The sequence below is a fragment of the Amblyomma maculatum genome, chromosome 1 (assembly GCF_055883805.1).
Source record: "Amblyomma maculatum isolate TAMU_Amacu chromosome 1, ASM5588380v1, whole genome shotgun sequence".
NCBI lineage: Eukaryota > Metazoa > Arthropoda > Arachnida > Ixodida > Ixodidae > Amblyomma > Amblyomma maculatum.
This window is the reverse complement of record NC_139344.1, coordinates 54,043,273-54,165,168: the sequence shown is the minus strand read 5'-3', so window position 1 is coordinate 54,165,168 and position 121,896 is coordinate 54,043,273. Positions and strand designations below refer to the sequence as shown.

At 47.7% G+C, this 121,896-nt stretch overlaps 1 protein-coding gene, 1 long non-coding RNA gene and 1 other non-coding gene across 3 annotated transcripts; 2 read left to right on the top strand and 1 right to left on the bottom strand.

The window, feature by feature from the left end:
- The first annotated feature begins 215 nt into the window (after positions 1–215).
- On the top strand, positions 216–288 carry TRNAS-CGA (transfer RNA serine (anticodon CGA)). The gene has a single exon. It is a non-coding gene; the product is annotated as a tRNA-Ser (tRNA).
- Positions 289–25,984: 25,696 nt separating this feature from the next.
- Positions 25,985–102,409, bottom strand: LOC146202396 (O-acyltransferase like protein-like). Its single transcript, XM_084584585.1, has 15 exons — positions 102,118–102,409; positions 60,425–60,651; positions 56,391–56,502; positions 55,530–55,620; positions 47,927–48,021; positions 44,301–44,471; positions 43,176–43,272; positions 39,153–39,230; positions 37,482–37,647; positions 36,281–36,360; positions 35,695–35,814; positions 33,017–33,137; positions 29,271–29,454; positions 27,572–27,714; positions 25,985–26,764 (listed from the first exon to the last, which is right to left on the bottom strand). The coding sequence occupies exons 1-15, from the start codon at positions 102,407–102,409 to the stop codon at positions 26,312–26,314; spliced, it is 2,430 nt and encodes an 809-aa protein (XP_084440711.1). The 3' UTR covers positions 25,985–26,311.
- Positions 94,948–97,921, top strand: LOC146202397 (uncharacterized). The gene is made up of 3 exons (XR_014702122.1): positions 94,948–95,262; positions 97,132–97,233; positions 97,813–97,921. It is a non-coding gene; the product is annotated as an uncharacterized LOC146202397 (long non-coding RNA).
- Positions 102,410–121,896: the final 19,487 nt, after the last annotated feature.

Below are 121,896 nucleotides of genomic sequence, written 5' to 3'. Positions count from 1 at the left end.
GAAAAACAAAACGCTTGTGTATTGCGCATTATATATATATATATATATATATATATATATATATATATATATATATATATATATATATAAAAGTGAAAAATTGCTTCATACTGTTTCCAAGTTTATTTGTAGTCGACGTTTCGGCAGGAGCCAACACTCTCAAGGTTCGTATACAGACAACATAAATACCCAAGAAAGTAGCAGGGGGGACAGCGGCCGATGTAGCTCAGTTGGTAGAGCACCGGACGCGATATTCGGAGGTCGTGGGTTCGGTTCCCACCATCGGCACGTTGTTTTTTCTTCTACTTTGTGTTTAATTATCTTTCCCCTAAACAAGATTACATTACTAATTTCTGTGATTATCCAAGCAAATATTAAAAAAAAAGTCAAGGTAACATCCCCTACGCTTTCCTTGGCCTCGCCGACTGTTGGCTTCTTTCCTTCATGTATTATAACGAGCACCCTCATTTCCCCTTGATTGATCTGCATATATATATATATATATATATATATATATATATATATATATATATATATATATATATATACAGGGTGTTACAGGGAAGACTTTAATTTTAAAGAATGGGCTTTCAGAGGTAAAATTGTTTTTGTTGCACGAAGTTATCACGGTTCTGGGCGGGTTCTATAAAACTTGTTAGATGTGCTCTTCAGTGGAATAATTAACTAAAATTTGTTAATTAACTTTTTAAGTATTGCAATTGGGCGCATGATTGTAATTCGGAAATTGTACAGAATCATGAGTCAACCCGATATCCATCGTTAGATTTACGAAAACTTTATTGTGCGGAGAACTGCAGCTCTCAGAAACTCGGCTTTCCAGACGCGCGCAACGGGCTCCGCGCGGCAGCTGAGCGCCGCAAAGTCACGGCCCCGCGTTGACGTCAATCACAGTTGTACAAATCACAGGCTAGCCACGCATTATCTTGGACCGAGCAGCGGCGAGCCACTTTTCTTTCGAACCACAGATAAAGCGCGGCACGCGTGGGATTTGTACAACTGTAAGTGACGTCAACACGGGGCGTGACTTTGCGGCGCTCAGCTGCCGCGCGGAGCCCGCTGTGCGCGTCCGGAGAGCTGAGCTTTTGAGCGCTGCAGTTCTCTGCACAATAAAGTTTTCATAAAACTGACGATGGATATCGGGTTGACTCATGATTCTCTACAATTTCCGAATTACAATCAGGCACCCAATTGCAATATTTAAAAAGGTAATTAACTAATTTTAGTTAATTATTCTACTGAAGAGCACATCTAACCCGTAACACCCTGTATATATACAATGTGTATATATATATATATATATATATATATATATATATATATATATATATATATATATATATATATGTTTGAACACTCGAAGATTCCTAAAGCAGTACGCTCTTATCATGATGGCGTTTCTTGTAGCGTAGAGAATTTTTTCTTCTGGGGGGAGGGGGGGGGGGTAGAGTTAAGAAGAAGGCAGACAATCAGATTGTCTGAACAGATGGGTGCCTGCCGAACAGTCAGTTAAAGGTATTTTTCCAGCGGCTCTTATGAGGCTTGAAATGTCCAGTCGCTATTGGTAACACAAAACCGAAAATGCAAGAGTGCTAGATCCGACGAAGAGTGCCCACTGATAGCTGAAACATTCCATGTTAGCGGTGTTTTTGAAGCGAAATATTCACTACGCCGTGTAAAGTCAAGGTCGCCATGCATGGCACAAGCCGCTACTGCGCATGCGCCGTAACCATGGCAACCAGCTGCCCCGTTCCACAGGCGTTAAGGCCGCTGTACGGTTGCTTTTTTGACCCGCTCCGCACGTATGCGGCCGCACCGAGGCGACCAGTTCGGCGGGGCATACAATAGCGCACACCCGCATCCGTCGTCCGCAGAAAAGTTGACTCAATCTCAACTTTTTGCCCGCACGTGCTGAGCAGCAAGGCGACCGGATTGCTGCTATTGGTTGCGCTGTAGGCGACGTCTCTGGCTCCTCCTCCCCGATCTTGCCAGGCAATATGGCCGCCAGCGGTGATAGCGAAGCGACGAGCGAAGCGTAGATGGTAGTTGTTGCTCTGCCGCAAAAACCAATATACTTTGCGCGCATTGCTTACTAGTGTTCCTATCGACTGTGATTTCCCCTCAAGTCGGATCATATGCGCCACTGTTATCTGCGCTGAGCTGAAGACAGTGATCTTCCAACCGGCGAAGTGTACTAGGTCGCACCGGTGTCACGATGTGTTTGTGATTATCGCTAGCCGCGAGGATCTTCACGGCCGACAGCCAGCAACAGTTTCACGGTGATTTTCATGCGCACGAATCGGCTCCTCAGCGCATCGAAAAGTGCCCGTGCATGTGTTGCGAAAGTGTTTACGACTTGAGCGACTGCCACCTAGAAGAGGACTGTCCATGTTTGCAAAGTTCGTCACACACTGTGTTTTCCTAATGCTGAAATTAACTTGTGACAGCTAGTCTGGCACCCGTTCCGCTGGTCGCAGTGTGCGCTCCGGCGCCGAAAGCAGGAGAAGGGTAGTTTCCGCACTGCGCATGTGCGCGTCGCCACAGAGAGCTGGTCGAGTGGAGCAGGATAGCGCCTGCTGGCGTCGCTTGCGCAGTAGTAGTAACTGGTTCTTTATTATAATAGAATAAAATAAAAATAATAAAGGAAGGAAAAGATTTTTGCTGCCCCGGTATCTGCTATCGAAATAAGCTGAAGCACCTGAACTGGGGCGGTGGAAATAAAGGGATAGCAAGGAGACAGGTAGAAGAAATCAAAGAGGTGAACTTTGACGCGTTCAATAGAACGCTGGTTGCGTTCGATGCAACGCTCGGTTGTCCCCCGCTGAAGCTTTCTTTATAAATCAGATTACAATTTACAAAACAGTATCAAAACGTGACCTTGACCTAATAGGATGTAGGTGTCCAACATTCCTTGGTGTCTGCCCAAAATATAGGACGCCTTCCTATCTTCAAAACTATAACTTAAAGAGAAATTACAAAAAAAAGCGCGGATTGAAAAGGCGGTGTTGTAAGGGTTATCAATGTAACACTCACAGCTCTCGCTCTATTACTGTTGTTACGACCATGCATCCGCATTTGCGCGCTCTATTGTTCGCCTGTGGGCATGGATAAGTGCTGTGGAGATGTGGTGATGGTCCCATGGCTCTAAGTGAGCCTGTTTCCATAAATCCTTTTTGTAAGCCTGTTTTGCTTTGTGGACACCCTGCAAATGCCAAATTGACCCTGTCAAGAGAACGTCTGGAAAAACACAAAGAAACGTCCCCCTGCGGGAAATAGCAGGAAGTGATTTCTTTCTTTTGTTCACCCTTCCAGTCGAGAAGTGCTATCCTCCAGTGATGAATGCCTCCTATCCAAAGGAGACAACAGAGTGACATGTCCGCTGACGTGCAGGACAAGAAAGGAGCATGACGCATACGGCCATTAAATGATTTCCCGGGAATGCAGGAAAGATTTGCAATTGTCGAAAACGGACAATGCTGGGAGCGTATGCGGCGCCCACGTGCACTTGGGTTTCTGAGAAGTAAATCCACTTGCCGGAACCAGCTGCCTATCGTTTCTTGGCTGAAGAATAGAAATGTACCTCCTCGCCGTTCCCAAGCTTTTCCCGCCAACAAGTGACCAGGCTCATCGAAACAATGCCGGGCCAGTCAGTGCTTCAGACCATCAGTGCAGTGATGTGTTCGATTGGATGCCGATATCTGAGGGGCGTGCCCTGGATTTGGTTGGTCAGCATCTTCAGAGAGGGGCTGGACATAGGGGGTTTTAAGGACGCTGCAGAGCACGAAATGTCGCTCTGAGCCCTGGGTAAACGGCTCAGCCAGTCACTTCTCGCTATGAAATCTTAACGCTTGTCATTTTGCTGATGTACCCTTCTTTTTCTTGTAAATAATCTTGTAAATAAGTTTTCTCAAAGTGCCATTAAACCTGCTTGTACATATTTTACCAACTTCGAAGATTCAGTCCTTCTTCAACCCCGAGTCTCTGCACGCTACCAAGTGAAGGCCGGGTCGACTTAGTCCCAGCGTCACGACAACTGGTGTCCAGCGTTGGGATCTGAATCTACAAGCCACAACATCTGATGACTGGAGGTGGGATCTGGATCTACAAGCTACAACATCTGGTGATTCGAGGTGGATCAGAATCTACAAGCCACAACATCTGGTGATCGGAGGTGGCATCTCAAGTAACAAGCAGGCGCAACAATCGGCCAACAAGAGAGCAGCTCGGAACATCGATCGCATGTGTGGGTGAGTGCTTGGCTTTTCTTCTGATGTGGACCAGGTTCTAGAACAGGGTTAGATTTTAGAACTGGTAAAAAGGGTTGAAACGCCTTTAGGTTTGGTAGTTTGCACTGTTGTTTTGGAAGTAGCCGACACTCGGAGCGATCATGGACCTACAAAAGCTGCAGAAACCGGAACTGTTGCAATTGTGTGAGGAATTGGGAATTGATACAAGTGGTTTGGCACGAAAACCTTTGATTATAAAGGCAATCACAGATTTGGGAGCCGATGATGAGCAGCTCAGTGAAGCATGGAACCTCATCGCCCAAAAAAAGGAGGAGCAGCTCAGACAGCAGAAAGAGCGGGAAAAAGAGGAAAAGAGGCGTGAGCGTGAACTTGAGAGGGAAAAAGAGGAAAGGGAGCGCGAACGTCAGAGGGAAAAAGAGGAAAGGGAGCGCGAACGTCAGAGGGAAAAAGAGGAAAGGGAGCGTGAACTTGAGAGGGAAAAAGAGGAAAGGGAGCACGAACGTGAGAAGCTTGAAAGAGAAGCAAAAAAGCTGGACCAAGAAATTGAGCTCCGGAAATTAGAACTAGAGTTGAGCAAGAGGTCGGGCGATTGTCCCCAGCTAGCGGTACCTCGTCTCAACAAGGAGGCAGATTTCAAGATGTCAAAGTACATGCAGCCATATGTGATATCAGGGGATATCGGTCTGTATCTGGCTAACTTTGAGCGAACCTGCGAAAAACTGTCCTTCCAGCGAGACACTTGGTCTCAGAGATTATTGACGGTTCTGCCCAGCGAGGCAGCGGAGGTTGTCGCGCGGCTAAGCAAAGAGGACGCGGACAACTACGAGAAGGTCAAAGCTTGCCTTCTGAGAAAGTATAGGCTTAGCGCCGAGGCGTTCAGACAACGTTTTCGGAACGCTACTAAGTCCAGGGACGAGAGTTACCCTGAATTCCTGTACAATTTAAGAGTAAATTTGGGCGAGTGGCTAAAGAGCACAGATTCCTACAGTGATAGGGACGCTGTAGTCGAGCGAATTCTTTTGGAGCAGTTTTATAACTGCCTCCCAGAAAAAGAAAGAAATTGGTTACAGGACCGAGGCGAAATTAAGTCGGCAACTGAAGCTGCCGAACTTATTGAGGAGTATGCTTCGCGCCGACAATTCAGCAACCCAGCAGTGGATAGGCCCCGCAATCCCAAGTTCAGTGTGAAAAGCCGTCAGGAAAGGCACTTTGCTAGAGTTGGAAACGAAGAAATGAAGGTTTCTTCAGGCAAATTCCCTAGAAAGGACGGCAGTGAGAAAAGTGGGGAAGTGACCAACGTGCAGAACACAAAGAATAAGCTTGAGGCTAGGAAGCCGCTCACATGCTTTAGGTGTAATGAGCAGGGTCACATTGCCGTCAACTGCCGGAAAGAAAAGATTGCTTTCTCGTATGTTAGGGACTGCGATGAAAATATGCAGCTTTTAGAACCCTACCTGCATGACCTAGTAGTCAACGGGAAGCCTTGCAAGGTACTGCGCGATTCGGCCGCAACGATGGATGTTGTCCATCCGGCGTATGTATCGCCTTCCGACTATACAGGACAGTGTGCATGGATCCGACAGGTAGTTGAGGAACAGAGTGTGTGCTTGCCGATCGCGAACGTGGTCATCGAGGGCCCTTTCGGCGAATTAACAACCGAGGCTGCCGTTTCAGGAAAGCTTCCTAAGTGCTATCCGTATTTGTTCTCCAACAAATCGGATATGCTGCTGCGAAAGAGGGGCATCCTTTTCGGAGACAGAGTTGTGCAAGCCTTAACACGTTCAAAGGCGCGAGAACTAGCTACACTGCTCATTCCAGAAAAATCCACAGCGGAGGAAACGGCAGTTAAAACAGTGGTAAATGCGGAAGATAGCAGGTCAGAAAACTTTGAGAGCGAGGCATCTCAGATATGTCAACTTGAAAGGGAGCTTGATGAGACGCGGAATGAGGACGTTCTTGAGAGTAACCTCTTGCCGCCAGTGTCTGGTAATCTCACGAGACTTTTAAGTGGAACCCGAGAGGACTTAGCTATAAAGCAAGCCAATGATCCCAAGATACAGGAGATAAGGGAGCGCCACCGCGCCACTAAGACAGCAAACAATATTTCTTTCGAGATGAGAAAGGGAGTGCTGTATCGCTTATTCAAGGATAAGCGCGGAGTAGAGCGGGACCAATTAGTCGTTCCCCAAAAGTACCGCGGAGACTTACTGCGACTTTCCCATGGCAGCTCGTGGTCATGTCACCTTGGAATAAAGAAAACAAAGCAGAGGCTGTTGCAAGAATACTATTGGCCTGGATGTTTTAAGGACACGGAAAATTTTGTACGGTCATGCGACACGTGCCAGCGGGTTGGAAAGGCGCAAGATAAGTGGAAAGCTCCGATGGTGTTAGTACCAATCATTACCGAGCCGTTTCACCGGTTAGTAATAGATGTAGTTGGGCCACTTCCTGTGACAGAGTCAGGGTACCGTTATATCCTCACTATGTTATGCCCAGCCACAAAGTTTCCAGAGGCTGTTCCGCTGCGCGAGGTGACGTCCGAGAGTGTAGTGGATTCGCTGCTGTCAGTGTTTGCACGAGTTGGATTCCCTTCCGAGGTCCAAAGTGATCAGGGTAGCGTTTTCACGAGTGTCCTCACCACCTCATTTCTCGAGCGATGCGGCATTAAGGTAGTGCATAGCTCGATCCATCATCCGCAGAGCAACAGCGTAGAAAGATGGCACTCTGTTCTCAAACGAGTCCTGAGGGGACTGTGCTATGAGAACAAGCGCGAATGGGATACCTGCCTGCCTGCAGCGCTTTTCGCTTTGCGGTCAGTGCCGCACGAATCCACTGGATTTAGCCCAGTCGAGTTGGTGTACGGAAGGTCACTGCGCTCACCTTTGCGAATGGTGCGCGAAGCCTGGGAGGGGCGCGGAGAAGACCCAACAGTAGTAGAATTCATTCTGAACCTCTTGAATCGCTTACATAACACTAAGGAACTCGTTGAGGCCAGCATGAAGTCAGCCCAGGCTCGTTCCAAGGTGTACTATGATAAGACAGCCCGTCAAAGGACGTTTTGTATCGGGGACCAGGTGATGTTGCTGAGAAGTTCAAGGCAGAATAAGCTCGAAGTACAGTGGGAAGGACCGGCTGAAGTCGTTGCAAAGCTTTCTAACACTAACTACGCAGTGAAAATTCCCGGTAGGCGTAAAGAAGTGCGCATTTATCATTGCAATCTTATGAAGCCTTATGTGCAGAGGGAAGCCGTGGTAAATCTAACGTTAAACCTTCCCGAGGAGATGGGGGACAACTTGATTTGCCTCAGCGGAAAAGGAAGCAACGCTCAGGAGCTTCTCAAAAAGACGGAGCAGAGAGGAGAACTAAAGAAATCCCAGCTGTCCGATCTGGGCGAGATAATAACAGAGTTTGAGGCCTGCTTCGTGGACAGGCCAGGCAGAACTGATTTGACTGAGCACGATATTGAGCTGACTTCAGACGTGCCAGTGCGATCAAGGTGCTACCGATTTTCTCCAAGGCAAAGAGAAATTCTGGATAGGGAAGTAACTCGCATGCTGGAATTGGGAGTAATAAAACCCTCGGAAAGCGATTATGCTTCGCCTATGATCTTAGTAGAAGCTCCAGGTAAAGACCCTAGGCCTGTGGTAGACTACCGAAAGCTAAATTCTCTCACCAGGGATCAAGTGTATCCTATTCCGAATATTGAGGAGAGAGTAGAACAGGTCAGTAGAGCGGCATATGTGACTACGCTGGACCTTACTCGAGGATACTGGCAAGTACCGCTCACTGAACGCGCCAGCAGATACGCGGCTTTCGTCACTCCGACGGGCAGCTACCAGCCAACAATGATGAGTTTCGGGCTCAAAAATGCTCCATTTTGTTTTTCCCGACTCATGGATAGGGTTTTAAAGGGGTGTGAAACATTCGCGGTGCCTTATTTGGACGACATTGCGTTTTTTTCCGACTCATGGGCGGACCATATGGTACATCTAAGAGCTGTACTGAGCCTTTTGCGTCAAGCTGGACTAACCGTAAAGGCCGAGAAATGTTGCCTGGCAAGGGCGACCGTGGACTACTTGGGTCACAATGTAGGTCAAGGTTTCAGGAAACCCAGCGAGATTAAGATTTCTGCGGTAGCAGACTACCCGCGGCCGAGCACGAAGACGGAAATTCGAGCATTCCTGGGTCTGACTGGGTACTACAATCACTACATCCCTAACTATTCAGCTTTGGCTAGCCCTCTGACCGACGCTCTCCGCAATACAGAACCGACAAATGTAGTCTGGGACGAACAAAAGGAAGCCTCCTTCGTAAACCTGAAGGCTGTGCTGATTAGCCGTCCGGTATTGCGAGCTCCAGACTATGACCGAGAATTCACGGTCCAGTGTGATGCCAGTGATCGAGGGCTAGGTGCTGTTCTCTGCCAGAGAGATGACGACGGTAATGAGCACCCCGTGCTCTACTTGAGCAGAAAACTGAGTTCTAGAGAGAGGGCTTATTGCGCGTCAGAGAAAGAGTGCGCTTGCATTGTATGGGCCATTCAAAAATTGAAGTGCTATCTTGGAGGGGCCAAATTCACCGTAGAGACGGACCATTGTCCCCTGGCTTGGCTGCAAACTGCGACATCGAAGAACAGTCGCCTTCTTAGGTGGAGCTTGATTTTACAGCAGTACAATTTTGAAATAAGATACAAAAAGGGGAAGTTAAATGGGAATGCGGACGCGCTTAGCCGCTGTTTCTAAGCAGTCCGAGGTGTTCCTCACCATGTATCCAAATTGATAATCAGGTTTTTATTTTTTTTTCTCGTGCGCTTGTATATGTGTGACTATGTAAAGCAGCACGTTTGGTTTTCTAGGAATACGTGGGTCCTGAACGTCTTGAGAGTGGGCTTTTCTCGAACAACAATGGCAGTTTTCTTTTGACCTGGTCTCTTCAGACGGGAGCCGAGTGCTTGCTTCGACATGTGGTTGAGTTTCAGACAGCTCGAGCAATTTGGCCTACGACAATCAAGACAACGCGACAAGCAACAGCGAGCTTCAAGCGTTCACGTGCAGGCCATTAAGTCGTCTCTTCATGCAGCAGCTGCGACTGCTGCCCTCCGAGACTCTTCTGGCGGGGGAGGAGGCTGTTACGACCATGCATCCGCATTTGCGCGCTCTATTGTTCGCCTGTGGGCATGGATAAGTGCTGTGGAGATGTGGTGATGGTCCCATGGCTCTAAGTGAGCCTGTTTCCATAAATCCTTTTTGTAAGCCTGTTTTGCTTTGTGGACACCCTGCAAATGCCAAATTGACCCTGTCAAGAGAACGTCTGGAAAAACACAAAGAAACGTCCCCCTGCGGGAAATAGCAGGAAGTGATTTCTTTCTTTTGTTCACCCTTCCAGTCGAGAAGTGCTATCCTCCAGTGATGAATGCCTCCTATCCAAAGGAGACAACAGAGTGACATGTCCGCTGACGTGCAGGACAAGAAAGGAGCATGACGCATACGGCCATTAAATGATTTCCCGGGAATGCAGGAAAGATTTGCAATTGTCGAAAACGGACAATGCTGGGAGCGTATGCGGCGCCCACGTGCACTTGGGTTTCTGAGAAGTAAATCCACTTGCCGGAACCAGCTGCCTATCGTTTCTTGGCTGAAGAATAGAAATGTACCTCCTCGCCGTTCCCAAGCTTTTCCCGCCAACAAGTGACCAGGCTCATCGAAACAATGCCGGGCCAGTCAGTGCTTCAGACCATCAGTGCAGTGATGTGTTCGATTGGATGCCGATATCTGAGGGGCGTGCCCTGGATTTGGTTGGTCAGCATCTTCAGAGAGGGGCTGGACATAGGGGGTTTTAAGGAAGCTGCAGAGCACGAAATGTCGCTCTGAGCCCTGGGTAAACGGCTCAGCCAGTCACTTCTCGCTATGAAATCTTAACGCTTGTCATTTTGCTGATGTACCCTTCTTTTTCTTGTAAATAATCTTGTAAATAAGTTTTCTCAAAGTGCCATTAAACCTGCTTGTACATATTTTACCAACTTCGAAGATTCAGTCCTTCTTCAACCCCGAGTCTCTGCACGCTACCAAGTGAAGGCCGGGTCGACTTAGTCCCAGCGTCACGACACTGTATGTTCAAGTCATGCTTAACACCCGCAATTTTTACTTCAACTTTAATAGGCGCGTGCTCGTGTACAAACGAGCGTATCGTGCGTTGCTGCGCTCCATAAGACCTGCATTGCAGTCGAACGCGCTGCTAGGTTTTGTGATTTAGCCTTTCACTGGCGTCGTTGAACGCCGCCAGGCATGCGCGTCCAAAGCTAATTGGACAAATCAGAGTGGCACTGATTAAATTCGCTCTACAGGTAAGCTACAGACCAGATCGAATTGGCCGAGATATCAAAGCTAATCAATAAGCGCAAGGTGGCCGATATAAGGAAGTATAACATGGATAAAATTGAGCATGCTGTAAAGAACGGGGGAAGCCTTAAAGCGGTAAAGAAGAAATTGGGCATAGGCAAAAACCAGATGTATGCGATAAGGGACAAGGCGGGCAACGTCATCACGAATATGGATAAGATAGTCAAAGTAGCCGAGGAGTTCTATACTTATCTCTACAGTAGCCAAAGTAGTCAGGATCGTAATGAGATTGGCGGTAGGGAAAAACATTCAGACGTTCCACCAGTGACGAAGGACGAGGTCAACAAAGCATTAGAAACTATGAAAAGGGGGAAATCAGCTGGAGAGGATCAGATAACTACGAATTTGCTGAAGGACGGGGGGGATATTGTGTTAGAAAAACTGGCCACCTTGTATACGCAGTGCCTGGTGTCATCGATGGTACCGGAACCATGGAAGAATGCAACATTATCCTCATTCATAAGAAATGGGACTCTAAGGACCTTAAAAATTACAGACCAATCAGCTTACTGTCTATTACGTATAAAGTATTTACTAAGGTAATCGCTAATAGAATCAGGGCAACCTTAGACTTCAATCAAGCAAAGGATCAAGCAGGGTTTCGGAAACGGTAATCTACTATCGATCATATCCATACCATCAATCAGGTGATAGAAAAATGCTCGGAATATAACCAGCCCTTATACATAGCATTCATTGATTACGTAAAAGCATTTGACTCAGTTGAAACCTCGGCGGTGATGCAGGCATTGCGAAATCAGGGGGTAGACGAGCCGTACGTGAAAGTGCTGGAAGATATATACAGTGGCTGCACAGCAACCATAGTTCTGCATAAAGAAAGTAACGAAATTCCCATAAAGAAAGGTGTTAGGCAAGGAGACACAATCTCCCCAGTACTATTCACAGCTTGTTTAGAGGAAGTATTCAGAGACTTGGAATGGGAGCAGTTAGGGATAAGGGTAGATGGAGAATACCTCAGTAATCTGCGATTTGCTGATGACATTGCCTTGCTAAGCAACTCGGGGGATGAACTGCAAATAATAATTGATGACCTAGACAGGAAAAGTAGAAAGGTAGGCTTGAAAATCAATATGCAGAAGACTAAGGTAATGTTCAACAGCCTCGGGAAGGAACAGCAGTTTACATTAGGTAGCGAAATACTGGAAGTAGTAGGCGAATATGCCTACTTAGGACAGGTAGTAACCGCAGATCCGGACCACGAAAAGGAAATAACAAGAAGAATAAGATTGGGATGGAGCGCATTTGGCAAGCACTCGCAGATTATGACTAACAGCTTACCGGTATCGCTCAAGAGGAAAGTATACAACAGTTGCATCTTGCCTGTACTCACCTATGGGGCTGAAACATGGAGGCTAACCAAGAGAGTTCTACTTAAGTTGAGGACAACCCAGAGGGCTATGGAACGAAAAATGGTAGGGGTAACATTAAGAGATAGAAAGCGTGCAGAGTGGGTCAGAGAAATAACTCAAGTTACCGACATTCTAGTAGAAATTAAGAAGAAGAAATGGACATGGGCAGGACATGTAGGGCGAAGAGAGGAAAACCGATGGTCGCTGAGGGTAACAAACTGGATTCTAAGGGAAGGAAAGCGTAGCAGGGGGCGGCAGAAAGTTAGGTGGGCGGATGAGATTAAGAAGTTCGCAGGGGTCAAGTGGATGCAGCTAGCACAGAACCGGGTTAAGTGGAGAAATATGGGAGAGGCCTTCGCCCTGCAGTGGGTATAATCAGGCTGATGATGATGATGATGATGACAGATAAGCTTTCTCTCATTTGGCTTCAACAAAAAAATGTGGTTTATTCATAAACCACTGAAACGATAAGGGCTCGAAAAAATTGTATCGAAGCTTTCTGATACTAACTATGAAGTGAAATTGGGAAGACGGCCTCAAAAAATTTATCACAGCAACCTGATGAAACCATACATTCAACGTCAGGCAATTGTAAACTTGACTTTGAACGCGACCGATGAGGAAGGGGAGGAAATCCTGACAACGGCTGACATTAAAGAGTGTGGTTTAGAGGTAATGTTGGATCGGTTGATGTTGGATGCACGTCTAGGCGCCATCCAAAAGGAAGATTTAAAGGGAATAGTTTCAGAATTTCAAAAGGTTTTTTCGAATCGTCCCGGAAAAACAACGGTCGTAGAGCACGACATAGAGCTGGCATCGCAGGAACCGATTCGTAGTAAACCGTATCGATGTTCACCTGTGCAAAAGAAAATCATGGCTGAAGAGATCCAGCGCATTCGTGACTTGGGGGTTATAGTACCAAGTGAGAGCGACTGCACATAGCCCCTAATACTAGTCCAGGTTCCAGGAAAGGATCCGAGGCCATGCGTCGATTATCGGCGTCTGAACGCGATAACCCTAGATCAGACATATCCAATACCACAGATTTCTTTCCTCCTCAACAAACTGGCTTCCGAAAAGGTGTGTCTACTGAGGGCCTCTTTTTTCTCCTCATGCACGAATTTGATCTCCGCCCTCTTCCCAGATCCAAGCCATAGTGGCCCTTGATGTGCGTAAGGCCTTTGATAACCTTGCCCATGATCCTCTTTTAAACATCCTGACCTCTACTGACTGTGGTCCGAAGATGTACGGCTACTTCACTGCATTTCTCCGCGACCGCACGGACAGAATAGCACTCCTCAAGGTGCTATTCTGTCCCCCACCCTTTTTAACATTGGAATGGCTCCCTTATCTCATATTCTAGCATCTATCCCAAACCTAAAACATACATTCTATGCAGACGACCTTACTCTTTGGTGCACTTCTGGGTCTCCTGGAGCAGTAGAGGAGACCTTACAGCAAGGTATCAATGCAGTCGCCAAATATCTTGGCAAAGTAGCGCTGCTTCCCGCATCTGAAAAATCCGAATTGCTGCTGATTGCAAAAACTCGCTATCAACGACAGCTAGCAATCTAATCAATTTCACAATGGCAGGTCACCCCATCCCTCACGTATCGTCCTGCCGGATCCTTGGACTACATATCCATGAGTCAACTAATCAGGCCAATGTTTCTACAACCGTTAAAGTTTGCAATCAGCTTACGCATCTAGTTCGCCGCATTGTCAATAAGCACGCTGGTCTACGCGAGGCAGCTTGTCCACGCATTAGCACTGAGCAAAATTTTATATACAGTTCCATACCTTACTCTAACCTGTCGCCAAAGACATCAAATTGGCGTTGCACTTCATACATTGTATAAGGCTGCCGTTAACGTCCCTGTACATACGTCTACGGAGCTCCTGTACTCAACAGGGCTGTTCTTGCCCTGTTGAGTACAACGAGACTGGCAAATGGTACGTCTTTCAAGCACCAAACAAGGACATTGGATACCTACTTCAACAAGTTGCACTCAAATCTATCGACCTCCCTATCATTACCTTCTTCTCTGCTCCCAGATAACTTAAGAGTAACCCCCATTCCAAAAACCGTTGCACCCGATACTATAACCCAGGCAGACGTTCCGCTCGCGTTTCCAATCATGTTCATCCCACTGATTCCACGATCGTCTACACAAATGCACCACGAACTGACGTCGGAGCAGCTGCTTACTCAATTGAGAGCTTCAGCAAGGTAGTGACGCATACTCTCGGTCCTTACATAGATCCTCCTCCTACAGCGACTCTCGAGACCCTACCAATAGTCGCCAGTATTCAAGACCTCGCACAAGCACCCCCTAACCCTTCAGGATATACAATATACGCTGATTCAATACACAGGCTATACGCGCCATTCACACGGGTCGCATTCCTGAAGAACTACACGATGATCTACACAGAGCTCTCAACAAACTACGTCCCAACACTGTCCCACTGAGGTGGATTCCTGGTAACGCTGGCATTCAAGGCAATGAGGTATAGTCCATCGCCTCGCCCACGAACTTCAGCACCGGGCGCCTGGGATTCACTGGCCTTATCCACCCACGTGGGACGCTACTCTTCACTACAAAAAAGAAATCAACACTCACTATGACAACATTAGGGAAACTATTTGTAGACTTCCTCTTCCTGATAAATCCCTCACTACCACGCAAATACGCATACTTAGACGCATACAACTAAATACAATCCTTACTCCTGCGTGATCATTTCTATACCGAATCAGACATTCCCTCACGCCCATATTGTTCTGAACATTATGCAAACTTAGAACACTGCATGTTTTCCTGCCCTGTTGCAATACAGTCACCTCACTTTCCACTTCCTCCTCCCCCAACCTGGAGGCTTGGTTAGCCTCTGACCAGCTGAAGGACCAGTTGGCCTTGGTGACTCCGGCCCAAGACATTCTCGACGCTTAATAGTGCGTTGAATAAAGTTGTTTCCTCCTCCTCCTCCTCCAATACCGAGCTGGAACAAAGGGTGAAGACAGTGCCGAAGGCAAATTCCACCTCTGCGCTAGACCTAGTGAGAGGCTATTGACAAGTACCCCTTACAGAACAAGCTAGCCGTTAAGCCGCATTTGTTTCTCCATTCGGAACGTTCCGCCCAGTTAAGTTGAGTTCTGGACTCAAAAACGCGCCTTATTGTTTCTCTAGTGTGATGGATCGAGTGCTTCATGGCTTGGGCGAATTTCGCGTTACCATACCTCGACGATGTGGCCATCTTTTCAGATACTTGGGAGGAACATATGGAGCACTTGCGAATCGTGTTGAGCAGGTTGAAAGAGGCAGGTCTTACTGCGAAACCGGCTAAATGTCACCTAGCTTGTGCGGAAGTGACTTATCTGGGCCATGTGGTGGGGCGCGGCCTGCGTAGACCTTCAGACATCAAGGTAGCAGCTATTGTGAACTATCCCCGGCCAACCACTAAGAGATAAGGGCCTTTTTTGGGTTTAGCTGGTTATTACCAACACTATGTGAGAGACTACTCTGACCTTGCCAACCCGCTAACAGACGCACTCCGGAAATCTGAGCCCGTCAAAGTGACGTGGGACTCAAAGAAAGAGAACGCGTTTCAGAGGCTGAAACAAGCCTTGAGCAACAAGCCGGTTCTAACGGCGCCAGACTTTTCCAAGGGCTTCATTATTCAGTGTGACGCGAGTGATCGCGGCATGAGAGCGGTGCTATGCCAAGAAGATGCTAATTGTCATGAACGACCAGTTTTATTCTTGAGCCGCAAACTCGGTTGTAGAGACCGAGGCGTACAGCACCTCTGAAAAAGAGTGCGCCTGCCTTGTGTGGGCCGTTCAGAGGCTCGCCTGCTATGTCTCCGGTTCTAAGTTTATTGTGGAAACGGATCACTGCCCGCTAACATGGTTAAGTAACGTGTCGTCTAAAAGCGGCCGTTTACTGAGGTGGAGCATGACACTCCAGCAGCACAATCTCGTTGCCCGCTATAAAACTGGGAGATTGAACGCGAACGCAGACGCTCGAAGTCGGGCCTTCTAGGCCGCGCTTCCTGCAGTGACTCCGCGCTGCTTACCTCCTCTTGCTTCGCGACGGACTGCCATGTTCGCAGGCAGACCGAAAAAAATTAAATGACCTCCTTGCTTCCTCAGTTGTGGTTTACGGTCCAAGTGATTTCAAGGAGACTCTTTTCCATTATTGATTAATAATTTTCCCTGCTATTCAATGTATCGTTAATGTGCAAAATTGTTGTTTGAACCTTGTGTACAGCACCCTATACACTTGTCTCTTGTTATAGTGGGAGCAATAGGGGGACAACAATTTAGCTAACTGAGTTTGAAAATTTGCCTCTGTCTGGTAGTTGACGGATGAACGAAGGTATTTCCTTGTTTTGGGTGTTGTCGGTCGGTTTTGCAAGCCGCAGAATATTCTAACACTACCAGTGGCGAGAGGCAAGGGCATCGGAGCGACCCGAGTGAAGGTGGTCGACGTGCCACGGCAGCAAGGCTGTCGGCAGAGATCTGAGGCATGTGAGGCTACCTGGCGGCCGCACACTGGACGTAAGCTTGGAGGAACCTGGCGAACGGGCGCGCCCGGCATCCGAGCCCCATGCGAGCAGCTCGTCTTCCCGGCGCATTGTCTGATGGCCGGGGTGCTGGTGTGCCCGGCCAAAGCCACCCAGAAATTCAGCCGGACGCCAAACTTCTCCGGCGAACGCCTCCTTCACAAAATCTAGATACTTCTCTGCAATGCACCGGTGCACTGGAGGCGAGCCGTGCCAAGGGGAGAGAAGCGACGTGTTTGAACATGAGCTGAGCATCCAGAAAGCTCGGCGCCGTGGCCCTGGCGGTGGACCCCTTCTCGCCCCGCAGCATATTTGAAGCAAGAGCGCAGCAAGCTCCCCCATTGGCCCTGCGAAAGTTCTGCCGTCGAATTGGACCATTTGAGCGTCAACGGTTTCTCGGTTTACGGAGCCTCAAGTGCGTCCGCTCGAGACTCCGAGGGTAAGTTCGTCACTCGCGTCTATCGGGAGCAGTTCGCCCCCTGAGGGAGCGGACGCGGCGGAATCTCCCCGGCCGTCGCTGCGCGAGAACAGTCGCGTATGACTATGTTAGCTTTCGGCCCTAGAGCCGAACTCGTTGTGTGAATGCCTGTAAATAGTGTATAAAGCTTTTTCTTCATCTCACCAGCGCCGACTCGGATTCATCGCTACCGCCCAGGAAACTGACAGCCCTCGTTCACGAAACGGGTTACGAGCGCTACGCAACCAACCCCTTGGTGCTCAACCCTGTTGACGTTGGGATACCGGCACAACAACGGCTAGCGCGCGCTGTCCGGAGCAGACGGCGTTGGCGCGTCGTGTCTCACCAGAGCATTTCAGCTTGAATTTTGTCGCAGTGTGTTCACGTTAACATATTACTCGCTGCTGAAACATCAATACAGAATGTTGACCGGGATTTCCCGCCAAAATAGTTCCATATATCAGTGTCTTACACCACACGTACGCGATTTCGGCGTTGGCTCAACTTGCCTTCACCTCCGTGCGTCCGTAGTCCGTCACCCGTTAGCCAAACTGAGCGGCATGCTTTTAAAAATTGTAACTAAGCGGCAGACGGGAGCGATTTAGCAACAGTCTGTGTATGGTTTCTTCGCAGATTTGATTGCATGGTTTGCGAGCGGCTGGTAAACTTGAGAAGCGTGGCAGCAGTTGTCTTTCATGTGTTTTCAACTTTAGCTGCAGATCTATCAGCGCTTGCATTCGTGGCGTGCGAAAACGAGAACTAGCACACCGAACGAAAGCAAAGCACGGAATATGTGGCTTTATCAGGTCGCTTAAGAGCTGTCACTGCTTCGTTAAGTGCGGCGACACATTCAAAACATGCAGTTAGCTTACATTCACGACAGACAACACCTCAGAAAGTATGGCTGAGTAGATAAAAATGAAGGATCTTATTCTATACTTATATGTATAACGCGAAAAGTGTAAAAAAAATATATATATGACACGCGGGCATGTGGCACTTGGCAAGGCGAAAAAAAAAAAGAGCAAATCTGTACAGAGTGTGTGGCGGCATATTAGTTTAGAGATCAGCAATTGCTCACTTAACTGATAAAGCTGCGACCGTAGCGTTGAGTTAGAGTCCGCCCGGCCGATTGCGTGCCGCGAGACCTTCCTCATGCGCCGCATCTCGATTCGCGGACGGCATTATAAACAATCGTTTTTCATCATGTCCAAGTGTGCGGCAGCAGAAAGCGCAACAACACGACATTTCGAAAGACGCAACTTAGAAAGAAAAAAAAAAAAAAACAGAGTGAAGGAAGCGCGAGCCGTAGCAAAACACACGACGATATGCGCTGCGCGTGCGTCGTTTTGCACCGGTGGAAAAGAGGCAGCCAACACAAGCAAGAAAAATGCGCGCAAAAACACGTGACGGCGCTCGGCCATGGGAGCGTCAAAGGCTGAAGGAGAGCGCCGGAGAGGAGGCGGGCGGCAATCTTCACATGTTGGCGCTACTTTTAGTTTATTGAAGGGTTTTAGTGGCAACAACACACATGTATTTATTGTACTTCGTGACTCCAACCATCGTGCCGGCCAGCGGGCGACTGCCTGCGCTTGTCCCCGCCACTCGGGGTGGGTTTCCCCCAGTCCGCTGATGATGATGATAATGTGACCGTCCCTCTGAAGCGGCTGGCAGTCAAAAAATGAAAAGAACCCTGGCCGATAAAAAAAAAAAAGGTCGCAAACCTAAACACACACACACGCAAATGTGTGCGCGCGCACACACACACACACACACAGAATCACACACCATACAGGGCGTGGGGGAAGAAGTAGCTGAGACGAAAAAAGAAGGAAAAACGTCAGCGTCACACTAGCGGCCACCATTCACTCGGTCAAACGGCGCTTCGTGCTGTCACCGCTTGCATATTTATTGCCCCGTCCTCGTTGGGAGCGCCTGTAGAAACGTGGCTCCCGCCCGCAGCGGCGTCAGCCACTTTTTGCAGCACTGAACAATATGCTTGGTAGTCTCCTCCTCTGTCCCACACGCTCTACACAGGGTGCATTCGACTGCGAAAGCGCCTGCAGGCTGCATAGCACCCGCGCGCGCCTCAACAGGCGGCTGCCGACGCTGTTGTCATAGAAGCTTTCGACGCGGATGTCCTGCACGCTTGCATGAAGCATATAATTCCAGCGTCGGCTTCGCCTCCATGGCAACTCTCCACGTCTTCTGCACCTGCGCCCGTACCTGGGAGTCGACCGCTTTTATCCAGTTCTTTGCGGTATCTGTCTGTACCATACTGCTTTCGAAAAAGCCGAACTTTCGACGCAGGTATTGGAGCCTTTTTGTCCACTTCGTACGCATGTAGCTCTGGCTTACGTAGTCGAACAGTTTGCGCGCCCATCTATGCCATACACGTCATGAGCCGCAACCTGCCGTCATACACGATATTGCTTCGTGCCTCGCGGGCCTCGAAAGTGGACCAACCGAGGTAGCCCTGCACGGCCTCATTTGCCACACGATCGTGGCACCCCGGAGCAAGACGCCCTGCAGCACGCTGGCCGCGTTCGCTCCACTCCCACGTGGGCGATGCCATAAGAATGACAGCATTCCCGAATGTCAATGCAGGCACGTGTACTGCTTTCCACAGCTCACGGACCATATGAAATCGATTGTATCCCCATAGGCACCGTCGTCGAAGTATGTTGTCTGCCCGCTGTGAAGCTTTTCGCAAGCAAGTGCTGCTTGTGGTTGGCTGAGTATTCGGGCTGAATGCAGAACCTGTTGCCGAGGTACCGATACTCGTTCTCTCAATGGCTTCCCCGTTCAATATGTGGACAGGTTGTTGAGCATCCGAAGGCATTGAGAAACAGAGCACCGCTACCTTCTGAGCATTGAACTTCAGGCCAAGTGATTCCATGGCATCTGTATATATGTCAATGAGCGTTTGAAGCTCTCCATTCGAGTCTACTATTAATACCATATCGTTAGCAAATACAAGGCCTGGCGAGATCTAGCGGTCTTTCACACCGTCGCGGATGTAGTTCAATGAGAAACCTAACTTGGAATCCAAAAGCCGGCGCTCCAGCCGTGCAACATAGAGCATGTATAAAAAGAGGTGATAACGGGCACCCTGTCCCAGCCCTTTTATATCACTGTCTGCGAGCTTATTCCGCACATTGTGGCTATCACTATGCAGTTCACATACATGCGATAGAGCATGCTGATCCAAGTGGGAGGCAGCCCCAAAGACTCCAGTCGCCGCATTAGTGGCTCATGTGGTACACTGTCGTATCTTCGTAGCAAGGGCCTTCTGAAATTGCTTTGCTTGATTAAGCGTCTTCTTTGCTCTCTTATGGCAAGTTTATTCTTTGATTTGCATTCATTGGGTACAAATGTTAAAGTGCCGGATTTCTATTTTCGAAAGCTTGTTTAAATTGCTTAGGCTATAATGCTTCCTTATTTCTTGTGTACCTGTGTACCCTGCTTCTGCTGCATCATATCTAGCACGACATCATATGTGATACTGTAAATGAGTATTAAATATATACATATGAAAAATAAAGCTATGGTTCCTGCATCGCATATTAAAGCATTTTATGCCGTAAGAAAGACACCTAAGTGCATGCGGGTACAACGAACACAGAAATGGATTTTTAAGCACTACATTATTCCTAGACTGCACTTCACACGCTGGATTCGGCACTCGGCCGCAGCGGCTATGTATTCAGCAAATTCGAAATGCAAAAAAACCCATTTGCTATGCGTTATTAGTGCACGTTGAATTAGTAGGCATCACATTTTTTTTTTTTTTTGTAATGACGCGAAGGACATTATACAGAATACCAGTATTCACGTGGATCGCGCGATAAACTAGAATATAATTGATTACTATTAATTTTCTTCCGTTTAATTTCGGCTTCGGTTCCAATTACTTAAAACCTTATTTCATGCTCGTAAGGCTACAACAACGGCTATGAGGGAACACAGAGTGATTAGCGTCATTACTTGATTTCAACACGCCGCAAATCTAACGAGCGGCCGTTATTACGCGTTTCTGGTTTGTGTTGAAGCGTAACGGGAATAATGAAAGTTCGATGAGTCGAATTTCATGATAAAAAAAAAAAAATGAGCCCAAGAATCAGACAAATACGTAGTTAGAAGTATGACATATATGAAATGAGATTTTTCCTTTGACTTTTTATAAACGCATTCGAAAGGCAATTGCTTGCCGATTATATTTTAGCTGCCGTATCAAGTCCTCCATGCCGTCTTTGGCCGTGACCGCGTTCGGGTCACATGGGGGGTCCAAAGAGGTTATAACAAAAAAAAAATAATAAAGCTGCTGAAGTGGAAGTTCCCTGTACCGGCCAATGGACTGGGGTGAAGCCTGCGGCGGTTATCTTGAGGGGGTATGAAGTGTCCTGCCAAGCGCTAGGGAACGCTGTTCGCGGGCGTTGCCACAGTGTTTCAAGTGTGGGCTATCAGGTGAGCCATACTGGACTGATTTGAACCACCGGAATTTTTAAAGGTATCGATGATACTCGGCTACTGGGCCGTTTTTCGCTCTACCCAGTCAGTGCAAAAGTCCCAGCTCAACGTCAATGTCAAACCTTTGAGTGAAGCTGTAGCAACGCTAGTATTACATAGTTGCGTAGCTTATGTCGAGTATAATAGCACTGCATTAATTGCAAGGCTTAATTAAACATGGGGAATTCACTAACTACTAATGAACTTTGGAATTTGGAAACGAATCTACCATTTCTCGTTCACTTTTGTAAAACAGCCTAGCGAGCTTTATGACGAGCTTCAAAAGGTTTCGGCGCAACAAATTTTAAGATGAAGCTTCTCCTACTTGTGCTGTCTTAGCCGGACTGTGGTGTATGCAAAAGCGCGGGTCGGATGCTGTTACTTAATAATGCTGCAAATTAATCAGAATATCAAACATACCCCAAAAAGTTCGAAAAATGATCAGGAGTTTTTGGACGTAATTTATGCGACATCGAGTAATATGTTAGATAGCATATGTCGAGCATAACTGCAGTGGGCAAATTTCAGGTCCTAATTAATTACTTCTAATTAGATAATTGTGAATAAATATTAAAATACATGGTTTGACTACAAGTAATAATTAATTACCGCTAATTATTCACTTGTGATTAAATTTGAAATGTATGCTATTCTTTCAAGTCATATGACGTGGCGTAGCTTATATCGAGTACAGTTGTATTAAACTAATATCTTTGCAATGCACTAAGGGCTTAACTGCAGATGATTAGTAATCATGATTAAAATTGAACTTTATGCTTCAAAGTAGTCACATATTGCTGAAATGATCTCGACGAATAGAATAAAAAATCAAACGCTGAACAAAGCAAAAGCCACGCAAAACGTAGGTAATACCGCATATTAGCGGTAATTAATTAAGACGTGCAGTTAATCCAGTGAAATTGTACTCTGCATAAGCTATCCAACGATATATGACTTGTAGCCAAAGCATGTATATTATTATTTATTCACAATTATCTAATGAGCACTAAAATATTAGGACCTGAAAATAGCCCAATGCAATTATACTTGACATATGATAATCTAACGACATATGACTCGATGATGTCGCATAAAATCCAAATTTCATTAGCAGTTAATACATCATTCATGTTTAATTAAGACTTGCAATTAATGCAGTGCTTTTATACTCGATATAAGCTACGCATCTAGGCAATACTAGCGTTGCTACGGCATCACTCAAAGGTTTGACATTGATGCTGAGCTGCGACTTGTGCACGCATAGAGCGAAAAACGCCCCACTAATCGGATATAATCGATATCTTTAAGAATCCCGGTGGTTCAAATCGATTCGGAGACGTCCAGTATGGCAGGCCACTTCTTACCCCCCTCAAGATAACCGCCGCAGGCTTCATCCCAACCCATTGACTTTCACTCCAGCAGGTGTTGCAGCCACTGAATTCGTTATATGACTCCTTTTATGTCAATAAGAGTCACAAAGTGGCAGAAAGGAGTCAAATTGTTGTGATTCCCCCCGTCCGACTCCCCCTTTTTTTTGAAGAGCTCAATGGTACATACTGAGTTTGGGACGAACGCCATGACAGAGGAAACACGCTTCGCCGTCTTACATGTCCACCGTCCCAACCTTCTTGATTTCACTCCATGTCTTTCAAGTAGGGCGCTTTGGTTTTTCAAGGTGTTCATTTCAGCCACTATAGCACTTACTTGCCCTAGTTCGTAAAGTGAAGGAACTCGAACAAGCACCGCATGGGTCGCTTGAAGAGTACGCAATGTGGATGCAAACATCTCATCATTTGTAAGGCCCTGCCGGGGTGGCGCAGTGATTATGGCACTCGATATACTGTTCCCAAGGAAGGACACGGGATCGAATCCCGGCCTCGGCGGCTGCGTTTCGGTGGAGGCGAAACGGAGTGGCGTTCATGTGCTGTGCGATGTCAGTGCACGTTAAAGAACCCCAGGTGGTCGAAATTTCCGTAGTCCTCCACTACGGCGTCTTTGGGACGTTAGACCCCACAAAAAAATTCCATCAGCACTTGTAAGTCTGTATGAATGCAAGCTCTTCAAGTGACTCTCGCCTGCATTCCACATTTTGACATTCGTTCTGGAAGACCGGAAACTAGCACTATTTTTTTCCTTAGCTAGGCTGAATTCATGCGATTAAGAATGGTTTGTTGGTGGTATCAGCTTGACCCGTTTCAAGCAGCGCTGTCTTCTATGCGTCCTATGAGCACTAAATTTTACAATTCCTATTCTTTTGCCTCTGATACTTGTGGTCAAGGCGTTCACTTCTGTATTTTGGAAATAAGGAGACGCGCGGAACAAAAAACTTCAGACGAGCACTTTATTTACACAACACTTCAGGAATGATGGATATATGCCTGCATAGAGAGCTATGTACACTATCATACACTCTAACGCCAAAAGTCAGCGATGGTTTTCGACATGGTCGCTACAATTTCCGTAAAGTAGATAGTTTAGATGACAGTGGCGAAAAAACGTGCGTAAAAGGCAGATAGAAATACGCAAACAATTACTACATTCCCTAATAACACTTGCATCAAGAGCTTGAGATAAGACAAGGGACACAGGTGTCTTAAATTTGTGATCGCAATGCACCACGAGAGCTATTGCAAAAAGCGGGAAAGTAAAATTAAAATAAGGACGAATTCAAAATGTTACGCAGCGAAAAAAGTGCCAAGGAAAGTTTGTAAACGAAAAAATATAGCGATGTTCCCTGGTTTTTCTTTCCCTGATAAGAACCATTATTCAGCAGGACCTGCAGCTCATGGCACATTAGCAATCTTTAATTTCCAGAATAATTCGACTCGCAATGTTACTAGACTTAACATTCCTTTTAGTAACAGCGTTTCATGCTGAGCCTCGACTGATGGATACATTAAGGCAGATGCTAGAAGCGGAAGTGACTGCGCCAGTCGAAGAGCTGCGTTCGAAACGCTTGCAGTTGACTTGTTCTCAGAGTTTCCTGTACCATTCGCGAAGGTAGATTCTACTATGAGGTTGAAGCTGCGCCGAGTTGCATGGGAATTTATCTCTAAATGAGCTGCTTAAATATAATCCGTCGCACAAGAATCGGAGCGTTGTCTTTTTATATTTTCGGCCAAGAAAGAGGTACTATGCGAATGATACTGGGGGAGGTTTTCGCGTCAAGTATGCAGGGTTGAGGCGAAAAAATACAGCGATCAAGAAAATAAAGTTGTACAGTGAGTTGAGAGGGAGGGGGGGGGGGGGGGGGCGTAGTCGTGTGTTAGAACTTGTACCAGTATTACATGCCATCGATATTCAAATGAAATGAGCTCCCTTTGTTGCGCAGAAGTGAAAGGTAAGTTGTGTAAGTTATGTTGTGCGAGATGTGCACTGCGAACAAACGGTCTGCAGAAGCTGCATTTAAGACGGTGAGGCGATGGCATACCCTAGAAAATGGCATAATTTTTGAACCATGATGTATCACAAGTTTCTGTCAGTGATCATTAAAAAAATAATAACAACCCGAGTACAGCTAAGCGTATTTTAAATATCTGCTGTGTAATCAGCCCAAACGCCCTCTAACACAATCAAAACTGTATTTCATCTACTTTATCGCGTGGCAACCAGGCAATGGAGTAACCGCCATGTACTAGCGATGTTGGATAATGCAGACATTGTGTTCAGGGCCGACAGTGAGGTTACAAGTGAAACTCGTTGCCTCCCTATAAACCAACTGTTCTACAAATATCTTGCCTGTGAATTCACAAGCCGGTATGCACTAGCCCATGGGCGCTACGTAAAACGCGAAAAATGTGCCAGGTCGTACCTAGAAAGCATCTGGTGTAGAATGAAGTGAAGATATAAAGAGAGGCTACCAACCAAGTAAGATACCTAAAAGTATGCCCCTACCACCTAATACCTTGCGTTTATTTCAGCGCTTGATGTAGTGTAGTCAGAATCACCTGCATGTCAGATATTCATGGTCACTGTTAACGCGAAAATAGAATGTTGTCTCGCTCTACCAACGACAAAGGAAGCAAAAAAAGAAAAAAACGTTATGCATCGTTCTGTCGCTCTTTGTGTTGGTATTTTTTTTTTTTTTTTAGTTTGCTCAAAGTAGGCTGACGCACGCATTCCGCTCATCTCGGTTGTCGCAAGCGATGAACGTGGTCGGTCCGATAACGACGTGCGGCAGTGCTTATGGTGCTCAGTAGGTCATTTTAATAACCATCACTAAAAAAAAAAAAAAGACTGCTGAAAAGCGCATTATTTGTAAGGGTCCGTAGAGCAAGGCGTAGTTTTCTGGCGGTGGCGCACTCTGGCGCTCAGGCACACAGTTGTCGCAAAAGGGGTCTTTTTTTTTTTTTTTTTTTCTTTAGTTACCTCAGGTCTTGTTGTTTGATAAGGCATTTTTTTTAATTACCGCAGTGTAGCCCACATCCGAGTTTCCTAGGCTGGACGGAAGCCGTGTGGAGTCGGTTAAACCTTGAAAAACTTTTGCACGACGCCCAGCGACATGCAAGATTTCGAGTAGAGACCCTGCTCTGAAAGTGCGGTTTCTGATCGTGAGCGTTCTGTTCAACCTTTACCCAATGAAGCGGCATTTTTAAACCCCTAACCTCAGCACCAATCGGGTTCAGCGCCACGCATGCGCGTTGACCGTCAAAACGGATCGAGAGAGAAAGGCAGAAAATGGAAATAAAATAAACTGGCAAACGATCGCTCCACCTCCTCGGTATAGGCAACGTGAGAGCGCCCGCCTCACACAGACGCCTCTGGGTTAGCAACTGAATCCCTGTGCCCATCTCTGACGCCGTGCGACATGTCCCTTCCGTTCTCCTTGATTACGGCCACTTCGGTGCCATTCTCCAGCTGACGGCCACCTCCGTCAACATCGATGGTGATCTCAGCGTGATGATTGTCCTGTTGCTGCGGTTGCTGCTGGGCCTGTGACTTCTTTACGTCGGACATGTCCTTCCGGGAAGCGGCAGCCTGCTGCTGCTGCTGCTGCTGCTGCGGCTGCTGCTCTCGACGACGCAGCTGGGTGGCCACGCCCGCATACAAGTTCTGCGTCAGCTGCTTCAGTCTGGGCGGACACGAGACTTCGCAAGAGCCCAGCAGCTCTCCCAGCTGCGCAAACGGCTCCTCGACGCCCAGGTGCACGAAGAAGGACAGCACTAAGGTCACGGCGTAGTGGCCGAAGAAAAGATGCATCTGCGGGAAGGACATCGCTTGGTTACCCGCGAGTGGTGATTAATTTAAGCGGTAGTGGCAAAACTGCGGCTCTTCGCGGGTCCAAGTGCGGCTCGTGACTGTAACCTCCCAGCTCTCGCACTTAACAAGGCTGCTGCGGACTATGACCATGTCATTAGGGTCAAAATTTAAGGTGCCTGTTTTAAGAACGGGGCAGCACTGCTCAATACAAGTGCGTAGTGAGCAATCGCTGCTCGGTTGGCATTCACTGAGACCACCAGTTTCGTTGGACGCGACAAAAATTTTCGTATTACATATATGTACAGTTGTATAATATGCATATATATATATATATATATATATATATATATATATATATATATATATATATATATATATATATATATATATATATATATATATATATATATATATATATATATATATATATATATATATATATATGTACAGTTATAAAATATTCTCTCTAGTTTTACACACACACTCTTTCTTCGACTAGCGCTCCACTCTGCCGATGAGCCTGTCCTTCGGTGGCGCGTTTCGCAGCAGCTACCAAATACCGACTGTGCTACATCTCTCATCTCGATCGCCACACTATTTCACCGTCCTCCATTAATACGTTATCTCCGGGTGGTTACCATGACAACGATCCTCCAGTTGCGCATTCTTACATTCTCGACAGACTTCTAGGGAGCTCCTTACACGGTAATCAACCCCCGGTTATGTCGACTACTACTACCACAAAACCGACGCGAAATGAAGGAACGGACGCTTAATAGCCCTCGCTGTGTAAATGGAACACAGTACCATGTCGAAGTGTGAAAAGAAAGTGATGTGGCGGTTCTGAGACTTCTGCGAGACGATGACCAGCGGATGGACGAGGAGCATGGAGTAGCTCATCCGCCCGACCACCTTAAGGGGCCCCCAAGACAGCCAATCGTTCAGCAAACCTGCAACAAATCAGGAGGGGGGGGGGGGGGGGGAATTCACTGGCTGGTCTGCACAACCAAGTGTACATAGATGCAACACCGTTAATTCGGCCTGTGCACATGGGTACACACATGTGTGCTAAGTACATAGATGCTATACACTGTACATTGCAAAATTGGTCTGTTGTCACATAGTCGAGCACATAATAACAGGGTGAAATGATCTGTGGCTAAAAACAGCGCTAACATGAGTCAAAGCAGACAGATGGGAGGCACAGCGTCGTGTCCCCCCTCTCTCTGCTTCCACTGTTAGCTCTGTTTTTAGCCACAGATCGCACACATATCTACTTCCTCAGGTAATTTCATGATGGTTTCCGCCCACCGTTTATTACCCCACAAAATATTCATAGGGATATATTTGAAGCCATCGTCTAGATGTACTGGTTTTGACGTGCTAACGCCTTCCCATATGATTCACTGCGGCTTGCAAGGGCCACTGAGAAGTATATAACTAGAGGTTGAATGTTTAGGTGTAAACCGAATAACAATCGGGAAAAAAAGTGACCGAACTCATTTTTCGAAATTCTCTTTCAACCGAGAAATGTCGATATTTTGGCATGCAATGCATAGCTAGATGGCTGTTGAGTTCGAGTTGCAGTAAATAAAAGTTGAAAATGAACCAATCATAGGGAAGCTAGCCGCGTGATGCGACGGGGGAATTGTGGGATAAGCCCCGCACTTGAGGGATTTGAGGTGTTGCTGAGCTAGTCTACTCGCCTCTAAAGACTGGGAAGCACCAGCTCCTCACCGCTAACCACTGTTCACTAACATCACAAGGTTGGAGCAGTTAGTCGGTTAAGTAGGCTTGACACCAAAGTGTGCATGGGCGCCAAGCTAAAATATTATGCTCTAGCTACCATGAGATGAAATGCTAATCGAATTCCTGGAACTAAACTTGGGCGACCATTCTTGTCTTGCGGATATGTCATGTAATCTGCTCACTTTTGTTTAAGAGGGATAGCAATTCCATTTACAAGCACAGTTTCAAAGAGTCCCATCACATATCCACGCCAATTATCGGTAAATAACTGTTCATGCTGAATGAAACGCCTACGAGGTAAATAACTTAAAAATAAAAGTCGGGACCACCACCAGGATATGTCACATTTAATCACCGAAAAAGGTCGGCGACTGAGTGTTCAAAAATTACATTTCCCGAAACTTGCCAATTCTCGAGAAGAAACAATACTGACGCGTCTAAAGCCCCCAGTATAACCCGCTATAAGAAGTAAGTAAAGCAATATGCATACTAACAAGTTGAAATAATTAAGGGATGGGAGCGGTAATACGATGCTTAAGGTTTGATGTACCGAAAGTACAGGTGGGCTATATGTGACACGTCGTATGTGTGGAGGACTGTGGACTATCTTAAACCACCTGGGATTAATTGACATGAAACAGTACACAGGGGTATTCATCGAAATGCGACCGCCGCGGCCGGGATTCGGCTCAGCGACCTCGGGCCAGCAGCCAAAGCCCCTGAGCCATCGCGTCGGGAAAGAATGAACTGCACTGACGGGCGTGTAGCGTGCAGCACGAGTAGAGGACCCAGGCGACGGCCAGCGCCCACAGGGTTCGGTGTAGTCCCGCGTAGAGGGCGGCCCCAGCGCCGATGGCGCGATCCAGGCTCCAGCCGAAGCCGCAGTGGAAGATCACGCTAGTCGTCGTCAGGCTCGCTACCCAGCCCATTGCGTACGCCAGCTGCGACGAAGGCAGAGATTAGGCGTTAGTTTTCCTCCACGTGTGGACACTCGGGGATATTCACTAAATGACTCGGAAATTATATTTAGGGCGAGAAAGGAGCGCCGTCGGAAGATAAGCAAAGATGTACCGCCCCTTCCTTTGCATCTAAGCTGTTTAGCCATGCTCCTTGGCATAACTGGCAGATCAAACGCGAGGCTCTTAGCATTAGAGATGCAAAACGAGGCACGCTACAAAACTCAAAAGCAAACTCTTTGGGTTGTGCGCACTTTTCACGGTATATTTACATGTCAGTGCTTCGTATTTGTGCCATATTATTTACTCGCAACCCATTCACGTGTTATTCACAGTTGCAGTTATTGCGCAAGCATCCGAACTGTCCGCTCGAGTGAAAGCTCTGTAAGTATCTTGCTAGACCCATTCACTGGTGCTTTATAATCATAATTGGTTCAGAGGAAGGGAAAGGCGCAGTATCTGTCACACTCGTGGCTGTGGACACCTGAACCGCGCTGTAAGGGAAGGGACAAAGGTGGGAGTGAAAGTGGAAAGAGAGGAAGGGGAACCGTATTGGAGGGCTCCGGAGTAATTTAGACCACCTGGGTATCTTTAACGTGCGCTGACATCGCACAGCACACGGCCGCCTCTTCGTTTCACCTCCATCGAAACGCAGCCGCCGAGATCGGGATCGAGCCCGGGTATTCCGGACAGAAGTCGGGCGTCTTACCACTGCACCACCCCGGTGGGGCCACTAGTGCTTAAAAAAAAAAAAAAAAAAAAAAAAAAAACGTTTTCGAGTAATGCAAGTTTCGCCACCTTACCAGTGTAAGTACTTTTGTTAAGGCGACCTGAATTAATTCTGCGGAAGGCTACTGCGCGAAGCGGAACATCGAGTCATATTCAGTAACGCAACCCGGAAAAAAGTGAAGTCGCGCAGAACTCGGGGTATTGCCCTCCCTATCCGCTTAAAGGACGGCGGCTCCAGAGGTACCCACGGGGCTTCGCGATGACGCCGCTTGGTGAGGTGACCTCGTACGTGCGCCTGAAGCTATACTGCAGCCGGGGCTGGCTGGCTGGCGTTTTTTAATTTCCTTTTTCTTTTTTTTTTTTTGCTTTTGATACCTGTCGAACTCGATAACTGTAGGCTATGCAGTTGTTTTGTCCTATTACACCTACTTTCATACATAGTGTGTCAGCACGGAGGCATTTTTGCCGATTGAACTTGACATGTAGTACATCGATTAGCTACCCTGAAGCAAAACCTCGCGCGCTTTCAAACGTAGCGGAAAATAAAACAAACTGCAGCAATCGCCAGGCACGTTTGTAAATGTCAGTCTTTGACACAGTAAGGTGCAACGCTGATTGATTTCCAAGGTTAGTTATATTTTCCTTGTGAACAATAACTTAACAAGGAAAAGTGCGGTTTTGGCAACTAGCGTTGTGAAGGTAATCCGCTCAGTGTATTTCAGCAGCCTTCAGCTCAGAAATCTACCATCTCACAATATAGGCTCTTGCTTTTCTTGTTCGCATTTGCTTCTTTCGTTCACTTTTGTAAAAAAGTCTAGCGAACCTTATCACGATCTTCGAAAGGTTTCGTTGCATGGAAGGCGGCACGAATATTAAGATCAAGCTTCTCCTACTCGTGCCGTCTCATCCGTAGTGTGGTGTATGCAAACGCGCGGGTCAGGTGCTGTTACTTAATAATGCTGCAGATGAATCAGAATATCAATCATATCCAAAAAATTTCGAAAAAAATTTAGAAAAAGTTTTTGGACGTAATCTTTGCACATAGTGAAAACCTGCACCATAACTGCCAATATATTCGCATGCCCGATCATCCATACTCTCTGACCGGTGCAAATAAAGTGCTTTCTCTCTCTCATGCCCGACAGGCCTGCAGTTTTGCTATTTTCAAAATCGCACCTCATTAGTTTTTAGTATAGTTCACTATAGTTTTTAGGGCAGTCCTAACTAACAGTTGTGACAAATTTTAAGTGCACGTTTTTTCCACGCATCGAAAGCTTAGATCATTCCAATCAACATGAGCAGATATGTATCTTACGATATCCCACAGTTGCGTCACAATTAAAAGTGGCGTTCCAGAAAGCTTTTGGCCTTGCATGTGCTTTAAAAAAAGGCACTTAATCCGCCAGGTGATCACGCGCAAAATAGCGAAGAAGGCCCTCGACCTCTCTATAACCACATCGAACCTGAGACTCCAAGGTCTGGGTGTGACGAACTCTTCTCTCAAGGAGCTGAGAGAAGCCCACCTCAAAAGCCAATACACGCGATTATCACAGACACCGTCGGGGCGTCGCCTATTAGCCCGCCTACACATACGACACAAGACTGTAACCGAGGAAAGAGTAAGACCGTGTAAAACCACTCCCCACTAACATGTCCAAGGACGACCACGAGGGTATACAGGCGCATGGCCAGGGCAGAGGCCTTAGCTCACCACTACGGAGGGAAACCCAAAATGCACTATGTGCACGCGTCCGGCCCGCACCAAGGCGGTTGGTACACGGTGGCAGTGATCCACGAATCCAAAACGGTGAACTGCAATCACATTTAAAGCCCGAAACGTAACGCAGGCAGAGGAGGGCGCCATCGCGTTAGCACTAACACACTCCGATTCCAAAACAATCATAACGGACTCGCGAGGGGCGTGTAGGAACGTTATACAGGTTCCGTACCTGGCCTACCGGCTACTAAAAAAAAAAAAAAAAAAACTCGGACCTGGCCTACCGACTACAGCAAAACAGCTCGTACGTAGGGAGTCCATCCCGGCGCTTCCTAGTCTGGGCTCCGGCCCACTCTTGGCTAGGAGGAAACGAGACAGCAGATGCCGCCCCCCGCGCGCTTTCTAACCGGGCAACCCCGTCTCCCTCCTTCTCAGAAGAATTCACTCCAGCCTACACTTTCAGAGAAATTACGCAGCTATACCAAAACAGATACAATATTTACCCCCACCCGTGTAAAGGGTTAACGAGAGTGGAAGAACGCGTTTTTCTTCGCCTCCTTACGAACACCATGATGTGCCCGGCATCACTTAAACACTTTCACAATGCCTTTTTCGGGAAGTGCCCGCATTCTGGGGAAATGTTCCACATGGTGTGGGCTTGCCCCTCCAACCCCGCCTTTGCACCTAACCCAGACACCACCTGGGAGGACTGAGAGGCGACCCTACTCGCCTGCTCGAACCTGAAAGCCCAAAAGGCGCTGGTCAAACGAGCAATGGCGGCAGCGGAAGCTACGGGGGTCCCGTACTAGACTCCACCTAGTGCTTGTGAGGGGAAGGGCACTAAGCCTGACCCCAGAGCAACCTCCATGTAACTCTATTTTTAATAAACGCTTTCACCACCACCACCAACTATTTTGGTGCTGGCTACAACGAATTCGCTTCCTGGGGGCAAAAAGAAAGAAGACCACTAGAGCGTGCGCACGTCACACGCACCTAGAGATGCACGCAACACGCACACTGCAATCACACGCGCGCACACACGCAAACACACACACGCACACAAGCAAGTGCGCGCGAAGAAAGGAAAAAGATGAAGCCTACCTTAGAGAGTCTGTTCTTGTCAAACTGGCTGAGCAGGCATCCGAGACCCAGACCAACGCAAAATGACCCAAGGTGCGTGTATGGTTTGTGATATATCCATGTAGACAAGCGCTCGACTTCCCTGAAAGTGAGCAAATAACGGGCTGTAACATAAAGGTTTGTCTATGTACTCACGAAAAAAAAAAAAAAAAGATATGCTTTCGACAGTGCCAGAAAATAGACACGCGGATATCAATAGATATTAAAATTTTTGTATTGGACGAGAACTTATCTGGCGTTGTTAATAGAAGCTAACCATGCTGCCCGCGTGAGTCGTATATATATATATATATATATATATATATATATATATATATATATATATATATATACATGTATGTATGTATGTGTGTGGGTGTATGTGTGTGTGTGCGTGTGTGTGTGTGTGTGTGCGTGCGTGCGTGCGTGTGTGCGTGTGTGTGTGTGTGTGTGTGTGTGTGTGTGTGTGTGTGTGTGTGTGTGTGTGTGTGTGTGTGTGTGTGTGTGCGTGCGTGCGTGCGTGCGTGCGTGTGTGTGTGTGTGTGTGTGTGTGTGTGTGTGTGTGTGTGTGTGTGTGTGTGTGTGTGTGTGTGTGTGTGTGTGTGTGTGTGTGTGTGTGTGTGTGTGTGTGTGTGTGTGTGTGTGTGTGTGTGTGTGTGTGTGTGTGTGTGTGTGTGTGTGTGTGTGTGTGTGTGTGTGTGTGTGTGTGTGTGTGTGTGTGTGTGTGTGTGTGTGTGTGTGTGTGTGTGTGTGTGTGTGTGTGTGTGTGTGTGTGTGTGTGTGTGTGTGTGTGTGTGTGTGTGTGTGTGTGTGTGTGTGTGTGTGTGTGTTGGAGAGACGCAATAAGTGCCGGCGCCATCAAGCGCATTGGTGTTCCCAAAGGCAGTCTCCATACAGCAGGAAAGAAAATGGGAGAATACGAAACGTAGGAGCTGCTTGAGAAGCCTTGCGAACCACGGCGTCGCACTTTGTCAAGCAAGCATGAACCTCTTCAACAGGAACGTTTTCCTTTCTTTTTTTCAGCGGTTTTAGTCGATTAGCGGTAAGAATGGTTCGGCCGCGGTTTAACGTCTGTAAGCACTTTATATGAAATGGCCACTAATGGAAAAAGCGAGCAGTTTGCAAGTACTGTAACTGCAGCGAAGTCTTCAATGTGACACATTTTGTCTAAGAGATCTCAGCTGGACATATAAGAAAATTTGCGTCAGTGAAAAAAATTCAAAGCGTGAGGACTGTTTATCAATTAACGCAGTCATTAAGTCAAACAAGCGAGTCGGTCCTTTACAAAGACGAAAAATAGCAAAAAAAAAATTGTCAAAGGGCTGCATCTTGCTGAACCGTGTCACTCCAGAGCGGCAAAACCAAAGTGACACTGCCTCATTTTCACTTCACAGTACCTTCCGAGTGTAGCTTTACTCTGCTCGAAGCATACGCGAGTTAGGCCTCATGTAGAGGAGACATTAGAGATTTAGCTTACCGTGATCCGAGAACCGCCACCGTGACCCGCTACCATGCGTGGGCTGATTGGTCCCAACGCGGCAGGTCTATGTGCTGGCATCCAGTATGTGGCGCCATCTATCGGAGTCAAGGGGGTCTGGGCATGCGCAGTGGAGCGCGCGGTGGCGGATCACGGTAGCGGATCGCGGATCACTGTAAGCTAAAACTCTCTATTGAGAAATGCGTCGTGTTGGACATTTTGACAATCGGTTGGACTAAAAAATTCCGAGAGCACTGTGGAATATTCTCTGCAGAAATGCAAAAGCCTAAGCTTTTGGTAATGCCGTCATTGGTAATGCCGTCATTGCAATTTGCAGCGTCATTGTCATCACTACTAGCATCCTCACTGTAGACAAGGATAATTATGATGTGTGTTTCACGACTACACAATCTGTAAAAAAACCAGAGACCATCGATCACGTTTTTATAGACTGCTGGGATCCTGTTTTTAACTGGGATATATTACAAAGAATCTTAAAGAAAGAACTACCCATTATTCCTTACGGCATCCGGTTTCTACCCTTTACAAATGGACGAGGTCCCGTACGGCATGATTAGGGTGCTGGGCCTTCACAACATTTGGAAAACGTAGATGGCATTTAGGCACGCCGAAGAAAATGTACGATCTGTCAGGGACAACTTCAATGAAAGTGTAACATTTCTCAGAGGTGTTCTCCGTAGTCGGCCTGCGAAACCTTAGTGGATGGATGTGGTCGGTGGATTGATCAACATGAAAAATATTTAATAAATCATTTTAGTCAAAGTTAGGTTAGCGGTTTTTATGCCTGTATGTACTTTGTTGACCGGCAATGAAGAAAAAAAGAAAAAGAAACCCGGGTGCGGCGCAATTAGTGGAAGCGCTCGGCTGGGGAACCGAAAAATAGAGGTTTGATTCCCGATGGATACAGGACTTACTTTTTATAACTATCATCCTCACGGTAGAAAGGATAATTAGGATGTGCGTTTCATGGTCCCGGGCGTGGCGAAGCTGCTTAACGCGCTCGGATGGGGATCCGAGGGATGGAGGATTCCCGGTGAAGATGGAATTTTTATTTTTTTGATGACGTTAGTTTCGGTTTCGGGTGATGATGTCATTTTATTTTCAGCTATACTGTAAGAACGTAAAATTTGGAACGCCTCCCTACATTAGTTTCGTGACTTACCTGTAGTTAGGCTCAAAGATGCTTCCCGGAGGCAAGTCCTTGGCGAAGGTTATTGCTCCGGTCACCACACAACTAGCGAGGGCAAAGCCGAGAACGCTGCAGTAGCCGATTTTCGCATTCCTGCAATATGCGCCAAAGGCAACAGTTTACGAGGTAGTTCTCTTGGCGCTAAAGGTGCCATAGTTTAATATCGATTGCGTGTGTACAAGAGAAGGCAATTAAAAACAAAATGTGATACAAAGTATGTTGCTTTTCACAATTTGTGCTCTCAAAATACACGAGTTTTGAGCGCAACTTTGCATTACGTCGCAGCTGTATCAAAACCGATGTCGGCGTAGAGCCGAGGAAAGTGCCGAAAATTTAGGTAACCAGTGGTAACCATTGAGGTGTATGGAAGTGCCGATGAGAAAGCAGTGCTCTTTGTCAGAATTTACTTATCGTATCACTTTAAATCGTACAAAAAATAAAATAAAAAGGAAACGCGCGCGACCGTTATGTGTGTGTGTGAGTGGGGGTCGAAACTTACTGAAAGAAAACTGAAAACGTAATGCCACTTGGTGAAGTTAATTAAATAAATAGAAATTACCTTTTTATGACAATGAGGAAGATGAGTCCAATAACAGCGTATTGAAACACCGTGGCGGGATACCAGGTCACAAAGAGGCACTGCAAGGAAATGAAATGTCACATCATTTGCAGAGAGCGAAAACGTTAGCGATTTCTGCCGCGGCGACGCAAAAACTTTTGTGCTGTCGCGGCTGTTCTAGTGGCTAGAGCGACGAAGTTCAAACACGTTGGAAATTTTTCGATCTGTCGCTGCTGCTCGCCATTGAGTTCGCGCAATGGCTTTCATGTGAGCCAGGCTTTTTGTAATAGTCCAGATACATTTTAACTCTGAAAAACTCAAACTATACGGTGCGAACAATCTACAGCACAAGTCAATAAGGAACTTGATACCTTTCACTATAATTCTCTGCGATTAAAATGCGTAGACATGGCCTATGGAGCGTAACTTCCCAAAGCGACTCAGGCTATGAGGACGCTGTAGTAGAGGGCTCCAGAAATGTCGATCACCTGGTGTTCTTGAACGCGCACTGACATTGTGCAATTACACAGGCGTCTTGCTTTCTGTCTTCATTGAAAAGTGGCCACCGCGGTCGGGTTTAGACCGCGTCTTTGGGTTCAGCAGTCAAGCTCCCTAACCACTGAGCCAAAATGGCAGCTTGCGTAGTCTTCATTTCTAGTTTTTGGTACGTATATAACTATAGGAATGAACTATTGCTATTACTCGCGTGAATAACCAGCAGTTGAATGAAACAGTCTTGAAAACACATTTTCCTTGGGGAGAAGAACGTGTGGCAAATAGGCGCAAGCATGCAGGGGGCGACGTATTTTATGATCAGCGTGTTCGGAATACTGCAGAAAACCAAACGAAAAATCGATTCAATGTAGGAAATACAGAGAGAAAACAACTCGATTCAGTGTGCTGCAGCGATTGCCTGTTGAAACGATTTAAGGAGAAAGACACTGCATAAGTGGTGGACACCCGGCCTCAGTGGCACTGACTTCGAACCTTTGCACTGACTTCGAACCTTTGATCTGATAGACTCGTAACGAGGAGGAACTGAGAAACCAATGATTACTTTTTTTTTCAGCTAGTTCTGCCATCGATCACTCAGCTAGTTCTGCCATTGATCACAAGTGCATATTCAGCAAGCATAACAGCATAACAACTCTTTTCCCACATTCTTGTGGAGCCCGATTCCAGGTTTGGGGGGGCTTCTTACCATACTGTCTGCGCTCCAGAGGTTGCTGATGTAGAATAGGTTGGTCCACCATGCGGCCGAGCAGCGCTCGATCTCGGCGCCCGCGTAGTCCTCCCAGAAAGGCCCATTGTTCGTCAACGGAAGCAGCAAGAGAACGCTCAAAACAGCCAGGAACGGCGGCGTCATTCTGTGCCCGCATGCACAAGATAATGTTTCACTTCGTATACACAATATCAGTTACACTCAAACGGCGACATCAGCTTGGATAGCAAGCTAGTATTCAAGTGCTGTCACCGAAAAACGCGGAAAGGCAGCGCGAGAAAGATTGCTGCCATCGTAAGGAGAGCAAACTCAAACGATTGCAAAAAGAAAGCAGAAAGCCTGTGTTCCAGAGCTGCCGCAGAAAAAAGCGGAAAGGCAGGCGCGAGAACGAATGGAGCAAGTTGAAGCTATCGCGAAAAAGAAAGCGACTATCCCAAAGGCACAAATGCGCCCGTGCCCAGAAAATGTGTGACTGGTGCGTTAAGCGTAAGGAGAGGGATAGGTTGTTTAGAAAAGCGAGTGACTCGTGCTCGTATGTTTCTTTGCTCAGAAACAGGAAGGTAAGGTTGTTCCGTGCAACGGACAGCCGAAGCTTTAGTGAAAAGGGTGATCTAAACGGTAACGCCGATGGCTTAAGTCGGAGCCCCTAACGTGAGAAGAAGTCTGTATTCACTAGTTGGTGTTTTTCTTCCTGACATAGGATTTTGAACATATTGCATTGTATTATCTTTGTTTGAGAATGGTGTTTTTGAAAGCGCGATTATCAAAGGGGCCGCGAGCCGCATGTAATAACTGCTGGCAGCGGTGCGATACCCAGTCGCACGAGACCCAAACCTAATACGGCGAATATTTCAAACTTTTCAGCCGAGGAATACTTTGCGACACCATAAAAAGGTCGGCATCAACCAAAATTGTGATAACCCGTCAACAATGGTTGCACACGTAACATTCTACGAACGCGCTTGGACTGCAGACTAGCTTGCGTTTTTTTATACCGCGCGGTGCACGCTTCCCGCCACCGCCGACGCGCAGTCAAAACATCCATGCGTGGTGCCTGCCGCAGTGCATAGGTGGTGCTAGCAGTCAGCTCTAGAAAGGTTTCGCGTTGCCGCGTTCTATGAATTGCACTTTGGGATGGCTTTGAATAACTTGCAGATAATACACCGAAAGATGATGAACAATGCTACAGTAGCAGCATCGTGAAGTTGCCTGCTTTATCCGAAAAACAAAATTAGAAAATAAAAACAAAAAGTAGGTAAGAGGGCTCACAAAATGCATTGCGATTCCCTGCTGTTATCAGCAATGAACATAAAGATAGCCCACCCCCATAACATAAAATAAGCTCAGATAAGCGTCCTGAGTGGATACGGGAGAAGGGATATTGGCGAGAAAAGCTATCGCTGACAGTCACCGTCACCTTAATTTAGAAACGCTGATATGTATAACTTGTTTTAGCGCTTGATTTGCTTATCTGGTTGTGACATCTACCCATTTCCTTTAGTCCATTCGTCTTGCTGATTTTCGCAACGTTGCACCGTCTACGTTACTGTCTACCGGCATCTCAGCAGTCTGCTAGCTTGCGAGTTTGGGCCTAACAGACCTCCGGATTTTGATACGTGGGCTAGTGATGAACGAACTGCAGACACTTACCGAAAGTATTTTTGGAGCAGAATGCTGAAGATTGATTTGTAGGAGTACAACTCACACTTGTACGCCAGGAACAGGCCACTGGAAAAAAACAAAAACAAAAACGGTATTTTTTTTTTTCTGAAAAGAAAGTAACAAAAATGATGAACAAAAAAGAAAGGAATGATGAAAAGAAAGGAACAAAATATCAGCGTGGAGGCATGAATGAAGAGAAAAAGTCCGACAAGTGAGAGCTAGCTCACTGTTCTCAAACAAGATAAGGATCGCATAAGCTTCCAAATAAAGAGCGATCATTACGCGAAAGAGTGCCCAAGCATATTGTGTAGGTATATGACACGGATCATGCAAGTTGTATTCAACGACAATTGATCTGCACGTTTGTTTGCGCCGCTTCCTTCTCGATGCCAATTTTTAAAAGCTTTTCTTTAAAAAAAAATTGGTAGACACATTAGTTAAGCTTTGCAGAATTCTCCCAGAAGCATAGAGAAAGTGGCAACCGAGTCCACTGTCGCGGGGAAGAGTCCAGAGGGGCGGCCAAGGTCAACGAGCAGCTTGACGCGGGCGCAACCGTCATAAATAGGCCCGCGTCAAGCGACCGCACTTGACGCCGCCGGTTTGGTCCGTTCCGATTCTCGGAAAATGGCTCCAGAGTAGCGCTTCGACCGTGCCACGAAGGAGGCAAAACAGAGCAGTTAGGGATTCACGTGGTAAATTGGGCGTGTTGTTACATGTCTTGGACAAATATATGGCAGCGCAAAGAGACAAGGACAAGACGAGGCGACGAGGACTTGTCCTTGTCTCTTTGCGCTGCCATATATTTGTTCAAGCATTTAAGGAGCACAGCGTAAGCGCAGTTGTGGGATCGGCGCTAACTGCTCTGTCTGTTTCTCGCTTTGGGTGTAGAGTGCGCGGATGGCCATAAATCCCCGTAACGCGGCGAAACACAGGCTGGAGAGAATGCGCGGCAGAGGGAGCCGTTGTCGGTGTCTTCTCGGAAAGGCGCTTGTCCACCCGTCCCTTTGAAACCGCCGCCCGCACGCGACCGACTAAGAGCAGCGATCGGAATGTTTGGGCCTCAGGTTTGTGTGTTGCGTGTTTTGGAAACGCAACCGTCGGCGCTGTTTATTTTTGCGACTGCTTGGCACCTCTTGCGTGAGCTGCGGGGATTTCAGAGAGAGAGTAAATCGGAGATGTGTGTGGTTGCGTGCGCAACCACTCGCTGCTGTGTGCATGATTTGCGTCTGTTTTACTGTAACATGCGTATGGAATAGACATATGTGGCACAGCGATTGACCAGCCCATTTGAAAACATTTCATGCTATCGACCACAGAGTGACTATAGTCGTTGATTGGTCAACGTACTGGATTGGACATTTTGGTAACGCGAAGTAAGCGAGCATTTGGGGGGATCGAGTTCGGACGACTGTCGAGGGTTGAGGGACGGAAGTCTCCAGGGACTGCAGCCTAAAGTGTAGCAGAAGGACAAGGCCTGATTCTGCTAGCCTCTGACCTTCGATCGTCCAGCCATTACAGTTTAGCCTTTTATGTCATTATGTCGCACCTGAAAACATTGTAAAATATGATGTAAATAAATGTGTACGGTCCACAAGGAACAGTCTCATCTCCGCGCCGCAATGTGTCGCTGAGCCACGGACACAGCGGTGGGCACTGGTCACTAGCACTACTCTGTATGAGAGAAGAAGGCAGAAGAAAAAAAACACCTGCCGTACGAAGCATTCGCCTAAAAAATAACTAAATTTAAGACTTATGGTGCGACATTGAGAGAGCCTTACTGCTGCTTCTCGCCGTCTCAATTCTTCGCCCGCCTCACGTTTGCGGAGTTACGCGTCAGCGTCTTGATGGAGCTTTTCTCATAGTTTCGGTTTCTCTTACTCGAAGTTCTTCGTCGGCATATTATCAGGCACGTTGAAGACTCGCATGAGGAGCACGGCGCTTCGACGGTGCCCCACCACCAATCGAATATATTTTCGTAAGGCGCGCCTTGTCGCTCTGTGTGCGCTTGCGGGGACGCCCGCCCGCTTTGCATGTGTGTAATGACGCGTGATTGCGAGTAAGAAAGGACAGGCGCGCGCGTAGAGGGTGTCCTCTGCGCAAGCGCAGGAAGATGACCCTCTCCGCACGCGTGCTTTCACGGGGCGCATTCCTTTTCCACATGAGCCCGCTATTTTCGTACTGCTGCCGACGATAGCTGGTTTTTTGGTACCGTGAAAGTGTTGGTACCGCTTCACTGTTGACGACGAACAACGATGAACTGTACCGAGGTGAAAGGGTGAAGGCTTGTACGATTGGTTTTGCTACAACGTTAATGATTTTACCAGTGATAAACTGAATAATAAATGTAAGAGGCTGCACCCTCTCTCTGCAGTTCATCTCTCAATAAAAAAAAAAAATTATTTCCCTTATCTAGAACGCGTTCCTTTCTGTCATTACTCATTGCAGTGATCAAAGGAATTGCAAAATGGTCGAAAACTGGACGAGTTGGTACAGATCTATTTTGTTGTGGCACCACTAGAAGAGGACTGAGTCGAAGGAGGACACTCGTCTCGGTCCTCGTTATTGTGGTGCCACAACAAAATGGATAAAAGGAAGATGCGATACAAAAGGTCGGCGCTATTCCATTTTAGCTCACGACTGCCACGAGTCATTTCCGAAGGGAACAAAAAACTGTTCGTGTATTCGTATGAGCCTTGCATGTGCGCGCTGCGCAACACCACTGGCAGCTGCAAGCTTTCATATTTAGCGGATATTCCCCGCGCGTTGCCGGTGGCACAAGATTTCCTCTCCCATATATTTGCAGGAATATGTGATCGTTGTCTTGTCACCTTAACTGCATGCCACTTTGCTTTTACGATAGCCTCTGACCGTGCTGCTCAGCCAAACCCTGTCAGTGGAGACACACGGCCACCGCCTCTGCGAAACCTGCCTCTTACAGTTTTAAGTTGTTAAGCTGTGTACCCTTCGCAACGATGACGGCTCGATTTAAGCACCTTACGGTCACATGACTCTTTACGACATTCGTGTTCACTAATTACGCTCGCTGTTATGTGGAGTGGTTTTCCGAATCCACCGGTAAGAAAGTATGGTTGGAGCACTTCTTTGCCGACGGCGAAGCGATGAGCCTGAATAATTCCATTTTATGCTGCGGTTCCACCCAAACGTCGTCACTTACGATGTGCTGAAGCGTCAATTGCACAAATGGGCATTTCTTGAGTTACTTCTCTGTAGAAAACTCATTACGTGTTTACATGCGTGGGTGAAAGTGAAGGGAAAACCAAGTGGACAAGGCTTTGTCTAACAAAGTTTCGCACGCAAAATAAAGTCACTGTTTTTCTTGCTGGCTATCGAATTTGGCGAGTGCTGGTTCGTTAGTTTGTCATGAATCTTATTTATGTGCAGTCAGCTGTGCGAACAACGCCCCGTGATATTACTTTTCAGTAAGCGAAAAACTTGCGATAAAACGTTGTGCTTGATCTTGGCCTTAAGCGTGTTTTTATATAGGCTATTTTCGCATAATTTCCACTTTTATGGAATCAACGTAATTTCTGTCAGGTATTTCTCTGCGAATTTCGTTCGTGTGATAGGTTAAAACAAGGCCGCGATGGTTTTACTTTTTGTGTGTGCTATGTCATGTATAACACGTTCGCTATTTAGTTCCGAAAGTGACCGCAAAGTATACGGCTTCAGTGATATGCACGCATAATTGTCGTTGCTAGCACTTAAAGGGGTTAAAAGTTCGCCAAACATCCGGCTTTCTTACAGCAAGATGGTTATGGATTAAACGCGCCTTTAAACCTTGTTTTCACTGACATTTTTTTTTTTTTTTTTTTACAACAGAATAAGCTGACATAGCGCGAGTTCAACGTTTCCTGTACTCCATTTACTGAACTGCGTACGAAAGGTTCCGACTTCTTTTCTCCATGGCGGAAATTGTGTTCGCACTGCTTTTAACGGCACATGACCCGTATATCTTTCTCTGCAGTGTCTGGCCTTTCGCAATATACGCACCTGGTGAGGAAGAAGGTGTTGGCTGCCAGGGTGAAGTTCACGAAAGGCGAGAAAAGGATGTCATTCGAGATGCTGTCGTACGCTCTAAGCAGGCCACCTGAGGTAATAAAAACACCAAGGACATGACCGCCTTGCAATCCGGTTTCTTTTCATAAGTTCATAATTTTAACGTATAGTATGAATGGCACCAACAACAGTGCTTACACAGGGAGCATATTACAGACGTGTTCTGAAAAAAAAAAAAAAAACAAGAAACAAAAAACAAAAACAGCAGTCGTCGCCATTTATGTTCAAGTAATAGAGAAAAAAAATTATGTATGTGGCTGACTGCTTTCGTTTTATAGAGTTTTTGCTCGGAGCATATACTTGGCTTTTTGAAGATGTTAAATATGTTGAAGATGTTAAAGTTGAAATCGACCTAATTATCGAAGAGACGCCGTGTACATGAAAAGAAGGTTTCTTTGTTTCATTAGAACTGAGATAAATGCCGTTAGGACTTTTAATCAAATTTCATTGTCATGGCTGCTGAATATCTGCCCAGAAGACGTTGTGTAGCGATGACTGCCATATAATCTGGTCGTGAAATTCAACAAGGTTGACGACTGGGCGAGTTGGTAACGGTTTGGCTCGTTTAAAATGAATGATCTGGTCGGTCAACCAAAACGCCGTATTTTTCCTTTATTAGGTGACATAATCGGCACCGTTTTTAATGAAAACGCGGAGGTTTTTTTGCCAAACGGCACGTCTTGTCGCATGTGGTCTGAAATCATAATCAGCCTTTTATACGTTTTTAGCGCGGCAAAAAACTATGGATCTGGGCACAAATTACACGTTTACGCACTCAAATATTTACGCACTATAACTGGCGACGAAAAACTAGTGACGCGCATTTGCTCTAAAAAAGTTTTTTTAGTCTAGCAGCGCCTTGAGCATCCCTTTTCTCTTTTGTCTTGCGTAGAAAAATAAGAATAAATAAACTATATCCTTGCGTCTGTTTTCTTTCATGCGGGATGCTCGTGGAAGGAAGGACACGCACATTTTTTTTAAAACATTTACATGAAAAATAAACTTTCACGCGGAAACAGTTGGGCCGGAGCGGAAAAATACGCGAAAAACTCCGCTCACTGAACATGTGCGTGTTCTCGGTGAGGAAGTAGGTGTGTCCGCAGATGAGCCAAGCCATGCTGATTGCCTGCACGCCCTGCGCGGCACCCAGTTCCGGAGGCTCCACAGGATCCGTGAGCCGGCGAAGATTCCGAGCAAAGGAGAACGACAGCAGGCAGTTGGTCAGACATCCTGCGTCACACACGATGCAGAGTCGGGTGCAAAACTTTCGACGTAACAACTTTGCGGGCGGATATTTGTTTTTATTTTTATATATGTACTTTTGAAATGAACAAAATATTTGCAAAATTCTGCTGGGCCAATAGCTGAAACTAGTAGAGATCCATATTACACTTTGTTATTCAAGCAACAGGATATACACAAAGTTCGGTGATACATGATCACCACGGGTGTATATTAACACTCAAGCGCACACAGAAAATACAACCAACGAGCCCATTAATCTTCGAAAAGTAGAAAAGTTTAATGGAGAAGACGAGGTTTTTGGGCATTTTAACTTCAAGCGGTACAATATTTCATACTTTCGCCCCATTATACTCAATTAGCCGCTGTCCATAGGTGTTCCGGGTTACAGGGCAGTTAAAATTAATATTGCTTGCATGCATATAGTATTCCTGTTAGGCAGCGCAAAAATGCTATTTGAAAGAGAACAGTTATTGCTTACAATTAAATGTAAATAAAACATATGTATTCTTCACTGAACGTTTCTCAAGAACTAGGCACCCTTCAATAGCTTCAATTAAATTTTGGTGAGCCGGAACTTGGGCAAAAATCGGCATTTGTTAGCCGACTTGGGCGAAACCACCAATTCGCCGAATGGTCAGGAACAGTCTGAGAAGTGCGTTACTGAGAGAGGGGGTAGTGGGGGAAGGGGCGTCTGAAGTAATACAGTCGATGGTTTGAGTTGGTTTATAGTGTTTAACGTCCCAAAGCGACTCTGGCTATGAGGGACGCCGTAGAGGAGGCCTCTGAAAATTTCGACCACCTGAGGTCCTTTAACGTGCACTGATATCGCACAACACACGGACGCCTTGCTTTTCAAGTTCCATCTAAAAGTGGCCTCTGCGGCCTAAGTTTCACTCCTCGTTCCTGGATTGGGCAGTCGACTGACCTGTAACCACCGCGGCGAGGCTATACACAGTCCAGTTGAGCCACTTAGTTTCTTGAAGACTACGGAGGATGAGTTAAAACTTAAGCTCTTCGTCCACTCCCTCTCCGACTAATTTATGCGCAACCATTGTCAAAGAGTGGGTCAGAGAAATAACTCAAGTTACCGACATTCTAGTAGAAATTAAGAAGAATAAATGGACATGGGCAGGACATGTAGTGCAAAGAGAGGATAACCGATGGTCGCTGAGGGTAACAAACTGGATTCCAAGGGAAGGAAAGCGTAGCAGGGGGCGGCAGAAAGTTAGGTGGGCGGATGAGATTAAGAAGTTCGCAAGGGTCAAGTGGATGCAGCTAGCTCAGAACCGGGTTAAGTGGAGAAATATGGGAGAGGCCTTCGCCCTGCAGTGGGTATAGTCAGGCTGATGATGATGATGATTTCAAAGAGTGCAACCAGTATGTTCTTTGTTCAAAGTATTTGCTCCTCTGGAAAAATCTGGACAGTCCGTCTATACAGTTGTAGACATATATAGTTGTTAAACTCCCATGTCTTCTGAAGCCAACTCCTTCCCCGTGTATAGCTCTGAAAAGTATATTTATTCTCTGGCAAACATGCAGGCGGCATCTTATTAGAATTAGAACTGCTCTTCTCGCGCCCTTCTGCGGCGTGTATGCAAAAAAAAAAAAAAAGAAAGAGAGAGAGAGAGAACTGTTTTCTTTTCTAGTAAGTTCGCAATCTACATCTTTCTATTTTTGTGATGCGTTGCTACATCGTGGCTAGTTTGTTTTAAAGCCCTTACTCTTGGTCATGGCCCTGATTTCGCCTCTTGTAGCAAAACGGTACTGATAAAATGCGCGGGGCCCTTCTTGGTGGTTTCTAGATTTTATGCAGCATTTTGAGGTTCTTTTTTCGCATTGTCTCTAACTTCAAGCACATATTGTTTTCAGGTCGATCTGCAAATTGTTTGCTTATCAAAAAAAAAAATGTAGAGGTTCAACTATCCTTCAATCAAGTTTCACGAGCATGAGTCATCGGCTTGAGCTGCAGTCGTTGCTACCGCTTCGATCTTAGCTCGCTTCCACGCTTGGTAAGCTTCTCGACAAATAGCTAGTTAGGCTTCACGTTATTCGATGGTCTCGGCAAACTGTCTGGCATAACTGCGGTCTTTAGCGAGATGGCGTATATATGTTCATGTCCTATTTACGTAAGGTAAATGAAGGAGTGGTATTGATGAAACTTCGTGATTACGATGATGTTCAATGCACAGCGCGACAGTGTGTTGCAGTGGGAACCTCATGAAGACAACGATGGTTACCGCACAGGGGCGAGAGTGTGTTGCAGTTTTACACGAGGCGGGATCGGCTGCAGCGATAGCACAATGCTTTCGAGCCTGGGCACGGTAATCATTACAGAGTGCGACTCTTACCAGGATGCTGAACAGAACGCTATCGGGCATGGTGCACAAAACATTCAGAATTTACTCGCTGCTCGCTTCGCTCTGTTAGACTACGGTCACACCTGGGTCATCCCACCGTTGCCACCAATTGTTGCGACAAGGTCACAGCTGAGACATCCCACCACTACCACCAGTTGTTACACCGCGGTCACGCCTGGCTCATCCCACCGCTGCCACCAGTTGTTTAGATGTGGCTCTAGGCCCTATTGGTAGCATTGGCCTTGCGGCTCGGTGGCTCGGCAGAGGGCATCAGCAGTCCCAACAAAGACGAGGCGTCGACTAACAAAACAACGTTTAATACAGCATCACGTAGGAACGGGCAGAGAAGCAGACCTGGAGAGAAAACTGACACGCTCACAAAGCAGGTGTCTCGGCGTCGTCTCTCCGTCGTCTCTTCGTAGTCTCTATTTTTATACACTCGGCAGTTCATAGATAAAGGGAGAAGATTTCATATTATCGCCAGCTCTGCTGACCTAGTCACTGTGGCGTGGAGGAACCTCCTGCTAACGGGCGAGGGCGACGCTCTCTCCTTCGAGCGCTGGGGACAGCGTTTAGACACAAACGCACGCACACATCACGACACGGGTAGATTGAACACGTCGGAGTATGTCCGCTGGAAGAAGCGATGGGCGGCCGATTGCACGGCACTGAAATGGCCGAAATGCGCGCTGCTATGACTGATGCTCTTGCGTTACGCCGCGGCCGCGTCGGCTCGCGCACATGACGGTGGCAAATGGTAATAGCTCGCTCGCGGTCCTCTAGTGAAATTCCATGTTCCATGAAGCCCCACTGTCGTCTTTACACACTGGGTCTCGCAGCTATGCGTCATTTCAGCGCTCGTTTCTGGCAGATTTCCGGTGTCGATTAGATGTAACAGCAAACCTTGCATGAAGGTGCAACTAGACACCAAATATGGCCAAAAAGGTGCAAGCTAAATAAAACCTCTATATCTTTCAGAGAGTAGCACTTGCCTGCTATTTTCCACCTGTTGCACTGCTAATTAAAACAAAACTCCTGGCCGAAGCCTCCAAAAGAAAGCGTAAAAAGAGTATTTTTGCCTACCTGCTCCAGGCAGCGCCTTCTGTGCGTTGTCTTCTACCCTCATGTCTAAGATGGTAGCCACCAGTATGACACCGACGAGGAGGCACAAGGTGATGCTGGAAAAGACAATCAGCAAGTACCAAAAAAATGTTGACTTTGTGGTGTCGTTTGAAGCTGTGAAAGTTATGAAGATTGCTTGTGCCCAGTGACCAATTTCAGTCTTCCTGGGGAAAAGCGAGCGTTATTGTTCATCTGCACGGGATGACGTTGCGAAGACATCGACACCGACATCATAACGACCGGTGTTGCGCCTGTGCGAGGTCATTGATACATGCATTATAACGACAGTGGTGTAGCGTCCTGTAAAGAATCATATTCTAAATTTTCCAGTTTCTCAAAAAACAAAACTCACAGGATAGTTACGAGTGTGGAAAGCGAATGCTTCAGCGTTTGATGTGAGGAATAATTGGCCATGCACATGTTTCAGTTTTTTTTTTCCTCCCAAAGACAGGTAGCAGGATGTGGATCCGGACTTGCCCAACACTGCAGTGATACTTTGAAGCCAACTTGTCAACTGGTCGCTTACAGCTTTGACAGTTAAATTACGCGCATTTGCATAAGAAGGGAACCAACAGTCACTGACACAATCTTTTACTTTCTTAGGTATTTATGTTGCAGGTAACCTATACTTGAGAGTGTTCACTAGCGCCACCAAACTGTTTGGTTAGATAGTGTGAACTTGAGCCCTTGTGGGAATAGGGTAACACGAAGAACCTTTGCAGGTTGAAACGTCCAAAGCTGTGTTTCCACACGTACTGCTGTAGCAATGCTTGCGCAGCGTCTTAAAAGCGCAAACCTCTAAGAAAGCCGGGCGTAAGGCCATAGGCTGCTTGTACTCATATTTTTCCAGCGGCGCGTTTCGAACCAGCCACCTTCCGCAGCAAAGCCAGACGCCCAAGCGAACGCCCCCCCCCTCAATCTCTCTCTCTCTCTCTATCTCAAAGTGGAGAGGAGGGCTACCTTGCTCCACTTTCCTACCTGTAAAATGAGGCAAGGAACATGTGGTGTTGCGGACACCACTCCCGAGAACGGCGCGAAAACTCAACAACGCCCTAATAAGAGCTGTTTGACGGTATAGTTAGTATACCGGGTATATACCGGGTATATACCTGGTATATAAATCACCCTGTGTGTTTAATATACCGGGTGATTGTTGTGCTATTTAAATATCTGCATTTTATAAACTATGACAGATGACTCAATGCAGTCTGCGCAGGCTAGTTGTAGAGCAAGTCGGACATTTATGCACGCTATCGAGCCTCGTGATTGGATGACGAATTAACTGAAATTAATTAATGGACTTTTAGATTTCTGAATTGAAGGGATAACATTATATTGCGAAATTGAAGGGTGTGAACCTTAAAGATGAGATGTGGATTTAATAGTTCGTTTGAACGTCTAGCGCTGCCAGTAATTCGGGCAGAGCAGGGTCGAATTGCCAGCCGCAGGGCACAGCTTCAGCACGAGAGATGGGCGCCGGAGCCAAGCGATGGTGATGGCGATGCCGCAGCATTTTCCGTTCTTTGTCTTCTTTACATTTCCCCCACGTGAAGAAGTCGCCATCCTGGCGACTCAGGGAGAAGAGACGACCAGAGGGTTGTAATATGGCTTGAGGCGGCTAACGTGGACAATCTCGCGGCCGCGACGGCGGTGGTCGGAAGAAGGGGTGACTGGCTCGATTACGTAGTTCACAGGGGATGTGCGTTCCAAGACGCGATAAGGTCCGTGGTATTTGGTGTCTAGTTTGTTGGTGGCAGGAACGCATAGCCAAACGAAGCTGTCGGCCTGGAACGTGGGAGCAGGAGTATCGGTATCATGCTGATCTTTGCGATAGCCTTGAGTGTTGGAGGTAAACGTGCGAGCTAGCTGACGGCATTCCTCAGCCTTCTGTACAATGTCTGACAAAGCACTGTACTCAGAGGCATCTGGATGGTATGGCAAAATTGTGTCCAGAGTACATGATGGTTCACGGCCGTATAAGAGGAAGAAGGGCGAAAAACCAGTTGTTGCTTGGGTGGCAGTGTTGTACGCGAACGTTACGAATGGCAGTACTTGGTCCCAGTTCGAGCTTCCAGATTCAGATGTAACATACATTGCGAGCATGTCCCCAAGCGTACGGTTGAAGCGCTCCGTGAGGCCATTTGTTTGCGGGTGGTACGCAGTTGTAGCTCGATGTATCGATTTACAAGACGACAGGAGCTCTTGGACTACTTCGGAAAGAAAGACAAGACCTCTATCACTCAGTAGCTCGCGGGGGGCGCCGTGTCGAAGAATGAAGTGGTGCAAAAGAAAATGGGCTACCTCTCGAGCTGTCGCCGCGGGAAGTGCAGCAGTCTCGGCGTAACGGGTCAGGTGGTCGACGGCGACAATGACCCATCGATTACCAGCGGCACTGCATGGTAGTGGACCATAGAGGTCGATTCCCACGCGATCAAACGGGCGAGCTGGACACGGTAAAGGCTGAAGAGGGCCAGCAGGGTGGCGAGAAATCTTGCGTTGTTGACAGGCGGTACAAGAGCGAATGTAGCGACGTACGAAATTGTACATTCCCCGCCAGTAGTACATTTGACGAATTCGATCATATGTTTTGAGGACGCCGGCATGAGCGCTTTGCGGGTCACTATGATGGTGGGCACAAACCTCGGAGCGGAGGTGGCGCGGAATGACAAGAAGCCACCTTCTGCCGTCTGAGTTGTAGTTCCTTCGGTAGAGAAGGCCTTCCCGAATGGCGAAATGGGAGGCCTGTCGGCGGAGTGCCCGAGGATGCGTAGCCGCGGAAGTAGTGCCAAGGATATCTAGCAGGTTAGAAACCCAAGGATCTTGTCGTTGCTCGAAAGGCATATCCTCAATGGTGAGTGCTGACAAGAGTGTTTGAGGAGGGGACGATGAGTTAGGCGAGCACACCGGTGACCGAGAAAGAGCGTCGGCGTCAGAGTGCTTGCGGCCAGAGCGGTACACTACACGGATGTCGTATTCCTGAAGCCTGAGAGCCCAGCGCCCGAGACGGCCAGACGGATCCTTGAGAGACGCGAGCCAGCAGAGAGCGTGATGATCTGTAACTACCTCGAAGGAGTGGCCGTATAAGTAAGGGCGGAACTTCGTTACAGCCCACACGATTGCTAAGCACTCCTTTTCGGTAACGGAGTAGTTGGACTCGGCTTTGGTGAGAGCACGGCTGGCGTAGGCGACAACGTATTCGGAGAAGCCAGGCTTGCGCTGGGCGAGGACGGCGCCGAGGCCGACACCACTGGCATCGGTGTGAAGTTCTGTAGGTGCAGTAGGGTCGTAATGGCGAAGGATTGGCGGTGACGTTAGAACATTGCGCAGTGTCGCGAATGCATCATCGCAGGCTGGCGACCATGAGGAGAGGTTAGGGGTGCCTTTCAAGAGCTGTGTAAGGGGGGCTATGATGGTTGCGAAATTCCGAACAAAACGACGAAAGTACGAGCAGAGGCCCACGAAGCTTCGCAGTTGTTTCAAAGTGGTCGGTTTCGGAAAGTCAGCGACGGCGCGCAGCTTCTCAGGATCAGGCAGAACTCCATCTTTACACACAACATGTCCGAGTATTGTGAGCTGGTGGGCACCAAAGCGGCACTTTTTGAGGTTCAGTTGAAGACCGGCGCGGGTTAGGCAGGTGAAGACCTGGCGAAGTCGAGTCAGGTGGGTCGGGAAGTCGGTTGAAAAGACGACGATATCATCAAGGTAGCATAAACAGATGTTCCATTTCAGGCCGCGCAGTACAGTGTCCATCATTCTTTCAAATGTGGCTGGGGCGTTACAGAGTCCGAATGGCATAACATTAAATTCGTATAGTCCGTCTGGAGTAATAAAGGCGGTCTTAGGACGATCCGCCTCTGCCATGGGCACCTGCCAATACCCGGAGCGTAAATCGAGTGAGGAAAAGAATTCTGCGCCTTGCAAGCAGTCTAGGGCATCGTCGATTCGTGGGAGGGGGTACACATCACGACGAGTGATTTTGTTGAGACGGCGATAATCAACACAAAATCGTATGGAGCCATCCTTCTTTTTAACTAGGACCACAGGAGACGACCATGGGCTACAGGATTCTCTAATTACTCCGCGTTGGAGCATGTCATCGACTTGTTGGGCAATAACACGGCGCTCAGTCGGCGACACACGATACGGCCGCTGATGGAGAGGTGGATGAGCGCCAGTGTCGATGAGGTGGGAAATGGTCGTCGTGCGGCCCAAGGAAGATTGCGGGATGTCGAAGGAGGAGCGGAATTGGTGTAGAAGGTCAAGAAGTTGCTCGCGGTGGCGCGGCTCTAGAGCGCTGTCCACAGAATGGTCAAAAAGGTCCCGCTGTAGCGGATCGGAAGCCACACGAGTTGGGGTCAAGGCGTCAACTTGGCAAACAGGGAATGACACATCATCAAAGGCGAACAGAAGGTCCACGGGCTCGATGCGGCCAAGGCACTCCCCTTCGATCAACATAGCGGGAGACGCAAGAGGATTGGCTACCAGAAGTGTGCTAGCGCCGTTGTTCATGTCAAGGACGGCAAACGGCAGCGGTAAGTGGCGGCGGCGGCAGACAACGTTAGAGGGCACAAAGAGGACTGTCGCGGCGGTGGTAAAAGAGGCAGTGAGGGGAACCAGAACAGCGCTTCCGGGTGGGATGGTTGTGTCATGAGCTACGAGGAGTTTGGTCGCAAAACGAGGACACGGCTCGTGGAACAGGGCATCAGACGGTGCATCACTCGATTCAATGAGCTCTACTTGAGGACTGGCGCAGTCAATGATAGCATGATGCTGGGACAGGAAATCCCAGCCGAGAATGACGTCATGAGAACATGTGGGGAGAACGACGAATTCGATGATGTACAAGGCTGCAGCAATGACGACGCGAGCAGTGCAGATAGCTGTCGGCTGTATACTGTGAGCGGATGCGGTACGAAGCGATAGTCCCTCGAGAGGCGTAGTCACTTTTCGGAGGGAGCGGCAGAGTTTTTGGCTGATAACTGATACAGCGGCACCGGTGTCGACGAGCGCAAGAGTATGAACACCTTCAACGATGACAGCAGTAACATTCGCGGGATTAAGACGAGGACTTTGAAATTCTGTCGAATACGCAGTTCGTGCCTCGCGAACTGCGGCGGTTAGTTTTCCGGCTGAGTAGCGGGGCGTCGGCGCATTGGCGAAATGGAGCGGCGACGTGGTGATGACGAACGACGAGGCAGGAAGTCCGGAGGGTCAGGGGATGCTGTTGGAGGACCCGATGGGACGGGGAATTGGGGGGCCAAATAAGGTGGCGCAGGCCGCGCAGCAAAGGCCATATTTATTCGGCGCCGGCAGTAGCGTGTAGTGTGCCCAGGGATGCTGCAGTGGTAGCAAATAGGCCTGTTGTCTGCAGTGCGCCATGGAGATGGTGTCTGACGCAAGGGGGGAGCAAACGCTGTTGGTGCCGAACGCATAGGGGGCGAAGCATAGGCATATGCTGGCTCAGGAGGTGGACTTGAAGTAACTTCGGCATATGAGCGACGCAATACCTGGGGAGGAGCCGGCGCGAATGCTGGAGCATAGCTCAGTGGCGCAACGCCGGACGATGAAATTGTGGGCGTGGGGAACGGCATTGAGGGTGCGACCGGAGGTGATTGAGGAACAGAATTAGGGAGGACTTCAGATACATGCTGTTGGATTGCACGGCGAAGCTCCGGAACAAGGCCAGTTGGTGGCGACTCCTTAACATATGGCTGCAGGGACAGTTGTCGTGCGACCTCCTGACGTACAAAAGCCTTGATGTTTTCAGAGAGGCTAGATGACTCCCTCTCCGCGGCTAGTCCAGCAAGTGATGCTTGAGGCTGGCGAATCAAAACACGCTCCTTGCGGAGTTCGTCGTAGCTTTGACATAGGTCGTAGATTTCCTTGACCGTCGTGGGGCCTTTGGCGACGAGCATGTTGAAAGCGCCGTCATCAATTCCTATGAGGGCATGACGTATCTTAACGGCCTCGGTCATGGTCGGGTCAACGCGACGACACATATCAACAATGTCCTCAATGTAACTGGTGAATGTTTCACCGGGCAGCTGCAGTCGCGACCGAAGACGCTGTTCCGCGCGGAGTTTTCGGACGGCGGGGCGGCCAAAGACATCAGAAAATTTCGTCTTGAAACTCGCCCAGGTAGTAAAGTCCGACTCGTGGTTTCTAAACCACAGATTAGCGACGTCGCTCAAGTAAAAGATGACATTGGTGAGCTTACGGTTGTCGTCCCAGTTATTGTGACGGCTGACCCGTTCGTAAGTGGTCAGCCAATCGTCGACGTCGTCATCGCTGCTTCCACTGAAGGTAGCGGGGTCCCGTTGACGAATCGCACCTGTGCAGGTGACGGGCGGAGGTAGGTGCAATGAAGTCGGCTCCGTCATTGGTGTAGTCAACGTTCTGCTGCGAAGTTCCAGGGCGAGATGGGTACAGGGAACCTCAGATTGACCTCCACCAAGTGAGATGTGGATTTAATAGTTCGTTTGAACGTCTAGCGCTGCCAGTAATTCGGGCAGAGCAGGGTCGAATTGCCAGCCGCAGGGCACAGCTTCAGCACGAGAGATGGGCGCCGGAGCCAAGCGATGGTGATGGCGATGCCGCAGCATTTTCCGTTCTTTGTCTTCTTTACAAAGACGAGTTTTCTTTCTAAATTTTCTTAATCGACAATGGGGCTAAAATAGCGAAAGTCAAAACACGCATCTGAAAGGCTGTTGAGATAACTTTCACGCATTGCACACTTACAGAAGTGCGTCCCTTGCATGGCTTATGTATCAAGAACAGACGCCGTTTCAGTATTTGATGATGCAGAATAAGGTAACAGCGATAATGGCAAAAATATGCACGCAGCGGCGCCATTGTATAAACGTGCAATGCAACGAGATTTAAGATGCGTGTTTTTGATGTTCGATATTTCCAGCAGCCTTGGCGGTTAAGAAAATTTAGAAAAGGCAAATTCAGAGAAAAAGTTAGCGGCCTTCAATTTCGAATTGTTGCCCTTAATATATATAAAAAATAAGTTGGTTCTTTATATTAAATAACGATAGCCTAATCATTAACTCTACGTTGTATATAATCTTCGCCGTGCTGTACAAGCTACCTGCCAAAACCGTGCCGAGACATCTGTCACAGTTTCTATAACAGAAATCTGAAAACATTAAAAAATATTACCTGGCATACAGTGCCCGAGAAGGCTATCCAAATGAACTATGATAGCGTGCATGCCAGAACACAATTTAAAGCATTTCTGTTCTGATTGGATGTTTTATTGACCTGTTGCGAAGAAACGAAAGGCACGGGGATCGGTAGCCGTGCGCATCAAGAAAAGAAGTACCCAAGGTCAAAACTGCGGCTTTTTCACGACGTTCAAATGGCGAAATGAGACATATCTTGCTCTGAAAGCAGCGGTGTCATATCGTATAGGGCTGATCACCTGTTTTCGTTCCGCTTGCTCTTAAGCACTGTGTTTTCTTGAGTTGGTTCAAGCTTAGCGAAAAGTGTAACCCAAGACGTGTTTGTACGCTGTATATAAAACTATACCGCATGCAACAGCTTTCTTTGTACAACTTACATGAGGAAGACCTGTATTCCGGTAATCGAAACATCTTGTTTAACTTCGCAGCGGCTTACATGTGTCTTCGCTCCAATCGACTTCGATGATGCTGCAAGAATTAACAAAAAAAAAAAGGGGGGGGGGGGGAGGGGAAGAACAAAAATTTGCGGTGAATTTAGCGTGTGAGCACTGAGCAGACTTGCGCTGAAGCGGTTAACTAAACTAAAATAACATCGCATTTGCTTTTTGAAGAACACGTTCGTAGTGAATTTTGTTTTTCTTTCGTGTGAATATAAAGTGAGATCGAGCAGCAGCACTGCCCGACAAACTTAATGCTTTCGTTCTCCGCACAACACCGGTCGGGCACTCCAAACAAGTCTGCTGTGCTTCTCTAATTTTTAATTGTCGCGGATAATTCACAAGAAATAGAGAGAGTTGTTACGCTGTTTTTAAGGCACGATGATATTCATTGCACGTGCACTCATTTGCGAAAGTTTTCACACGTCTTAGCAGCAGGGTTTATAATGAGTAAACAATCACTCAAAAGGTAGGCAAATAGCTCGTTAAATGTATCAAGGAACCGTGTTTTCATGAGAGGTGTTTTCTGCTCTAATACCATATTTGTAGCATTAGCAAACGACTTTTCCCGGCCTGGCCACTTTGCACATTCCATAATAAAACAGCTCGTGTCTCACAAACTACAAGATCACATGAACTATAAAGCCGACTAAAGTGCGCCGATCACAGATAACCGTAATGTCAGATCCTGGAAATTTTCAAAGTGACTTCCCTAATGCTTGGAACTTTGTTGTCGTGGCTGAATGCAGTGGGGTTAAACCGCAAAAGATCGAACAACATGCATCTAAAAGCGGTACTCACTATGAGCGACCACGTTCTGCACGTCATCCAGAGTGCAGACCGAAGGTACGCAGACACCCAGACGGAACTTGCGACTCTTGGGAGAGACGCGGTACACGATGCGGGTCATCCGCTGCAAGGGGTGTGCAAGCAAAAGCAGAAATAACCGTAAGTATCTGCCCTGCGTACTGCCGTGAGCAACAATATTGGAAATGCTGGTTTGTGGATTTCTTTTCTTCTTTTTTTTTTTTTTCTGTGCGGTCGTCTAAAGTAGGAGAACGAAATTCCTAAACTCTGAGGAGACATACACGCGTTCCATCCGCTGTAACGAATATAAAAAAGGTGAGTGGCTAAGACAGCTACTCGGGAGAAAAAAAAAATACGAGAGGGTTTTATTGTAGTTTAACCGAGTAGGACGTGCGAAAGCTTTTACGCACAGATGGAAGTTGATGGAGACGACGACTTGCAATGCACAGCGCGAGAGTGTGCTGTAGAAGTAACACGCGAGGCGATCGGCTGCGGCGGCAGACGAAAAAAAAAAAAAAACAATAATAAGGCGGCAGTAGCTACATCGTTCTGTGTTCGCTTCCCACGAGAAATTCCTGGGCCCAAATCCATTCCGACCGTTTCTTTTTTTTGTCTGTGTTCGGCATGTGCAAGCCACAGCATTCTTGGTTGGGTCCCTGTGAAGTAGATCTTTGGCACAAACATTATCCGGGGTTTAACACAGTTAGACCGTGAGAAAGAGCTGTTTGACTTACTTTCGCTATCACACGTGAACTGAGATGTCATGATATGGCGGGCCAATCAGGAGTCGAGCACAATCTTGCTCGGCTATGGTGTCCGAAAGAATGCTTCGCACCAATATTTTTTTTTTTCCCGGTAGTTTGCATCCCGCAAGCATTTGTCCGTGACTGAACGGCACTTAAGATTTACTTAATAATTGAGATTTACTTTGGTGAAATCGTGCTCGTGACGAAGGGCTTCGTATTTTTCGCGAGAAAAAAATTTTTTTTTTTCAATTGATGCCTCAAAGTAAATGATTAGCTATCTCTCCTAAGTTGTAGAGTAAATAGTTTGCAGGAAAGGGCCGTTCATGACAGCGGGTAAGTCAGAGCGGGTTTGAGCTTTTTATTATTATTACTTTTTTACCTTGACGTTTCGCTCTTTTGATAAAAGTCTGATTATTAGGCATAATTTTTAGACTTTTTCACATCACTGGGGGACACGTGTCACACATTTTTATCATTTTGCTCGGCACCTGCCTTTAACAATTAGTCTTCAAGCGATCACCTTAAGGCGGGGAAACCGGCATTGTCCCGTCGACGTCCGGCGTCTTGCCACACAAATCCTAATTGGTCGTCATGGTCATGACGTCACAGACACACGGCCGCGCACGGTAATTTCACACCCACAACGCTCACGTGAAATGTGACGTCAAGCATTGAACGAATCAAGTTATTAAACCATACTACGTAACACTGGGTAAAAGTCGCCGCATACCTTACATCATTTAACTATACTGCAAATAAATTAATTTCGCTCGAAGAAACAAGTCGAGCTTCACAGTTATGGGTGCGACCTTTATTTTGCGGGTCAGGGCCGGTATTGACTGACCATTCAAAGTACGCTTGTCCAGCTTGGAAACGGGCAGGTTTATATGTGTGTTGTATTTCAAGTAGAGTGCTGTCTTACGACTGTATGCTAATGAGCATGTGTGTAATTCGAAAGGGGCACAGATCGCTATCGTGACATACCTATACTACGGAACTTGTGTTTTAGCAAACCGTTGAGTTGGGCTAGTTGGTACGGCATCATGATAAAACAGCGCGAAGAACGACAGACCAGACACACGTGCATTATGCACCCACAAAGGTCAGACAACAAGCGAAGTGGTAGAGGCTTATACCATATCGCAAAAGACTAACAGAACTGCATAAGCAGACCAACTGTTTTCCTGCGTGACAAGAAAGATGTAGAATATTTTCGCGGGCGAGTTGGTTCATTGCAGATAAAAATGTAAACTGCGCGAAAAACGGAACAATAGGCGAAGGAACACAAACTCGACAACACGGACGCAGACTTCCAACTGCTTATTGGTGAACGAAAGCAGATGCTATATACATGAGGGAACTGAGGCGCACAACCACTATCTTTCACACAAGACGTGATGAACGGTAAGAAGGTAAACATTTATAGTAATTTTCTTTCACACTATCAGAAAACGTATTGCAGAATGCCAGATAAAAGGTCGAGCACTCAGACTTCATGTTCCAAAAAAGGCATCACATGAAAAACCACAATCAGACTGAGTAAACCACAATCAGACTGAGTTGTGCGCTTCAGTTCCCTCATGTATACAGCACGTGCTTTCGTTCACCAATAAACAGTTGGAAGTCTGCGCCCGTGTTGTCGAATTTGTGTTCTTTCGCCTATTGTCTCGTTTTTCGCGCAGTTTACATTTTTATCTGCTAAGAAAGATGCTTTTCTCGATAGTGCTTCAGGGGGTCTGCGCAGGGGGTCTGGCTGTATTTATATGCTTTATTTTGTTTAGTGCTTTGTATGTTCCTTTATATATGAATATTTAAAGAACAAAACTTTTAGTTGCCAGCCAGCTCTTGTCCTGTGTTCTCCTTTCTCTCGTCCGTCATCTTTTGCGCTGTTTTATTATGGAACTTGTGTCTCCCCAATTCTTTAATCGCCTTCCTAGCGGTATCTTAACGCGAATAACTAGGGGAAAGTCGTCACGTATCCGGGTCTGACTCCATGAAGTTAAATATTTAACGTTACCATTTTGTTCTGTCCAGCTATGAAAAAAAAAAGAAAGAAAGAAAGAAAGAAAGAAAGAAAGAAAGATGAAAGAAAGAAAGAAAGAAAGAAAGAAAGAAAGAAAGAAAGAAAGAAAGAAAGAAAGAAAGAAAGAGAGAAAGAAAGAAAGAAAGAAAGAAAGAAAGAAAGAAAGAAAGAAAGAAAGAAAGAAAGAAAGAAAGAAAGAAAGAAAGAAAGAAGTAGCCTGAAATCGAGGTGAGCGTAGGTTACTCGCAGTACACCCGCTGTGCTCGGGATGCTTGTTCAAGCCGCAAAACCGCAAGGTAGTTGGTATTTTCCTTCACTCCACCGTCAGTGGCCTATTGGAATCTGTTCTAAGTTCCAGCTACTGGCGTATGAAGTTGGATTGTGCATTTTTAACCCGAGAAGTGTTTAGCGCTGCATTAACGCGGTAGGATTAAAGGCCTCGTTCTCCAGAAAATCCAGCGTTGGCGTTCTCTGCGATTATAGGCATGCCTCTCGCAGGTGTAGTCGGCAGGCAACATGACCGGGCGCTAACTAGTCGTCGGGTTATGTGACGCCACGAGACCACATTACACGGTAGAGTGGCTAGGCGCTGCCAAGCAGGGTTTTGCCTTCAATGGGGATAGGGGAGAGAGAGCGGAATCCAGCTCTTCAGGACCCTTCGATCCCCAGTTAAACACGCTTCTCCTAGCCTCACCGGCAGGTTCTGACGGCTTAACTGAAGAGGGGCCTTATATCTATTGCGGATGGTCTTTCGTATAACATGGTAGCTAACGACTTTATGCTGATAAGTAATGTGGTACTGGGATAACAGATACACGAAATAAGATATTGGTGATTAAGCGAGTAGCGAGGGCATGTACGCAAACGAGGATATCCTGAAATACACCTCCTCCCCCCCCCCCCCTTTTTTTTTTTTTGCGTTGGTTTACACATCTGTTGTGTTTCTTGGAATGCCACTAAGAGGGTGGTCTTCGACGCAAACATAAAGCCACGCGAAACGCCGAAACACCAGGATCGAAGGCCGCGGACTTTTTTTTTTTTTATTTTGACCTTTTGGCACTTCGCCACGTGTGAGGAAACTCGAGAAAGAGCTTGCACGCTCCAACAAACGCTGCCCAAAGTGGGGTCCGCGATCTCTCGGTCGGTCTAGGTCAACGGTCATTGACTCTGCGCAGCCACGATACCCGGTGTAATGCACACAGCCCACAAGGTTACTTCCCCATCCCGTGTGTGCTCTACCATCAGTTTTGTTTACGTGCCTTTGGGTGCCTGAGTAGCGTCGACAGGTGGGCCGAGGCGTCGGTCTCGTTGTTGAACATCTCTTGGACGTTGTGGCCCGACGAGAGGTAGACTGTGCAGTACTTGCCGCGGTAGAGCTCCTGCGTCTTGTACTCGGCCACCAGGTCGAGACACTCGTCGTAGGAGCCGATAGACGCCATGCGTCCCTCGAGCAGGCCCTCTGGAAGCTTTCCGGAAGCATCCATCACTGCGCAACAGAGTAGATGGATTTACCTAGTGCCGTGCCGGGAGCGTAGTTTCAATGCGGAAGATCTGCCACGAACAGTATAGTCCAAAGGAATGCTCCCGTGTGCTGTGCGATGTCAGTGCACGTTAAAGAACCCCAGGTGGTCGAAATTTCCGGAGTCCTTCACTACGGCGTCTCTCATAGCCTGAGTTGCTTTGGGACGTTAAACCCCACAAACCAAACCAAAGGAATGCTTCCATAACAGCTTTAGCTCTAAAACGCGCATTTGCGGTTTGCCTACATAATAACGCAGGATGGGGAGAAATGTGACTTCCATAAAGTTCACCTGCCACGCGGTCGCATGGACCATTCCCAGACTGAAATGGTTTGCTTCTTTTTCCACAAACAAATCCGAGAGTGAGATCAGCATGAAGGTGCTGCGGAGGATTCTGAACAGGGAAGTGGCGAAAACTCCCTACTTTGTTTTCGCCGTTAATGCATAACTATGCGGTGAAGTCTGGTGGTGAAGAAAGCGCTTCGCGCGCCGAAATGAGCCAAAAACAACAGCTCTTCCCTACGTTACCAGGATATTTTCAACAGCCACATGCATGCAGAGTTTTCACTGTGAAGAATCTCAGCTTGTAAAAGTAGTCTTCCAAATGGTATCACGCTGCGAGCGCAGGTCCCCGCGCCACGTTGCCAACGCCGTGTTCGCGTGCGTTCGAAACGCGGTCATTTCCGCGACCGTTCTTTTTCCCCGTTGCTCGCGGTGTCGTCTGGGCTGCGAGCGGAGTTGTTTATGTCGAAAGGAAGCTAGTGATTGAATTAAGCCGCCCGTGGCCCGGTTAGAAGCCCGTGAGCTTCATGGCAGAGTGCGAGTTACTTACTGGCACAGCAACGTGAGTGCCGTATTGCTTCTGCCAGTGACCTTTCCCAATCGGCTTTTCTTTCTTTTTATTATTATTATTATTATTATTTAAACGGCTCCTTCCCCAAAGTAAACTAAGTGCTTAAAAAAGAAATATAGAGGCGGAGAGGAGGCGATCTGCGAACCGCGTTTGCTGCAACAGAGCTGTACAAACAAACAAGCAAACAAACGTGTGACTCACATTCTACTGTGCAAAGAATGAGATTGAAGAAGAATACAATGTGCCATTAAAAAAAGAGAATGGCGGCTGTGCAACGGTGAACAGTATGTGGCAGAAAAACGCGACCTAAATACAACCGATGGAGTGCACGAGCGGAAAAGGCATTGATTGCATGCGAAAGGTGAGCGTGCTGCCTGCACTGTTTACATGCAAGCCCAATGTTGGAAGGGTGAGGGGCCTTGTGACATTATTTGCGACATATACTGTTTCACTCTGCTATTGCCGTTTATGATATGTAATACTGTGCTGATTGTGTAGTTGGACCCTGCTTTTTTATTTTCATCATTTACAGTTACCTGCTCTTAATTCGAGTTTATTCACTGTTCTGTGTATCATACATTTCCCCCTTTAATTTTTGTCTTGAGGGTATAATAAATAAGTAAACTAAAAAAAATTACCCATGATTATGTTACTTCCTAATGGGAAATTTGAGCTCAGCTCATCACCTGTTTCACCTTTTCGATAGATTGAGTCAAAGATTTCGAGCAAGACACGTATGTACAATTACAGACCACTTTTTGTAATTTTTCACTCGTATTCCTTCAAGAAACACTCCCCTAACAGTTCTTGGCTGTCATGAAAGAAGTTTTGTGGTCGGAGAAATGAAGAGAGCAATTGAGTTATCGGGAGGTTGCGGGAGGCAACGCTTGGGTCCATAGGAACGTTGCGCGACGAACAGATAGCAGCGACTGACTGATGCCGCTAGCGAGTGGTGGTGGTGGTGGTGGTGACTATGGTTTAATTTTTGGGGTGGGGATACTGGTCACGTCTTATGTTAGCCATCTTTGTGGCATCACTCTTGGTGAAGTGAAGCGAGTGAGAACGGGACCGGCGTTTCGGCAACCGGAGAGCACTCTCGCCGCCACGCAGGAAGAGGGGGAAAGGGGGGACCCCTCCTCCTCTTTCTGCATGGCGGCGACGGTGTTCTACGCAGTCACATTGTCTTGACTCGCTAGCGGTGACAGCGGCATCAGTCAGTCGCTGCTAGTGCTATCTCCCCCCCCCCCTCCCCCGCCCCTCCAGAAACGGGCGCCAAAGAGCTGCGCTCTAAAAAAACGCACGTGGTCAAGTTCTGACAATGTTAAAAGCACTGCTAGACAGCTGGAGTCACCAAGAAAAATTGAAGAATTGTTTCGAGCGTCGTTTCACATATCTATAACAATTGCTGATGAGAAAGTACTGCTTTACTATATATATATATATATATATATATATATATATATATATATATATATATATATATATATATATATATATATATATATATATATATATATAAAAGTGAAAAATTGCTTCATACTGTTTCCAAGTTTATTTGTAGTCGACGTTTCGGCAGGAGCCCTGCCTTTCTCAAGACTGATGGTACATGATTCTTGTTTGTCTTCTTATAGGGTTGGCCAGAGGTGATACAAACAATATGGGCACACACAGGTGAGTCAGCTGGACACGCACAACACACACATACACACACAGGTGCGGAGAGCAGGCTAGGCCCAATGGGCCATCAACCCAAGGCACCGGCCGCCGCGAGTCATCTGTATACAATACAAGACACAATACAGGCAACCCCGGAACAACCTTGGAAGGAAAAAAAAAAAAAGAAAAGAAAAAAAGAAGACGAAAACAGGTGGGGGAAGGTGTTTGCTGCAGGTGGTGAGAAAATTATTTTTCTTGTTCTCACTAAAAGATGGGAGCGCCCAGCCTGATGAGAAAACCAGGTGGACACTGCTGGTTAGAAGAACCTGACAGCGGCGAGTAAAGTTCGAGCAACTTGCGACGGGAGATGAACCTCAAAGAAAGAATAAAAAAAAAAAAGTGAGTAAATATGTGAGACCGTAGAATGGTGAAATACTTTGAGGTTTTCGCTAACAGATGTGAGGGCCAAGCAAAAGAAGAAAACAGGTGGGGGAACGTGTTTGCTGCAGGTGGTGAGAAAATTATTTTTCTTGTTCTCACTGGGAGCGCCGAGCGTGATGAAAAAACCAGGTGGACATTGCTGGTTAGAAGAATCTGACAGCGGCGAGTAAAGTTCGAGCAACTCGCGACCAGAGATGAACCTCAAAGAAAGATGTCTGCGCAGACATCAAGCTGCGCAACAAGCACAGCGTCAAGTTTTAAGTGGAGAATAGATGGTAACTTTGATTGCGATGCCTCAAACGTTATATATCTCCTAGAATGCGGTGTATGCCGCATGCAGTATATTGGCCAGACAGCTACCCCTCTTCGAATGCGGTTTAATAATCACCGAGCTCATGTCCGCTCTCTGCCCAACCTTCCTTTTTCAAAACATATCAACCAGAAACAGCACTCATTCGACTCAGTCAAACTAACAGTTCTTCAGGGGGGATTCAATAATACACGAGAGCGGGAGCAGCGTGAGTCATACTTTATTTATAAGTTTAGGACAATTAATACTGGGATAAATGAAAACATTGGGGCAATGTCGTCCTTACGAGCCCTGCAAGCTTAATGCTATACATATATATCAATCATTATCCCTTTACAGTTTTTCCTCGTTTTTTTTTTTTTTTTTTCCTCGCTTCTTTGATACCCTCCACATCCCACTTCTCGTAAAAACCTTCTTCATGCTTGGCGCTCACATCTTTTAGCAAAAACCTCAAAGTATTTCACCATTCTACAGTCCCACATCTATTTATTATTATTTTTTTTTCTTCTTATTCTTTCTTTGAGGTTCATCTCTGGTCGCGAGTTGCTCGAACTTTACTCGCCGCTGTCAGATTCTTCTAACCAGCAATGTCCACCTGGTTTTTTCATCACGCTCGGCGCTCCCAGTGAGAACAAGAAAAATAATTTTCTCACCACCTGCAGCAAACACGTTCCCCCACCTGTATTCTTCTTTTGCTTGGCCCTCACATCTGTTAGCGAAAACCTCAAAGTATTTCACCATTCTAAGGTCTCACATATTTACTCACTTTTTTTTTTTTTTTTTTTATTCTTTCTTTGAGCTTCATCTCCCGTCGCAAGTTGCTCGAACTTTACTCGCCGCTGTCAGGTTATTCTAACCAGCAGTGTCCACCTGGTTTTTTCATCACGCTGGGCGCTCCCAGTGAGAACAAGAAAAATAATTTTCTCACCACCTGCAGCAAACACTCCCCCACCTGTTTTCTTCTTTTGCTTAGCCCTCACATCTGTTAGCGAAAACCTCAAAGTATTTCACCATTCTACTGTCCCACATATTTACTTTCATCTCCCGTCGCAAGTTGCTCGAACTTTACTCGCCGCTGTCAGGTTCTTCTAACCAGCAGTGTCCACCTGGTTTTCTCATCACGCTGGGCGCTCCCATCTTTTAGTGAGAACAAGAAAAATAATTTTCTCACCACCTGCAGCAAACACCTTCCCCCACCTGTTTTCGTCTTCTTTTTTTCTTTTCTTTTTTTTTTTTCCTTCCAAGGTTGTTCCGGGGTTGCCTGTATTGTGTCTTGTATTGTATACAGATGACTCGCGGCGGCCGGTGCCTTGGGTTGATGGCCCATTGGGGCTAGCCTGCTCTCCGCACCTGTGTGTGTATGTGTGTGTTGTGCGTGTCCAGCTGACTCACCTGTGTGTGCCCATATTGTTTGTATCACCTCTGGCCAACCCTATAAGAAGACAAACAAGAATCATGTACCATCAGTCTTGAGAAAGGCAGGGCTCCTGCCGAAACGTCGACTACAAATAAACTTGGAAACAGTATGAAGCAATTTTTCACTTTTATGTAACCTCTAGCAACCAAGTACGTCTATTTACTTATGCTATATATATATATATATATATATATATATATATATATATATATATATATATATATATATATATATATATACAGTGCAGTCCACTTATAGCGATATTGAGAAAACCTGAAAATCCGATCATCGTTATATCTGGACCGGCGAAACAAAAAAAAAATTAAAAAAAAAGCACACCCACGTATTTTCCCATGCATGTAGGCTTGCCTACTACTAGCGATGAGTAAATCGGGTTGAATAACGCTAATCACAGCACAGAGCACTCAACACTTTATTACAGTGTACATCAATAGCCATAAAATAACTTAAGCATACTTAAAGAAGTCGGAAATTCGCGCTCTCTTGAGCAGCAGCTGAAGCTTGTCAATCGTTGTGAGCATCGCTTCCAGTAGCGTGTACGCTGGCAGCAGTCCTTATTGCGTGCACGAAACCGATTAGCGGTTTCGTGCACGATACGGCCGCAGCAGCACCCTTTGCGCGGCTGCGAGTGCGATGATAGTGCTCATTTTCTTCCGTTTTCGCCGCATATGTCGAGTTTTCACGTCATTGTCTTCTTAATATTTTATCTTTTATTAAACATTCAGTGAAATTTTGGTGGTAAACACCTACCGGGCGGCGATAAAGCTATCGTTGTATCAGATGTACCGCCGATAATCGATCGTTATATCTGGTTTATTTTTACATGGGGGGGAAAGGGGAAAAATAATAAATCTCAACAATTTGATCGTTGTAAGCAATATATCGCTATATCTGGTATCGATATAAGCGGACTGCACTATATATATATATATATATATATATATATATATATATATATATATATATATATATATATATATATATATATATATATATATATATATATATATAATTCACGAACACGTCAGGCCCCTCGCATATACTCATCGGGCACACTCACTTTTTCGCTTTGAAATCATCCCCAATCGACCATTTGCGGAAAAGCGAGCGCCACCTTTCGTCCAAAATGGGAAGCTTCGCCGGCACTTTTGGTTGGAAAGAGCTTCTCGAACTGGCATGCGCAAGGCAGCGTTCGGCGTTTCGCGTGCGCTTAAATCGTTGTTTTAGTGTTGCTCTTTTGCTGAAAACGTGCATATGCTGAATAAAGAGGATAACATAGAAGGAGAACGATGTAGAGCGCCGACGTTCTGTTTTAGCCAGAATAATGACCACGTATGAGCAATACGTACGTGCAGTTTGCGTCCTAAACTGTTCGCCAGGCGCATTGTGGCCGATGCTTAAAGGAGGAAGGCCATGTCAGGAACTTGAATCTTCATACCACTAATCAGTTTTGATGAGAGTGAGCACAATCCATGAAGACCGCAGTGTTTATGCGACAATGCCATGGTTCGCTGTTGATTCGGGCCACATCGTTTGAACTCACTGCGATTGCGTTGTGGGGTGAGATATTTTGCTTAGAAAGATGTGTATCTCTCTTGTGCAGAATGCTGATACACAAAATTAACGTGTATTGCATGGGCGCTAATGGGCCGACGAGTGTTACAGTGACTTGGGATGCACTGTTTTGTAACACGCGCAAAAGTTTGTCTAGGTTTTCTGATGTAGGGCAAGAGTTAATGCTGACTTCGTCCCTGCAGCTTCTGATGTAGGCCAGGCTGTACTGATTAGTAAGCGATTCATATTTTCTCAACTACGCTCGCGCTCATACGCGAGAGCTTCGCTTACTGACGGACCGCTTCCTGCGTAGGCTGCACTCTGCCGTGCTCCCGCTGTTCAGATATAGCGCACCTTGCTATTGTATTTTTGGATTTACGGTGGATGTTTATACAAGTATACAAAATTCATTTCCCACCGAATCTGTCGATGCAAGAACTCTTATAAAACCAATATGTGTTCATTTGGCAGCAAGCACCAAATACAGCAAGAACGCCCAGCTACTACTGAACGGGTCGGTTGTGCCCAACCGACCCCACGGCTTCGTCTTTCGCGCCTTGTATGTCGTCGTGGTCCTCGTTATATATACGTACCAGTGTCGCTGTTGCATGGCACATGCTTAGCTTAGATAGAAGGCATTCCAGTCAAATGACTGTATTTAGACTGCATGCAATAGTGAACAATGCTGCGTATATTTACTCCTTATTCAAGGCTCAGCGAAACCTGTCAGCATGTAGAAGGGCTGCTGTTGAGTGTTTCTGTGAGGGCACTAGGATGCTTCTTCTTGCACGGGCGTACTCTGCAAGTCGATAGTTCTTGGTAAGGTATAGAACTCACTCCAGCAAAGCTCTACACTACCTTGTCTCAATGCAGAGATGGCCCCTTTTCCGTAAATGGTGTGGCTGTAGCAGGAAACAAAACTCATAACAATAGATTATGGCACCGACATAAAAAAAAAAAAAAAAAAAAGAAAAAAACGGGGGAGAACAAAAGCGGCTCCGCAAGGAAGCAGCGGAAGAGGACACCGAGCACACTGCTTCGTTAGCAGACGACGCGCGCTCAGGGACCAGTCATGAAATATCCAGACAGCCTTTTTTCACGTGTCCGACTTTTTTTTAAATGCGTGATAAGTTTTCCCGAGCCGCGGGCACACACATACGGCGAAAGCGAGACAAGCAACTCAAATCATCCACCGCTATACAGCGCGAGAATGCACAGCTAGGCAGCGCTGGCGCGTCATGTTTTCCAACCAAAACCAAATCGCCCACAGAGGGCGCTAGTTGCGCCTTTGTCGCGCATGCGCAGGAGCTTCTCCGCAAATGGTCCATTCCGCTTTCGTACATTTTGCAGCCAGCGGCATGAAAACAGCGGGGAGGGAAGCAACAACTTGTTGAGTGAATAATTTGTAGAGCTGAGTTAAGACAATATTTGATTGGTTGGATCCCCAGGAATCGTAGGAATGAAGAAGGAAGAGAAACTACGGGACGGTAGAATTCAGTATATATATATATATATATATATATATATATATATATATATATATATATATATATATATATATATATATAGACGAGTTCACCTCACTATTCGCAGGAAGAAACTCGGCGCCATGAGCACATGCAGCTAACCATCTACGCTATTAATTCTTGCAGTTACGGTTTGTTTTTAACCGAACACCCTTTGCAAAGGTGTTCGGTATCTGAAGAATAAAGACTATATTAGAAGTACGTACTACACGTGTCTAAACTGCTATTGCTGCCCTCTTGAGCGAGATCACCATAATGAGAGATGTTTAGACTTTTAACCCCCCCCCCCCCCTTTTTTTTTAGCCCGACAGCTTTAGTACCCGCATGTAGGAAAAAAAAAAAAAGCTGTCGGTCGGTGGCATCGGAAGTTTCAAGCCTCGCAGCCTTAATTTAACAATCATAAGCATACGTCTGGCAGGCTTTTAATGCGAGAGCAATATGGTATTACTCTTGTTGGGCAAAATTGTTCGGTGGCGGCGTCAGCGTCAACCGTTTGAAGCCTCGTAGCCTCAACAAATAACGAGGATGCCTCTGGTATGGCAAGTAATATGGCCGGGTAGAGATTCGTCGGTGGATTACGTAAACGAGTCCGAAGCGAGCATTATTGTCTCCGTCGTTTCTTTACAAAGGCAACGTAATCACGTAGCATGTTGCAGAACGTTAACGCTCACGTGTATATGCCGTATGAATCTCATCTGCAAACGTTTTTTGTATCTCACATAACAAACGTACGATTGTAATTATCGTTTGCAATCCTCTTTTTTTTTTTTTTTCCTGACCCTTTCCCAGTTCGCGAAGGGTTGGTTGCAAGTGCTTAAAATAGGGACGACGTGCCCCTAGCGTCCTCGATACAGACGCGGGAGCTACCGTTCTAGCGAGTTCGTGTGCGTACGGCTCAGTTTTCACACATTTGCTACGCGCTAACAGTTACTCTGGTTTCTTTGGCTTGCTCTTATCATTGTCCTGATTTTTTTCTTTTTTTGTTTTTGTTTTACTATGGAAGGACTATGTGCCCACGTCTGGCTCGCGCTACGACTCCTTTTCGAAACCGGTCGTTGCCTGATGCCCCCTCTTCCATTCCCCCTTCGCTCCCTCCTTTCCTCTAAATGAGCCGAAGCTTCCTCGAGCGGCCGCCCTAGCGTTCCTCGCGCCACTTCGATCGGCGACGCGCGCTTTAGCGGCGCGTAGAAAACGCGCGAAACGCGCGCAGATATACAGGCTGCCCGAACTTTCCAGGTCGCGAGTTCGCACAACACGGTCACCGCACAAAGCGTCCAGAGCCCGCCCGCAGTTTGCTGTCTATGCATTATGGCAGCTGTCAGGTTGTTTCAGTGCCCTCGCTCTAGTCACCCTGCGACTGCTAAGCGGCAGACATTCCAGTGAGCGCACTGAGTCTTGTTCCTTGAAATGCGCCTCACTACATTGCTTCTTCGGTACGACGAAGCTTTATGTTGGCTCCAAGGGATGCTTTTGGCGCGAGATGAAGTAATTTTGACCAGGACAAAACGTTCTGGGCGGTACTTCGAACGAGGCAGCTCTCCAGGGTTTCGGGGCTGCAGCACGCAAACTTGACACTTAAGTATATTGCGTGAGGACTTCGTTGTGGAATATTATACGAACGGTTGCGTAAATGCAAAAGCTCTGATACATTGATGCTTCACGGGTTCACCTTAAGACGAGCTGGTGCTGTCATTATGAAACGCCTTTGATTGCCAGTATTTCCTTCTTTAAGACAACACAATGCCGGCAGCTAGTATAGAGGTGCTGCAGTGGAGGACCGGCAACGAAGTCACGATCCTGTTCGACTGAAATGCGTCGTGCGCGCCCGATCGTCTGCCTCCTGACAATCGTAACGGTGGGGGCGGCATCTTGAATGCTCTTCCCCGTAGAGCCGTTATCCGTCCGCAAAGCGTATGATCCCGCGAGCGCTTGCGGAAGATCCGTCTCATGTGATCATGTGATTGCGTTGTGTCGCTCTCCATACGTCTGTTCAGACACGAGCACGATTTGTGGATCAGGCCCCATTTCCGCTTTCTCTGTTTCCTCTTCCCAAACGTACTCACGATTGAGGAAAGCGCCCCACTGATTGCCGAACGCTCCCTGGCTTAGTTCATTGCACTGTACAGGTGGCGGCGTTAGCCAAAAGCGCGTTCCATCGTGCAGTCTTTCTAAATATTATATATTATGCGCCGATAAAGTTATCAATGTAACTAACGTACGGTTTACAAATTATCCACTGCAGCGTGAGAATTAGAAAAACGTTGCGAAATACGAACCTTGGGTTTCAGCTGTGATAGCGGCGATATTTTTGTTTCGATCGACTGCCGTTCTATAGGTTTGATTCGCTTCCTTTCTTGGTCTAGCAATTTTGTTGCCTCTGCTTTTCCATCTCACTTCAAGCACCAACAACCTACCTAAGGTTCATTGATCCAGCATAATCGAAGGTGATTCAAATATTTGAAAAAGAAAAAAATGCTAACTGTGTACACATTGCAGAGAAGACTGTCAGCACGTTGAAAATGGTGCAGTGCAGTGGTACTCTTGATTGCGTGAGATGGATGAGCCAAGGTACTTTGAGAGAATACAGTGTTACCTTAATATTAATTCTATAAAGTCAGCCGAGATTCAACACTCTTATCTTCTGCTACGATCCGTAGCGCGCTCTGGACGTTTCGCTTCACTCACTCATCAGGGATTACACTTGTGCTTTTGTCGTCGCTATCATCATCATCATCATCATCATCATGATCACATCACAGCGAAATCCGGTTCCCATCATCGCCCATGCCTATTTTGCCTTTTACCCTCGTCAGTATTCTTCGGCCATCGTTGTTTTATCAGCAGAGTGATATTTTCGTTACACTTATCCAATCTGTGTTATTAATATCTGTCTTCTGCTCCAAGAAGAAGATGATGATGATGCTAATGTTCGAGGTTATTGCATCTTGAAAGAAGCGAAAGCCCAGACTCTGGTAACCTGCTGAAGCTGCGCAGCGTTGCAACGAGCGGTGGGATGGTGCTCCTTCTGCCCAATGTCGGTAACAGCGAGACGACTGAAGGTCAGAAAGCTTGTCCGTGTTATTTGGTGATGGTTGTGACATACGAACTCGTTGCGTATACTGTATGTTTTACGGATCCCTGCCTTAATCTACGCCATTGCTACGCATGTTTTCTTAGGCTACTTGAAAGGGGAAGCTAAGACAGGCCGCTCAGCAAGGAAAAACAAGAGTTTTATAAAAGCCCAGGTGTCGTTAAGAACGGACATTTTTTTCCCTTTAACGAATAGCTCGTTTATTTAACGGTGCAAATCTAAAATGGTTGCAAAAATGCACACGAAGTTAGAGAAAATGGAAAGCTGCTCTGGGCGCGGACGAATCTACAAAAATAAGAAAGAAAAAAGCAACACGGCGCTCAACGCATGAGCAACATTAACCGCCGACCTGCCGAGGTATGAAATAATGGCGGCGGAAGTTGCTGTAACAAGGCGCTCGCGTGGCAGAAAGAAACGAGACTACTGATGCAACCGCTATACTCTAATTACGCTAAACATGCGGCCTTTGTGAAAAACATTGCATTACATTGAAACTAAGATCAAATGCGGAACGCCGTGGTCTAAAAGGGTGCACGCAATCACTTTTTCGTCATTGGCTTTCAGCGAACTGCCAAGCTCAGTCGCTGACTGCTGGTAGTCTACAGCAGAACAGTCCTGTCAACAAGCCCTGAGTGCCAACGCTGGCTAACAGAACGGAAAAGCATGCTGGAGAAAAGAAGAGAAAATGGACAGATACAGCAAGTAGTTCGTATGCTCTATGAACGAGAGAGCTGTTGCGCAAGAAAATTAAAAAGATATGAAGAATGGTCGTTTATTCTTTTGCTGCACTCATGTCCTTGCCTATCAGAAGCTTTGAGCCGGGTGGACATAATACTGTGGCTGTCGTCAAACCTTCTGTTTATTACGGTCCCTACCATTCCTGCGCTCTAGACAAGAAAACTGGCTGACTGCCCATCGCGTTTTCTAACAGTTCGAAAGAGCGCCACACGAGCGACAGAAGTCGTATCGTAAGCGCGATGCGGCCCACGTAATATACCAATGGAAGCGCGAGCTACGTGTTGCATACAGAAGCTCAAAGACAACGAACGCATCCTTAGCCTTCCGATTGAGCGTTCGGACCCATTTCCTCAAGTATAGACCACCATGACCTGATAACGAAAGAGGCTGCTCCTCCTTGTTGCTCAGACCATGCCTTTCAAAGTGAGCGATCGACATTTCTAATCCCATTTCATTTCACCCTCTGCATCTGTGCCTTTCAGAGCGAGACCTTTTTGCTCGTGCATGTCGAAATAACACTGACTATAGCCGCCACCTTCTCAAGAGGTAATTTTTCTCGCTTTTCTCGTTGGCGACACACGCTTGGGTGCACTTCGAGTAGACACTGTGTACCCTCGCGGTTGCGTGCATCTTGCGTAGATGTTTTCGCGGGATTGTTTCGCGCAGGGCGCCCTTCCATTACGTATGGGCAGTCGGCCATGCAGTTCGCGTGGCTCTTCTTTTGGCTATACGCTCTGATATTTAAGGCAAGGCGGCGCCTGTGAAGCCTTTCCAAGGAATAAAGAAATTTTGTTACAGCAGGCACGAAGGGACGCACCAAAACAAAAAAAAAAAAAAAAAACGCACCAGCGCTGCTGTCTGTGTCCTCCTGTGCTTGCTTCGTACTTGCTGTTTTTTGTGCCTCTCACCTCTGTTGGAGCCGACTGGCCCAAGCTGCTGCTTCAGAGAAAAGCCGCTCAAGCACAGAAAATGCGAGCAGCGTGTTCCTAACTGGCTCGCTGATATAACTATGTTCCTCTATTTAAAAATGAGTGAACTTCACTCCTTTTAAAAGAGCGTGTTTATTTCCCCTTTTTTTAGGGAAAATACTCTTTTACTCTGCAATGAACATACTTATATCTTCTTGTAACAAGTGTGGTTTAGGCGATGTTTACTTGGGCTAACGTGTTCAGATGAATACGTTCTTAATAGCCATTTCGGTTGTCGGTCACTGAGTTTCAAGACTCGGCTTTAGCTGCAGAAGAGCACAAGGTGCGAAAGCGCGATCTGTAAGACTGGTATTAGCGTAGTGCTTCGTCTTTAAGTTGTTTATGTCTACTTTTGCGTCTGGCTACTCTAATATCTTGTGCGGACGTAGTCACTTAGAAAACTCGTTCCTTTGTCACACTTTTTTCTTAGCAGATACTTGTGTAGTATTCACCGAATACTGCTCGAAGTCTCCTCCAGGGGGACGCACCAGCCTCTCTTCAACGAGCATGCGTACTGCCGTTAACTCTCTTGCTGCCCGCATGACACGGATACCTGACTTCGTTCGGGTCGTTAGCCCCGTTGTTTGCAACTGCGCTCATTGCAAGCTTTCTCTGAAATCCCTTTACTGTCAGCGCGCACTTTTTTTTCTTCCTTACTCTTTTCCTTCTGCTGGAAATGCGTTCTGGAGAGAGAAAAAAAAAAAAGTAGGAATGACGTGATGGAACTTAGGAAGTAAAGCTATTACCTGCCGTTTAGGATACTTGCGAAAAAAAGATAAAACCTTTGTCAAAGTCACGCTGCGCCGAGACCTGCTATGCCTCGAAACAGTCCTTTGTTACTCCTTGGAGAGGGCAGGCGCCTTATTAACAATGTCGTCACCAACATCTTTTTTTCTAAACGCGCAGAAGAGCTCCCAAAATTAAATGTACAATGTTTGAGCTTTACCGCTTCTTTCAACATCGTTTTGGAGTGTCAAGGCTGTTAGGAGCTACGCACGAGGGAGTTTATGGAACCGCCTATTGCGGTACACACTTGGCGTTGTAAGTCTACCGATATTCACAGCAAAACTAAACAACTTGACCATTGTTCGGTTAGCACAAAGATCTCGAATTTATTATTTTTATTGAAAAACGAGCAGTATGCCAGATGGCAGGCGCTGCGACGAAATCAGCATCCGCCTGTAGACCACCGTGACAACGCTATGGGCAGTGCACATAGAAGGTATTCATGTGTAATGAAGTAAGTTTCTTAATCAGTTCTTTCTAAATCGATTCGAGTTTTCGCGAGCATCTTCGCAATTACCCTTCGTGGGAATCCGGTTCCCATTACTAACTTGAGTGGCGGCATGGTATTAAAGGCTCCTTGGTAAAAAAAAAAAAAAAAAGGAGGGGAAAAAAGGAAAAAGGGAAACGTTGAATGCCCTATATTACACCATTGGCAAGCTTCAAAATACTTCACGACTAGTAATCAGCAGCTGAAATGACTTACTGTACTTTGAAAATGATATTTGGCTACCATACTGTAGCCCAATACGACACCACGGTCTGGATGACGTGAAAGCTAACCACTGATCAATTGCCAAGGCGTTTCTAGCTTCACATGACGTATGCGATACAAACTGAAGCAAACAAGTGCACTGCTGTATGGAAACGTCATTTCCCTTTTCAGCTGCGTGGTAATAAAGGCTGGAGATTGCTTAGAAATTTAGAGGTGTACGAATTTAGTAGTGTTTCGAAACAGAATCGAATAGGAATAATGTTGTTTCAAAACCGAATCGAGTACAAATAGAATACAAATACACGAACGGATTCTGTGCTCATGCGGACCAAACTTGCAGCACGCTCTGCAAAGTCGGAGTGGGCAGTTTTTGAAAGAGTCGTGGAAGGGAACTACGGCGTGCTCAATTCGAACTTTAAGAGCGTTAGATCTTACTTTTCACGTTTGGCGATTTTGCGTCGGTTTGTCCGGGTCTGTCATGTGACCATTAAGGGTTTCAGTTAGAATTTCTTTAAGTCCATCCTAGCCGCCTAGGATGGCGGCCACCCTAAGGTCCACCCTAGGTCACGTGATGCCATCTAAGATGGCGCCACCCTAAGGCCCACCCTAGATCGCGTAGTGCCACCCAAGATGGCGGAAACCGTAAGGCCCACCCTAGGTCCCGTGATGCTACCAAAGGTGGCGATATATTTGGTGATCACGTGACGCTTATGTCATCATTCAAGATGGTGGCATTGTTTAGGATTCGGAATTCAAGATAACGGCCTAATTTAGAACCACGTGGCAATGATGTTATAATTGAAGATGGCGGCCCCCAACTTTGGTATGGGAGGGCAAGGTGCAGAAATGAAATATGTGATTCCACTTTTGGCCGTTTTTTTTTTTTTTTTTTTTGCTTTTCTCGATATGAGGAACTTGGGTCCAGTAAGTTAGGGAGCATCTTTAACGTGTTGACGCTAATGGCTTATTGCGTTTGGCGCATCATAGCCACAGTCGCTTATGCGGAAAAAACAACAACAAAAAAACGATAACTATAGCTTAATGGCTTGGGAGGTAAAATATAAAATAATATTTCTGCATATAGTACCGCATGTGTAATAAAAGCGAGCGCGTTGTCTCTGAGGCAATTCGGCTGCGTGGTGAAGCGTATATATGTTGCGGCATAAACTGGAAGGACACTCCAGCAGCAAGCAGTCACCACTTTTGGAGGAAAAGATTGCAGTACGACATAGTGGGAGCCAGCCTGTTTCCTGTAGTGAAGATCGCGTGCTTATTGGCAGGTGCTGGCATAAAAGTAGGGAAGACGACCATATTACTGACCTCAGTTTCTTTTGTGGTTGCTCGTCGGTCAACAATGCAGTCGAATTCGCCCGAAAGATGCGAACGTAGTCGCGAAGCCTAAGTCAAATGCCACACCACAAATCTGCGGCATAAAAATCACGTATTTTGTTGCAGCTGTGTAATCCAAGTTTATTTTAAAGCCGAAACAATCTCGCCACCGTCAGAACCTCTGCCCCTAAGCCTGTGATAAAATTTCTGCACGCCGCGACTTTAGGGTAGCCCCATTAATAATACATAATATCCAAGCCGAGACCTTACAGTGGCGCCGCCGAGAATGTGCAGTGTCAAAGGCTCAACGGTGATATATTAAATATACCATATTATAGACCTCGGGAGTTGCCAGTTCCACATTTCTCTCCATCCTTTAGTGCGGCCGGTGTGAATGGGTGTGAATGTGTCATAAGCTTCCTCACCTATAGAGTGGAAGTTACGGGAACTCCTGCCTCACATATAGAGCGGAACTTACGGGATCTCCCCGTTCCTCTGAGCATGCTTCGGCATGATGTTCGGGGCAGCGACCGCGCGTCCTTGACGCAACCACAGCGCAAACAGCCGAGAGTATAAAAAGGCATACCGCAGCACGCTCGCGGCAGTGCGCTCTGGGAAGATTCAGTCTTCCGGGTTTCTCTCGCGGCCGCTCTAGGAAAGTGTCTTGTTTTTCATCGAGTCCGCTATCAACTCACCGTTTCCCATCAGTACGGCTGCCTCTGTGACTTCGACGCCTCATCTAACAAGAAAGCCGTAAGAATTTTTTTTTTTTTTTTGCCACAGACTGTCGGTTAATTGAATGTTATTTTCGTCCTTGTTTAACCTTAATCTGACTTAGTAACTTTACGCTGTGTTTTCTGTGTAACTCTTGCTCCCTACTTTTTTATATCAGGAATACTTGCTTTGATATCTGTATAGTCTTCTTTTATCGCAGTGTTTTGCTCATAGTCGGGTTTTTCCTCTTGTCATTTACCGAGTTGTCTTTTATCACTACCGTGTTGTGGCGTTTTATTCTTTTATTGTGCTCTATAATTATGTAGTGTAATTTGGATTACTATGTACTATCTATAAACATATATTCAATTGTTTGTAAAAGAAAGTGACTTTCTTGAACTTATTCCTCAATCACACACCGACACACGTACTTCACGGGTTGACCGGCCTAACTTTTAACTTTGTTCTCAAACCTCATAGAGGGAGGACGGGTAACCGTAAAAGGGATCCCACGCCTCTGTTGACCGTAAAGGCGACGGGGGGAGGGGGGGGGGGGAGCTTCTGACAGAATGTGAAAACTCGAGCGTGCCTAAGGCAATTTGAGGAGTACCTTGCAAAACAAAAAAAAAATAAATAAAATAACGCCATTAATTACCTTAACGTTCGTACGTACATGAAAAATAAACATAAAAAGAAAGGAGCTCGCCAAGAAAGGGATTTACTGTTATACGAAATCAGAGAGTTTTGGCATTCAGACAACTTGAAACCTTTTTTTTTTTTAAATCTCGATTTTCTCTCGCGAACGAGCGCGATACGCCAGCGGTGAGAAATTATATTGCTTCCAAGATTTTGATCTGCAAATGGGCACTTTGTTCCCTATGAGTAAGGAAGCTCCTATTTCATTATTTTTAATCATTTAATACTTAATGCGTAAGCATTAGGATAAGTGGCTATGTTTGAGGAGTTTGTCACCAGAACTTTGTCGGCAGGATTGCGTTGAAGTGAGGGGTGATAGGAAAAAGCAAATTGTTGTAGTCAATAGAGGATGACAAAATGTCGCCAGGGAAAAATGTTTTGCGTGTGGAGTCATTAGTTAGTTAATTAGAACCTAGTTAAGACAGTCGGATGTCGAAATACGCAACCGGAGTGATGACGACGACCAAAGTGATCACGTGATACCTCACTTCCGTTCACGTCACCTGTGAACACGTCGGAAAAGTGACAGAGTTATGTGGACATCAATATGTGACGTCATTGTGTTCTGAGAGCGCTGCAGGATCTGCAGTGGAGAAATGCGAAAGCCTGAGCGTTGCCGCTGCACACGGTACACCGCGCAGCCCTTGTCGAACACAACCAGCGTTCTGTTGAATGCATCGAAGTTCACCGGCATTCTATAATTGGTTTACAGGAAAGGAAAGGCGCAGTATCTGTCACTCGCGGAATCTCGCTGACTCATCCGGCGGGCAAATCTCACCGAAGCGATATTTTCACTATGAACCTAGAAAGGTTTTTTGCCTTCATAAAAAAAAAAAGAAAGAAAAGAACATGCGCAGCTTGCTGCACAATGTCACCTCTACAAGGCGCGCGCGATATACCGTGTGAAGCAGCAGCGCTCAGACTTTCGCATTTCTGCACTGCAGAATCAGATTCTGCAGTGCTCTCGAAGTGTTTTATTTATTTAATCACACAGGCTTAACAAAGTCGAAGGAAACCAGCAATCAAAGGCCGTCAAACTCCAGAACTTGAAGAAGGACCTTCAGGGAATAGGTTTATTGCTGTATTGCTGTAAGTACTCCACATTACTGCAGCATAGCTTTAAATTGTAGGGACGCGCGAATAGCACTTGGTCGAAACTGAATCAAATAAGTGAGTAGCGTAGTTTAGAGCGTAATTGAATACGAATCGAATATCAATCGAATATTCGTGATTATTCTCTACTTCTGCGGACACTTGTTCAAAGCCTACGTTCACGCGGAACGCCAAAGCGCTAGTGATAGCCTAAAACTCAAAGTGGAGTCAAAGACGTACCTTCCGAAGGAAGCAACACTGATGCCAACTAGGGGGCATGCCATGCGATTTACGTATAAACACTCTGCGATCGTCGTATCATTTATAGAGGGCAAATGCTTATTCCAGTAGTGATGATGAGAGTGAGGAAACTAGCGTCACAACCCAGTTTGATGAGAAAGACGAAAGTTATGAGATATGGCCTCCGATAACAGCCATGAAGGCAAGGTTTGCTAAGCGTGGCGAAACCCTGTCCCGCTGCCTATACACATGTAATCTACACATCTGATAATTCTGTATATCGGCGAAGGAATTGTTCCCTTGAGAGCGCATGAACCATTTTTCCCGCGCAGGTTGATCGCGGCAGCATGCTGTGCGGCGTCGGCGTGGCTCTTTGTTTGAAACGGCCACCTAAGGAGACTTTGAGAACATACTCGAATCGCTTCGGATAATTTTGAACAACCACTGTTTGATTCGTTCAGCGCATCGAATAGGAAAATATTTGATTCGCCATTTAAAAATTACGAACATTCGTGCCCCCCCTATCAAATCATTGTGATCACCAAGCAAAGGTCTCGCAAGAACTGCGCTGAATTTTGAAATGACTGAACAACGCAACAAACAAGAATAACTTTAGACCGTCAATATGCATTCGCACAAGTACAAGGACACTGTTGATACTTCGCGTGTAAAAAACTGCCACACGGCACGCAGCAGAGGCGTAACGGGGAAGAAAAAGAAATAAGGAAATATCAGGTTTCAAGCTAGCTCGTCTCAACTTGTTCGTCTCTCGTCTCTTGTGTCCTCGTCTTTTGCTGCGCTATAGTGTATTGGAATCATGTACCAACAAGCCCAAAAAACCACGCTACTGAAATAGAATTTTTTTTTTATTTTTTTACTAGTACTCTGCGAAAGTTCCAGATGTCAACGTACTTGTCGCAGATGCTTCCATAGTTCTCCGTCCTCGACGGTCTTACGCCCGCTTACACGTCTATTATTGCCGTTTCTTTATTTGTTTCTGCACGAAAACTCAATTTATCCCAAATGAAGAGCGTTCACTCCGAGGAGAAGCGAGCGGGTGAAGCGAGAGCCTCCGGCCCAACGCCGGCGGGCATTACTGCTGGCCAGCAGACCGTGTCGCACTTAACCCAGTTTTTGGCTCCGGCATTGCAGGAAAGCGGCAGAGCTAGGGCAGACTTATTCAAGAGGAATCGCGGCTTGGCGCCAGGTGGTACGACTTCGTTCGAAATTCAAACAGTGGCGGCTTTGTCCCTTTTTAAGCTCGAAAAATAAAAAGGAAAGGAAGTAAGGTGTGAGTAGAGAACAACAAAACGCCGTGATAATAACGTTTCAAGAAGCAGCCGTATGGCTATAACATAAATTTTCTCTCTTGAAGACCACACGGCCCGAAAAAAAGAATTCCCGTCTGCCACGGAAAAGTTGCAGCTCGCGCACCGAAAACGGCCCGTTTGTTCAACGAAATACCGCCACTGCGCTGTAAGAGTGCTTTCCTTCTACGCTCTTGTTGGGATATGGCCCAAGTTTTGGCGAGGTCAACGTTTTGAAACGAGCTGGCGGTGAAAATATGCACCCTCTATCCCACTTCACGATTTGCGAAGCTCAAAACGATCCCGTTCGCTTCGCCGAGGACTAAATCGGTGGTATCTCTAGCTGCAATTGATGCGGCATAAAAAAATTCTTTTTTGGAGCAGATACGTTCCGGAAGTCCACGAACAATGAATAAAGCAGAATCAAAGGAGGTGGATTTATTTTTTGTCTACGAATTTTGAATAAAATAAGCAATGAAGGTCCAACCAACGTTTCTATTTTTAGCGCATATATTTCGCAAAACTGTAAGGGCCATGGAATGCATTCAAGCTCAGCTCGGAAAATACCTGGGAAATAAGACGTCGGGGTGGCAGTAAAGAAATGGGAGGTATATAGGAAGACGCGCATAAAGCCCAAAACACTTTGTTCGGACAAACTTTAGTCCGAAAACATTGAAAACTCGGCGGCAGTAGCGACAAGTGCGCTATAGGCTGTCAAATGGGTAAAAATGACCGCCACCCTTGACCACTCTAAAAACTAACTTTGGACATGGGGCCTGAACATAGTGGAAACTGTCGCGCATGATTGTGATCGTTGCAGGGCGCTTTGTGTTGTCTAGTGTTACAAACAATAACGATAAAAGCGCGTTATTATAATTAAAAGATAATTATTATAAAAGAGCAAAAAATAATAATAAAACGATTTACAGTATGGCCTGCGAGTACTGCACATATATTTCAAAGGCTGCCAATGGTCGCCTTTAGGAATCCGTAGCGCTTAAACATTATATTGTTGGCCACAAAAATACTTATATCCAGTAAGCGCAGTTTTCCAGTCTAAAAATGGGGCAAAAGCAGAAGATAGTTTTGCTCACAAAGTACAGGACGGCGCCGTCACAGGCTCAACTGAAAGGCGCACACCTTCGGAGATTCTTGCAGAGTTCTTTATTTTTGTTTTTCGGATTCTTTATCCTCATCTAGCTTCAGCGTGCAAGAGGATCGTAATGGAGACGCCCTGTGTGTAACGAGACAGTCGCGGCTCCTTACGTCGCCTTGTGATTACGGGACCCGCGTAGAACATATCGCAAATGAAGCGCGCGCACGTGATACGCTTTAGGAGCTCTCCTGTCTCGCTATTTTTTCTCTTTCCTCTCTGGGTGCCCTACATCTTCCTCTTCGGATTCCCTCGTGTATGCTTATTACAATCCCCGCGTAGGTCCGGTCGTCCCGCTGCAGGTCTCACGCGTAATGTTTGGCTCACGTGACCGATCCGACGGGTCGGGATGCGCTCCTTCCAGCTCTGTTCTGCGGCCTCTCTGTGGCGAACGCGTAATCAGCGCAATAGATGACACGGTGGGCCGCTGCTTCTCTCGAGGAGTTACTGGGTGACTCCATGTCTGCCAGCGTAGACCATCTCCGCTCTACCAGACAAACCACCTTCCCGTGGGGTGGTGCGTTTGTAAACACGGCTGCTATCGTGTGTATTATTGCGAAAAGAAACGCGGACAACGTGCTGCTGCATTTCATATCACGTGGATATTGCATTATTTACCCATGGCGTTGATCTGGCTGCTGCTGGTCCTTTTTATTTGTAGTCTCGTGACTCCATGGCTACTTTTAGAAACGCAGTTCAACGAAAAGAAGCTGATGATGCTAGTTCGATATACTTGCATGCCGATACGCAATTTCTTCATGACACGGGATAAATTCGTACTACTATTTGAGCAGGCATAATTTTAATTTGGCCATTTAAAAAAAGAAAGAAATAAAGAAAGGCACCTTTCAGATTCAAAGGAAGGCCTTTGTACACGATTTGGGTATACAGCCATTCAAACGTAGCAGTTGACGAAATAAACATAACTTCCCGCCTTCAAATGCACGCAGTCAGTGTACAAAATGTAAAATATTTGTATGCACATCATCCAAAATATAGATCTACTATGAAACGATATCAAATATGGCCGTGGCCAATTATGGCCAATGACACGGAATTATGTATAAACGAATGTTGCACGAGAAAAAGTTCTGTAATGGTCGTCTTTGATCAATAAGAACCGCCGACAACTCTGGGCGTTCTGATATTTGCGCGAGCTGCGGAGGGCAACAATCTGTTCGCAATGATTGCACAATGTCATGCTGCGCTTTTTACAAAGCTCTTATATAGGATTGTATACCAGCCATATAGCCCTTCACTCTACCGTGGAATCTACAGGGTCAGTCGTAGGGCCTTAATCGCTTAGCGAATTAATTTGATTTCTATCTGCCACATTAGGCAGGTGCAACTCAAATGATTTGAATTGAATAAAGTAAATTCAATGCAGTAAATATTCATCTGCCGACCATGGCAAGCGGCGTAGTGGATTGGGCACTCCCCTTCTCGGCTTTAATGAAACTTGAGGGAAAGTGAAAGCTCGAGAGGGAGGAAAAAGGATGGAAGGCAACAGATGGTCTATGTGGCTTGCGAGGCTGTGATGAGGGCGGAATAATATTGTTCCGCGGAAGAACGGATGTCTGTAGGGTTAAGGATTTGAACGGTTGTAACGACTTTCGTTGATTCATGCGCTAAGCCGGAAAGCCTAGATCTACTATATGTTTCCGCTTGAAACCTTGGGAAATGTCGGCGGCTGCGCTACACCAGAGAATAATTTTGGCCATGCTGGCGATTCGTATATTTAAGAAGAAACCATATAGCGCACAAAAAGAAAGACCAGATGAGAGACAACACACGGACACGCGTCAACCAAGGCTCGAAGGTCGTCCAACGCCCTTCGCCAGAAGGCCTCGGAAGGCATGTGCAACTTCGCGCCACTTCTGGCGTCCTGGTAGCTGGACAGAGCACGAGACAAAAATCCGCAAGAACTTCCGGGCGGAGTGGCGGATACAGGCTCGGTTTTACCGTAACTCGCTACGCGCAGTAATCTTCATCCAAGAAAACCTGAGAGCAGGACCCCAGAAATGGCGCGAATTTTTTTGAGTTTTTCCCACAATGCTACCGATACCTCGCAAAGACTGTTGAACGGCCTTCGAGTCCTGGTCGGCACTTGTCCGTGTCTTGTTTCTCGCCTTATCTTCATTTGTGTTGTATGGTTTCCTTCTAAGGCTGCGTTAAACATTTTGAATAATATATATATATATATTTTTTTAACTGTGCTCTATACCTGAGAGCTGTAGGTTGAGGGGGTTAGCGAAAACGGTAATCTAGTAGATAAGGTGGACTGTATGCACAACGGTAATAACAGCGATTTACGATATGCAGCTTTTGAACTTTTCTTCAAGTGAAAGGTAGTTTGTATCCTAAAGGCTGAAAAAAAAAGAATTACTAAATGGGCAAAATTTATTCTGCATGCAATGCTTAGTTCCACCAAGGCTAGTATTAGGCACGTTCTTGTAAATAGTAGCGAATAATTTGTTTTCCTCTCTGGGATGTATACAAGGAGGTTAGAAAGTACTTCACAGTTTATAAGGAAAATAAAACCGCAGCAGGCACAGGTGGAGACAACATGGGGCGGTACTGGCAACTGAAAAGTTTATTGAAAAAACAAGGGCTTTTAAAGACAGATGACACATGTGATCTTACATTCAGGTAAAGTAGAATGAAACATGAAAACCAAACAAGATCTTCGGCAAAACTTAAAAGACAACAATCAGCACGTGGAAATATATAAAAGGGTGATAACAAATAGGATCTGCAAAAGAGGAAATCATTACGAAAGACTCTGAACAATCGACATCAGCACATGAATGAAAAGACAAAAATCTCCGCACTAGATGAGCATGAAACGAAACCAAAACAAAAGGTTCCAAAAAATTTAAAAGACCGACAACCATTGGAGAAAGTGCATGCATAAAAAAAAAGACAGAGAAAAAAAAACAGCAACCCAAGAGGTCACATGACAAGGAAATCTAGTTCTTTTTGGAGGAGAGCGACAGAAGGTGAGCTAAAGCAATCATCTGGATGCGAACGCAGGATGGCAACCGCCTCTAAAATCTTGTCCCTTCCTTCTTTCTATAATCTCAGTCTGCCTGAGCTGTGGGCAACAGCCCCGACAACTGCGGCAGTGAATCGGCAAATTCGAACCCTGCCTCCCCCAAGGAACGCGCGTGTTCTCGTAAACGATCATTAAGTGATTTAAGCACCTACCGGTTTGTCCAATATAAACACGCCCACAACTGAGAGGAATCTTTTAAACAACCCCTTTCGCACATCGATGCAGGCTGTTTTGCTGCCTAAACATGGCGGACAGTGCAGGGATCGCACTGAGCAAGTCGTGCTTGCGGTGGTTGTAGTAGTGTACGGTGGTCGTGCTGTTTGCGAACGCCGGAGTATGCATATACACTATCTTTGAAATGTGAGTTGTTAGGTCAATGCGTGCGCTAGCTAGAGACTAATTCGGCTGCCTTCATGGTCGTGAGATTCATAGCACTGCAGATTCTTGAATCGTGCTTGAAAAGGAGAGCGCGCGATTGAGATTTTTGCTTGAGAGTTCGATGCTGTTGGTCTTCCTTTTTTTTTTTTTTTTTTAATTTTACGATGAGTTTCTCGAGTATTGATGTTACCGACAAACTCGTCGCTTTCTGGGCACCTCGCCAGGAGTCAGGGCGGCTGCTGTACGGCACGCATGTGTTTCTCTCTTGCTGTAGTAGCCGTGAAAAACTATTCCGTTCATTTTCAGTTACTATAGGAAGAACGAACACGCCTGACGATGCCGGCTTGTTGCACATTGATTTCAGCGTGTCTGTATGCTATGAAAAGTATACTCAGGGACAACTTTCTGTGACAGTGTGGTGGAAGCTACGGAGCCGAAACGCACCAGCTCACTCTGCACAAGAATATAGTGCCTCCAGACATTTCGCAGTGGATGCTCTGGAATTTTATACCATTACGGAACTATTCAGCGTATTATTGTATCAGGCTTAAACTACAGTACTAGCCAGTACAGCAGGAGTTTAATACGCAGCGTTCATGTCGACGGCTGCGCGGCCTGTGGACAATACATGGCGTAGTAACACAGTTAGGAAAGCCCTGCCCTCGTATCTTTGGCTCCATTGCCACAGAAAGTTGTCCCCGAGTATATTTGCTGTCTCTGGTTTCCTCGCCTAGTGACTGCAGACGACAGGTGTAACAGCACAAAGTTTCTTTTGCTGTCTGTCCGGTTGTCACCTTTCGTCCGTAATCCCCTCAAGTTTACAGCATTTTGCTTCTTTTTTTTTTTTTCCATGCTTAAAACTCTGTGCAGGAGCACATCCGAGAAGCATGTACAGTTCAGAATCAGTATAAAAAGTAAAGACGGATTAACATTATCTTCTGTCAAGCCAAGAGCGGGCCCATTGCCTGATCAGTCGGTACGCGGTCTGCTAGAAGTTGGCCGATCAATAGTCGATCTGCGTTGTGGCGATTAGGCACGCAATATTATTGCTGCAAAAAATCGGCGAACCGTTAAAAATGTGATTTTTACCTGTATTGTAATGTTTTAAAGAAAGACGTTATAATAGTTATTCGAACGTTTTAGTTCAACCTTTATGCCGCGATGTGACGCCATGCGTAGACAGGTAGACGCGTTCCATTATGTGAACGTGCACTCTTAATCTCGTTCCACATAGGTTCCAGTTATAAGTGGAAGTTTAAAAAAAGTTCCGCTTAATAAGTGGAACTTTTTTTAAAGGTTCCATTTATAAGCGGAACGTATGTGGAACCAGATTAAGAGTGTGTAGACGTCTACGAAGCCGTCTTTGTAGACGTCTGTCGACTCTCCACGCCGACGTAGAGGGCACCACTCTCCCTCAATCTGCCTCTGCTTAGAAATTGCGTGAAAGCTTAGGTGGAGACACCCTGTGGGTGCGTTCCAATTCTTAGACGTCTAGCAAGACTGCTTCGTAGACCTCTACGTAGACGTTTACACGTTCGCGTATTGGAACGCGTCTACCTGTCTACACCTGGAGTCACCTCGCGGCATAAAGGTTGAACTAAATTGTTTGAATAATTACTATAACGCTTTTTTCTTTAAAACTTTACGACAATATAGGTGAAAATCACGTTTTTAACGGTTCGCCGATTTTTTGCAGCAACAATATTGCATGTGTAATCGCTATTACGTAGATAGACTATTAATAGGTTAACTTGTAGCAGACCGACCATGGACCGACTTCTCACGCAATGGGCCCGCTCACGAATTGACGGAAGAGAATGTTAGTCCGTTTTTCCTTTTTTTATTACTGATACTGAAGTGTACATGCTTCTCAGATGTCTCATTCACACAGCTGTAATAATGAAAACATGCAAAATGCTGTAAAAACTTGAGAGGATTACGGACGAAATGTGATAACCGGCTACAGCAAACGAAAAACTTTGTGCCGTTACACCTGTCGTCTGTAGTCACTAGACGCGGAAACCAAAGACAGCAAATCGTTTTAATAATATACAGGCACAAAAAATCAATGCGCAACAAGCCGGTATCGTCAGGCGAGTTCGCTCTTCCGAGATTAACTGAAAATCCGCGGAAGAGTTTGCCACGGCTACTACAGCAAGATAGAAACACACACGTGCGCCGTACAGCAGCCGTCCTGACTCCCGGCGAGGTGCCCAGAAAGCGAAGAGTTCGTCGATAACATCAAGACTGAAGAAACTCGTCAAGTTAAAAAAGAAGACCAACAGCATCCAACGCACGTTTTCGTCTTAGAGCGCGACAGTGCTATGAAACTCACGACCATAAAGACAGCTAAATTAGCCTCTAGCTAGCGCGCACATCGACGTAACAACTCACTTTTGAAAGATCGTACATATGCATACTCCGGCGTTCGCAAAGAGCACGACCAGCGTACAGCTACTGCGACCACCGCACGCACGACTCGCTCAGCGCGAACCGCGCACTGTCCGCCATGTTTAGACAGCAAAGTAGTCTGCATCGATGTTGACTTCGGCGAAGCCGTCTTCGCGAGAATTGAAACGCGTCCCAAGATGGCGGCTGCCCCCGTAGCCGTCTAAGTAGACGTCTTCTAGGGGGTATTGGAACGCACCCTGTTGAGCGAAGAAATGATGCTGAGCTCTTATAATGGTTACCGGCGCCTGTAGCCGCTCCGGGAAAAGCAGTGCCGGTACAGAGCGTATGCGCAACCCTTTGTCCATTACAGTCAAAGAAGCCTGGAGTAAAATAAGCCGAACACAAGCTGTCTGCGTCTTTCGCTTGCCAGCCCTCGCGGCGAACAGCTCGTTCCCAAACTTCGCGCTTCCAGATCCTTTGTTAACCTAGCAGAAAATAAATAACCGCTATATGCCCGCACGCTCGCTCCACAAAAGAGCACGACCAGTTCGGAACGACCTTGAATAAGCTCAACTTGTGAAATTTGACTCCTGGTGTCGTTTTTACACTTTTTGTACAACAGTAAGCCATGTATGAACCAACAATGTTTCTCTTGCTCTTGGCATGCCGCGCGCTTGAACAACTGCTCCGTGCATTCAGCGGGCGCGCTCTGCGGCTACTGCGGCAACTGCAGGCTCTCTGGGGACGATGTTTTTGCAGATCCCGAGTGCGCAATCACGTGACACAAAAATGACGTAGTGTCCATTTCTTTTTTTTTTTTCGTTTACTGGAAGGAGTGAGAGCGGGGCTGCAAGCTGTCAAGTCCAATGCGTGGGAAGGATGAAAGGAGGCGCCTGGCCGTCGGGGCTTCGAGCTGGAGGAGGGGGAGCGCCTGGCCGTCCTGCGAGTAAAGCACACAGCAGCCCATTCCCCTGGATACTGTGGGAGAATGTTTTTGCAGATCGACGATGCGCAATCACGTGACACATGGGTGACGTAGCCTACACGTCACGTACGCGTATGTCGCGGAGTCTTTCTTTTTTTTTTTTCCTTGTAAGAGGAAGCGCTCGCGGCAGTTTTGTTGAGGGGCTTCAGCTTTGTCCACGCCATGGCTTCTCCTCCAACACAGTCTTCTCCCCTCCCCCATGGCTTCAAGCAGTAAACAGAATTTTCCTCCCCCGGGGGAATGAGTGAGCGCAGATTTTGTGCGTTCGCAGTCTTTTGCTTTCGTTCTCTTTCTTCCGGTGGTCTGGCGGGGTTAGAGCTGGTATTCCAAGCGACGCAGGGACTTCCGAGTCACGAGTCTGCTTCTTCGCAGCGCGCTGCAGGGATTGTGAGTTTGCTTCCTCACTACAATGAAAACGTGCAAGAGTACTGACCTTATGCGGGGCCTCAAATATATTGAGTACCTGCGCATCAGCTTTTTAGTGGCAAAAAGCAAATACCTTTACAGCATCTTGTGGCGCGTAAACGTTGATGTTACGGATACGTCACTACATTATATATATATATATATATATATATATATATATATATATATATATATATATATATATATATATATATATATATATAGTTGTTGTATGTACATTATTGAGGCGTAACTTTTAAGGTGCAAAAGCGGCTGATTGAGCCAGGTAAACGACAGCAAATCTTCAGCACTCCCTCCGCTGCCTCTCAAGCCAAACCAGCCCATACCTCACAGCTAGCGAAAAAGAAAAAAGGAAGCAAGCGTGCATACTGCTTTACCGAGGGCAGCTTCAAGCAGTCACTCGTTTGAAACCACGCTGTCTACGTTGTCTAGCCTGCCCGCCCCTAAAGCCCATTTATCGAGGGGCTTTACCCGCCCCTCCTTTCAACCTCTCCCTACTAATAGGAAAAAAAAAATACAGAAGAAAGCGTGCGGACGGCTAGATGCTCTCCCTCCGCCAGCTCGAAGCCGCGCTCCGACGGCCAAGCGCTTTTCTCGCTGCTCCAGTAGAATAAAAATTAAAAAAAAAACAAAAACAAAAAAAAACGTTGACAGGACACGCAGAAGTGACGTAGTAGTTCTACGTCACTTTTGTGTCACGTGATTGCGCGTTCACGACCGGCAAAAATACCCTCCCGGATACTGTGGGAAATGATCTCCCATCGTCCCCTTTAAAGTCGGCTTTCCCTCGCGGTAGTTACTCTAGCTATCGCGGAATGGCGCCAACATTGGTGGTTAACATTAACTATCGAGAGATGGCGCCGGAGCCTGTGCGGGAGTTTGGAATGTATGTGACGGGGTGACCGAGCTGTGCAGGCTCCCTGCTACGTTTGTGCGAGACGGCGTTAAATGCTGAATTGTCGTGATATCGTGGAGGATGCACGGCTATGCAGGGAAAAGTGATGTAGGCCTAGGCTAGCTCAGGTTCGGCGCTGCAACAGTGCTCCCTCATCCCGAACCGGTTCCTCCCTCTCATTCCACCGGCTCTCCTGTTGTCCCGCGCGGTGATGGCGCGAAGCTCAAAGAGGCGAGAGCGCACGGACGCACAGATGGTGCAATGCGACGGCTGCCAGAGATGGGTCTACCTCGACGAGACCGACTTTGAGGATCTTCAGACAGCCAATGCAGCGGTCTCGTTTACTTGCAAGCTGTGTGTGCGGTTGGAGGCGCTCAGTGCCAGGCTATGCGCGGCGGAGGAGGAGGTGAGGGCACTTCGGCGAGACGCCGCTCGGGCACCGCAGCAGGCAAGGGGGTTACCGCTCACACACGGGGATGGAGCTGCCGACTTGGCGCCCGACCGGGGACCCCAGGTGAGTGTCCTGCCTAAACCTTCGACCCAGCCCAGCGGGGAGCTACCTGCAGTGGACACGGACGGCCCTATCGTGGGCCATGCCCCTTTGACAGGGGGTGGTGATGAGCACATCCAGCGGGAGCAAGCGGCGAGCGACCACCAGTCGACAGATGTTGACATGCTAAATAATAGCCTTTTGTGCACAACGGGAAGTCCGGCGAACAACGCCCAGGCAAGGACACTGAGCACTCAAACTGATGCACGCCCGACGTCGCAGCAGACCACCCCGTGCTCGAAATTGCACGCGGCTGGCACTGGGTCAGACGGCAGAAAGACGAAGGCTGGAGAAAGCGGGCAGAATATCGGTGCTCCGGGTGGCATCACGCCAGCGGCGAGCAGCGGTGGTCTACCAGACACCACAAGATCATCTGCCGGCCAGCAGCCCAGGCCCCGAAGTAAACGGAGGGACAACACCTTGAACGAAGGCAGGTGTGCTGGTCGGAAGGTGCCCCGTACGGGTGCGGGGGACGCCCTGGCCCCGACCTCACGGGAAATCTGTGTCATCGGGGACACAAACGTCCCACGCCTGGCGCGAGCCCTTCGCCGCCAGCTGGGCACTCGAGATTGCTTGAAATGGCGCTACGTCCGACGGGCGACGGTGCACGATGCGCAGTGTTTGCTGCGTCATTATCAGAGCCACGGGCGGCTGCGCGATTCCCTGGTGGTGCTTCACGTTGGAGTGTTCGACATACTACAGGGTGTGGAGCCGGAAGTGGTGTGCAGTTCTATTCGTGACGATGTGTTCCCGTATGCGCCGAATTTGGTCATCTGTGCCCTTCCAGTGGTGTGTGCTGGGGATGTCGACCCAAGGCCGCGCGTTGTCCGGCTCAATGCCGAGCTGAAAGCGTTGTGTACATCTATAGGCGCCACATTCGTGGAGGCCGCAGGATTGCAAGGAGACCGAGGATTGGCGAGGGATGGTCTGCATTACCGTGCTGAAGCAGCCCGACAAGTGGCAAACAAATTGGTGGAGCTTGCGCAGCGTTTTTTAGGCGGAGAGAGCGGGACACGGAAGACCCGCACGGAACATCGCCTACAGGGGCACCAGACCACGGCGCAGAGCAAGCAAATTCCCGTTTCTGGTCCGGCAGAACATGCTGGCATGAGCACCGAAAGCCTGTGCGCGCGCGGGCAGATGACAACGGGGGCCCTCGGAGAGGGGAACACTCCCCTGGCCCTCGGAAAGGTGGCCTCACCACCGCAGTTGTGCGCTCAGGGACGGGTGCCCTGGGTCCAGCCCACCGATCGGGACGGACCAGCATATCTGACACCACCTGCACCCCAGCTACCTTTTCCGCCAATGCCAGTGTGGCCCGATCCTCGGTTTTATGGACCTGTGCCGACACAGAGTGTGCTGCAGAACCACTATTATCAGACGCTCGCCCAGCAGTCCGGGTCCCAAGCCCACCAAACGGACGCCGGAATAGGCCGCGACCTCTACCACATAGTGGCCGAGATGGTCAGTCGCCACATGGCGCTACAGGTGCCCCGACCAGTGCAGTAGCAGGCCGCGGGCGGGCTCGCGTCCACCGGCGGAGAAAGGAGCAGCTGTGTTTTTCGGTGGGCTTCCTGAACCTACAGGGCGCTCGGCGGGAGCAGAAATGGGCCGAGCTGTACCGCGCTTTGGACATGGAGCGGTTTTCAGTGTATGGGGTGGTGGAAACGCACCTAAGAGACCTGGAAGAACCACCCATCGATGCCGAGTGGTGCTGGTCGGGGTGCAACAGGGATGCCCACAGCCGTAAAGGAGGCGGGGTCGGAGTATTGTGGCGACGGGATCTCCAATGGAAACGCGTAGAAGAAGGCTGCAGGGAACACTTGTGGGTGGAAGGTAAAGTGATGGGGCATCCCACTGTAGTGTGCGTGCTCTACCTGTCTCCGCAACATCTAGCCGAGAATTTACAGTTGATGGACTGTGTGCGCCGGGATGTGCGTCGCCTAGCCGCCAGCAGGCAAGTAATAATCCTCGGCGACTTCAATGGCCACCTTAGCGAGCTGGACGGCCGCACAGACGCTAACGGGCAACTTCTCCTGCAGCTGGCTGAGGAGTTCGACCTGACGGTCGCCAACCTTGAGCCACGATGTGAGGGGCAGGCAACATGGTGCGCGCGTGGTAGTTCAACAACTATTGACTACGCGTTGGTTTCGTCCAGCCTTATGCTTGCACTGCGGGAGATAGCAGTCGACGAGGGGGGTCTTGTCAGCCTCGGAAGCGACCACAACCGGTTACGACTCGTCTTTGGCAGCTACCGCAAGAAAGACGGAACCAGCTTACGTACCCCCCATCGGGCTGGCGCGTACCTTCCATGCCAGGCGACTGAGCGAGTGGTCGACGAGTTCGAGGCGTCCCCGGGGAGAATGGAGGCGCGGACCTATGACCAGTACATGTCTGCGCTACATGCAACAATTCTGGACCACATGGTTCGTGAAAGCTCACGTCCTCGTAGGAGGAGGAATCCGTGGTGGGACCGAGAGGTGGAAGTGGCGTGGCGGGAGCGGCGTGCAGCAAATCGCAACCACCGGATGACGATTAAGGAAGGTGTCCCGGATGTGATAGCGGCCGCTTGGGCAGACTACTTGCACCTAAAGCACAAGGTGCAGACACTGGTGCAGGCGAAACTCGCAGAGCACAACCTTCGGCTCATGAGGTCCCTGCGCGAGGAGGGCAAGACGGCAGCGCAGAAATTTTGGGGCTATGTGCGTTCAATGGACCGGCGGGATCCCCCGCTGCCCCCCATCATCGATGCGACGACAGGGCAGCCAGCTGAAAATCAGCAAGTGTACCTGACGGCATACTATGCCACCTTGTATGGACAGACGGTGGCATGTGAGGAGCCCGAAGAGGAGACCGTAACCTCGCCGATGGATGAGGGGTCTCCGGAAGAGATGGAGCCGCGGTGGGAGATCTCCAGCAAGACCATGGAGCGCGCCCTCACTCGCATAAGTGCTCGTACAGCCCCGGGACCTGATGAGGTGCCGGCTCGTTTGGTGAAGAGCCTCGGCCCGGAGTCAAGAGAACAGCTTGCTGGCCTCTTGACAGCTGTTATCAAGGGAGCACCAATCCCGAATGAATGGCGGCGGGGGCGAGTCGTTCTCATTCCAAAGAATAGAGAAGTGACGGGAAACCTGCCGGACTTCCGCCCGATTACAGTCACCAGTGTCGTGTACAGACTCTTTGCCAGGGTTCTAAAGGAGTGGCTCAGTGGCTGGGTGGAGGCTCGCGGTGTGCTCACCGAACTGCAGAATGGCTTCCGGCCAGGCCGCCGGTTAGATGACAACTTATTTGTCATCACGCAGTGCGCAGGCATCGCGCGGAAGGAGGGGCGCTCGTTGTTGTGCTGCTTCATGGACGTCGAGAAAGCGTATGACAACGTGCCCCATGAGGCCTTGTTTGCGTGCCTGCTATCGCGCGGTCTCCCAAGGACACTCGTGTTGACCATCCGGCGCCTCTACAGGCGGAACTACATCACTGTGTGCTTTGGTGATGTGCATTCAGAGCGCATAGTGGTGACGAAAGGCCTTCGGCAGGGCTGCCCACTGTCGCCGCTCTTGTACCTGGTGTATGTGTCAAGCGTGGAGCGGGCCCTGCTTGCATCAAGCCTGGGATTTCGCCTGCGGCTCAGCACAAGCGGAGTCGACGAGGGCTGCCGACTGCCAGGACTTGCTTTCGCCGACGACCTGGTCGTGATGGCAGAATCGGCGAGGGACCTTCAGCGGCTCGTCGATATCTGCCACGCTGAAATCTCCGTGCTGGGGCTGCGGTTCAGCACTAGGAAAACGGCGGTTGTCCGGCTGGCTGGTGAGCGCGCGGGCGAGGACGAGATCACGCTGGGCGGGCACCATCTGACCACCTGCACAGCATATAAATACCTCGGAATACACCTCTCCGACGGGGCGGACATGTACTCTGTGCACGAAGCGGCGCTACGCCAGAGTGCTCTCCGGGCTCAGTGCATCCTCCGCCGCCGGTGCCTGTGGGGCTGCAGCCGTTATTTGATGGTGCGCGACCTTTGGAAGTTGGTGCACGTGCCGGCACTGTCGTTCGCCAACTCTGTGGTTTGCTTGTCGGCTGTTACGCGCGGATGGCTTGAGAGGCGACAACATGAGGTTGGGCGCATTGCCCTTGGCTGCCATGGTCAGGTCGCCATTGAGGCCATCCAGGGCGACGTAGGCTGGTCCACCTTCGAGGCACGGGAGGCGGCCAGCAAGTTGGCCTTTCGCGGCCGACTGCTCTTCTTGCCACGGGAGCGCTGGGCGAGGCGCGTGTTCGAGTATTTGGCTGCCACTTGCATCCGGACGGACTGGGCCAGGCGAGTTTACCAACTTGAGAAGAAGTTTGGCTTTTTCACCCACCCTATGGCGGCTGACTCTCCATCCAAATGGGCTGCTGAAGTGCGGCTGCGAGTCGGGGAGGCTGAGGGTGTCAGGTGGGCCAGGGATATGGAAGCCAAGTCCACGTTGGCGCTGTACCGGGAGCACAAGCAGAGCATCGGCCCGGTGCGATTCTACGACAACAGCATAGGCAGCGGCCTCCTTTTTGAGGCGCGGGCTGGTGCCTTGCGGACTTTGCTCTACCGGCGCCGTTTCGATCCTGCTGTGTCGTGTACTCTATGCAGGGTGTGCGGCACTGAGGACGAATCGGTGGAGCATTTAGCCTTGCGCTGCCCTCGTCTCTCCATGCCGGCCATAGAGGGCGCCACACTCCCACAGGCGCTCGGTTTCCCCTCAACCCCACCCGCAACAATGGACGGCGCCGCCGGAGACAGCGCGGCCGCTGACAAAGCATTGCTTAAAGCAACTGCGGCGACGACGAGAAGGCTCGCCGAATGGTGGAGTGCAGTTCGCCAACTGTGATGAAGTTTGGGCCGGGTGTGGGGGTGTGAGTGTGTGGTGAGGGTGGGCGCGGGTGTGGGGTGTGTCCAGGTGAAGTGCTGCGTGTGACTCTTTGTCTTGATGTCTCTTTAGACAATTGTGTGTGTGTGTGTGTTTTTTTTTTATTATTAGCTGGGACACCAATCTGGTGTCCACCCGTTACAAAGGGACTAGCTAACATTATCATCATCATCATCATCATCGCCACCCCTGAGCTTGTCAGCGCACACGCGGAGAAAGCCAACTCTTCTCTCTTCGGCATCGGGACCTGGACGCGGGCGGGCGTCTCCGCGCGGCACTCCGCAGTCACCGGCGAGGTGAAGCCTCGTGGGACTTATCCCGCTTGCCCGTCTTGTCCGGCCTCGGAGTTTATTCCCTGCCCTAGCGTGGGCGAACATTCGCCCATTGCCCTGCTGGTGAGTCAGACGACCTGTATTCATTAGTGTGTTTTATTGCTAGCTGGCGTTGTTGTTATCGCAGTAATAAATGCCTGTTTGTTGTCAGCACGTGTTGTTCCTTTGTTCCCAAGAGCACGGCCCGCAGTGGTCAGCGTGCGCTCGGCAGCGCACGCGATCAGTGGGTGGGGTCGGCGGTTGTGACAGTCAGCCGCGATTAAGCGGGGAAACGTATTTATCCGCCTATTAAAACCCCACAATACCAAGAGTGCCGCTGCTCGTTCAGGCTGGCATACGTCGTTTCCGGTAACCCATCCCCCCCTCATCATAGTTACCACCACCACCACGCACGCACGCTTTCTGAAAGGATGAAAGGAGAAGCGGGCAAGCTGCCAACGTAGACAGCGCGGTTTCTAAACAGTGACGGCAGTGAGCGCCGGTTCTGTGCGTTCGCAATCTTTTGCTTTCGTTCTTAGTCTTCCGGTGGTTTGGTGGGGTGGCTGGTATTCGAGGCGACACAGGGACTCGGATTCGTGAGTGAGTCCGTGTAATCGCAGTGCGCTGCACTGATCGTGTGTTTGCTTTCCTCATTGTAATGAAAACTTGAAGAGCACTGACCGTATGCTGGGTCGCACATATAGTGAATACCTGAGCATGGGTTATCTGCACACACGCGCGCCCACACACATGCAGTTTTACAATGGCAGAAAAGAAATAACTGTCAAGATTGAGAACATCTTCCAAGGGCGCGTAAATGCTGACGTTTGGAATTAAGCTGTGAAATTATACAATATGTTGCTTAGCTTATAGACAGACAATTTTTCGTCTCTATAGTTGTTTCCCATAAGAGGCGCAATCCTAGATGCAAAAACATCCCATTAAGAACTACGCGCATACAGAAGCAGTCAAATCTTTAGTGCTACCTAAGCTGCCGCTCAGGCCAAATCAGCCCATACCTAACTGCTAGGAAAAAATAAACGGTAGGACTGCTCTGTGTTTTGCTGAGGGCAGCTCCAAGCCGTCTGTTTTGAAACCACGCTGTCTACGTTGGCTAGCCTGCCCGCTTCTCCTTTCATCCTTTCAGAAAGCGTGCGTGCGTGCTGCTGTGTGCTTTGCTCGCAGGACGGCTAGGTGCTCCCCATCCTCCAGGTCGAAGCCCCGCTCCCTCCGATGACCAAGCGCCTCTTTGCATCCTTCCCGCGTATTGGACTTAACAGCTTGCAGCCACCCTCTCATTCCCTCCAGTAAAACGAAAAAAAAAAAAATAACAATGAACACCCATAGGGCGCGCAGGAGTGACGTAGACCCTACGTCACTTGTGTCATGTGGTTGCGCACTCAGGATCTGCAAAAACATCCACCCGGCTCTCTGGCTCGCTTTCTGCCCCCCTCAAGAAGGCGTCGCGGAGGCTTCAATCGACGAGCGCTTCCTCCACTCCAGAAGTTTTTTTTTTTTTTTTTTTTTTTTCATATAATGCCCTTGGTTTCCACTCAACCGTCCGTACTAGGGTACCTCGATGTAGCGCGCGCTACGAGGCACCCTAGTCCGTAGCAGACGACGGCGCCGCTGGGAACAACGCGGCCGTTCACATGGAGGAATGGCCGTTTTAAAAGTACTGCTCAAAGCTGCTGCGGCGACGAAGAGAAGGCTCGCTGAGTCATCATCATCATCAGCCTGATTATACCCACTGCAGGGCGAAGGCCTCTCCCATATTTCTCCTTCCCGCTGAGTGATGGGGCGCAGTTCTCCAGTTGTGCCGAAGGTTGGGTCGTGTGTGTGGGTGTGCGCGGCGGTGTGGATGGGCCCGGGTAGATTGCTTTTTGCGCTTTTAATGTGAATTTCTTAGTTTCTGTGTCTTTCAACTTTTTTTTTTTTCTGTCTTTAAACCAGGTGTCCACCGATACAAGGGTACTAACCATCATCATCAGCAAACACGTTGGTGCTCACGCCATAAGCAAGAAGCACGAAATACTTGCTTATTGATTGTTGTGGGTGAGTGCTGGTGTTTTTAGTATTTTTAGGCCATAACTGTAGTCTCGTTTCTCTCCGTGGCTATCATTCCGCGCGTAACCAATAACAAAGTATGGAGAATAACGTCCATAAACTCCGCGGTGGCTATCATAACTTACCTACATGCGCTTTCTTGACGTCGTTCTTGACTTCCGTCCGCAGTGACAAGTCGTGGACTATATTGTTTTGTCTCTATGTTCGCACTAATTCTTATTCACTGTTATGTTGATCAGCAGCGTTTAAACACGGTCGGAACACAGAACATGAGACCGGCGCTTGTCTAGTCAAGTTTTGTGTACCGTCCGTGTGTCTAAGCGCCGTTGACCAAATTGATGCAATAGCGTTCGGAACCTCAAATTTCTAGGTGCGGCGCTGGTGCGCAAGGCGGCGAAATTACCCGCAGCCGGCCCTCAGCGGAGTCGCGGAGCGCAGCAGGCGCGGCAACACGTTTAGCAGTGCCGAAACATGCGTCGCTCGTAATATATTATTAAAGTGTTCGCAATGACATCTGCCCCCTCGTCTTCGCGAAAACAAGGAAGCCATTATTGTTGTGTTGCGCAGTGTCACAACAGTCGGCGCAACACAAAGAACGGGGTCCGGCGGCGAGATTTTACCGCTTCCCGGGCAAGTCGTATGAGAAGCAGAGGCGCGAAGCGTGCTGAGCTGCGGTCCGCAGAATCAAGTAAGCGTCTCCTTTGCTGTAGTGTCAGTTTAATTCTAGTAAGAGCATCCGTGCCTTAGACGGATTCCAAGGCTGGCTTTTTTAAACGAAAGCTTGCATGCCCTACCTAGAGCCGACTAGCTCGCTGCTTTTCACGCGTTAGAAGGCAGCGCGCTTTGTCAGTAATGTTAAACGAATTTGACAGCGCCGCATGCAATTAGCAGGATGGTATTTTAGCTAATTTGCTTGACCTATTCTGAATTAGCAGCCTAAAAACGCGAAACACAGATTGGCAAGTACGCTTCCGGCAATTGTGTGCATCGCTTATCGTGCTCCTCGCTATGCTTTCCAATTAGCTATGACACCTGGCGGCAGTTTTCGGTTGTAGTTAAGAGGGCGTAACATCACCGGATTTCTGGATTTGCCTGATAAGTTCACAGACAAAACGACTGTTCTTACGCAAACTATTGGAAACTTTGCAGCTGGGAGGATTCGGAAATTTGCAATTTAACGTTAAGTGCAGTTAATCTAATTTCAGAATTTAAGAATAAATTTCAGTAAACGTACATCTAGACAAGAGTGCAAGTGTACACCTGCGGACAAAAATAAAGCGGAGTCTTTACATCTCCGCGGCGTGTTTGCGCGTACTCTTTATTGGAAATCCACTCTGGGGGACGATATCGGCAATGTCGTTGCGCGTGCACACATGAACGCGCGAGCTAGAATGTCGCAGCGAGCTGAACCGCACTTATATGATCAGGAGCCAAATGTAAACGCATGCAATGAAGTTCTAAACCACATGCGCGAGAAACGGGGTTAATCTCCATGCCGAGCATGCATCATCATCGGAAAAATCCGAACAGTTTTCTCTGGCAGTGCGAGTCTGTTTATTTGCAAGGGTGGAAGAACGGGCTAGTTGGTAAATCATCTTGGAAATCAAACTAGCGCACTTCAAAACAAAGACACAGGAAGAGAACGACTGTGTTGTCGTTCTCTTCCTGTGTCTTTGTTTTGAAGTGCGCTAGTTTGATTTCCAAGAGTCTGTTTATGACGTCAAAATGCTGAGAAATTGTGCTAACCTCGAGGTGTACGTTGCAGGCGATGTAGCCCACCTGTGCACTTCGCTTCCAAAGAAACATTGCTGTCTTGTATGACTTTATCCGCACTGTACACATTAGAAAGCGGTGTTCACCTTTTCTAAGATTTCCACACCGAAAATGCCCTTCAAGGTTGCGTACTTTTAAAAACCGCACTTCAGCCGGTACATAGCGAAATGAGGCGCCTCAGCTGCCTGCCTCCCGCGTTATGAAATTCCCGCCGAAGAGGGCTCTGATCGCTTGCTCTTGGAGCGCCGCCTGACCCAGTTTGGGATCCCTATACCAACTGTTCCGACAGCTTGTCTTTCTCAGTGGTCAGATTCCGCGACGTTCTGATGCTGAGCCGCATAACGTAACAACTACCTTTGGTTTCCCCTGCCTATATCTCACTTTGAACATCTCAAAATTCTCCACCGGAAGTGCCTTAGAGCACTTGTTTACATTTGCTGAAAACAGATGAGAATAATTCATGAAATGAAGACATTCATTTAACGAGTGAGAGCACTTGTTAGGTCTGATTTTTCGCACACCACGATCGATGTTCTTACAATCAGATCTTTTATGAGTCGCTATTGAAACCTATTAGCCTTGTGTCTTCACAAAGGTTACGCAAATTGCGCCCCTCAGAGAAACGCTAGCGAGAGAAATCTTCTTTAGCGTCTCCGAAAGAGGTCCAAGTCCCGGGCTTATTTTGTATGCCACTTATCACTCTTCGCGTTTTAGGTCTCTACTTCTGGAGACAATTAGCCGGCGATCAATTATACATACCTCAATTATTTGAAAATTTTGGCATTACGTTGACCGGTCCTTGCGTTCCTTTGGAGGAGGTTTGTACTGGACCATTTTAAACAGAACCCATGTTTTTGGTTGTGGCTCTGTTGGCAAGGCTCACGAGACTAGCACAGCTCCACTTCGTGTCGTGCCATATGTTCTCCACAATGGCTGAAAGCGCTTCAATTGGGTCGGCCTTACAAAAGCTAAGGACCTATCCAGCCAAATCTGTCATCCTGACACATGCGTAAGCTAGCCTTCAACGGTTGAAGCATGAATTTCCCCTTGGAGATTTTTTTTTTTTTTTTTTATAGCTCTCTGCGCTTTGTGCATAAGTGGCGTAGCAGAGGCTACCCTATAAATTTCCAGTGGGCATACTTTCGTGCATAGGTGTCTTAGGCAACGAGTTGGCGGACAGTCTCGCCCATGAAGAGGTGACCTGGAATCTACGAAGAAAAGTCCATCAAGATGCCAAGAGGTTTTTTGAGGAGCTGTGTTCAGTCATTTCAGATCTGTATGGTGTCGACCCAACCTGCCGTGCGTGACAAAGTAACTAAAGTGACTTAAAGCCACATGCATTACTATATATACACCGTATTCGTACTGGTTCTGCTTGTACTCCAGCGCAGACGCATAATACTGGCCTGGCAGTATCTCCGCTGTGGTTAGTACGGGGACGATCAACTTTTCAGTGCCATACAGTTCCCGTGCGGAAGCAGAGTCATATTAGGAAGGAGGTTGCATGTCTTCTTCTAAAACTCCTCCAAGACCGCGATCTGGACTTCAGATGACTACTGTGGTTGATTGGGGGCTTGAGATCTTCCAGGTGATAGATATGGGCCTGAAATTTTGTAGCTTAAACACCTGCGTAAGCCTCGCTACGGTGGAGCGATTTCCATCCGAGTAATCGCAAGGAGGATCCCCGGCCAGTATAGCTTACAAAAACATCAGCTCAACTCGACGCCGTAACGGAGAGGGGCAGAATAACTTCGATCTCTGGGGTTCCTTAACGTGCACTGGCATCGCACTGTAAACCGGTGCTTTTCCTTTTCGCCTCCATCGAAATGCGGTCGGGTAGGCCGGAATCCGATCCTGCTTCCTCGTGCTCCGTAGGATAGCGTTTCAAACACTGAGCAACGGCGGAGGATTCGGCTCACTGATAAAGCAGAAGAGCTAGGTGCTTTGTGCTCGCCAGCCATTTCCTATATTGCGACGCGCTTACTTCGGAGCGGGGGCCGCCGACAGAGTACCGTGACGGATGTGCGGGGGAAAAACACATTCGGTGCACAGCAGCTAAAGCGAGTACAGTAAAATTAACAAAATTCTGCACCCTCTAAGCAGACTCGCAAGCGCGTTTCAAAAGAATCCATTCCCATTTTTTTTTTTTTACATCTACATTATCATAAGCAAGAATGTGAGCTGGTTCAAATAGTAAAATTTTAAGGTGTTTATTATTGTAAAAATATGATGTTTCTCGTGTGTTACACAGCGGGCCCAGTATAAGGCGATGTAGTTTCATGGATTGAGCTGATTACCATGACTACTTGTATATACCTGGTCAAGCTTAGCAGAACGAAAATCAATCAGAACAAGAGGTTGTAGGGGAAAGTGTGGCACTAACCGATGTCCAGGCACACAAATAAAATGTGTTTTGCGGCAGCATCACACAGAGGAGATAATTGAGAAGGCAATAGTATCTGGTGGCGATTGCGCGCAGATTAACTAAGAGGGTAAAGTCTCTGCAAAGAGTCCAGCTCTGTAGTCGCAGCGGTCAAATTAATGCTATCAAAATAGCTGCAGTGCACTCATTGTGACACAGAATCAGTCACATTTACCATCGATGACAACATATTGTTCGCCCCTTTCAAAGACTTTCGCGTGGTTCGATGGGCCATTAGTGGCTGTAAAAACATCACGTTGAGCGATACGAAAGCATCGAACCGCATAGGAGATGCCATGGACATTTCGAATCAATATGCAAATCTTGTGCTGTTTTTCTCGGAAGGAAACAAAACGTGCATTTTCAGCCTTCATCAGTGCTTCCACGAAACGATGACCACGTCCAGCGAAAGCACTGATCAAAACTGACTAGCGGTCTTCAAAACTACCATGTTCTCCCAAGTGAGAGCAAAGGCGCAGTGCGTCCATTTCAGCCGAAGGAAGTTGCACCACTCTTATGACGCGTAGGCACGCAAACTTTCGGCCGTCTGACTCAAGAAACCGTTAAGCAATTCTCGCATCCATTTCTGATGCATGCGCGAGTACAGCAGCGGTTAGCTGTATCGAAACCGCTGCGTACTAAGCACACAAGCAATATGCACCGCAGGGATTACTCACGCCTGACGGCCCATCCCTTTAGGTCCCGGAAAGCCTTGAAGGTCTTCAGTAGCGCCGTCATGCAATCAACTGAGACGTCAAGTTCCGACGAGCCTTCCACGACATAAGGGAAGATCTCGTTGGCGACAGCGTCGATGTTGACCTTGGACTTGTTCACTTGGTCTTCCCACGAGGTGTTGGTCATGGCGTCCTGGAGGCCCTGGAAGGGGCCCTGCGAGTGGCCGCCCCGGCAGACGGCCACCAGGGCGCACAGGAAGACGAGGAACGCGCAGACTACGGCACGCCGCTCCATGCTGTCTCGCCGAGGGACTAGCCCGAACAACCACACCGAGCACTCGCTGCGAGGGCGATCCCGAAGCGCTCCGCGGTCGTCCGGAGCTGCCTCTGGCAGGGCGCAGAGGAGCCGTTGCATCTGGGCCTCCGTGGCCCCAATTATTGACCTGGTTCCCCGCGCGCGCGCGCTCCGCGCAGGTACTTTCTCTGAGGGGCCCGCCGCTCTCTCGCCATGCTATCCCGACCAGCGCCGCGCTGGTTCGAAAAGTGTTCCTTTTCCTCCTCCGTGCCGAACAAGATTCCTGGAGGTTCCCCCTTTTCTTATTCTTTTTTCTTTCTTTCTTTTGTAAACTTTTGTTCGCTTATTTTTTCTCCATCTCGATGTTGCCGTTGTTCTTGATGGTCTCTGGCACTGCAACGCAACCATCTTGGCTTTGTATTGCGCTTCACTTCTTTCAGTTGGCGTTTTAATTTCTCTCTTTCCATAAGGCCGGGGGGATCGAGCAGAGACTGCTGCATGGTGATGATTTTTATCTAATGGTGTTTTAGATGAACGTTTTTATACGGCTCGTGATGCCGACTTTCCTCCCTGCGGTCAGACTGACTCAAGTCGGCAGGCTGAGAAGACCGGCAGTACGAGAACGTGCGCTGGCCGGTTGGCGTCGTTTTTGGAATACGGGGCCGACCACCGTCTGCGGCGAGGAGACGAGCGTGCGTGACTTTGTGTTTCGTCTACCGCCCTCTCCGCTCGTTCGTTTGCGGCGGCATGCAGGCGCTGGAGATAAACGGACGAGCGGGATGGATGCGATCCTGCATAGATTTTAAAGGCTCAGCTCTCTCCTTTCCTTTACATGCCCGTGAGAACAAAGAGGAAAGTGAAAAGAACGAATCCAAAGTCTGAGAGGTTGAAAGTAGAACTCCGACGTGCGGCGTAGAACCTTTCCCGGTTCATTTTAGTATGAAGGAAAAAAAAAAAATCACTGCGCGCTTGTTATGATAACAATGACGTCTCCTCTACTGCCGATGACTGCGCGCTCGCTGGGCTTCGCCTATCTCTGGCCTACGGATCTTGCAGAGCAGCGTGTGCAGATATCGGCGTTCGATGACTGTGAATCTGAAGTGCAACAGTCGTGATTCGATGGAGAAGCGCAGCCTTCTCTCCCTCATCGATGTTTTCTCTACTGGGAACAACAACACACCCAGGTGCTTCCCACGGACATTAGCTGGGGTGGTTTGAGTACTGCCGGAGCGTCGAACGGCAGCTCGTGGATGAATCACGGGACTGCGGCGCACATTTGCCTCTGCACGTGCGCCATAGGTGCCCAGCTAATCAGGACATGTTATTAGGCCCCCGCTGCCCGAATATTTTCTTTTCTTTCCCGCCACTACCTGTCCCATGGAACGCGTTTGGAAAGGCTAAAACCTGTGGCTTAATTTGTTTTCAGGACACACAACGCTCAAATCATCGCAGCGTAGCACGCAGCAAGAATTTTTAAAATCTTTGAACACTTAATCGCCTTATAAAGCCACATCTATAACGCAATGTTCCCTGCCGTGGCTCAGAAAAGAAAACGAATATACCTACCTGGCGACCACCTTCAACAGTCTGATATTCAATACATATAGGACTTGTACTCTCGAAGAGAAGATGCTGATAGTGATCTAATTGGTTGGCTGAAGTAATCTTTCTAAAAGCAAGAAGAGAACGACAACGCGGAAAGGAAGAGTAGAAAAACAAGTAATACACGAGACTGTGTGCCTTAGGGAGTAATTATTCACCAGCATTCAACTTTCTCAGAAACTTCGTACGCAAAGAAAAATTTGTCTGATGAATTTCTCTTCGACGGCGAAGCTTTTGAGAAAACTGCGTAACCGTCCCATGGCTGCGGTTGGGTGGACGCTAAGGATTAATTACTCCCTATTTTAAGTTTTCCTGTCTGCTGAGCGTTGTATAACAGCTTCGTTTTGTCGGTGATTACTTCGCCAGTTCTCGTCTGGTCTTTCCTTTATGCAAAAAGAAGTAGCCGGCGCCGCTAGACACCAACCTCTCTTTGTACATATTGTTACGGGGTCTCTCTCTCTTTTATTGTCTGTCTATGCAATCAACACAAGATAAGAAGCTTGTTGTAGAATCCAACGCGGTGTGAGCTCACTAACTTCAAACAGAAAACAATACTTATTGTCGCGTTTTTGTTGTTATAAATAGGAAAATAAAAGTTCGTACAGTTACTTATTAAGAATAAATACGATTCGGGCATGCAGCAGCGGCGCCTCGTTAAACTTCTGAGAAGCTGAAAAAGTTTTGCAGAGTCGAATAAGGAAAATATGGGCAGAGATTAACAGAGCTATAATTTTCCTAAATGTACTCCCACAGGCGCTTCCAGCGGCAAAAATGCCAATGAGTACCTCATGAAGCACATGAGGTACTGCAGCTCACGCTTGCACCGCTTGTGCTTGCCAACTTGTCAAGGTTTCTGAGCTAACGACGCCGGGGAACAAAAAGTGCTTGGAGAGAGAGAGAGAGAGAGAGAATATTGAACCTCATCAAGGCCAAGTTAGAGTCATGAAGTTAAAGCGCATCTGAAACGTGGCTCACAGTGAACTTGACGATACGTTTTATTTCCGTGCCGAAGCCAAGGAGAAATTGGTATTTTTTTCTCTCTTTTTAAGTAGCCAAGCGAAAGCTTAAATTCTCGGGATTTTGAACACTGAGAGACTAACGACAGTTTTCTGCAACGCAAAAGACAACGCAGGTGCATACGGCCGGCGGTGGAGCAGCTCGGTTTTGTAGTAGACTGCCATGAGACTTAGCCAGGAAGCTTTGCAAGTCTTGCCAATGTACTTCTAGTGGTAACAGACGGACATTCTGCCCCGCCGCGGTGATGCAGCGGTTAGGGCGATCGACTGCTGTACCCAAGAATATGGGATCGAATCACGGCCGCGGCGGTCGCTTTTCGATGGAGGCGAAAAGTAAGGCGCCCGTGTGTTGCGCGATGTCAGTGCGCGTTCAACAAACCCCATGTGGTCGAAATTTCCGGCGTCCTCCACAATGCCCCCCTTCGCTCATAGCCTGAGCCGCTCATAGCCTGAGAGTCGCTCATAGCCTGAGATGAACATTTCCTTTGAAACTGCATCACATGTTGACTGACGTGTTTCATGCTTCGCAACCTCAATGTCAGAAAATCATTTTTTTTTCATCATCTTATTTTTGTCGCACATTTCGTTAATATATATATATATATATATATATATATATATATATATATATATATATATATATATTTTTTCAAAGGGGGAGAACATTTCTTATATATATATATATATATATATATATATATATATATATATATATATATATATATATATATATATATATATATATATATATATATATATATATATATATATATATATATATTTTTTTTTTCAAAGGGGGAGAACATTTCTTTGAGCCGCAGGGCTTCTGCACGCCACGGGCACCCACTGATAGTTCTCTGTGCTTTTAATAACACGCCGCCTAAATATATACGCCTAGTCCTGCTTTGACGACGAGCTCACTCGGTTTCTTTTCCTTGCACTGCAGCTGCTGGCGTTTCACTTTACCGTTCATGCGTTCGGGTTATCGTCCCGCTTCCAGCCGAAACAAACCAAGTAAGAAGAAACACTCGCGAAACACGCGGCGGCCTGATGGCCCCAGCACGGCGCGACCATTCACCCGTGCCTGTCGCGCAGTCGCAGCGCGCGCTCAGGCCGCGAAATTTCTCCTTGCTATTGTGCCAGTCGCTGTGTGCGTGCGTGAGTGTGTATGCGTGGGTGTCGGGGGGAGGTGGGGTCATGTTTGTGCCGGTGGCGTTTGCAATCCCAAGAGAAGGTGAAAGAGCGCAACGGGCAGGTGGCGGTGGACTCACCGCACCAGAAACGATTGTGGCGACCCGCGTTCTCGCGACCGCGCACCCACGGCGCGCGACGCGTCGTGAAAATTGGTGTGACCCGTCGAAACAAGGGCGCCTGAAGGGGAAGAAGAGAGGTCAGGGTGTGGATCTTGGCGCCCGCCCCCGACATCGTCATCCCCTCCCCCTTCACGACCGCCTTCCAAGCAAACATCCGCTCTCTGTGTGTGACCAACGCACGCACACACACGTGCGCGCACGCACACAACCACGCGCATTGTTACGACTGTGGCGAAGAGAGACCTGCGCGGCCTTCCGCCTTTTCCTTCGCTTTGTGATTACACTGGGTGTGAACGTTTCCCTTCCTTTCTTTGTTTGTCCGAGTTTTCTGCTGCGGCAGCAGAGTGCCACACTGGCACGAGCTGATGAATGTTGTGCAAGACTAGCGCACGCTTCACCTATAGGCTGGGCGGTCGGTACTCAAGAACAGGGGTCACTGCGAGGATTGCAAGGACACGAGCATTTTCCGAAACTGATTGCTTATTTAGATAACAGCTAACAAAATATTTTACCGACGTATCATTAAGCAACGATATGAAAACTGTGGTCATCATTCAGACCTGCGCGCAGGCCTTTGGTTACGTGAGAACGCTTTTGAGACTGAGCAGCGTACGGGCGCCAACGAATCACCAAGGATACGCAACACGCGGAAAGCTTTGAGAATGTGGCCTGTGATACAAAGAATAACGACTGATTCCGAAAAGAAGCTCGCGCTTTGCTATAAGGCGCACGGATATGCAAGTACAAGGTTTGGTTTGCTTTGGTTTATTTAGCTTAACGTCCCAAAGTGACTCAGGCTATGAGAGACACTGTTGTGGAGGGCTCTGGAAATTTCTACCACCAGGGGTTCTATAACGAGCACAGCACATCGCCGCATAGCATTTCTGCTCCATCGAAAAGCGGCCGCCACAATCGGGATTTGATCCCGCGGTCACTAGGCACAGCAGTCGAGCGCCGTAACCTGTGCACCACCGCGGCGGGGTGCAAGTATAAGGGGTGTACGACGAAAAACCAAAGTTTTTAGTTGCATATCGCTGAGCGGAAAGGGAAGACCATTAGCCAAGAAAATACCGCTTCAGGGGAGGCCGATATTTGAATTAAGCATGTGTGGAATGAGAATTTCTAACCTTGAAATGAATACAGCTGAGTACTCTGTTCCAATAGGTCTTAAATCGAAGGGAACATCCTTCGAGTCTGTGTGACAACAGTACACTGGCGGATCGGTCTTCTTTAAGCTGCCCGATGACTAACTGAAATAAAGCCGAAAAATTATTAGAATAAGAGAAAATACCACGGCTATATCGACGTCTTGCTTGTTTATTTCTGCACTTGCTAGTTGGGAACGGGAGCTGGCTACACTGAGAAAAATACTACTTTCCGCGGTTACAGAGCTCACCGCTCGTTATATACATGGGAATTGAGTGAGGTATAGCTGATTCCGTCTATGTTCAAAGAACTTCGTTTCCAAGGGAAGATGATATGAGATTTAGGCTAGACGTGAGAAATAATTCTATAATCGATCATCCGGAGGTTACGAGAACGGAAAATGAAAATGTGCGGATTATTGCATGCATGGTGTATACCGCGCGCACGCTAGAATTCGCGTAATCTCTAAGGTTTAATCTTTCTTTGTGCTTCTCGAACAAAGATTACCTTCACATTTGAGCATCCATCCCTTAGCAATCTTCAACAAAACTCGAAAACTGCGAAGTGTTCGGAGTGTGTGTATAGGGACGGCTAAAACTAAAGCAGGATTCAATACAAAGTGTTAGAATAACGTCGGTCCAGTCATGTGCCGAATAACTGAAAAATACACTTCAAAAATTCGAATCTTCCTTCATCTAACCTTGATGGACGGAATGCCCTTTCAAAACGTTTCTTTCGTTTCGGATAGTCACAAGAGACACCCTAAAATGATGCGTAAAATTATGCCATTCGTATGTATGACCGTACGGCTGCGTCCGAAACACGTGCACACATGCTGTATATACAAAGTTTCAAAACACCTGGCTTCCTTTCTTCCTCCGTTCATTCTGACAGGAGCAGGCCCGTCGCATGTTACGAATGCAGTGGCACGTGTATTCATCCACAAACCGCGTAAAGTGATGGGTGTGTTCCGTTTCCGTTACACTTGGCAGCGCAGACACTGCAGGTTCCAGTGGACGGCTGCAGGAGGAACGCCAACTCACGCACACCGGGAGTCCTTTTTCTTTTTTTTTTCTTGTGCACTTTGTTTTAATCCATCTTGGTCCCCCTCCGCCCCCCCCTTTTTTTTTTTTGCGATGCGGTCGCAATGTTTTCGTTGGCGTCAAAATGTTTTCTTTCTTCTTTTTTTTTTCGTCGGTTGATTGCTTTCTTCTCACGTAGACCGAAGCTGCGCACAGGGCTACGCATGAAGCGTCCGACCCGCAGGGAAGGGCACTTATCTCCGCTCTGTCGCCTTTCAGGGCAAAGTCTAAGGAGGGTGCGATGAGGAATTTGCTTCCGCGGAATTAATAAGTACTTCCTGCTCTGTGAGTACGGTCGCCTAACTGTGCGTATAGTCACCGCAGGAAAATTTGGTCAGAAGGTCATCCTTTCGAAAGTATACTTAGCTGCAGCTAACATGCTTCTAGCTGTCGCGAAATTTTGATGATCGCATATACGACGGTAAATAGCAAGGTTGTTGAATATTCCGCGTGTCGCTTCCGCTATCGCAGTCTTCACTGCACAACGTTTGGGCCATCCCATTGACTCCGAGGGAGGGACGTATCGACCCGAGTAGGACACGGACTGGAATCGCCCATCTTCCTCGCGGGGAACGGTTGTGTGCGCCTGTGTTGAGGGTTTTGTGTTCGGGGGGTTCACACGCTCAAGGTCAGAAAACAGACTCAGCGACTCCGGAGCAGTGCGGTCCTCCTTTTCGACGCTCTCCGGCCCGTGCCTCTTTGTATGCAATTGGACAATAAACGTCATGTGTTCTATAAAACGTTCACCCTAACCTCATTCCTAACGTCGTTCTCCCTAACGAACAAAAGTCACTGCTCTTCAGGCTGTAGGGGATTGTGTCACATAGTTTTGGCAGGGCTTAGTTCGGCTAGCATTTCCCAGCACGGGGATGTGCCAAAGGACAGTCGTCGACCTCAGCCCCCGTTCGCTTTTGTTCCTTGCCTTCCTCGCATGGGTTTCGATTATTGCAGTCGGGGAGGGTCTCCGAAAAGGCAAACAAATTTCCTTTCTTTCGCATGTACGACTCCTGAAAGCTCCTGCAGGTACTTCTTCCCTGCCATAAACGTTGCCACCTGTTCGCATCGAACAGCTTCACAGCGACCGGAGCTAAAGCGATTAGCCGAGTGCCGGGCTCCTTCAGCTCCCTGTCAACTCCATGAGCGCGTTCAGACAGGGCAGCGGTAGCGGCAGCACGCCGGTCCCGTGGACGCACGTGCTGGGAAAGGGAGAAAAAAGAGCAGGGGCTTGGACTTGTTTTTGTGTTTGTCCCCCCCCCCCCCTTTTTTTTTTCTTCTTTTTTTTTGCTTCCCTGTGTGCGAGGGTGGTTCCAACTTCCAGAGAAAGTATGAGACCTGACTTTTTTCTTTTTCTTTCTTTTCTTTTCTAAGCTCGGGGTGAACGACCGCCCCAACTTGTTGTTGCTCAGACGCGGAGCTGGAACTGGAGATGGTTGGCTTGGCCGGCCGTGGCCACCCCCACCGTCTCCGGAACTATTTTACTCGTTGCTTCCTTGTTTGTCAGCTATTTTCAAACTGTGAAGTGCAGACACGTGCAAAACGCGTGCAGACACGTGCAAAACTGACGCTCTTTGCCAGTGGGGTTTTCTATTTTTTTTTTTTTTTCTGTTCCCTGGTTGACGAAGAAACCGGTTGGAAACGTGTTTTTTATCGGTGCTGTCGAAAGCGAGAAATTATGATTAATTGATCGCCGCGAACATTGTTTTAGTGAGCGCTTGTTGGCAGGCTCAGGCATTAAAAAAAAAAGAACAAAAAATCATGAGCGCGGATTCGGTACTCAGAGGCTAGAGGTAAGCAGCAGGGACTTGAGGCGGCACCTCTTGTGCTGTTAGGCTGTGGGAGAGTAAAGAATAATGCAGAAGCGATGTCTCTGTCCATGTCCATGCTGTTCAGAGAATGAAGGGTCCAGCCTTCTCGTGGAGAATCATTGATACGCGTGTACACAGTGACGAGTGCTCCGGGCGCTGGTTGGGGAGCTTCCTTTCCATTTGTGACTGCTTACTTGAAAGGGGCCCTTTCAACTCTTTGAGGACAGACGTTTTAGGCAAACCCCCAACAAGGTGAACGAAAGTAAATGTTGCCACCCATAATGACCCATTCGCTTCAGCAGGGTGACGACTACACAGGACGCTACCGGCGCCGTGGTGCCTGTTTTTGGCGCGTTTAGGACGCGTTCCCTACAAAGGCACAAAGCGTGCCGCCTTACCCTTTGGTTCATGCCGACAGCGGCCAGGGGAAGTTCGGCTGCTGTGGCGCTGCCATCCGAAATCAATGACCTCTCTACTTTTAACGATGAGGGGTTCCTAACGACCTGCGTCGTTCACCAGAAGCCGAGGCATGCCATTTTTGCGGCAGTTTTTTCTCTCCACGAGACGAAGAACAAGGAAATGCGTGATGACTTTCCATGCAGACGGGGACAGTTCTCCAGCGAGACCTTTGTCTTCGTAGTTCTACAGCCACTCTCTGCAGCCCAGTTCAGTCATCTGCTCGAGCGAGTGGGCTGTGTTTGAGCTCCGGAAGCAGGATCGCGTATGAGGATAGAAAGATTGACACACCTGTTAGAGGCTAGCTCGGTTCCGCGATGGCCGCTGCGGCACCGCCAGGGACAAACAGCCGTGCGAGGTACGAGCGGTACGAGATACTTAAAAAAAAAAAAAAAAAAGGCCGATAACCACCCCGTTACCGCTTACCACACAAGTTTTGCGAAAATGCGCGCCGTCATTTTTTCATAGTTTTTCATAATTAGAGAAGTCAGCCCTTAGAGGACGAGGAAGAATAAGAAAAGTTTTGCAGATGCACCCGAGTAATGCTCTATAAGACTGCTGCAGCTATGTTGCGCATGTGAGGCAGCAGTATTCGTAAATAAATAAATAAATATAGCTAGCCCGTAGAAGTACTGTCTTGGGGCCATCTACCTAACACAAAGAAATTCGGCTACAAATATTGTCGCGTAATGCGGGACCACAATTCCTGCCTGTTATTTCTTACTCGTCTTCATTTTTTTGACAATCTGAAATTAGGTGCTTCCGATCTCCTCCTCCTAAACTCACTTCGACAGTATGGCTAATCAATCCTGCTACATACACATCTATGACCCACGAAATATAAGGCTTATAAATATGTTATTAATCTAAATTATATCCAAGTGAGCGTTACTGATGTCCTTGTGCACTGCGGCGCAGACGGTTCCGCCTTGCAAGGCCCAAGAATGTAACACTGCACCGAAAAATGCACGCAAAAAAATTTAATGTGGACATCGCCGCATGTAAGAGCCTGGTGCAACTCGGTTGAAGCATTTCACCATCTGGATATCCGACGCTCGGGAACGATAACTTCTGCACGGGCAGCCACAGACGGCATGCGAGTCTTTTGCATCGTCTTTTGCGACGTTCGCTCGACCGGATGTCGGTATTTGACACTCGGGAATTGGCCTGTCGGATGGTTCTGGTTCGAAACGAGGATGTATCCGAGAAGAGCTGCGCACACCTAGAAGCGCACAACAAATTCCAGTGTGGGGCCAGTCCTGTATATCCGCCGCTTGTTGGATGTATCTTACTTCTTACGTGCGGCAGACTTAATTACGCGCTTGTCACAGTTAGAAGCTTCGTGTTTCGAGCTGCGGCGATTGAAGACCTCGAATGACAGCTTGTTCGTTTCGTAACTTCAGTTCTTTTCTGTGTGTTAGAGTTGCCCTCTGGCTGTTAGTCCGTTTAGTTTTCAATTCCCATTTCTATGTATACCCCTGGGAGCGTGATCATTAGGACTAACGTTGTTTTTTATTCGTTTATTCTTTGTCGTTCCTGCGGATGCAAGTGCAGTTGTTTTCTCCATGTTCAAAACTTTTTGCAATCCTTATGCTGAGTTTGTGGAACCAGCGAAAAGATCATGAATTATACACAAGAGGGCACATCTGCCAGGTCTCACCTTTTTCGCTGTGTCCGTTATGCCAGACGTGTACGAAATAGTCCATACAGTCACCACGTTATGATCCTGGCGACATGTTCCACTTCGTTTCTTTAAACACCCTTGCGCGCGCATCGGTTCAAGTGTTTCTGTACGCTCAAAGTTTGCATGGTCGCGATCCACACAAACCTCTGGAAAGCCGCCTGCTCTGTTTTCTCTTCACAAGCGCACCTTTCTTAAAAGAGAGAGAGAGAGAGAGAGAAAAAAAAACACGCATGTCCTGCCGCTTGTAGCATGTCATCGTTTCAGGAATAAAACAAAAATGTAATCATGTTGCTTTTAAGTGATGTTTCGTTGAATTATTACCCGTCGGAGACGTTCGTTATGTAGAGCCCCCCACTCCCTCTCCTTCCGTCGACGCGAGCCATGAAGACAAGTGATGTTTTGGCGATTGGGAAGGGGGGGGGGGGGGTGGGGGGGGCAGTTGCGCCGCGTTACCTCACCGGGTGCCGCTGACACTAGTGAAGCAACTGGTTGAGGGTTCGTCTCATAGCATACTTTGTTACATTTTGCATTGATAACGCATCAAGTAAGCTAAAACCTTGGTGCAATCGCAAGTTTCCCCTTTTTAAAGTTAATGCTCGTATGACAGCCGCCCTAAGGTTTTAAAAACTGCCTCTTCATTCGGGCTGGTCTGTGGTGAACGGTAGTTCGTGAGACGAAATTAATCTGTACTGCTCTTGATTGCGGCTACTACTAATATTACGACTACTCCTCTAAGAGCTATTACTATGGCTGCCCTTGAAGAAAAATGATGCGTTTACGCGAGCGTACAACTTACGGACCTGTACACGTGGTTTGTTCACACTTACGTCACCGACACTTTACGCAACTTCAAACCTCTCCTGCCAAGTCTGGAGCGATATTTAAGAATGTTTGAAGTATGCCCATAGTAGAATTCAAATATATGTAATCCAATGTCGAGCAGCGGATCCTTCTTTTCATTTTTCTTTTTTCAAGGAGAACCATATTGGAAAGGATACATGTATGTTTAGACGTAATTTCTCGTTGCTTTGCTAGCCTAGTGCATCGCTGTTGTTTAATTAGGCAGGAAATTATTATGCTTAGTGTTTTGTGGCGTCCTCATTCGTTCTTCGCGGTTTAAAAAAAAAAAAAAAAAAAAAAAAAACAGCGCGTGATATGACTTTGAAACAAATTAATTTTACTTGTGCTCGAGAACCGGTGACACCATTTTTATACTTTTAGTTAAGAAAGCTGTCGCTACGGTAATAATTTTCCTTGCAGTTGACAACTGGGGCGGAATAAACAATTTTGATTTTGCACTTGATTTATTTTCTATTTGTTATACGTCATGCAATTAAAGAGAAAGCTGCTCTTATGTAGGTGCGTATTCCTTTCGGCACGTATGGGTTATCCGCCCTTCAAAAAAAAAAAAAAGAAGAATAGCAAGTTGCGCAAGATAGTCCCTTCGCGATGGTTCAGACTTCACCTATTTGCACGTGCGACAGCGAAAGGATCCATGCTAACAAGAATCACTTGCTTTAATGCTGCTATTGATGCCTTCGCTGCTAGAAGTTGGCCACTTCATAAGCTAAATGTGAAATGTGGTTGTGTACCTTCAGGAAGTCCATGTGTGCTTTATGCTGTTAAGAATTCCGCAATAAATACACGTGATCAGTATACGGAACCTGCGGTTACAAGAATTGATTTTTTACTTAAAGCGAATGATCTTGCGATTGCACTTTTTGATTGAAAAGGTGTTTGGTTTGGGCTAGTTGGTATCAATTTCTTGAAAACATAGCGCAAATAAAGACGTCCTGTCTACATTCTGTGTCGTCCTTGTCTTTATTTGTGCTATGTTTTCAGGAAAGAGACTTTTTGATCATTTTCATGCAGTCATTAGGGTAGCAAGGAATGATGCACTGAAGTGCCTTGAAGCAGGAAAATCCATTGAATGATCGTACTATAAATCAGAGCACTGCACGGGCCTGAACCTGAAGCCCCGGCCCGGGCCCGAATCCCGAGACCGGCCCAGGCCCGCGACTCCAAGCTTGGGCCCGCTAAATTATCGCTCGACTGAGTCCGGCCCGGCCATCAAAGGTCGGGATGAAGCCCGGGCCCGGCCAAGGCCCATTCTCAAATAAGGCATAAGTTAAACTCCTCGGTGGTATTGACAGGTATGTTGGCCGACAAAGAAGCTTGAATCGCAGTAACGCCCGAAGAAAAGTTAATACGAAAGGAAGTGATGAGGCGCGTTCACTCGGTCGGCTTCTTGAACAGTGATCATGGTAACGCGAACAGATAACAGAGAGGAACTGGTTTGAATGGTTTGGTTTGTGGGGTTTAACGTCCGAAAGTGACTCAGGCTATGAGAGACGCCGTAGTGGAGGACTCCGGAAATTTCGACTACCTGGGGTTCTTTAACGTGCACTGACATCGCACAGCACACGGGCGCCTTGCTTATCGCCTCCATCGAAAAGTGGCCGCAGAGGCCAGGATTCGATCCCGCGTCCTTGGGAACAGTAGTCGAGCGCCGTAACCACTGCGCCAGCCCGGCGGGGTTAGAGAGGAACTAGAAAGTTCCAAGAGGCAAATGCAAATCACTGCATGCATAAGTAATAAACTACTTCGCATTCCCTCGAGATTTTGTCAGTTATATTTTACGGCTCACTGTGTCTAAACGTTAAAGCATCTGTCGGGGACAAAAACAGGGAAAGGCCAGAACCGAAGGGCGTGTCAGGAGACGGCGGTTTCGTCCCCCTGATCGCCGGCCGAGCGGCCACTCGCGGATGTGTGTGTGTGTGTGTGTGTGTGTGTGTGTGTGTGTGTGTGTGTGTGTGTGTGTGTGTGTGTGTGTGTGTGTGTGTGTGTGTGTGTGTGTGTGTGTGTGTGTGTGTGTGTGTGTGTGTGTGTGTGTGTGTGTGTGTGTGTGTGTGTGTGTGTGTGTGTGTGTGTGTGTGTGTGTGTGTGTGTGTGTGTGTGTGTGTGTGTGTACGCGCCGCAGTGCTTTTTCGGAAATGGCACGGCTGCTCCTTGCCACTGCCGGCTATTCGACCAGCGGCTCGTCGCCCCTCAAAGCGTCCTGATCCACTGGCGCCGTCGAGGACACAGCCGGGGCCATAATTCACGAAACTCGGCGGGCCTGAACCACATGTCGGCAGAAGAGGTTCTTGGAAACCTAGCGGGCACAGCGATGGGCCTAACAAGACGCGGACGCCCGCCTGCCCTGAAATTCGAGCTTACGAGGGGGCTGCGGGCCAGCACCGGGGACACGAGGAGGATTCCTCTATTATCGACACCGCCGAACGAGCGCCGCCACTGCCAGGCTCCAAGGGCTCACGCAAGCGGGGGGCCCCTCTGAAGAAAAAGAGGAACAAGTGAATGCGTGGAGAGGGAAACAAGGCCAACTGTCCTCGGACAGTAGCTTGCAAGACGCCGAACAAAACGGTCGTCAGTTTCAATTTGTGTAAAGTTTCTTCCATGTAGCCATTAAATCAGTTAAGTTTCACCGGAGTTTTATTCTGTGACCAAATTATCTCAACGCAGACACGACGACCACGACGATTACGACAGACAACATCTCCGCGGCTAGTGGAATGACTTTTTTATTCACCACAATTTCACGGGTAGAATTCATGGTCGAACAGGTCGGCGCTTTCGAAAGAGACGTTAAGCAAAAGGGCTTGCATGCGTGCCAAAGAGACTCACTCTATGAGAGACGCCGTAGTGGAGAGCTTCGGATCGTTTCGACCACCTGGGGTTCTCTAACGTGCACTTACATGTGAGATGTGAGATAAACATCCGTGGAAGTCAGCACGGACGTTGGGAAACTCTTGCTACAGCATCATCGTTACTGAGGGCTGGAACTGGCGTAGTGTAAGTTGACGAGGAACTGAGAGAGTACCCTTATCAATTTCAAGGTGCATCAACGTCTCTCATGATTTCCTACGGCGTCGATTGCCACGCGAACAGAAGCTGGCTGAAATGAAGAACCATTCTGAACCAAATTCCTGCATTTGCATCCATTGTCTCCAACCGACTTACACGCATTCAAGGCTAAAGAACGACAACATGGTAAAAACGGCTGCTGACGTGACGTGTCGAGGACTGCTGCCGCACAACTGCGCCCACAACAGTGGGTAACTGTCAGCCTTACGGTCGCGATGATTGTCTTCCAATAGCGCGTGCTAGTTTCTGGAAGCCTGTAAAAGCTTTTAACACTGATTGACTATTATCTTTGCTTGACGAAGTTCTGTCAGTGAGTGCGAAACACCATAATTTACCGAATCTTCCGGATATAGCCCGCACCTGGAGTATAGTCCGGAGGGGCAAGCTCCAGCTAAAAGTATGAATTTTTTTTTATTCGCGACCGGTATGCCGTAACCAAATAATTTATTGTCAAACTGTAAAACTTTGAGTTCTAAATATCGCTAAAATCACGTTTCTCGAGCCTGGCGGGATAAAACAAATAAACGCATGTCGGATTCCATGAAAGGCTCGTTCACTTTCATCGCCTCCCGAACACCTCTTTTAACCCGGCTTTCGTGAAAGCGTTTACGCCGACATGACGCGTGACAGCGTGCGCGAAACAACGGCTCATTTGCACACTTCCGCACTATAGATAAGCGTTCATCCACTTTTCTTGCACGTATCAGCGAGCCTCCATTAAGCTTCAAATGTTTTACGGACATTGCTTCTGAATGCCGGGCTCACCGTGATATCCAGAAGCTGAAAATGCTCAGTCCTGCCACCTGGTATCATATAGCAACTGCATTGGTTATCTTCTCCATCTATCCTTTAACAATTAACTGCCGCTTAAAATCCCTGGACCACGACCTGAAGCTCCGGCTTCCACCTGGCCTACCCCGATGTGAAGAAACTTTGCTGGGCCGCCTGTTGGTTGGTGTAGCATTTACAAACTCTTATTCTTTTGTGATTGGTATGGCAAATAGCCCTACATGCACAAACTGCGGGTGCGACGAGACTATAGGCCACATTCTTTGCGAGTGCTCCATATACAGCGAGGAAAGACAGTGCCTATGCCGCGCGCTGGAGCGTCTAGATGGACGCCCACTAACTGAAATTAAGATCCTAGGTCCCTGGCCACGGCGATCGTCTGCGGTGAAGGCCTCCCAGGCACTGCTCCGCTTTATGAAAAGCACAGGAGTGATCGAAAGGCTATGATTTTTTATGTTACGTGATATGACTGTGACGTGATGTGATGTGACATGTCGGTGATGTGACTGTACTGTCATCACCCATCCCTCTCTCACCCACAACTTTTATACCCACCTTACCTCTCTCCCCCAATGCAGGGTAGCAAACCAGTTCCTTTACCGGTTAACCTCCCTGCCTTTCCTCCTGATCTTCCTCCTCCTCCCTGCGACGCGCACGCATGGAACTCATAACCAAGGTGCACTTTGGGTTAGTGTTCCTTCCCGCTTCCGAAGAACTTCATCAGTCCACTTTGTGTGCGTTTTATTCTGTTAATTTACCCCTCATTATTGCATACATAGCCCCGACAGTCAGAAATTTTCATTTTGTAAGAGCTTTGCGTTTCAGGATAGCTAGCGGCGCATGGTACGGCTTGTCACCGGTCGTGGTGCATTTGAGAATTATTGTGAATCAGCTTTGCGTTTCAGGATAGCTAGCGGCGCATGGTACGGCTTGTCACCGGTCGTGGTGCATTTGAGAATTATTGTGAATCAGCTTCGCTCATTGCTGGTTGTATTGTTAACTGTTCTGATTCAAGCACTGCAAGCGGTGCTGTCTGGCAGCCATATCAAAGAATATTAGTACTTCATCCACGCTGTACGCCTGTTGAGAAAGCTTTCGCATTTGTTTCAGTGCAACAAGCGCAGCTCGCACACGATTAAAAGACAATAAATAGTAACGTTAAACATTCTCTCTCTCTCTCTCTCTCTCTCACACACACACACACACACACACACACACACGCACACGCGCGCCCTTGCACACACACACACACACACACACACACACACACACACACACACGCACGCACGCACACACACACACACACACACACACACACACACACACACACACACACACACACACACACACACACACACACACACACACACACACACACACACACACACACACACACACACACACACACACACACACACACACACGGACAACTTTGGCTTCAATGCTAACATTGCGCCCAAAGTGGTGCTGCACTGGTTTTGCTCCTCCTCTGTCACCAAGCCTAGTGCCGTTTGCTGAAATGATACGTATCTTTGTCGCGGATCAAATCTCCTTTTACGATGAGCTGCATCCCACGGTGCGCATGCGGGATCGTCTACCTCGCTCCTCGTCTTCCCTGCAACGATGTGGAGATGGAAGAGCCGCAGCGTTGCTAGGCAGCTGTTCCACAAGCCAGCAAGGCAGAATTTTGCCCGCGGTAGTGGCCTTCGCACTACTGATTTCGCAATAAACATATCATTTATTTATTTATATCGCCTCACAGGCTCCAAGGAGGACGGAGCATTGTGTGAGGGGCGGGGCGGGGGGGAGGGGATACATTGTATATGTAGGGCTAATGACAAGAGCATGTGTACCACGTTTATGCAAAACTTACTGTTAGTACTGGCCACTGAAAAGCAGGAACATCATTATACATGTTTAATGACACGCTAGGTAACTTGAAAAATGGCCTTTATTTCTGCCCTAAAACGAGTTGGATCCCGAGTATTTGCGATGTTCTGGAAGACCATTCTTGTGGTTGATAGCCTGCAGCAGGGCAGATTAATTAAATGCAACGGTTCTACCAGAAATGCGTTGGAAGCTTAGATGGTTGTTTAAACGATGGGAGGTGCGGTATGGTTGTACAAGAGGCAGCGTTCAATAGTTGGAACTGTAGACTAGGCTCTGAAATAGGCAGATTAGGGCTATTAATTTTCGTGATTGCAATGTAGAGACTCGGAGAGATCGACGATTTGATGTTTGTTATGGTCGAGTGACGGTTGTTTGTAGTTTTTTGGAAATGAAACGCACAGCACGATGCTGAACGCATTCAAGATAATTAATGAAATAAGTCTGATGAGGTGACCAGGTGGGAGATGCGTATTCTAGTTGTGGACGAACAAATGTTTGGTAGGCGAGCTTTCGGGTAATGGCAGGAGTTCCATGAAGATTGCGTTTTAGATAGCCTAATGTGCGTGATCCTTTAGCTGTTACTTTCTGTACGTAAGTTGACCAAGAGAGGTTACTCGAGAAATTAACGCCGAGGTATTTGTATGAACACGCGTAGGACACTGAAGTATTATTGAGTAAGAAGAGCTAGATTTTTTTTTTTCTCGCTGAATGTCACTAACTTGCAATTTTCGGTGTTAAGTGACATTTGCCATGATGTGCACCAAGCGGTAATGCGATCGAGGTCTCTCTGAAGTTCAAGGTGATCGGCAGATGAGCGAATTTTGCGGTAAATGATGCAGTCATCTGTGAACAAGCGAATGTTTGAATTAATGTTAGATGGCAGGTCGTTTATGTAAATGAGAAAGAGTAATGGGCTCATGGCGCTATACCTTGAGGCACACCCGACAGGACGTCGCTAAGTGGAGATTCGTGACCGTAACAACTGCAAACTGCTGGCGAGGTGAAAATAAATCTCTGATCCATGAGGTCATTAATGAGTTAAGGCAGGTGATTTTAGCTATCAAACGTGAATTCGCGACGCGATCTAAAGCTTTACAGAAGTCCAATATGCAGTATGTTTCAAAGTTCTCGTCCATATTATGTAGTAGTTCGTTAGTATATTCCAATACTTGAGTCTCACATGAAAAGCCTTTCTTGAACCCATGCTGGCTAGAAAAAAAGTTGTTACTATCGAGATGCTGCGATGATGTGTTCGATGATAACACATAACAGAATTTCCGGAACCGTATCACTTTCCTTTAAATATAAGTCGGTGTGCAGACTTCTGGGAGCACTAGGAAAACTGGGTGAACCTACGAAGTTTTCCGCAATCATAGCGCTCTTGCGCGAGGAAGGCTGATTATCTCTGCAAAAACTACAAACACGGCAGCGCCTATACCCCCCCCCCCCCTTTTTTTTTTCTTCTTTTTTGCAGTTTTGCCGTATTAATTGTGGAGCATCCTAATGAAGTATGTATAGGTTTTGATGCCATGAACAGACAGGTGGTCCCATATTAATTTTTACCACGTGGGGTTGTTAAGCGTGCGCTCACATCGCCCAACACACGGCTGGCGTTCAATCCGCGCCCATGGGTTCAGCAGTCGAACGCCCTAATCAGTGAACCACGGCGGCGGTTTGTATTGTGGCGAAGCACGACTAGGCACACCCGTAGCTATGTAATGCCGGCGCAGCAGCTTCGAGTGCGCAAGAGCGGAACACAAGCGCGTGTTTACTTTGCTCCCCCCCCCCCCCCCCCCCCCCCTCTCACGGAAAGGAAAGGCCCCGCGGCGTGTCGTGGCGTCTATCTGGGTCCCTTGAACTTGGACTCGTTCCCCGGTGGCAGCAGCGCACTTGCGCATTCACGGCCAAGGTACTACCTCATGGCCTCCGCCGGTGTGAAACGGGACCCCGAAGCGAACCGGTCGACTCTGTCGGCGCACCACATCGCGCCAGCGGATCCCGATCTCCTCCCCCTTCTTTTCCCTCCCCCGGCTCTCCCTGGGCGACCCACAAGCTGCTTGTGTAATCGGTGGCCATCTTTCGCTGCGCCCCGAAGCTGCGCTGGCCAGCCTGAAATCGCGTGGCGCTGACGGGATGCTGCGCGAGCGCAGCCCGGAGAGAGAGAACGAGAGAGGCGATCGCTCTGAAATCGGTCGACCCGCAGGAAAGAGGAGCCTGTCTGGCCTTTTTTTACTAGGCTAACGAGGAAACGACGCGCCAGAAACGCCGCTCCCCTCCCGTCCAGAAACCCGCCCCATACTTCTTGGCTCCGACGGGCCGGATGCCGCGGGGCCCGCGTGCGTCGCCGGCCAGCCCGCTCCAGGCCGCCCAGCGGGCTTCGACTTTTTGGCAGAAACAGGGTCACACGCCTGTCCGCCTCTGCCCCCGAGCAACAAGAGCTGCCGCCAGCGCGAATTGTATTAAACGCGCGTCGAAATTACGCGCCGCTAGTCCCTCCTCTCCAGACGTGTTATGCCGCAACCGGCGTTCTCGTGTCGATGCCGCGCACGTTATCGCTGCGGCCTGATCGAGGTCTGATTTGTTGGAATGTCGGCGATTTTCCCCCGATTGTGCACAGGGCTGATTTTGCTTCCCGTGATAGAGGGTATCTGTACGTGTCTGAGCAACTGACTTTCAAAATGATGTGCCGTTCGTTTCTTCTTTTTTTTTTTTTTTCGTTTTCGGATGCACCGAAAAAACTCCTAAGAGCACTCACCGGTTTTACTACCGTTAGTTATAGA

What these genes read in the sequence shown, in the direction of transcription:
- LOC146202396 (XM_084584585.1), bottom strand. Translation starts at nt 102,409, where the DNA reads ATGGAGCGGCGTGCCGTAGTCTGCGCGTTCCTCGTCTTCCTGTGCGCC. An exon ending in CGCTACTCAGGCACCCAAAG is followed by an intron (nt 56,503 to 60,424) that starts GCACGTAAACAA and finishes CACCCCTTGCAG; the next exon opens with CGGATGACCCGCATCGTGTA. An exon ending in AACACCTTCTTCCTCACCAG is followed by an intron (nt 39,231 to 43,175) that starts GTGCGTATATTG and finishes GTTTTTTTCCAG; the next exon opens with TGGCCTGTTCCTGGCGTACA.